Raw genomic sequence first — 144,179 nt, 5'->3', positions numbered from 1 at the left:
CCAGTGTAGGAGATCGTTCCCCACACCATGATGCCGGGTGTTGGCCCTGTGTGCCTCGGTCGTATGCAGTCCTGATTGTGGCGCTCACCTGCACGGCGCCAAACACGCATACGACCATCATTGGCACCAAGGCAGAAGCGACTCTCATCGCTGAAGACGACACGTCTCCATTCGTCCCTCCATTCCCGCCTGTCGCGACACCACTGGAGGCGGGCTGCACGATGTTGGGGCGTGAGCGGAAGACGGCCTAACGGTGTGCGGGACCGTAGCCCAGCTTCATGGAGACGGTTGCGAATGGTCCTCGCCGATACCCCAGGAGCAACAGTGTCCCTAATTCGCTTGGAAGTGGTGGTGCGGTCCCCTACGGCACTGCGTAGGATCCTACGGTCTTGGCGTGCATCCGTGCGTCGCTGCGGTCCGGTCCCAGGTCGACGGCCACGTGCACCTTCCGCCGACCACTGGCGACAACATCGATGTACTGTGGAGACCTCACGCCCCACGTGTTGAGCAATTCGGCGGTACGTCCACCCGGCCTCCCGCATGCCCACTATAGGCCCTCGCTCAAAGTCCGTCAACTGCACATACGGTTCACGTCCACGCTGTCGCGGCATGCTACCAGTGTTAAAGACTGTGATGGAGCTCCGTATGCCACGGCAAACTGGCTGACACTGACGGCGGCGGTGCACAAATGCTGCGCAGCTAGCGCCATTCGACGGCCAACACCGCGGTTCCTGGTGTGTCCGCTGTGCCGTGCGTGTGATCATTGCTTGTACAGCCCTCTCGCAGTGTCCGGAGCAAGTATGGTGGGTCTGACACACCGGTGTCAATGTGTTCTTTTTTCCATTTCCAGGAGTGTATTTACGTTTGTCCTTTGAGGGAGTTGCTTGCAGTTATTTTTTTGACATTGTTGAATTTGAAAGTGGGACAGAATGCATTTTCAGCACACTGTTAGCAGCTCTTGAAAAGTATGGCATTACAAATGATGTACTAAAAATCCACCTTGTAGGTATCGCAACAGATGGTGCCTCAACAATGCTTGCACCTTACAAAGGCGTGGCCGCTCTACTACGTAGTCATTTACATAAGGATTTAACTGTGGTTCATTGTTTGAACCACAAAATGGAATTACCTGTCCACGATATTATGAATGATGTAGCAGATGTATAAGATATACAGTTTTTTTTAGATTCCTTGTATTCTGTGTTTCCTCGAAGTCCCAGAAATCAGAGACTACTACAAAGTGTTTCACAAGAATTATCCTCGCAGCTATTAAAACTAGGCCGTATTTTTCGCGTACGTTGGGTTGCTTCCTCATCTAATGCTGTTCGAGCTGTTCTTGAAAGTCACAGTTCTCTTGTCCATCTTTTTGAAAAACTGAGACATGATGGTTCCCGATCGACTCAGGAGAGATCTAAATTTGAAGGTTTAGTAAAACATCTCACAAAGTGGTTGCTTGTAATGGAATTAGTTATGCTTTATGAGGCCCTAGAAGTTCTGCAAGTATTATCTTTTTTTTATGTAGAACAGAAATTCTTCAGTCCTTAAAGCAAAACAGGAAACTGACGTGGCTATAAGAACTCTTTAAACACTGAAAACAAATGACTCGCCACGAATTAGAATGATAGTACAAAAGTTGGAGGAAAAGCGCACATTCAAATGGGTATTAATTAAAGAACCATCTTGGGATGAATTTAACAGATTTCAGACATTTCGGAAGAAATTTTTTCAGTCTTTGGTAGACAATATAAAAAACCGCTTTTAGGACCTGGATTTCTTTTCGGACGCAGCCGTATTAAATTCAGATACATGGCCTTTAGATGATTATGAACGTGTGTTTTATGGTGACATGTCAATTTCTCGCTTGTGTAATAAGGTGGATTTTAAATTACGTGAAAGCACGTGTGCGTCACTAGTTAAAGATTTTCGAATCTATAAAGAAAATCCTCAACACATGCCCAATTCTGTGAAGGAACTTGTGAAAGCAGTCTAAGTTATACCAATATCTACAGCTGAATGTGAACGCGGATTAGTGCCATGAATTTAACACCGACTGATCAGAGAAATCACTTACAAATTCAGACACTCTCAAATCTACTTTTCATTTTAATAAAAGGACCTCCACTGCATTGCTTCGAGGCAGAAAAATTTGCAGCAAGGTGGATCAAGTCACAGCACCATAGCGCCCTTGACAAACCAACAGGCGAACCCTCGAATCTTCCGGAGCAGTCTCATTCATGTTTTCTCTTCTACTAAACTCTGTAAGTTAAAATGACAATTATATACTGTTGTACTAGCTGAACTGGCCACACTTTGCTGTGGCTTTGTCATAATACCTTAATTTAACAAATTAACATTCACTTATAATTTCACAGTGTTAAAATTAAGCACAAAACACAAACATTTTAATTTTAAATTTTATTCAACTCATATTTTAGTATAGTTTGAGTATCGTATATTACATGAATCATTTACAAAGTTGTTAATTAACAACATATGAAGATTTATTAATTTCATAAATGAGGTAAATAAACTCAGCATTGCCTGGATGTCTCTACCTTCCCCTCATGTCCATCTCCTTTTCCCAGTCCCCCTCTTCTCCTGCCCTTCTCTCTATCTGCTTCTCTTCTCTATCACCTCCTACCCCCCCCCCTCCCCAGTCACTCTCGCCTTCACTAAGGTCAATTTCTCTTCCCTCCCCCCCTCTCTTTCTGTCCCTGTGACATCCAACATTTACTTATTGAAAGCAGTAATTTGCGTCTACAATTTCCATAAGGACTATGCTGAATGTTTTTTGTAGTTGATGTATTCACTTCCAATATTCGGAGGACACACAATTTGCACATGTTTGCCATATATGGCTCCTATTCAGTGAGGGAAATTCCATTTCGAAATTTCTTGCTACCTTCTGCCATTCTTCAGTATCCTTTGGAATCTGAAAAGTAAAACATATTCATTACTTTCACTATTTTTTCAGACGGTGACACAGAGGACACAGTATCAAAAGATGACGGCGATGTAGCTCTTGAAGAGCATGTACTTCCCACATATGTCAAGCACATATTTTCAAATGTTCTTTTTAAAGCGGCCTTGGGGGAGTATGAACAGCAAACTCCGAGCATTGAAACATTGGTTGCAAAACGTAGCTGTGAAATTGTATATGTGGACAATAATAGTGACGAATTTGTTCAAACAGAAACAGAAGAGCGCGAATTAATTCGATTTTAGAAAAAAGTATTTTTTAACACTTCTCTAACATCCATTTTAATTTGCTTACAAATGCCAATAAAACATTACTTAAATGAAATCAGTATTGAATGTTGCGTGCTTACCTTTATGTAATTCTTCAACACTAATGAAACAGCTTCACATACTTCTGGCACTATGAGGGAAATAGCAGAATATACTTTAAATAAGTACATCAGTGACTTGTATGAATTACCAGCGGCTAAAAATCGTAATGTGATTGCCCATCGAATTCCTGGTGAAATACTGTCTTGGCAGTTATCTTTCTTTACAATAAGAGGTGTAGTTAGCTGCAGTAAGTAATCGAAGTCTTCAGTCGACATTCTCGTAAAATTACTAAATAACGCACCATCGTCTGCTTCTAGTTCCTCGGACACTATTTCGTGGACCTCTTTTAAATACTATTCTCTTCCACTATCGTTTTCTTTTCCTTTGGTTTTCATTTCCGTTGTTAGCTGCATGTGCAAGTACCAAGTAGGCCGCCGCTGCGGTCACTTTATCATCCATTATACTGCAAGACCGACACACGTGTGGCACAAATGCTGTTGCTTTGGTATAAATTAACCTGCCGCATGCAACATACGCCGCAAGATGTTGCTTGTTGTAGCATGTTACAAGACGACGCACGCCACATTTCCGTAGCATGCCACAATGTTCCAAGACGTCGCCCCAGCGTAAACGAGGCTTTAGAGCCAGGTCCGTATTGTATGGTGGATGCGATGTGTTGCGTACGAAACTAAAACGTCGTGGAAAACTGAAGAGGTGTCATCCTGCAGCAAGATAACGCTCGCCCACATTCTGCCAGACAGCCGACGCAATGAAGCAGTTGAGATTCGAGGTGATGGAACATCCACCTTACGGTCCAGACCTGGCAACAAGCGATTTTTACATGTTTGGACCCTTAACGGAAGCACTACAGGGAAGAAGATTTGAAAGTGATGAAGACGTCATTGCTGCGGTGCAAAATTGGTTACAGATGCGACCGAAAAACGTATTTTCTGATGAAATATAAAAACTCGTAAAACGTCGGGAAAACTGCATTGAAGTCCAGGGAGGTTACGTAGAAAAATAACGCATGTTTCAGTTTTCTGTCATCAGAATAAGTACAGCTTTTCACAAATGTGCCTTTACTTTTTGAATTCCCGACGTATATCTGTATGTAGATGATTTTGTAAATAAGCTTTACCTATAATGTACTTTTAAAGATATAACAAGGGATGGCTTTTCTGATAGCGCATACGCGTGAATAGTGAGTTTCGGCATTAACATCTATTTATAAATAACTGTTTAACGATGGGTAACGCCACGGTCCAAGCTACTAACATATTCAATTATACTAACCCCCTAAGACATCCCCCCCCCCCCCCCCCCCAACTGGTAAAAGCACAAATCGCACACTGCTTATCAGCTTTTTCCCCTGGACTCTTCATATTATACAGACACACGCTGCAGATTAGCTATTTTCTATTATTGCATACTATGAATGAATTGTTAATTTTTTTATTTGATTACTGTTACCATAATTTCCTTCTCCTTACTTCACAGAAATGACAGACAAATCTAATCTGTCAAAGCAAATTAAGCGTTGAATTTCAGTGCTACGTCACTTCGTAATATTTCGAGATTAAGGTTGGTGCCATTTTTCAGTACAACGGCAGTGAGAAGTGTTGGGAAAGGGGGGGGGGGCGGCAGTCTTGCACGTAGACACGTTGTTGTTGTTGTTGCTTTCAGTCCAGAGACTGGTTTGATGCTGCTCTCCAAGCTACTCTATCCTAAGGCAATAGGGGCATGAGTGCCTGAGTAATGCTGTCCCATTTCTTATGCCACGTGGTTGTTGCTCGTTTCTGTCGGCATTTTTATCAAAATAGGTCTCTTCTTCCTGTATTCTGTAATACAGCACCCAACGCAAATTTTACGAATGAAAGATACTTTTTAAGAAACATTTATTTAGAAACGAAAAATTTTAGTACCGCTGCTATGGCTATCGATATTTGGGTTTTCACTGTGTTGCCAGTAAAAAATAAACTAGTGTTATAACTGAGAGGAAATAAATATCAAATAATACCGCTCATTCAGAACTAAAATACCAGTATCGATTTTCCCTGTCCCTAATTGCAGCCGTGTATAGTCCGTCACGCGGCAATGTCTGCGGCAACTATTTTGCGGGCTAGAAGTGTATACGAGCTGCACTACGGACGGGAGAAGGACGAAAGCCAGCTATACAGCTTGAAACAAGAACAAATCGGGTCTTGTAGGCGTATTAAGTAAGTAAACTGCTTCCTAAACTTATATGCTAGGCGCACACCTATTCCAGAACGTGTAAATACGATTTTTAATTTATCGTAAAATCAAGTGTCCAGGAGTAGAAATATGAGGATGAAACACTGTGTAGCACTTAACAACCAGACTGGTGAAAATCGTAAGGTTTTTGCCCACTGGTGGTTCATATAGAAGTTGATATATTACTTTGAAGTCCACTTATCTATACTCCTCTGGGATCCAAATGTTTGCTAAGCTTTTGTGGAAGGACGCAAGGAATTCACAAATGAAATACTTCAGAATTCGAATCAAGAACAACTACCAACATGAGTAACTTAGAAGTCGTTATTGTCGACGTAGCGGAGTAGCTTGAAACATTTAAGAAAGGCAAGGCTTGCGGTCCAGATCGCATACAAGTAATGTTCTTTTATGATTATGCTGATACAGTAGCTCCATACTTAAGTCTGTATTACACTACCATATTTCTTTGTCGAAGTTGATATGTTAAATATTTATGTCAAAGAAATTTGATGGTTTATTAGGAAACTGTCAAATCTCGCCTGTCGTCAAATAAATATACGGCGAGGCCCTAGATTTGATCAAAAGTCGTTCGTCTTCTGTTCACTGCAATGTGAGATGTAACTGCTTAGGGAGCTGGCATCGTTACAGCTATTTGCCGTCTCTGTAGTTGTTTGTAAACATGGCTTCGCAGTTGGTGTGTTCCTTCGACTCTTAATGAACTTGCTATTAATTGTGTGTTGATGGGCAGGTGGAATATGCTGCAGACGACATACAGTATATCCACAATCACAACTAGACATCCACCTCTACATTTTTTTCATAAAGCCATATTAGAGGATGTGGTCACACTAAAATAAAGGAAATTCTTAGCTTTCCACTGCACTTTTTTTTAAACTCTGGATGCCACAAGTTAGAAAGTGCTTCATCTCTTTCGTACTTTATTAATTTTGTGATTGTTGGAACAAATGCCTATAATTATTCAAAAACAAATAGTTCTTACTGCCCATATAGTATACTAAACATTTATTTACCTTCACATAATTCCCTTCGGTGCTTTATAAATCGCTTCACACGTTTTTGGAATTATTTTATGTGCAGTGTGATATTCGAGTGCTGTGTTGTAACCGGGAGTAGCTCTCATGTATCAAGAAATCCCAACATCACAGTTTGCCTGTCTTCTGCAGGTATAGTATTTATCAAGAGATTATTCTTTTTTGTAATACGAGAAGCCACTTTACTGAGGAAATACTGAAATACATTCGTCCATTCGAAAGTAATTTATGTATGTCTCGTAGTCATTGGTTTGCTTTCCTCTCAATTTGTGTGATCGTTCCAATTTACGTTGTTAGGAATTGTAATCCGTAAGCATGTAGTTGAGTTTACAGGCTTTAGATTTAGGTTGTAACTGAAATGCATCAGGTCTAAGACTATACCTGCACTACGCTTGTACGTCCTATTATTGCTTTGTGATGCGGTATCCGCATCAGATAGGATAAACGGCGGACATCGGGGAAGTGCAAAGAAGGGCAGCTCGTTTTGTATAAACGCGAAATTACAGAGCGTTATGGAGGACATACGAATTGGGGTGACAGTCTTTAAAACAAAGGCTTTTTCGCTGCTCCAGGAACGATCTCGTGAAAATTCAATCTCAGTGACAAAGTTTTGTTGGCGCCCAGCTACATAGGCATGGAGAGCTGCATAAAACCAGTCTCAGGACTGAAGACCACAACAACAACAACAACAACAACACCTACATAGGGAAAAATCAGAGCTCGCACGGAAAGATTTAAGTATTCGTTTCTCCTGCGTGCTGTTCAAGAGTGGAACGGTAGAGAAGGCAGTTCGATGAACCCTCAGTTAGGCAGTTGTGAATTGCCCAGTACCGGTAATCATGTAGATGTACTTCGAAATGTTATTTTGCTGGGGCCGCTAGCACAATGAGGACACTATCAATTTCATAAATGCAATCTACAGCCTTTGGCCATGTATACGAAGACAAGCAGGGATGGCTAGAGGACAGATGTAAGGATTTAGAGGCTTATCTCACTAGGGGTACGATAGATACTGCCTACGGGAAAATTAAAGAGACCTTTGGAGAAAAGAGAACCACTTATATGAATATCAAGAGCTCAGATGGAAACCCAGTTCTAAGCAAAGAAGGGAAAGCAGAAAGGTGGAAGGAGTATATAGAGGGTCTACTGGGTGTTACAAAAAGGTACGGCCAAACTTTCAGGAAACGTTCCTCACAAACAAATAAAGAAAAGATGTTATGTGGACATGGGTCCGGAAACGCTTAATTTCCATGTTCGAGCTCATTTCAGTTTCGCCAGTATGTACTCCAACGTGATCAAATTGTAAATTTTCACAATCAGAATGTGTGGGCTGACGAGAATCCGCACGCAATTGCGCAATCACGTCATCAACACAGACTTTCTGTGAACGTTTGGGCAGGCATTGTTGGTGATGTCTTGATTGGGCCCCATGTTCTTCCACCTACGCTCAATGGAGCACGTTATCATGAAGAAATAAAAACTTTGAGGTTAGCCGATGACATTGTAATTCTGTCAGAGACAGCAAAGGACTTGGAAGAGCAGTTGAACGGAATGGACACTGTCTTGAAAGGAGGATATAAGATGAACATCAGCAAAAGCAAAACGAGGATAATGGATTGTAGTCTAATTAAATCGGGTGATGCTGAGAGAATTAGATTAGGAAATGAGACACTTAAAGTAGTAAAGGAGTTTTGCTATTAGGGGAGCAAACTAACTGATGATGGTCGAAGTAGAGAGGATATAAAATGTACACTGGCAGTGGCAAGGAAAGCGTTTCTGAAGAAGAGAAATTTGTTAACATCGAATATAGATTTAACTGTAAGGAAGTCTTTTCTGAAAGTATTTGTATGGAGTGTAGCCACGTATGGAAGTGAAACATGGACGATAAATAGTTTGGACAAGAAGAGAATAGAAGCTTTTGAAATGTGGTGCTACAGAAGAATGCTGAAGATTAGATGGATAGATCACATAACTAATCAGGAGGTATTGAATAGGATTGGGGAGAAGAGAAGTTTGTGGCACAACTTGACTAGAAGAAAGGATCGGTTGGTAGAACATGTTCTGAGGCATCAAGGGATCACCAATTTAGTATTGGAGGGCAGCGTGGAGAGTACAAATGTTAGAGGGAGACCAAGAGATGAATACACTAAGCAGATTCAGAAGGATGTTGGTTGCAGTAGTTACTGGGAGATGAAGAAGCTTGCACAGGATAGAGTAGCATGGAGAGCTGCATCAAACCAGTCTCAAGACTGAAGACAACAACGAAGACAAAGAACGGTTAGCGCAAGCTGTTGCTTATGAACACAGAAACGTGTGTGATGCACCTTAAAATTAGAAGTCTTAGCGTATGTAGAACAGATTTGTGACTCACTGCTGCAGATCTATTACTATTGTAGCAACGAGAATGCTATTTCAGATTGCTTGCTTTGTACACATTTTATGTTTCATAGCGTTGCGCTCAGCTGCATTTATGAAATTTATTTACCCACTTCTACGTTCTTTCAGAGAATGCTAGTAACTGCTACGTTCGCTCGTCAACTTCAGAAATGAAACGAAATATTGTTTCACCGCTCAGATTACGCGTCTACTATTGCATTTTTATTACAGAGACTCGAGTTTAATCTTTAATTACAAGTGAACCAATGTACCTTTCGCAAAATTACAATATTTTTCTTTTATTCTGCTTTAGGCTATGTAGAGCAGTTCGGTTTTAAAGTTTATATATAAATTTAGGTTGTAGCAAGGATTGCTTTGTAGCGTCTTCTATGAACTGCTGCCCACTTTTAAACTATATAGCGTGAAATGTATTTGCCCGCTGTTAAATTTTAATACATTATGGGCACGTACATTGGTTGCGGAAATCGCAAGTCATAGAATTTTGTATTACCAAACAATTTATGATTTTACTGAAGTAACTTTTGCATAGTGTAGGATGAAGACGTAGCAAAAAGGATGGGTTTGCTTTGAAGGTCTCTTGTGGCTGTAAGAAGCTACAGCCATTGTGACCGTAAGAGTGATACGGTTTTTATGAGGAGTGATATTTAAGACTATTTAAAACTGGTTCTGTGCGTGCTCGACCGTGGGAATAACAGTGGGTGCGGTGACAGAATCAGTTGCCAGCCACAGGCAAAGGTTTTTCCAACAGCTTGGAGGTTCGCATCTATTAACCGCGATGTTCAGCACATACTGAACCAGTCAAATATTACGCTTTATAAAATCCGTATCACCCTACGGACACAATTGCTGTAGCTTCTTACAACAGGAAACGACCTTCAAAGGAAACCCACGCTTTCTATTACGTGTTTATCTTTGAGAGAAGTTACTTTAGAGAAAGCCTAAGAACTTTTTTTGTGGGTGATTGAAAATTCTGTAACTTGAGACTTCCATATCAATACATGTGTCTATATCCTATTAAAATTTCGTTAACAGTGGACAAATCCATTTCAACTTACATAGTTTTGAAGTGAGCAGTTCGTAGCGAAGACACTAAAACCGGAAAATCTTAGTACAATCTAAAAAAATATGTTTAACTTTAAAACAATTTCTCCATGTATGTTAACGCAAAATAAAACAAGAAAACTATTGATATAAATTTTGCAGTAGAGCTACTGGTTTGCTTTTAATCAAAGCTTAAGCTCAAGTTTCCACAATAAAAGATACGATAGTAGGCACTACAGCGCTGTCTGTGACAAAGAGAAGGAAAGCTGTGTTAGGTGGAAGGGGAACATGTACAGAAGATAGCTAAATAAGGCGAAATAGCTCCCACCAGTGATAAACCACCGGCAACAGGTTTTCAATACTATTGTAAACTGCCGAAACATTCGCAACAAAGTAATCGAGTTTGAAGCGCTCGTAAAAAGCAGTTGACCTCACATAATACCAGGTACAGGAAAGTGGTTGAAACCTGAAATTGATAACAGTGGGGTTTTGGGGTAAATTCAGTTTACATCGAAAGGTTAGGGCCGGCCGGAGTGGCCGAGCGGTTCTAGGCGCTACAGTCTGGAACCGCGTGACCGTTACGGTCGCAGGTTCGAATCCTGCCTCGGGCATGGATGTGTGTGATGTCCTTAGGTTAGTTAGGTTTAAGTAGTTCTAAGTTCTAGTGGACTGATGACCTCAGAAGTTAAGTCCCATAGTGCTCAGAGCCGTTTGCACCATTTGAAAGGTTAGGCAAATGGAAAATGGAGGTGATTTATTTGTTGCAAAAGATAGATCCACTGAGGTAGATATTGAAGCTGCATGTGAGACACTTCACGCAAGATTCAGTATCAGGGATGGGCATAAAGTAACTGGAGCCTTCTATTGTCCACCAGCCTCATGTCCTGATGTAATCTAAAACTTCAGAGGAAACCTCAGTTCACTTGTACACAAATTTCCAATTTTACTGTAATCACCAGTAGAGTAATCATCCAACAATAAATTGGGATGGTTGGTTGGTTGGTTTAAAGATTAAAGGGACCAAACTAAAAAGGTCATCGGTCCCTTGTTTCATATACACACAGAGCATATTTAAACCATCCACCAGTCAAGCTGACCACTAAAAAAAAAAAAAATCCGGGGGAAGGAAAGCCCCAGGGTCAATGGTAAGGCAACATGGAAAATGGAGCACAGTGACAAAAACAACACATATAAGAAAGGCAGAAAGAATTAAGAGAACCGTGGCTGGCTATTCACGAAAATAAAAGGAGGAGCCAGTCACTCTGCAACACGTTAAAACCTCCAGCCTAAAAGTTTAGGGTGGAGTCAAATTACAACACAAAACTAAGTAAAATATACACCACAAAAGAGGGCGACGCAATAAAATTAGATGGACCTATAAAAGCCGCTTTCGCGAATAAAACTTAAAACCCGATCTGCCATAGAGGCATTGTCACTTAATAGAGATGATAAATCACCCAGGAGATTAAAAGTTCGCCTGAGGACGGTTAAAAGAGGACATTCGAACAACATATGGGCCACCGTCGTGTTTGCACCACAGCGACAATGAGGAGGGTCGTCTCGATGCAGCAGATGACCATGCGTCAGCCAAGAGTGACCAATGCGGAGCCTACAGAGAACAGCAGAATCCCTGCGAGAGGCCCGCATGGAGGACCCCCACACAGTGGTGGTCTCCTTTACTCGCCGCAGCTTGTTGAGTGTAGACAGAGTGCGCCAGTCGTCTCCCCACATCCCAAAGACCCGACGGCGCAACACGTTTCGGAGATCAGTTGCCGGTAGGGCGATCTCCAGCGTCAGTTTGCAGGTAGCCTCTTTGGCTAACTTGTTGGCGAGTTGGTTTTCCACTATCCCAACGTCCACGCTGTTGAAGACCGTGAAGGGACTCCTGGATAACAACAACAATGGGATGGCGTGGGTAGTACTGGTCAAGAGCCTGCAGACTACTGAGAGAGTCACTGCAAATGACGAAGGACTCTCCAGTGCTGGTACGAATATGCTCAAGGGCACGAAAAATGACTGTTAGCTCTGCGATGTAAACACTGCAGCCTTCCGGCAAGGAGCGCTGGTCTACACAGTCCGATTGAGCATAAGCGTACCCCAACACGGCCATCAACCATCGAGCCATCGGTATAGATAACCTCCGAGTCACGGGATGCGTCTAGGAGAGCGAGAAATTGGCGGCGCAAGACTGCAGGAGGAACTGAATCTTTTTACCATCGTGAGAGGTCTAGCCGAAGCTGTGGCTGATGAATACACCAAGGTGGTGTATGTGGGTGACCTGGAAAGCAGAGGGAAGAGTCAAAGACTTGACGGTAACTAAGCGAGTGACCAAACACGGATCCCAATTGCATGGCCTGATCACAGCCGCCGTTTGGGATATGGACTGCCGCATTAGCGAAAAGGAGATGGTAGTTAGGGTGACGGGGCAAACAAAGGACGCGTGCAGCATAGTCAGCTAAGAGTTGTTGACACTGGACGCGAAGTGGAGGAACCCCAGCCTCATCAAGTAGGCTAATAACAGGGCTGGTGCAGAATGCTCCTGTCGCCTGTCGAAACCCACAGTGGTGAACGGGGTCCAGCAGTTGCAACGCTGAGGGTGATGCTGAGCCATATGCCACACTCCCATAATTGAGTTGGGACAGCACGAGGGCTTTCTAGAGCTGCAGCAGCGTATTACGATCTGAACCCCAAGTTGTGTTGCTAAGGCAGCGGAGGGCATTCAGATGCTGCCAGCACTGACACTTGAGCTGACGAATATGTGGATGCCATGTAAGCCGGGCATCGAACAACAATCCCAGAAAACGGTAAGTGTCAATAATCCTGAGCATGGCATCCTGAAGATAGAGCTCAGGATGGGGATGGGCAGTTCGACGCTGACAAAAGTGCATAGCACAAGTCTTCGGAGGAGAAAAGTGAAACCCATGGACGAGAGCCGACGCCTGCACCTTGTGTATGGCTCCCTGCAACCTACGTTCTACAACACTAATGGTGGAGGAGCTGAAAAAGATGGAGAAATCGTCAGCATATAATATGGGTGAGACAGACGACCCCACTGCTGCTGCAAGGCCATTAATGGCCACAAGGAAAAGTGGCAGGCTCAATACAAAGCCCTGTAGAACGCCGTTTTCCTGGACATTAAGGGAACTATGGGAAGTGCCAAGTAAAAAGCGGAATGTCCGAACAGATAAAAAATTCTGAATAAAAATGGGGGGAGAGCCCCGGAGACCCCACCCATACAATGTGGCGAGAATATGGTGCCACCATGTTGTGTCATATGGTCTGCAGACGTCGAAAAAGACGGAGACGAGGTGTCGGCGCCTGGAAAAAGCAGTGCAGATTGCAGACTCAAGGAAGACCAAAGTATTGGTGGTGGAACGGGCCTGACGGAAGCCGCTCTTGCACGAAGACAGGAGACCCCGAGACTCGAGCAGCCAACACAGCTGTCGACTCACCATTTGTTCCAGTAGTTTGCACAGAGCGTTTGTTAAGCTGATGGACCGATAGCCATCCACATTAAGTGGGTCTTTACCAGGCTTCAGCACCGGAAGGATGGTACTTTTCGGCACTGCGATAGAAAGACACCATCGCCCCATATGTGGTTGAAGAGGGCAAGAACACATCACTGACAGTCTGGGGACAGGTGTTTGAGCATCTGATTGTGGATGCCATCTGGCCCAGAGGCTGTATCGGGGCACTGTGCCAGGGCGCTTTGGAGTTCCCATGAACTAAATGGGGCGTTATACGCCTCAGGGTGGCGAGAAGCGAAAGAAAGTCGTTTGCCTTCCTCCCGGCGTTTCAGCGCATGACACGCGGGCGGGTAATTCCCCGATGCAGAGGCCTGAACATAGTGCTGAGCGAAATGCTCGGCGATTGCATCGGCATCGGTGCATAGCGCCCCGTTGATGGAAAGTCCTGGGACACCTGTAGAGTGCTGCAATCCGAAGATGCCCCGAATCTTCATCCAGACCTGGGAGGGTGTAGTACGGGAACCAATGGTGGAAACGTACCTCTCCCAGCACTCCTGTTTCCGCCTTTTGATGAGCCTCCGGACCAGAGCACGGATACGTCTGAAGAAAATTAGGTTCTCCAAAGACGGGCGCTGCTTATGGCGCTGAAGAGCCCGCCGACGCTCTTTAATGGATTCAGCGACCTCTGGCGACCACCAAGGCACTGACTTTCACCGGGGGCACCCCAACGAACGAGGAATGGTACGTTCCGCAGCGGAAATAATCGCTGTTAGTCACTGTCTCAACCGCCACATCGATGTTACCGTGGGAGAGAGATTCAACAGTGGCAGCAGAGGAGAACACTTTCCAGTTTGCCTTGCTAAATGCCCATCGGGGCAAGCGTTCGGGGGAGTGATGCTGGGGTAGTGAAAGGAAGATGGGAAAATGGTCACTACCACACAAGTCGGCATGGACTCTCCAGTGGACCGATGGTACAATCGATGGCCGAGAACGTGCCATGCGCCACACTAAAATGTGTGGCGGCGCCAGTGTTTAAGAGGCAGAGGTCGAGTTGGGAGATGAGATTCTCGACATCTCTGCCTCAGCCAATAATCTTCGTTCCACCCCACAGGGGATTGTGGGCGCTAAAATCCCCCAGGAGAAGAAAAAGCTTGGGGAGTTGAGTGACAAGTGCAGCCAATTTGGTCAGGGGGACTGGACCACCTGGAGGGAGACAGACACTGCAGACTGTTATGTCCTGGGTAGTCCTTACTCTGACAGCCACAGCTTCCATTGATGCGTGGGGGCACAGGAGAGCTATATACAGAGGAAAGGACATACATGCAGGCTCCACCTGACACACTATTGTAAATGCTACGGTTACAGTAATAGCCCCTGTAGCCACGAAGGACAGGGGTCCGCATTTCTGGGAACCAGGTTTCCTGGAGGGCAATGCAGAAAGCAGGGTTCATGCTTTGAAGCTGATGTAGCTCAGGTAGATAGCTAAAACAACCGCCGCAATTCCACTGGAGGATTGTACAAAGCATGTCCTGTAGGGGCATGACGGCACTGAAAAAGCAAATTAGTTCACAGGGTCACATGCTGCCACCGACTGAGTGACGTCGCAACGTCCATCGTTTCTGAGGAGTCGGCGAGATCCAGGTCATCAGGGGACGCAAAGAGCACGACCTCATCCTCAGAGACTGAGCTGACAGGAAGCGGTGGCACGGAAACCACTGGATCCTTATTCTTCTTAGAGAGCTTCCTCTTCTCTCTTGTCTTTGGGAGGAGGGTTCGCATGCTGGGAGGGCTTTCATGACATACTGTCAGGAACAGAGGAAGAGCGTGAAGCCCTTCGACCAGCAGCTGGTGACTTCTTCAGCCACTGGCTAGTGTCTTGTGAGACACTTGTAAAGTCCTGTGAAGGGACTCCCTCAAGAGACCCCTTCGGAATGAGTGAGGCCGGAGGAGGCTGTTGCTTCTCCAGCTGCTCGGGGAGAAGGCTGTTGCTTCTCCAGCTGCTCGGCTGGAGAAGGCTGTCGCTTATCCAGCTGAGAGATGGGGATGGATGTCCCCAGTTGCTTAGGGTGCACTGCTCCCAAACCAGGTGTTGTGGGAGTAGCGGAAGATAGAATGGCCCCTACCAGCGGTGGAGCAGGCGTAACTTGACTGTTCTGTGGACCAACAGAGAAAGGAGTCTTTGCAGGAACTGGTGGTGGCAGTGTTACAGCAGCATAACTCCTCAACATAGGTTTGGGGTTGAGTCGTTCTAGTTTCTTCTTTGCCTCTTGGTAAGTTAAACTGTACAGGGTCTTAATTTCTTGTATCTTCCACTCTCGTTTGTAGACTGCACAGTCTGGCGATCAGGGAGAATGATGCTCCCCACAGTAACACAGGTGGGAGGTGGAGCATGTGGAGCATTGGGATGCAAAGGTCGTCCAGAACCTCGACACGTGGGGCTGGCAGTGCATCTGGAGGACATGTGTCCGAACTTCCAGCACTGAAAGCATCGCATAGGGGGCGGGACATAGGGCTTGACATCGCACCAGTAGATCATGACCTTGACCTTGACCTTCTCGAGCAAGCAGTCGCCCTCAAAGGCCAGGATGAAAGCACTGGTAGCGATCCTATTATCCTTGGGCCCCCAAAAGACATGACGGACAAAGTGTACACCTCGTCATGCCATTTTCTCCCGCAGCTCGTCCTCAGACTGTAGCAGAAGATCTTTATGAAAGATATTCCCCTGGACCAAATTTAGGGACTTATGGGGACTGACGTTAACGGGTATGTCACCGAGCTACTCACAGGCGAGTAATGCCCGTGACTGTGCAGATGAAGCTGCTTGAATCAGAATGGCCCCGTTCCTCATTTTGGAAAGAGATGCCACTTCCCCAAACTTATCTTCAAAATTGTTCACGAAGAAGAGAGGCTTAGTCCCCAAAAACGAATCCCCATTGGTTCTGCTGCACACAAGGTATCGCGGTGAATACAGCTCCTGTCTGTCCACAGCTCTACATCCCTTGCATGGCGTGGCTAGGGAAGGGAACAATTTGGGGTGATACGTCACAGTGTTAAAGTTTACCTTACCACACTTAGAGACGTTGGCGGTCGTGCGACCACTGGATTGAGACTTCATCCGCTTCAGTGCGGATCATCCATCCCGATGCCACCCACTCTGACCAGGGGCTCTCTCCACGGGTGTCACTCAGCCACAGCAAAGGCCACCTGGCAGGATGGCCGTTGCCGGGAGTCCCGATGCCCCAGAGAGACAGGCAGCTACTCCTTGGCTTACGTGGGGAGGTGGCAGCTCAGGCATCGGCAGTACGATCCCTGTGTTGTCAGGGGGCTACAACCTAGAGGGTACATGACGACCCCACCACAACGGGCTGGCTAGCCGTGCTGGATGTTGGGTGCCATGGGAAGTCCATAATTATCATGGGTGCAGATGATGATGCACCAAGGGTGTAACTTACGCAACCCATCAGGCATGTATGCCCAAAATGATGGATGGTGGGAGCAGTTACGACGCCAAGACGATGAAGAGTGCCAATGTCTTAGGGCACAGAGGATTTATGGTGCACCACATAAGGTGACCTTCCCCAAAAGGCTCGTACTTCTGTTGAATTTGGAAGAATAGAGATCAAACCCTAATGGGGACCACACATGAAAGGCCGAAACAGTTGAAACTCCTTTTAGTTGCCTCTTACGACAGGCAGGAATACCGCAGGCCTTTTCTTACCCCCGAACCCACAGGGGAGATAAATTGGGAAAATACAATTTTGGTAGCTGTGGACATGATAAACACCTCTGGTGAAACATTAGTAAATGACTTCTCTGAAAACTATATATAGCTAGGAATCCTACTCATGATGGAAATATATTGGCTTTAATGGAAACAAAGAAACGTGACTTCTGAAGATGTCCACATCGAAATGTATCAGTGACCCTGTTTCATTTGGGCGTTCTGTATTAATGTTGGACCATGCCTCTTTAGGCAGTTTGTAGTTTTAGTGTTCCGAAGAAGGCGTGGTCATCCACGCCGAAACTTACGTCAACATCCGGTTTCTATTTGCAATCGAGGCGGATTCATTATAATCATTTATAATCAATTTGTGGCTACAATAGTTATCAAACTACAAAGGACAAAAAACAAGCAGAAAGATATGTACGTTCCGTAAACGAGACAAAAAATTAGTAGTGTCATATCTCAGTGAGGAACTTAAAACTTTCAGCACAGGTCAGGAACATGTAGAGGGGCTATGGCACAAGTTTAAAAGAATAGTAATAGTTGACTATGCGCTGGATAGATATGTACCCAGTAGAACAGCTTATAATGGGTGGGAACCTCCATGTTGTATAGTCCCTAAAGAAACTTCTAAAAAGCAGATTATACTACATGTGTCAAACAGAGCGTTGGGCTATAGATAGACGCACAGTGAAATGCATTTAGATGAGATATCAATACGTGATGTCTTCAATGGCTACGATAGCAGAATATTGTCACAGGACCGAAAGAAATTCTGGTCGTATGTAAAGGCTGTTAGTGGCACCAAAGTTAGTGTCCAGTCCCTTGTGAATGAGACAAGAACTGAAACCGAGGGTAGCAATGTAAACGCTGAAATGCTTAACTGTTTTCAAATGTTTAAAGGAAAATCCAGGAGAATTGCCAATTCCGTCCTCATACCGCTGAAAGATGAATAACGTGATTATTAGTGTGGGTTGAGAGAAACAGCTGAAATCGTTTGGACTGAAAGCTCCATGGTTCCTACGAAATTCCTGTCTGATTCTATACTGAATTTGCGGCTGGGTTAGCCCCTCTTTTAACTAATGTGTCGTTCTAGGGAGAACGACAACAGTGCCCAATTCTTGGAAAAACGCACATTAACACCAGTCTACAACAAGGGTAGTAGAAATAATCTACAAAATTACTGTCCAATGTCCTTGACCGTTTTCTAGTAGAATCTTAGATCATATTCTGAGCTCAAACATAATGAGGTATCTAACAGAATGACCTCAATGCCAAACAGCATGGATTTCGAAAACAACGACCAAGTGATACCCAACTCTTACTTTTCTCACATGAAATACTGAAAGCTTTAGACCAAGGCAACAATGTACATGCCATATTTATTTCCGAAAAGCATTTGCCTCAGCACCGCACCTACGCTTACGCTGGGGTATAAAATATTAGTGACTGGATTGCGGTCTTTTTTGTAGGGAGGACACAGTATGTTAATCTTGTATAGAAACACCTTCAGACGTAGAAGTAACTCCAGGTGTGCCCCAGGGAAGTGTGCTGGGACCCTTGCCGTTCATATTGTATACTGAAGACCGTGCAGACAATATTTATAACACGAGGCTTTTTGCAGATGTAGTTATTTACACTCAAGTACTACCTGAAAAAACTGCATAAATATTCAGTATCAATTTCAACGTGGTGCAGAAATTGATGACTCTGCTCGTCATGTTCATAAATTTAAAATTTTGCACTTCTCGAAACGAAAAAACTTAGTATCCTATTACTAATAGAAAAGAATTACTGTTGGAAACAGCCAGCCCATACAAATGCCTGGTTGTAACGCTTTGTAGTGATAAAAAGAATGATAAAGTTCAGTCGATGTGAAGCAGGTGGTAGACGGATTTATTGGTAGAATACTGCGGAAGTGCAATCAGTCTGCGAAAGAGATTACTTACAAATCACTCATGCGACAAGCTCTCGAATATTGCTTAAGTGTATGGAACCCTTACAAGATAGAGTAATAGCGGATATTGAATGTATTCAGAGAAGGGCAGCACGAATGGTCACAGGTTTATTCCGTGGTAGTGTGTCTCATATACTGAAGGAATTTAACTGGAAGGCTCTTTAAGACACACGTAAACTATCTCGAGAACGACTATTAATATTTCAAGAACCGGTTTTAAATGATTACTCTAGGAATATACTTCAATCCCCTATGTATCGCTCACATAGGGCTCGTGAGGACAAGATTAGAATAATTACAGCAAGCACAGAGGCATTCTAACAGCCACTATTTCTCGCGAACAATACGTGAATCGAACGGCTGAAATACGTACTTATCTTTGTACCTAAACCTGTAACAGCGAAAACTAGGTTGTGAAACAAATATTGCAGAATATTTCCACCAGTGCGTGTTTCGTTTATAGCTTCACTTTATCTTACATAAGCTTCAAAAGTGTAAAGCGAGGGAGGTCCACTCCGTAGCTTACTAAACTTGTGACAGCCAAGATTATGAATTTCATTTCAGCTGATCACAGTCTCGGAAATCGCCACTAACAGTAGTAAGAGACATCGAAATATTTGTGACACCCTAAGATAAGACTGAACAAGACACGTTGACTACCGTATACAGTCACTTTTTGATCATCATGCAAGTTGAATGTCCCCTTTCCTCTAAAGAAGTATTCGTACTCCACGTTGGTACAAATTTTTCTCTCTTAATCGTGGAACAACTAAATCAGTTGCTTTTGGATGTCCCTTCAGCTTAGTAACTAATGTGAGAAGACCATTTTCTTTAGTTTCTGTATCAGATTATAATGTTTCCTGCATTTCAGTTTGTAACCTCACAGCGGCAAGACCGGCAGAAAAGAACAAATCATCGTCGTGCGAACTGCAGTTACTACTCAAAGCACAAACTGGTGACTGCACAAGCACGCTCTGAGGGCGTGTCAGCCAACCAACCGACTGACAACATGCGCTAGACTTCGATTGTGCAGTCAGACTTAAATGACTAGAAATTACTTACGACACCCATGCCGCCGACCACGATTTTGAAATCGTAGCCTAATATGAAGGCGCCAAGTATGGAGCACATGTTGACAGAGTCAGACACGCCGTACCTCTCCACAAACTACGCGCCTGGTCACCTAACGGAGGAAGTGGACTCGTTCCACACCCCTGTTTATAGGCAGCTTTCCACAGATAACGCTTTGGCCATATCACGGCTGGACGAGTAACTTCTACCAAACAATGTCCTATGCTTCTGTTATTTGCTTCATTGAACCTTACTGCCAACAGCTTAGTATAAAAAAAATGTAAAAATCGTATCTACGTATATTACGGAACGACTACCCCATACTGTCAATAGCTTAGTACAAAAAAATGTAAAAGCGTATCTATATTACTAAACGACTATCCCGAGGAACTTGAAGGCCCCTGCACATACGCCAACTGACCAACCGACCGGCTGACCGACAAATTGGACGAGTGCAGGCGTTTGGAGAGAGGGGTCGACGAACTTTCCCTGTCGAGATGTCGGGCGGGTAGGACCATCCGACAGTCGACTCCCCCCCCCCCCCCCCCCCCCCACGTCTTGATTCAATTCTGTTTTATAGAATACGAAACTTTGAAATTTAAATTTAAAGACTGGAGATGTTTGTGGGTCACGTCATGCGAGGAATATGGCAATAGATATGCATGAAATGAAGCACTTGTTTAATTTTTTAAGGAACCCATAACGGTTTATGTGGCACATAGAGTGAAAGCTAAATATTTTAAGAACTGAAGTCTGTCGACCTCCTCTATTTCGGTTTTTAGGTTTTAGTTCCGATACTTACCGGAAATGAAATGTAAAGATCTAAATACAGACAGATTAGACCTTAGATTTCATTTCCGACACGTATAGGAAGTAAAACAGAAATATAGAGAGCAATGGATTTTTATTCATAAAATATACTTTCTTCATTTTTATTAGTGTTAAAAAAATCCATCCTGTATCCAAACCTTCTGCTGTGAAAAGAAAAACGTTGGTCTTATTTTTCAGTTATTAAATGCTTCATTTCTTATATATCTGTTGTTGTACTTATTGGCACGATCACCATTTGTAGTCTCTCTTTGTCTCTTTTGAAATGAAACTTACTGGCGATCTTGTATGCTACATATATAAATAAATTAATAAAGTTTACACGAACACATTTTGTTTTGTTTATTTTGCCTTAACATTATGTATTCCCTCACACAACCATGAATCACGTAGCAGGTTTCAGGAATTATATATGTAATAACTGTAGAGATACAACAGCACTGACTCTGAGGATCTCGTAACTTCTTCCAGCGGCTAGAACTGTAATGTAGCTAACAGCCTCCTCTCGCAGGTTTCAACCTCTCTCATGTTTCCCATAAGAATAGTTTCTTGATATTCAGCAGCTCCGAAATGCATGTTCCATCCATTCTTAGATATCTACGAATATCATCAGGTCGCAGCTCCTTACGTAACAGAGCGCAGGTGAATTTCTTTCTCCGCATTAGCCACATCTTTTCCTATAGGTTTCTCTCGGCTTTTTTCGCCTTGTTATCTCTAAAACAGCCAAGACAACAAGGTAAAAACCCAATTTTTGTTTCTTTGCATAGCAAAAGGCGATCTCGTAAAACAAAAAAAGAAATCAACAAGCTCAAGATAAACTGAACAGGACAACAGAGCGGCGCCGGAATCGCTGAGTGCAATTGGTCGGGACGTGTGTAGGCTGACACGAAATTGGTCGCTCGGTCGGTAGGCCGATAAATTCACTCAGATCTATTTGCAGGTTGGCTATTTAAAGGGCCCTATCACGCACCAACCGACAAACTGGACGTGTACGCGTTTTGGCCAATTTACCGACCGATTTTTCCCGTCGAGCGTTCGATTGTGAATCACCCGACAAATCGTGTCGTGTGTAGCGATGTCGTGCCAGCCACCCGACGGAAGTTCGTCTTCTGTAACTGTGCGCGAGAATAAACACTGTTAAAAAAAATGGTTCAAATGTCTCTGAGATCAATGGGACTTAACATCTGAGGTCGTCAATCCCCTAGAACTTAGAAATACTTAAACCAAACTAACCTAAGGACATCACATACATCCATGCCCGAGGCAGGATTCGAACCTGCGACCGTAGCGGTCGTGCGCTTCCAGACTGAAGCGTCTAGAACCGCTCGGCCACAACGCTGTTCAGAATGGTTCAGATGGCTCGAAGCACTATGGGACTTAACATCTGAGGTCATCAGTCCCCTAGACTTACAACTACGTAAACGTAACTAACCTAAGGCCGCTTTCACACTACACGGTTTTGACCGTGCGGCAAAAAGCCGTACGAGTTTCAGCCGTGACTGTGTTGCTTTCGCATTACACGGTTTTTTGACGTGACCAGTTTGCTTAATGTGTGTGTGTGTGAAGATGAACCGTAAACGAACTGTTGCTTCGTGGTTGCTTCATCGCCGCAAAAGAAAACGTAGCCTTTTGTGGGTACACCCCATTAACCAGAGAAGAGAGGAAGTGGGTTTATTTTATATACTGTTTGAAGATTTGAGGAACGACGGAAATAAATTCTTTAACTATTTCCGAATGTCTATTACCTCTTTTGACAAATTACATAGAAAACTTAAGGATGTGTTACAACGACAAAACACACAATTTCGAAATTGCATCCAACCTGTTCAAATGCTGGCTACCACGTTCAGGTAAGTTAATACATAAAAAACTAGTTCTGTTTATTTACTTATTTATTTGTGTTTTACATTTTGATTACGCTCAGATTGTGAGGTAGAAAAGTCAATGTCATAATCAGCAGTTGAAACCAAAGAGTTTGTAGCAGGACTGATTGTACTCTCACTTTGTGGCAACAGGCTCTCTACGAAAAGATTGTAGAACTGCGTTGTTGATGGTGGGCCTTCATGGCTACTAGTGGAAGGCGAAGGGTATGGTGATGGCATTTTATTTCTTTATTGATAAGAACTGCGACCTTGAGAAGTCTGAAATGGTTGATCCAGAAAAGACGTTGGGTTTGGTGCCGCTGGAGGAGGACGAATCTGATGCGCATGGTAAGAGGATATTGGAGCAGCATTTTCCATAGGTGAATAAGAATAAGCTTGAAATCGATTATTGTAGGGCATGGAAGGTGTGTGATGGGTAAATGGAGGAGGTTGAGCTGTCAATATCCTTTCATATGTACTTTCTATAACTTTGAGTACTCCCATCTGAAACTGAAGATAATCCTGTTAATCAAATTTTTCCAGGTGAGGGGTTGTTTCGGGGAGAAGACCAGACAGCGAGGTCATCGGTCTCATTGGATTAGGGAAGGACAGGGAAGGAAGTCGGCCGTGCCCTTTCAAAGGAACCATCCCAGCATTTGCCTAGAGCGATTTAGGGAAATCACGGAAAACTTAAATCAGGGTGGCCGGACGCGGGATTGAACCGTCGTCCTCCCGAATGCGAGTCCAGCCACTGTGCCACCTCACTCGGTTTTCCAGGTGAGTCTTCAGACTAAGTAAAAATGACATTTTGCTGCAAGGTTTGTCTTCTTCCAGAGCTCTTAATATCTTCATTTCGATTGCATCAGGTTTTCTTTGTTTTCTGTTTGTATGGCGCTCGCTTTTGGATGTTTGTTGTGTGGGAGGTGTATCAAATGGCTCAGAAACATTCTCAGTATTTTCGACAGAGCCCTGCGTTTCTATATCTCCTTCCAGACTGGCAGTGCGTTCCGACTGAAAACTGTCCTCCGTCTCTCGAGCATCATACAGTTTTTTTAGAAACTGCAGCTGATCAGAATCTACATACTTTCTCACTTTCTTTGCTGCTGAGCCACATTTTTTCGTAGCTTGAATTTTTATGTTTGACTTCACAAAGGAGTCTCGTAGATTGGTCCACCTCCGTATTACTTCTTTACCTACGTCAAAAGGAAACAAAACTGTTTGAAAACATTTTAATTTTGTATAGAAAAAAGCAAAACTGTAACAAAAAGTCCACTGCAAACTAAATGTCACTGTTTTTTTGTTTTGTTCAGGTACCTGTGAGCGGTTGTTCCTTCACTGACTTACATTTCCAGTACAGAATTGGGATTTCTACAGCAAGTAAAGCGGTTAATGATGTATGCACAGCAATTTGGGCATCACTGCGGGAAGAATATATACAAAGATCGACCAAAGAGGTATGGGAATCAATAGCGGCTGGATTTGAACGTACTGCTAATTTCCGCCACTGCTTAGGAGCAATGGATAGAAAACATATCCGTCTTACTGCCCCATTTAATAGCGGATCAATGTGCTTCAATTATAAAGAATACTTTTCTGTGGTTCTGATGGCTGTAGCGGATTCGAACTACAGATTCATTTATGTCGACGTAGGAAGTTATGGCAAAGACTGTGACTCTTCAGTGTTCAGACGATCCAGTTTATGGAAGTCAATAGAAAGTAATGCCATGGAATTTCCAGACGTCAAATGTGTGCCTGGTACGGAAGGTCCAAAAGTACCCTACTTTTTCGTGGGAGACGCAGCATTTGGCAAAATGGTTAAAATGGCTCTGAGCACTATGGGACTCAACTTCTGAGGTCATCAGTCCCCTAGAACTTAGAAGTAGTTAAACCTAACTAACCGAAGGACATCACACACATCCATGCCCGAAGCAGGATTCGAGCCTGCGACCGTGGCGGTCTCGCGGTTCCTGACTGCAGCGCCCAGAACCGCACGGCCACTGCGGCCGGCCAGCATTTGGCCTACAATCACATTTGCTCCGGCCTTTTGGTGGAAAAAACTTGACAGTTAAGATACGTGTATTTAATTTCCGTTTGTGCAGAGCAAGGAGGTATGTGGAATGTGTTTTGTACGTCAGAGAGATGGATTTATAATTGACGACACCACATCCATCACTGGTTTGGAAGACTTGCCACAAGATACCAACATAAGAGGAGGACTGACAGCCAACGCCATAAGGAACACTCTTTGTAAATATTTTATGACAAATGCTGGAAGCATGTGACAGCAGATGTCAAAGATATAAATTAGCAAGCCTTTTACTTTTTGTAGATGGTTTGTGAAAGCCTGCGACTGTATAATCAATAGTTTAGTTTATAAGTAAATTACTGCTACCACTCACATTTTTATTAGTTTTGTTTATATTTTGCACGGCGCGTTTCGAGAAATAATTCCCATCTTCAAGTGCGTTTTTTTTTCCCTAAGTTGTCATGAGGTGTGGTGTTTTTTTGATGTGTGAGGTCTTGCGAGTGTTTCTCTTATATATTACAGTAAAGAAAACAGAATGCAAGACCTGACACATAAAAAGACACCACACATGATGACAACACAGAGAAAAAATGTGACTGGTAGCAGTAATTTATTTATAAACAAACCTTTTACTTTTAGAATAAAATTTATAACGTTAAATAAATACTCTTTAAAACGTATAGAATTTAATATTAAATAAATACTCACCAAACGCATTTTTATCTTTATCTTCCATCTCATTAAAATCTTGCTTCATTGCAACGCAAACTTCCCGTCAAGCATTCGTTGTAGCAATACAATCTTTATACGCATCTAGAATTTTGTCCCACAGAACACTTCCACCAAGGTTATCAAAACTTCAGTATCAATTTCTTCCATTCTTCTACACTTTTCAGTAAACAAGAATAAACACAAATGAATAACATGACATTACAACAAGTTTATACATGTGTTGTTTAGCTTCAGTGGCATATTTGTTCCAACACCAGTAACAACAAAGTTGTACTTAAAAACTTAAAGTCATAGCCACCTTTTCAATAAGCTGCATACAGTTTTTGAATTGCTTGTTTTGGCACTGCAAAACTTAAAGTCATAGCCACCTTTTCAATAAGCTGCATACAGTTTTTGAATTGCTTGTTTTGGCACTGCAAAACGTTCTTCAATTTCCTGTAAAATTCATCGAAGGAGCCAACTGACATACGATAGTAGTTAAAGAACTTTCAGTCGTCGTTTCTCAGGTCTGCAAATAATGTGTAGAAAACCCTGACTTCCTCACATCTCAGATTAATTGGATGAACCCAGTGAAGACGATTGCACCTTCGTCTTCTCCGACGTCGATACAGTATCCATAATGCAATGACTTCTTCACAATCCATAATAAGAACTGTACCAGGTTACACTTTGAAGGGAATTAATGTTCTTGTTTAACATTTAAAAATCGTTCAGTGTGAAAATCAACCGATTACGATTTAAACCCGTACGGTTTTTTCCCGTAGAGCAAAATCGTGTAATGTGCAAGCAGCCTAAGGACATCACACACATCCATTCCCGAGGCAGGATTCGAACCTGCGACAGGAGCAGCTGCGTGGTTAAGAGCTGAAGCGCCTAGAACCGCTAGGCCACAGCGGCTGGCAATAAACGCTGTTCAGATATGGCTAACACGACAGAGTGCGAGACAGACTAAACTCTGACCACACAATTTCTGGAGAAGTTTAAAGATTGCAGATGCTTATAAGACATATCATGCGAGGAGTATGGCAACAGAGATGCAAGAAGTAAAGCAGTAGTTTCATTCTTTAACGAATCTTAAATGGTTTAATGTGGCACACAGAGACAGTGAAAGATATAAAGTTCAAGAATAATAACCCTTCGACTATTTGTATTTCGATGTCAATTTGTGTTTCCGAAATTCTTCAGAAATGAAATCTAAAAAACAAAATACAGACAGATTTTAAATTAATTTCCGATACATATCGCAAAGAAAACACAAAAACCGAAATACAGGCAGTTCACTGACTTTATTCATAAAATATGCTTGCTGCACTGTTAGGAATGTTAAAAAAATCTAGCCAATCGCTATGTCTTCTGCTATGAAGAACAAAGTGTACGACATTTTTATGGTTATAAGAGTTGCTTGCTACGCGCTTCATTTGTTGTACTTCTTTTGCTGTCTTTACTATGTAATGTGCATCACCACCAGTTTTAATCTTTCTTCATCTAATTTTAAGTGGGTTTCTTGAACTTTTAGGGGACATCTGTTATTCTAGACAGAATGTTCACAAGAACGTATTTTTTTTTTTTTGCTTTGCTTTATCTAGGGGTATTTCCTCATTCAACTATACATCAGTTTTCGGATTTCAAGAATCATTTTAAACAATAACTGTGAGGATACAACTGCGGTGAATTAGAGGTCTTCCTAGCTTCTGCCAGTAGCAAGAAACTATAGCATATGAGAGTGAGCTGAAAAGAAATTCCTCCAAATTATTTATCTGAAAACTCTTAAAGCTTTTTAAATACTATTTAACTAAAATTCTGCGTCTTCATTCTTCATGTGTACATATTTATTTCTCAACATAGTCACCCTGCTGATGAACAAATCCTCTCAACAAGAGACCTGTTCACTAATACAACACTGTAGAATCTTTGACTTCATTGATGGAACAACAATCTCATCACTGTTTGCACTGCTTCATCACTATCAAAGCTAAGTCCTTGACAGTGTGTTCTTTAAGTTTTGGAAACAGAAGAAAATCGGATGGTGCCAAGGCTGCACTGTATTTAGGATGGTCAGTGACAGAGAAACTAAGAAATTAAGGCGTCAGATTGTTGCAGATCTCTCAGGGCTTGCATGTAGTCTGACAATGTCATGCTGAAGAAGAGGGCGCACCATGTGTGAAGAAAATTTTCACATTAGTACTTTTAGTTTTCTGAGCTGTTTCACACACACCAACATGATTACATTAGACACGGCCTTATTACATGCTACAATTAGCAACTCTCTATTGGCAGAGGGTTGCAAATGTGTGGGTGCAAAGAAAAAAATTTAACGTGTTAATAATGTTTGTTTTATTTGAAAAGCTTCGAGTTTTCACATAAAAACATCTGAGGTGTTATGTTTCAGTATGCCTTCATAGCTAGAGTGTGCACAGAATAACACAGCCAGTAGATGTGCAATCGGCAGGGCATGTGTTGGGGCAGCAATGGTGTTGAGGGTTAAGGACAAGAACTGTAGGGGAAATGCCGAGTGCTGGAGGGAAAGTGCCATTCTAAGCTGAAGCCTTAGTTCAAATTTTTTATAAATATTAAGTGGAGAAACTCCATGCTCACAACTACATGTTGACTATTCAAGCCGGCTGGACTGGCCGAGCAGTTCTAGGCACTACAGTCTGGAACTGCGCGACCGCTATTGTCGCAGGTTTGAATCCTGCCTCGGGCATGGGTGTGTGTGTGATGTCCTTAGGTTAGTTAGGTTTAAGTAGTTCTAAGTTCTAGGGGACTGATGACCTTAGAAGTTAAGTCCCATAGTGCTCAGAGCCATTTGAACCATTTGGCTATTCAAGAAGATCTGCTTTGGTTAGTACCTAAACAGAATCCCTCTAGTAGTAAGTGGGTACATTAAGTGCACTTGGGGGAGAAAAAAAAAGACCATTGCTTGGGATAAAGATAACGACTCGGGGCAGTAGCACAGCAGTGAGTAAGAGTAATGATACTAAAAAATTTCAGTTAAGCTAAAAGTACCAAATTGTGAAATTCATTATCATTATTTTTCATCTTCTTCACTTCATTGAATCTCAATTTAACCTGACCTTCTTCAAAAATTTGAAAATCTCAATTAGTCATTAATTTCATATATGTGCTTGGTAAAAGAATGCTAAAGTCGTTAATAAGCCCCATACAAAAAATTACCTGTAGCTATTTAATTTTTTAAACAAATTAGAATTTATTGCAGTATTGAGATTCTTCAGAAGGGATTCCATTTATACAGGGAAATTTTTATTAAGATTAAAAAAATATACATCAAAACAGTGGCAGCAAATACAAAATTATTCAAGCTATCGACTTGATTTTTTAAAAGAGAAAAAATATTTAAATGAAAAAGAGAAAATATTTGCAGCAATACATTGTTTAAAAAGAACTTTGCTCCAAAACTCAGATGAAATAAACAAAATAGAAAAATTTCTTATTCTCATAAATAACAGACAAATGCTTAAAGGAATTAACAAAAAACTTAAGAAAAACCAAACAAAATCTATACGCCAAAAATAAATATTTATATAAAAATTAAATGTTTGTTCAAAAATATGAAATAAGGAAGAAAGTAAGCATTACTTATACTTAATAAAGCCTGATATATTTAAAAAAATATTTTTCAGATTTCTTACTTCCTGATTCTGATTTTTTTATTCTCAAAATTATGAATTAAAAAGAAAATAGATTTAGAAAGTAGAGAATACAACAAAGCAGTTACTGTATTTATATAATTGTTTTAAAGATATTCCTGGTACAAATTTTATTTTTATATTGGAAATATAAAACACTTATTTTATTTTTGATAGCCAATGTCACTGTATCATAATTTTTTAGAACTACTCTTTTATGATACTGAAATAAGAATTATTTCTTAACTTACTGTTTGTTTATTTTTTGTGTTAACTTCTCTGGTTATCTGGTTGTACTCTAATTGTACCTTTGCTTTCACATCATTCTCAGTTAATTTTATCATAAATTTGACATTCAGCTTTTGAACATTCTTATACTTTATGTATGTAGGGGAAACAGCATTACCAATGATGGCATCATGGAGATGTTGGTAGAACATAGTCCCTACCACTTAGCATAGATTATTTATTTTGTAATTCTAATTATATGATGAATGAAGCTAACACATTGCTAAAATTTCTGGCTTGTAACAAAAGCTTGAAATTGCACTTTCTCAATCAAAACTTGGACTTCTTTCCCAAAATTTCTTGTAATAGGAAATGGATTAGCAAGAAACAAATGGAAATTTCAGCAGCCATGAAATGTTATTGTGATTGCTGTTTAACAGAGAAGAGTTGCAAGTTACTCACAAGTGTCAGAGTTCCAAATCATGCTTTAAGAAATGATTTATATGATTTTATTTTTTATTGATTTCATAAATCTTGCTGTATTGATACATGTAGTCATAGGAGAAATCCTAGGAAACACTGAAATATATACATATAAACAGTTATGGGGAATTCAGTTACATAGGACTCACTGTTCATAGACACTTATTGTTCTTATAATATGTCTCTATATAAAGTCATCAGATACAAATTCAATGTGATACAAGTATATACTAACTACGTTATGTTGTCATATTTGCAAATAAGTCATGACAAAGAACCAACAGTTATAACTATGAAATGATACAAATAAGTCAGATAAAAGTAAGGTATAAATAGTAACACATGCATATTTAAGATACAGTCAACAAAGTCATTTTAGACTAGCACTCATAAATTCTTATGCAGAACAAAAGCAGTGTTTCTGTATCATTGATTTTATTTTGGGTCTGATTTATTTCTGATAAGACTTAACTCTCAAGTGACTGCTTGTGTAAAAGTACCCCCATGTGCCATACACTACTTTGTTTTCACAAAGCCCTTGATGAATTATAAATACACCTTTAGAATTCAGAGTTTCGTGATGGTGAACATCTTCATTTTTTGCATAAATGTGCACATTTTCATGAATAAAAACATTGTTGTTTTAGTGCAGATACAAAGCTCTGATAAGATATTGAGATCCTTAAAGAGCTGATTAGTTGTGGGACGGAAAGGTACTTGTTTCATTGTCTTAATTATTTGTTTCTGTGTAATTAAAATCTTCTTGAAGAAATTGCATCAAAGTGGAATGCAGTACATGATTTTTGAGTGCATTAATGCAAAGTAGGGACGTTTTACTGTTTCTGTGCCACGTACTTTATTTAACGCATGACATGGACTGTTCATTCCGCCTAATAATTTAGCTTTGTATATGTTCCACTATAGCATGTTATATGTTCGCACTCCAACGGCTAGTTTTTGGTGTATGGACATGTTCACCATCCTGATATGATCCATCATTGATGATATCTTTTTTTGACACGCGAAAATTGGTATAGATTATATTTATTGAACAGAACATAAACTTTATTTTACCAGTTTATAAGATTACAGTTTGCGTCGGCAGTTTTGTCGCTTCGCCGATGAGGACAGGAAAGTAATATATTGGTGCCATCGGCACACAGTATTGGAGTATTGTTAAGTCTTCCTGAACGCTTTTGGGCCAAGTCCTTCATACAGATTGCAAATAGTAGCTGACTCCTTTTTACATGTGATTGTGGCATCTGGAACAGATTTCATATGCAAATTTTATGTAATTTTTTGTGGAGGTTCTCACATGTTAGAGAAAATCTGTGGATACATGTGAAATCACCACACTAAACTATGTTATTATCGTTGTCATATAATTTCAGACAAAGTTCTTCATAATACCAGTTTTGGAGCAATAACCTATTTTATTTTAGAAGTTCCCTTTCAGGAACATTAAAACTGAATGTTCGGTGAAGAAGAGGCTAAGATTTCTTTATCTCCTTAGATTTTTGACTATGTCGCTTCGTTTCTTTCAGCGCTTGAACTGAATTCAGTAAACTGTCCTCTGGCAAAATTATGGAACTGGAAGTATGAGTCATCTACCAGATAAAAGTCAAAATCCTAGTTCGATGTTTAACATGAATTACATTCGATACGTTAGACTGTGTTCGATACCGTACTCTGTACACTGTACAGCAATACACTACAGACTACACAGTACACAGTACACAGTATTATCTTTGGGGGTGGGAGCGATATTTTGAAATGATGGTAACTTGGTTTTAGCAACAAAAAAATAATTGTATGAATGTCGTACCGTACAGTTTTAGTTTAAAATATGTAATATAACATTTTCCTTGCAGAGCTACGGGCTAAATGATTCGAGAGAGTTGCACGATTCCAGTTTGAATTTTTCACTCTCTGGGGAGGTGAGTAGTTTGTCTCACGTACCAATAAATCTTTATAATCTAATTTAAAAGACGCTTACATTGTTGACATCTACCGCAAAGGTTAGTAAGCACTTCCACTGTCACAGAAACCACTCACACATCGTTGTTCCTCAGAATTAGCCTCCTCAGTTGTTGGTGTTAGTATTCATAGACGTAAACATGACGGACTCGTAGTGTGACAGTTCTTTGCAGCATATCGCCGAAATCAAGAGCCTTTTTGTTTTTAGTTGAGGTGATGGAATGGCAGTAGATGGAAACATAATCTTGTTCCTATCCAGTTCAGTTATTTTACCGAGACTTCTGATGGGAGTGCTTTGCTTGAAAGAATTATAACCTATCATAATATGCAGTTCAGTACGCCAACGATATAGTTATGTTCCGTCAAAGAAAACTACAGGCTAAGGTATAGCTCTGCAGTGAATAAGTATGTGAGAGTGTGAAAATTATTGAGAGAGTAATGCTATACAAGAGTGGTCACACTCTAACTGAAATCGCAAAATACTTTATACAAGTCAAATGACTGTATTTTTTTGATATATGTTACTGTTGCCATGCAGTTTGTGTCTTACCTGCGAGTAAAAGAGAGATCTTAAATTGATGCCTTCTCACAATAACTTTCTGTTAATATTCTGTACAGTCTTCGTGTAGTGTACAAACTGTCTAAAATACTTGTTTATTTTTGCAATGCAGTTGGGTGGAATTTAGTAGGGAGTGGAAAGAAAATAAAACTAAATACTGATTTATTAGTGTATTAATCTTTCATCAAATTTTGTACCTGCTGTAAGTACATGAAGAAAAATCACCCTGTTTTGGAGATATGATTAGAACCAGTATTTTGCTAAATTTGGATTACTAGATTATTCACTATAGTTAATTTTTCTATAACTAATAACTCGTAACACACGTGCACAGAACTTCAGTGTTACATAAAGTTCAAGTTTGTGCAATCTCTCCTGTATTTTACTGAGACTCAACATGGCTCTGTTAGTAAAACCGGCACAGTATTTGTACAGTGCCTGTTTAAATGTTGTGACAATCATGCTAGATGATCTGTTTCCCGATTTGTTTGATTGATAAGATTACTGAAAGTAAGGCCATTGCTGTGTTGTCATTCAATCAGAATGATTTATGAAAGCCATAAATTCAGGAGACCTGAGCAGGGTCTCAAACCCTGCCCCTCCTGAGCAGAATGTTGAATGATGCATGACTTTGCCCAGAAAAAAATGAAATGATTGTATGGAATTTATTGGATGGGATAACCCTTTGGGGTTCGGCCGCCATGTTGCAAGTCTTTTTAGTTGACGCCACTTCGGCAACTTCAGAGTCAGTGATGATGAAAATGATGATGGACCAGTCCCTTTGCGAGGAATCGAACCCGGACCACCTTGCGTGGTAGGTGGTAACGCTACTGCTGCGCTACGGAGGCGGACTAACAGATCTACCATTTTCATATGCTCTCTGATGCATATCTTTTTCTCCAGTAGTACTAGAACAGGAGGTCAGTCAATTATAATGTACAAAACAGGGTGGTGGTGTGAAGTATGCTAGTGAATTTATTCATTGTGTACAGTAACTTCACGATTGTTTGTTTTTTTTCCCCCCTCCACATTGTGATTTTTGATGAAGCCCATATCCAATTATTCACATATACTATTAGAAGAAACTGCAATCAGTGACAAGTATCAATGACAACCTTTTCTGATCTTAGCAGCAGCTGTACCAATTTATAGATGAAATTTCAGCTTGAAATTAAGTTAGTTGTGTTTTGCACAGATCATATTTTAATTTCATCCTTGATGAATAGTTTCCTTGAAAAGCATACATTTGTGAAATAATAAAATACTTCACCAGTTAAGTTTTTCTCTTGCCCTGCAGTAATCTTTTTATGGTATTAATGTATTGTGCCTCTTTCATTAAACAAATATTATACACAGAAACACAACCAAACCGTCACTAACACTATTTGCTTTATGCAGAATTGTAGTATAGTACCTTGGTACTTGAAAATGGGAATAAATTCCTGTATTCCATACGCTACATTTGAAGGACCAAAACTGGTGCTGCACTTTATTATTTAAATCTTAGATCATCTTCACACTAAATGTTATGACCTGGAATGTGTCTTCAAAAGAATGCATAGACCAAAAGCTGTTTATGTGGCTACGTGCCAGCTATTTACAGGTTTGGAATTGACTACTTACTTATATTGAAGAATTATTCTATGGGATAGAAGTTTCAGAGAAGCAATGTTAATATAAATTTTAAAACCCATCACCTACGTCAGACATTTAATTTCATGATTGGATGATTAAAGAGCCTTAGAGCTGTATATTTCATTCCTTTCTGTGCCAAAGTTAGTTCACCATAATTTGAACTGACATTGCAGTTGACAAGTCAGTGAACTGATTGGTAAGGGCCAACCAATCACAGTTCTTTCTCGAGCACCATATGTTCACTATATTGCCTGTTTTGGAGGTAGTTACAGAGCCTTGTCAGGTGTGGTTGCCCCCTCCGTGTCACCTGTACTGCAGTCTATCAGTCTCACATTTATTTTATTCGGTGTATAGTGGGAACTGTGGATCATTTCTCCTTCTAATATTGTATTGGATAATATCTCTGTTACTCTCAGTCTCCAACAAATTGTTGACAACATGTTTCATTGGTGAATAAGTGTGCAGTGAAGATGTGGTTATTATTCTTGAAGTACATGACTGCAAGATGTGCATATGTGAACTGCACAATAATTCTGATTAGTTTCTTTAGTGCAACAAATACTGCTTGTGTAAGTGAAGAGTTACCTGAAAATACTATCCTGTAAGACATAAAATATGTGAACTTATTGATTTCTTGTCCGCATAGTAGCCAGTTATTCTTATGACCAAAGTGTCATGTTGGGAGAATGGAAAGAACTAGGAATGAAAACAAAGGGCCAATGCACATTCCTGGGAGCAAAAGAGAAGCCCAAAATCTCGATAGATATATCAGCTATGAAATTTGAGCACGTGGGATGTATTGCAGAGAACCTAATATATGACACAGAAATAAGATTGATAGTAGCAATAGTCAAGGAAGTGTTTAACAAAAAAGGGGGCATCTTTATTCAGATCATGGAATAAAAACCTGAGTATACAATTGCCCAAATGCTACATTCAGAGGATAGTTTCATAAGGAGGGCAGACATCCTGACATTCCAAAAAGATGAGGAAAGAAATGGGAATGGGAGAACTGGGAGGACAGAATGAGGAGATGTTGAAATGAATTGGGGAGAACGGGAACCATGTAAACATTATAACGAAGAGAAAGAGAGATTGGCTAGTCTCCCTCCCCCCACCCTTGAGGAGAAGACAGCAACAGTTCCAACAAGGAATTGAAGGATGGTTAAGGTGGAGAGAGGGAGGTATCAACTAAGAATGCTGTGGGGGAGGAAAGTGGAGAGTACATGGTACTGAAGAGGGAGAGGTCTGAGTCTTCCACATGGTGGAACTACTACTGATTATTTTACATCACGAATACTATTAAAGATTAGAAAACAGTCAGGAACTAGTGTGACTTTAGTATTAGCAATTTATTTGTTCTTGGCAATTACTTCCATTATATTGCAAACTGTATCATTTGTTTTCCATTGGATGTTGTGTTTAGGTTTGCTTTCACATCATTTGCTATCCAAATGGAAAATTACAGTTTTTTTCCTTTTATAGAACCTAATAATCAGTGGAAAGATCTCTGGAAGTTTCTCTGGGAGGTAATAGGTTGAATTCCGTTCATTTAACAGCACGAGATGGAGGATTTAGACTTCTGTCTAAAACTATTTTATGTCATTGAGAACATTGAAGGTAGTACATACATGTAACAATATTCTAATGCACATCCTCAATGCTTTCTACTTGGGTACAAGGTGCCCTTCTTAAGTTGTCAGGTGAATTTCCTCTTGTGCGGGTCGACAGAAGCGTCCGATCCCACGTGTCGGCTTTGACCCATGACGTAAGGGTGTTGTCGTGTGTGACGTCATGACGGTACAGAGTTTGGTTTGTGAGTGTCGCGTGTTTGTAGATGTCGCCGTGTTGTGGTTTGTTGTGCTCTCTGGTGGTATGTTCAGGGTTTTCGTTTGTGTGGTGTAATGGGCTCAGTTTGCTTTTGCTCATTATCAAGAATTGTTAGTGTCGGCTGTGTTTGTAGTGGAATTCATTTCAGTGAGTTAACGATTTTGTGTGAAGGTTAATTTAGTGTTGTTCACTGTATGTCGTGTGGTAATTTCAGTAAAATTAATCGGTTGTTGTTTTTGTTCAGGAGTGGATATGACGGATAAAATTAACACTGCACAGGTCAAGGGGAGTGTTTGATCCCAAAGTGTGGCTGTGTATGTTGGTATTGGTATCGGGAGATGTTTTTGAGCTATATAGGTCAAGGGAAGTGTTTGATCCTAATTTATGGTATCGGAAGCTGCTGTTGAGCTATATAGGTCAAGGGAAGTGTCCGATTCCAGATTATATTGTGTTTAGTGGTATTTGGGGAGTTGTTTTGTGTGGTTTTGTATGCAGGTGGGTGTCTAAATTTGTTTATATTTAGTTTGCCCCCACCCAAAAACACCCCATTTCCCGCGCTTGTCCCGTTAGTGTCATTAGGCTTTTTTGGAAAGTGTGTGTGTTTGCTTTTCGATGTATTTTCGCCCTCAAAATGTGTATTTAACGACTTTATATGTGACATATTGGAATCGTGGTTTATGGTTGTTTCCGCCATATTTGTGACGTCATGGGTCAAAGCAGACAGGCGGGATCGGACGCTTCCGTATTTCCTCTTGTGCTTCATCAAATATCTGTAATTTTGTTTTTTAATTGTGTAGCTGGAGATAGCCAAAATAAATAGTGGTCATTACGTCTTTCGTACAGCACCCAGCTTCACTGGAAAGTGTTAGTTTGTTTCTCGTTGCAGACAAAGTTATTTTGAAAGCAGAATTTTATGTGCCCATTTGGTACAGTGGTCCCAGATTAGCCTCGTAGGATATTTGTTTTATTGACATGTCTTACCAGGGAGAGTAGAACTTGAATAACCAGTACTCCAGCGGCGACAGCACTGCCCTGTGCCGTGCTGACAGGCAACTCCAAACAAACATGCAGTGCTACAGAGTTGCTCCTGTATTACTACTTGTTCTTCATGTTTTACTGTGCCTATTAATACATGTCAATAAAAGAAATATCACACTAGGTTAATTTGGGAGTGTTCTGTTGAAAGTCTGTGTAAAATTTTGGTATAAAGATAGTTTTGCTTGCAACGGAAACAAACAATGCTTTCTGTTGACACTGGGTGTTGCATGAAAAATGTGGCAATGAGTAAATTGCTTGGGCTGACTGCAGCGACTTACTTTTACTTTACATGTGGCATGGGCCTTATCGACTGTACGCCTGCTCTATGAGCCTCTTCCACGTCTGCCTGTCCAATGCGCTGTTTGTCCAGTTGCTGCTGCTGTTCATCCTCATTGAGTCCTCCCGAATGTTATCCCGCCATCTGATTCTGGGTCTCCCTCTTCTTCTCGTTCCTTCTATTGTTCTGCTGAATGCCATTCTAGGTAGTCTATTCTGTCATTCTTGCTATATGGCCTGCCCAATTCAACCTTCTCCTCTTGAGCACTTCGACGATGTTACGGTGTTTGTACAGCCCTCTTAATTCTTCATTTCTTCTTATTCTCCATTCCATGTTATTTTTGTCATATACAGGTCCAAAAATTTTCTTTAGTACTTTTCTTTCGAATATCAACAGTTTTTCTTCACCTTTCTTTCTAAATATTAATGTTTCACATCCATATAACACCACAGGTATAATGGTCAGTTGATATAAGCGGATTTTGAAGTTACTGCTAAGTGATCTTTTTCTTAGAATTTTGATGAAACTAAAATGTCTTGTTTGCTGTTGATAAACGGGCATCTATTTCTATATCTGTTTTGTTGTTATTACTAAAAATACTTACTAGGTACTTGAAGTGGTCAACAGTCTTGAAATTGAATAAATCTACAGTCAGAGATGCATCTTTTCTGGTTTTCTTTCGTATGGGCAGGTATTCTGTCTTTTCTTCATTAACATGTAATCCTGTTTTCTCGGCAATTTTGTAGTAATTTTGCATCATTCTGATTAATTCTCTTTTGGAACTACTTATTAGTGCTACATCATCTGCATAGGCAAGTCTTGTAATGTTCACACCCTGTAGCTGGATCCCTTGTGGACTGGTTTTAGAAAATTCTCTATCAATCTTCTCTAGGACAAGGTTAAATAAAATAGGTGAAATGGCATCCCCTTGTCTCAGTCCAGTGTACACCTTAAAATCTTGTTTCTCCTACCGGTGTCTTTATGCAACACAAAGTTTCATCGAGACACATTTGAACTAATCTGATTAATTTTGATGGTGCAGAAATGAAATTGCAAATGTCTGCCAAAACACCAAAGAATATGCATCTGGCGACATCTTGTGTGCCTGTGGTTGCCCTACCTACAAGGTTGGCTGCATCTGACAACTGCTCTCTCTCTCTCTCTCTCTCTCTCTCTCTCTCTCTCTCTCTCTCTCTCTCTCTGTGTGTGTGTGTGTGTGTGTGTGTGTGTGTGTGTGTGTGTGTGTGTAAAATGAAATAAAGGATTGTTAAATTAACATTAATTTTGAATTATGTTTCACACAATCTGTACATGTCAGTTTTCATCTTGGTGTTCTTGTGTGCTCTTGCAGCTTGATTCTTCTCAGTCAAAAATTGGGAAGATCGATTGCTCACAGTTTACGAGGTCTCAAACTATAAATCCTGTTTTGCTTCCACCTTTCCTGTTGGGAGAATCTTCAGCAAGGGTAAGTCTTTCATATACTGAAAAGACAATATCCATTTCTTGAATAAAATTTTTTCCAATTATTACTTATTGCAAATTAAGATTTCAAGAAATTTCCTTACCTAACAAGGATACAATGTAAACTGCTACTTTTATAATTATCATTTCCACTGCATGATGTAGGAATTGTAGGAATATGGTACACTTGCATGACCTCAGAATAATGAGATTTTGTCAAACAATCAAATCATTTCTGAAGAAAAATTACATTTATTCTCTGTACATCCATCTTCACATGAATGTATGTAAATGGTATTAATTCAGTCTAATGTAGTTATTATTTTAAAGTACCTATAGATGTTATATAAAATGTAGGCTGGCAATGGCAAGGAAAGCGTTTCTGAAGAAGAGAAATTTGTTAACATCCAGTATTGATTTAAGTGTCAGGAAGTCATTTCTGAAAGTATTCGTATGGAGTGTAGCCATGTATGGAAGTGAAACATGGACGATAAATAGTTTGGACAAGAAGAGAATAGAAGCTTTCGAAATGTGGTGCTACAGAAGAATGCTGAAGATTAGATGGGTAGATCACATAACTAATGAGGAAGTATTGAATAGGATTGGGGAGAAGAGAAGTTTGTGGCACAACTTGACCAGAAGAAGGGATCGGTTGGTAGGACATGTTCTGAGGCATCAAGGGATCACCAATTTAGTATTGGAGGGCAGCGTGGAGGGTAAAAATCGTAGAGGGAGACCAAGAGATGAATACACTAAGCAGATTCAGAAGGATGTAGGTTGCAGTAGGTACTGGGAGATGAAAAAGCTTGCACAGGATAGAGTAGCATGGAGAGCTGCATCAAACCAGTCTCAGGACTGAAGACCACAACAACAACATAGATGTTATGATACTATTTTGCTGTTTTTTATGTAGTTTGATAAATGATGTGTTTGGTGTATCTGGGAGCTTGAAGATGGTGTATTGTAGCACCAAAACCAGCTGTGTATCAATAAAACCAATAAATACTCTTGACAAAAAAAATCAAATGCTTTTTTAAAACAAGATGGCTTTATGCAACCTTTTACTATGGTTTCGATAGATGTAAACACGTCATCTTCAGAAAAATGTGTAAGCTGGAGCAAATGTAACAGCAATAGCTACAAACCCAGAAACTTAGATCTCAAAAATGAGTGTCATACAGAGACTGGACCCCCACAAAGGGTTGGGAATGTCACATATATCATAAAATATAACTGAAAGCATAAAAAGTAGAATGTACTTACAGAATTTCACATTGGAAAAACACCAAGTAATGAAACAAACTGACATTAGTCCAAGGAAAATATGCTGTCAGTGCACATTATGAAATATAGTGGCCCATATGGTCAGGGCTTGACAAGTAAGAGTAGTTAAAGTCCAGAAATGAAACCTATCAAATAAAATGTCACATCTTGTTATGTGCCTCTTGCCGACTGACGGGAAATGGAGAGTGTGAGCATCAGGAAAACAAGGCAGGTGGCATATGTGCCAAGATCGGTGTACATTTGCAGCATAAAAAGCTGTTAAGGGGAGTTGGAACATCCTAGCCCAACAATGTTAAATTTAGTGACTTGGCAGCACTGTATTTCAGGAACCACTGTAGCCACTGACATGAAACTTTTACAGGACATTATCCTGCATCCTTGTCGATTCTACAAGGTGGGCGTGGCATATTCGTCACGGCACACATTGTTCCTGCTGCAGAGTGTCCTTTGCCAATAGCTCTCAATCCATAAAACCACCCAACATTTACTTCAAAACAATTGTCTTAACACTTATTAGAACTCCAAACTGAATGAGTATATTTACAACTGGCACAATTAGTAATAAGTTTCCTGCTTGTCCATTTGATACCTCACTGTCTTTTTGTAAACTAACTGGCCCTGTACGTAGTTCACAAAACACACTGCAGTGGCCCGGTGTAATGTTAAGCTCTCTCTATACAGCTTAAACTTTTTTGTGGACTTACTTGTTGAAGAATGCTGGTTCTGCTTTCTTTCAGCGCTGATGTCTTCTGCTAGCACCAGACGCTTCTCCGAAGATTTCACTTCTAGAAAGAGGAAATTTTCACTCTCTCGCTCTCTCTCTCTCTCTCTCTCTCTCTCTCTCTCTCTCTCTCTCTCTCTCTCTCTTCTTCTTTAAAAAATACGCTACTCTTGAAATATCATTCAATGCACCAGAACATATTTATTTCCACTTCGTACAAAAAAACAACTAAACTTTTTGACGTAAGCCCACACATTACCAGGCACCCAGAATCAGTTAATTACACGTTTTTGAACACAATTAATACATAAGCTTTTATCGTGGCTGACTATCCACGTCCAGTCCACGTACTCTCAAAAGCAGTTCAACGTCTAATAAACAGTCACTATTTCGAGTCTCTCCATTTGTTTTTTAACAATACAATGCTACATTACTCTTTGCAGCCGGCCACGGAGCTTCTGGGCCGTATTTGCTTATTCTTGGCAGGTTGCGCTGAACACTTGCCGGTGCCGTCAAATAATCTCCCTTCCAGTTTCACCTGCACAAACAATAAATGGGTGCTGTATCTCATGCTCATCCTTACGCCGTGCTTTAAAATAACGCGTGTTCGGAATGGCTGGAATACAAGTGTCTCCAGACTTTCATAAAATTCGGGGGGCACTACATATCCCTCCCCTTAGCTTGAATACTCATTATTTTGCACACAGCATATATTTTAATAATTTTTTTCTTAACACTTGTATTGTTACTTTGTGCTACATAAAAACATTAAGTACAAAAACTCTCTTCCATCTCCGGTATTTCATTAAGGGGCTCCGGAACGCCCTATACTTGCAAAGTTAAAATAACGCTTATAAATTACATCTTTACTCACAAAGTATTTGATGTAGGAAGTTGAACTTTTTACAGATTATTTATTGGAATATGGGCTACAACTTAACACAGGGATTTTACAAAATTTTAGTTCAGTTATTAAAGATGATTTTTTTCAATTGTAATGAAAATTCGCAACATTTTTTTGCAATTTTTTATTTATATATTCAAAAATATACAGTTTTTTGGAAAAAGGCTGTGTTAAATTATGCAGAAGGTACTGTGTAACATTTACTGAAAGTTTGAAACAAATATGTTTGGAAGATCCTTAGAAAACATGTAATTAGTCTGAGAAAATAAAAGTTTTGGGAATCGAGCGACAAAGAATGGATTAACTTTTTAGTGCATTCCAGGTCCATAGGATGGATTATCTTCATCCTCTGCAAACTCCTCCTCCAGCTTCCTCTTGTTCCTCCTCCTGTTTACTCTTGCTTGTATTTCTAGACTCTTTACAGCCCTGTCTGCAGCCCGAAGGCGTTCCTTGTCTAAAGCAAGCATCGCTCGTTGTTGTGTTCGTAGATTTTGCTACCATTTTCTTCAGTTGCAGTTACTGCAACACTGTTCCAAAAGGTGGTCATATATGAACACTTATCACATTTCAGTTGTATTTTACTAGCAAGTCCTACGTGCTTTATTATGGAGAGTTCCAGACCAACTTCACTACAATGAATACATCTTACACAGTTTGAAAAAATTCCTTTGAGAACCGACATATCAAATATTTCATTCACATCCGATTCGCCCATAAAACATTCATAGTTTTCACTCATTGAACCAAGCTTCTTCTGTGAAGTATTTTCTTTCCCACTTTGACTGCTATGGGCAGGTGTACTTGAGAGGTTAGGTTCACTCACTTGGTTATCGTCTTTATTGTTTACAGTAATAACACATACCTTTGGCTTTCCAACATTTCTCCTTTTCTTAAAAGCCTTCAGAGGATTTCTAATAACTTTACTTTTACTCATTACTATACTTCAACAAAACAGAGACTCAAGAAACAGAATTAATTACGAATATTTTCGAGATAACAACAGAGTAAATAAACATGAAACAATCGACAATCACACCAGCGATATATATTGAACCATCACAGGTTAGCCACAACACATACTTTATCTCACATCACTAAAATGTACCTGATGAACACGGATGTTAATAATAACACCATTTGACAGCAGTTTAACAGCGCCACAGTGGGTCACGCCCATGTAGAACACATTTCAAAAAAAAAAATTAAAAATAGTTGTAGTCTTCGGAATTGAATAAATTATATATCTATTAAAAGGTAATAGTCTGCAGATTCAGAAAACGCAAAAAAGTAAAAATTGAACTTTTCATGATTTTGAGCCTTTCCGGAGCCCCTTAAGCTGTTGGTAATATCTTTCATAGACATAGTAGTATGATAAACTAATAGTACAGCAAGTATTAGCTATTTCCAATACATTTATCTACTCTTGCTTCCAGGATCGACTCAAAATAAATCCCTCCCCTTAGCCAGTTTCAAAGTTCAGGCATTATTCTGAGTAGAGTCTTTAGTTTTTTTTTGTTTTTTTTTTTTGTTTTTTGTTTTTTTTTGTTTTTTGTTTTTTTTTGTTTTTTGTTTTTTTTGTTTTTTGTTTTTTTTTGTTTTTAGAAGCTGTTGCAATGATAACCACAGGTTTTCTGGGTCTGAAAAAAATTAGTTGTACTGGGGGTTTTCTCTTTTTTTATCTCCTCACGCAGGACTCGTCTTTTCTGTTTAAAAAATTGTAGAATTCAAATTTACCAGGAGAAACTTTCCACTACAATCTCAGGTCACTATACCACCCTTTCCCTTTGGGTTCCAATCTACATAAGGGTTGATACTATGAAAACATCTTGTTGCTCATCCTTGGGTAAGTATGCCCCTTTCATTTATACTAAACTATGGTACAGGTCAATCCCCTTTTTGGTGCCCCTGCCCGCACGGTGTAGGTCAGCCTCCTCTGGGTCTGCCTAACTGCCTCTCTTTCTCTTATTCTCTCTTTCTCTTATTTAATCTATATCGGATGTGCCCTCCCTATCTTCTCTAACAATGATTGATAGTCTTGCCTCTGCACACTATTTTATTTAAAATTTCCTGGTAAAATTTCTATCTACCTCTCCTTTCCTCCTCCTGAGTCCTTCAGCCTACCTGCTTAAATTCTTCGCTTGTTCATTGCTTACAGCTCACTTATATAGCCTTAATAACTAAATATGTTTCATCCATGGTTGTAACTTTATTTCTTTTCTTTGGGCTATTCGGTCTGCACAATCCTATTATTCATCAGAAACTTATTTGACTCGATACCTCTGGTTTAATATGTATTTCTTTTTATCTCCATTCATATTACTTTGTGCTATTATAGCTATGAACACAGGCGGATATACACTTCGTCCCCCCCTTGTTCCTTTAGCTTAAGCTTACTATACCATTTCACTTGAGATGTGCAACTGTCATTACTTTGCACATGTGCTCGAGCCCTTCCTGAGCACTACTTCCCCCCCTTATCTGTGACGGTTGTTACATCTCCCTGTGTATTACTTGTCTGCGTCTTTCTATTTAATTGTTTGAGTGTGGAAGTGTGATCGTGCGTCCTGATTCTTCGGCCCACTAAGGTTCTTAGTTGAAGATTTATAGAAATCATGGAAAAGAGGAGGACTTCAGCGATAGAAGTATATGAACGTGGACAGAGGGAAAGATAGATTGGTACTCTTAAGAGAATTAAGAAAGGAAATAAAAGAATTGGTTGCTAAGATCGAAGAAAGAAAGAAGACAGCCCCAAAGACAGGAAACCCTTCCCAACCCCCTTCTCCAGGATCCCCACTTCGCTGGTACTTAAGTAAGAAGCCGGAGGAGGTATGATGTTCAGCGTCTCTTACAGAACGGAATTCTCACCATCACCTGAGAAGTCCTTTAAAGAAAAGATCTTAGCAACTCCTATGGAACGGCAAATGATGATGAACCAGTCACACTTGTTTGCGAGGGTTGTATGAAGGGCGTGGTGTGTAGGTCGTGTTTGTGCCTATGCTACCCACCCCTTTCAAAATTAGATATAAACCCTCCCCAATCACATCACACTTTACAAAAAATATAAAACGTTCTATAAAAATAGAAATTATATACACTATAATCAAATAGTTTTTCAGTTAGTCACTTCACTCTATATTTCATACACATGTTCAGTTTATGTCATCTAGGTATCATTCTTCCTAAACAGTACCATCATATTATATCTCCTGTTAGAATGTTACCCTGTTAGTTTTATCTCATGCTTAGAGGTTACTGTTTATTATGACTCCTTAAATTAGTCAATCGTGTAGTCATAATTGGTCTCTTTTAATAATAATATGATAGGATAGCTTAAGAGCTATAAATAGATTACAGGATAGTCGAAGATTTGAAGGGAGTTCAGTGTAGGAAAACTAATGTGGAAGTATCACTGAACCCTGCTTGGGTACCGGTGGACGTCACTCCTCCCGTTGACACAGAATGTCAACATCGCTGGGGGTTTTGTACATATCGTTTTATATCCTTAACATTATACATTCCCTTTTCCTTTCCTGTCACAGAATCTACTAAATATAGGGTTTTTGTGCACTTGAAGACCAGTATTTTTCCTTAAACTTTCTCTGAAAATCTTCACAGGATGTGAAGTTTTCAATATTTACTGTGCCCCATTCTGAAGCTTCACTCTCCAAATAACCTACCAGAAACTCTATTTTTTAGCATCCTCCCAACTTTTAGGTATGGCTTGGTTAAACCATTTTAAGAAATGGGTGGGGTCTACCTCCCCGTCTGGTTTGAATTTAGGAAACTGTCTCGACAAGCCTGAATTTGATCCCCATTGCAAATCAGTTATCACGTCCTTATTTAATATAATATTTTGGGAAACTGTGTTTCTCTAGTTTCTCCTGCATAAGCTTGAATTCTTTCTTCAAAGTTTCTAAGTCTTTCTTGGTGTTATCTAAATCAGAAGTTACTATAGGCGAAGAGATATCAACACTTAGTTTCCCTTCAACCTTTCATCCTATTAATTCTTCTACTTGTTTTTCTAAGCCATTCAAATTTATAAGCTCTGCAGTCATTAACTTTTCTTTGAAGTTCTGTTCTACGGTTTCCACCCGTGATTTGACCCCTGAAATTTGCGCCTGTACTAGGGGGAGCAACTTATCTTGTTTCTGGACATTGGTTTTTAGTGTAGTTAATTCTCGTTCGACCACATCAAATGTAACATTACATCGGACAATTCTTTTTTCAATTTTTTTTTTCCATTCTTACATCTGATTACTTAGGATATTAACTTGAGCCTCTAGTTTTGTGTTTTGCAAATCTAACTTAGAGTTTAATTCTGTCTTCAGTTCATCCTGTTTTGTGTTCTGTTATTCAAACTGTGCTTTTATAAACCTCATTAATTCGCCTAAATCTGGCCCCTATTTTTCAATTCCCATAGCCCCAACAGACTCCATGGATTGATGTTCTTTTTCCATTGTGTTTTGTTTTGCCTTTAATCTAGTCATCATTAAAAGTACACTCGCTTATTTCCACAACCCCCCACACTTCACAAACAATCAAAGGTCAGTAGTATCTCACCTGGCGTCGGTGTACGGCAGCGTCAGCGTCGATGGACGGCGGCGCCGGCGTAGGTGGACAACAGCGTCGGCTTTTGTGGACGGCTGCGTCTTCGTTGGTGTGATGCAACGTCGGCATTGGTGTACGGCGGCGTCAGTGTTTGTAGACAGCGGCATTGGCGATTTGAGACTAACTGCAGCGTTGTGCGATTTTCTTGATTCCCTTAATCATTTCACCATTTATCAACATGATATTTCTGGATTAGTATCGTTGAATCGCTCTTCAGCCTTGCTGTTATCGGTTGCTATGGCAACTCCCAACTCTCTCTCTCTCTCTCTCTCTCTCTCTCTCTCTCTCTCTCTCTCTCTGTCCTTAGCTTCTTCTTTAATATTTCCCCTTCTTTCTCAGGTCCTGTCACAGTCGCCACGTTCTTGCGGTGGCCCGGTGTAATATTAAGCTCTCTCTATACAGCTTAAACTTTTTCGTGGACTTACTTGTTGAAGAATGCTGGTTCTGCTTTCTTGCAGCGCCGATGTCTTCTGCTAGCACCGGATGTTTCTCCGAAGATTTCACTACTAGGAAGGGGAAATTTTCACTCTCTCGCTCTCTCTTCTTTTTTTTAAAAAAATATGCTACTCTTGAAATATCATTCAATGCACCAGAACATATTAATTTCCACTTTGTACAAGAAAAACAACTAAACTTTATAACATAAGCCCACACATTACCAGGCACCCAGAATCAGTTAATTACACATTTTTGAACACAATTAATACATAAGCTTTCATCGTGGCTGACTATCCACGTCCAGTCCATGTAGTCTCAAAAGCAGTTCAACGTCTAATAAACAGTCACTATTTCGAGTCTCTCCATTTGTTTTTTAACACATTACTCTTTGCAGCCGGCCACGGAGCTTCTGGGCCGTATTTGCTTATTCTTGGCAGGTCGCGCTGAACACTTGCCGGTGCCGTCAAATTATCTCCCTTCCAGTTTCACCTGCACAAACAATAAATGGGTGCAGTATCTCATGCTCATCCTTACGCCCTGCTTTAAAATAACGCGTGTTCGAAACGGCTGGAAAACAAGTGTCTCCAGACTTTTGTAAAATTCTGGGGGCACTACAACACATTCACTTTACACCCTTGTTAGGATGTGAAAATCTATCAGGATATAACCTAATGTACCATTTACATCACTTTCGTTTTGAGAAAACTGTGCATCACAACGATTTTAATCTTTGAAGCACTAATGGGTGTTTCTCTAGATAATGACGAGTTTGCCTCTATTTCATTGTCCGTAACTTCACACCCCATATGTTGAACACAGTGTTTCCCTTTATTCGAATATCTATTACTGTGAAACCCATGTTTCATAAAAACACTTCATTTTGGCATCATACTGTACTTTTTGAGAAATTTACCAATCTGTTCGTCATTTTTCCTCTAGAAAACTTTAGCACTTTGACATACAATGTATGTTTATACTATAAATGAAATGTCGTGTGGCTAGGGCCTCCCGTCGGGTAGACCGTTCGCCTGGTGCAGGACTTTCGATTTGACGCCACTTCGGCGACCTGCGTGTCGAGTTTATACTACGAAACAATACGATACTGTTCTTGACAGTGCTGCCAATACAAACACATAATTTAACCTTTATAACACAGCAATCCACAACCTTCTATATAAAACATTACCAATTTTATTAGATCTTGAAGTAATACACCTAAAAATTTTAACATTTTCAACCGGTGTAGATTATATTTAAAAATTAAAATAAAATACTTCCCATGTGAGTGATATAGATATCATTTTATTCAGGAAACTGCAAATTTTGTAATGAAATAAAAATCCAAAAATGTGAAAAAAAAATTTTTACTGTTCCAACTCCCCTTAAGTGGAAATGCATTGAGGAAAGTGGAGGGAGGAGTGTGAGTACAGTAAAAAGTAAAGAATGTTGCAGGATGCAATTGTAAAGTAAAGTATTCTAACTTACGTTAAAACTATTATAAGGCCATAAACACATAATCATACATATAGTAATAAAGTTAACATGTAAACATGCTGTGATAAATGTATGTGACGAGAGATGCTTGCATGGGTCATTGTATAGTGAAAAATGTAGAGTAACAAGAGTGAGTAAAATCAGTATCTCCACAAAATATAAAATGGGGGAAAGAAACACATGTGAACAAATAATGTATATTAGAATTTTGAGGTTTGGGCGGCTTGTAAAGGCTACTGGCAAACACACGAAGATTTTATGCACAATATAGGTTTGAAGCGGCGTAGGGTATGTCCCTTTGTACCAGTTGTTAGGGTTTATTCTTGTTCCATTCATGTATGGAGCACAGGAGGATTGATTGAATGTCCCAGTGCCTGCAGTAATTATTCTAATCTTATCCTCAAGATCCCTTTGTGAGTGATACATATGGGGTTCTAGTATACTCATAGATTTACAGCCTATTCTTGAAACTTTGTTAATAGACTTTCTCAGGGTAGATTACACTTGAGCAATATTCTAGAACTGTTGCATGAGTGATCTGTAAGCAGTCTCATTTGTAGACTGATTGCACTTCCCCAGCACTCTACCAATAAACTGAAGTCTACCACCTGCTTTATCCATGACTGAACCTTTGTGATCTTTCCATTTCATATCCTGACAAAGTGTTACACGCAGATATTTGCACGAGTTTGGCCTATGTGAAATGCAAAATTTTATGTTTCTGAACATTTAAAGCAAGTTGCCAATCTCTGCACCTATCTCTGCACACACTTGAGCAATATTCTAGAACTGTTGCACGAGTGATCTGTAAGCAGTCTCATTTGTAGACTGATTGCACTTCCCCAGCACTCTACCAATAAACTGAAGTCTACCACCTGCTTTATCCATGACTGAACCTTTGTGATCTTTCCATTTCATATCCTGACAAAGTGTTACACGCAGATATTTGCACGAGTTTGGCCTATGTGAAATGCAAAATTTTATGTTTCTGAACATTTAAAGCAAGTTGCCAATCTCTGCACCTATCTCTGCACACACTTGAGCAATATTCTAGAACTGTTGCATGAGTGATCTGTAAGCAGTCTCATTTGTAGACTGATTGCACTTCCCCAGCACTCTACCAATAAACTGAAGTCTACCACCTGCTTTATCCATGACTGAACCTTTGTGATCTTTCCATTTCATATCCTGACAAAGTGTTACACGCAGATATTTGCACGAGTTTGGCCTATGTGAAATGCAAAATTTTATGTTTCTGAACATTTAAAGCAAGTTGCCAATCTCTGCACCTATCTCTGCACACACTTGAGCAATATTCTAGAACTGTTGCACGAGTGATCTGTAAGCAGTCTCATTTGTAGACTGATTGCACTTCCCCAGCACTCTACCAATAAACTGAAGTCTACCACCTGCTTTATCCATGACTGAACCTTTGTGATCTTTCCATTTCATATCCTAACAAAGTGTTACACGCAGATATTTGCACGAGTTTGGCCTATGTGAAATGCAAAATTTTATGTTTCTGAACATTTAAAGCAAGTTGCCAATCTCTGCACCACTTTGAAATCTTATCAAGATGTGACAGAATATTTATGCAGCTTCTCTCATGTAGTACTTCATTATAGATAACTGCACGCTCTGCAGAAAGTCTGAGGTTACTATTAATATTCTCTACAAGGTCATTAATATACAACATGAACAGCAAGAGCCCCCAACACACATCCCTGGTGCACACACGAAGTAACTTCTACATCTGACGATGACTCTGCATCCAGCCTAACATGTTCTGTCCGTCCTACCAAGAAGTCCTCAATCCAGCCATAAATTTCACTTGATGCTCCATATGATTGTACTTTTGACAAGAAGTGTTTGTGTGGTACTGAGTCAAATGGTTTTTGGAAAATAAGAAATGCAGCATCTTCCTGATTCCCTTGATCCAAAACTTTCAGTGTGTCATATGAGAGAAGTACGAGTTGGGTTTCATATGATCAGTGTTTTTGGAATCCATGCTGGTTGGCATTGAGGATGTCATTCTGTTCAAGATACCTCATTATGTTTGAGCTCAAGAGTATGTTCTAAGATTCTACAACAAATCAGTGTCAAGGATATTGGATGGTAGTTTTGTGAATCACTTGTACTACCCTTCTTTTAGATGGGTGTGACCTGTGCCTTTTTCCATGAACTGGGCACAGGATTTTGTTTGAGGGATGTAACATATATTTTAATTAGAAGAGGGGCTAACTCAGCTGCCAACTCAGTATAGAATCTGTTGGATTCCATTACGCTGTGAAGCTTTGTTCAGTTTTAACAATTTCAGCTGTTTCTCAATGCCACTGACACTAATACTTACTTTTCCATCATCATTTCAATGGTACAAGGATTAAATTGGGGCAATTCTCCTGGGTTTTCCTTGCTAAAGGAGCATTTGAAAATAGAGTTAAGCATATCAGCTTTTGCTTTGCTGTCCTCAGTTTCAGCTCTTGTCTTATTCGCTAGGGACTGAACATTAACTCTGGTGCTACTAACAGCCTTTACATATGATCAGAATTTCTTTGGATTCTGTGACAATATTCTGCTACGGTAGTCATTGAAGGGATTATATTGCTCTCTTGACAGCCAAACGTGTTTCATTCAGCATCTCTCTATCTATAGCCCTACACTCTGTTGTACACATATTATACAGTATAATCTGTTTTTAGCCGTTTCTTTGCAGTGACTGTGTACCATGGAAGTTCCCTCTCATTATGGACTGGTTTACTGGGTACAGTGTGTGGTCAACTATTCTTTTAAACTTGAGCCATGGTTCCTCTACATGCTCCTTCCCTGTTCTGAAATCTCGCGTGTCTTATTGAGAAATGACACTGCCAGTTTTTTTTATCTAGTTTACTGAGTTTATATATCTTTCTGCTTATTTTAGTTGTCCCTTTGTTGCCACAACCGCATCATGGTCACTGATTCCAGTTTCGATGTGGACATCCGCAGACGTCAGGGCTATTTGGTGGCACTAGCTCCAATATGCTTCCATCATGGGTGCAGTTCCTAACTATCTGTTCTATGTAGCTTTCAGAGAAGGCATTTACTACAGTTTTGCTCGATGTCTTTATCATACCCACAGCTACCAAAATGGTCATTTTCCCAATTTATTGTTGGACGATTAAAGTCTCCACCGATGATTACAGTACAATTGGGGAACTTGTTTACAAGTGAACTGAGGTTTTCTTTAACGTTTTTGGTAACATCCAGTTGTTATTTTATGCCCATCCCTGATACTGAATCTTCCCCAAACTGTCACATGCAGCTTTAATTTCTACCTTGGTAGTTTGAGTTTCTTGTCTGCCGTGACAAATACACCACCTCCATTCCCCATTTGCCTATCCTTTTGATATACTCTTGATTTTTCCCCAAAAATCTCACTACCATAAATTTCAGATTTCAACCAGCTTTCTGTACCTAGTATTATGTGAGCTTCACTGCTTTTCATGAGCACTTCAAACACTGGCACTTTGTTTTGAATGCTTCAACAGTTTACTGCTAGGATCGTAATACTCTCACCTGTGGATGGCATTTCCTTTGATCTTACACTGATATTTGTAGGTTTCCTACAGCTATTGTTATCTAGATTGGATGGAGACTCACCTATTTTTTAAAAAAAAACTCATGTGGACCCAACACACGGTCAGCTACATGAGTAACAGCCTCTGATATGAAGTTCACACCTGACCTGTTTAGGGGGACTCTACAGTTTTCAACCCTGTGGCACAAGTCTAGAAATTTGCAGCCTAGCTTGTCACAGAACTTTTGAAGTCTTTGGTTCAGTCATTCCACTCGACTCGGAACCAGAGGGCCACAATCAGTTCTGGTCAATCTTGCAAATTGTGAACTTTGTTGAAACGCCACACGCTAGGCTGGTCTTCTCAACCTGCTCTGCCAGTCACTGGAATGACCCAAGAATGACCTCGAAGCCCAGATGACAAACATCATTTGTTTCAGTGTGCACCACAAACTGCAGTTCATTGCACCCTGTTCCCTCAATGCCTCTTAAACATGTTGAATGAGGCCCCCTGGTGCACACAATGGGTGCACCTGGTGTCATTTCCTGTGTCTTGCTATCATTTCACTAAGGGGGACCATAATTCACCGTCGTTTGAACTGCCGACGATTAATGAATCCCTACCCTTTTGGGTTTGCCTCCTCCTGACACCGGACAAAACATGTTTCCCTGAAACCGGAGAAGTCAGTCCCACTGGCTCAGTTTCAGTGAAAGATAGCACCTCAAGCTTGTTGGTTAGGGGGGATCAGTACAACATCCTGTGTCCTCCATAGTGCTCATCCACTATGTTCGGCACACCTAGATCTACTATTGACACGCCACTCACAGTCAAGTGGACGATTAATGCCAGATTCTGTATTTTCTACACAGGAGACAGGGTATGAGTAGTGATGTGGACCGGGCATTTATAAATGAGCATTTGCCCGGGGAATTCGCAAAAGCAGTTTTAAATGCCCGAAATCTGGGCATTTATAAAAAATACTTTTTAAAGACTTAGTGCTAGAATGTATAATACACCATTTAAAATAAGGGATGGGATAATATGCCCACTCCCTATTTTAAAAAGTTAGTAAACGTTTTCACTTAAACCTTTACAAATCTTCCATTGCCTTTATTACTAAGAACACACTCTCTCTCTCTCTCTCTCTCTCTCTCTCTCTCTCTCTCTCACACACACACACACACACACACACACACACACACACCAGGAGCTCTTCCCTTCTGTGCTACGTATCTGTCCTCCTGATATTCTTTCCCCTCTCTGGGGAAACATGTGCAAATGCCTACTGCATATTCAGTCACTGATATTAGAACAATCTCTCCACTGTCCTTTATTCCTTTGTTCTTTTTTCGTTCCCCTTCTCCTATTCTTCCTTCGCTTTGGCGTTTGAGGTTCCTCTTTTTCTTCTTGCTCCCTGTGCACTCCTGAAGGCCAGCCCATGCATCTGACATATAACAGTTTACTGGGTAACATGTTATTCTCAGCCCCAGGTTAACAGGTAGGGTTTGCACATACCCTGGTAAAGGCCAAGCCCAGGGACAGTGATTGCCTGAGCTGCTACCTTCCTAAATTGCTGATTGGTCCCTGTGTCAGATGATTGGGAGGTGTGATCTGAGGTGTGAACAATCACCTAAGGTGCGTGTGCCTCCTCCTGAGGGGGGGCCCCGCAGTAGGAAGGAGTGCACCATCGGAGATGCAGGCAATCTTGGGGGATTTCTTGCAATGAGCCTATCATCTTCTTCAGAATCAATGTCTACTAAACATAAGCGTAATGAGGCTAAAGATTCAAATACTCTTCCAGCTGCACCACGGTTCCTCGTGGTTTCATGTACTGAAGATGGTGTCAGTTGCTACGGTAAATCTGTTTGTATTCACAAAGGTGTGGCCAGCCCTGTGAAATCCTGCTCTTGTTCACGAAATGGAACTTTGTTCGTAGAGACTACGTCTGATTCTCAAGCACAACAACTGCTTGCAGCTTCCCTCCTCCATGCATTCCTCATCGAAACAAGGCATGCAGCCATGGAAGCCCCACGTGTAGAGTGTGCAGAGGATACCAGTCCTCCAGCAGGTATTGTAGGCTTTCTCCAAATCGAAAAACACAGCCACAGTCTGGGATTCTGGGATATGACGTGAATGATCATTCAACCAAAGAAGTCTTGTAAACATGGGCACTAAAATGCAAACCTTAAGAGCGATAAGAAGTGCTCATAACTCTTTAAGATACATGTTTTAGAGCCCATGTTGACCAGACTTCCTTGCTTCAAATGATCGTTTTTGTCATACCCCTGAATATTGACCATTCCTCCTGGGACACACTGTGTGTTACAGCTATTTGTTATGAAATAGATGCTGCACTTCCTGTCTGTAAAAGTTACAATATTTAAGGTTCTGTATAAACCATTTAAAACTAACAGTTAGTATTTTTTTTACAGCATTCAGTCAGTGGACAAACAAAACCAAAAGAAGAGAAAGTGCAAACTGATGGCTCTTTCACAGCATCCACACCTGAATCAGAGAAGTAAGTCTAATTCTTTTTCAGAATGCATTATTCACCTACCGTATGAATCTCCCCAATATCAGAGATTACACGTCACACATTAGACCTATACTAATTCATTTTACAGTTGATGTGGAGTAGGAATTTCATGACATGGAAGGTAATTGCTGGTGGCAGTTTCCACCCGAAAGTATTTTTGCATCAGGTGGGTGGCTGTGACAAGTGATTGTGTGGTGTTCTTGTGTTAGTATAATTAATGACTATAGAATGAAAGCAGGAGAAAGACCTAAGCACAGTGTCTTAGCCTCTCAAACAGTAGAAGCGTAGCTGCGAAGCTCAACGCTTGCAGTACTGGTCTCGTAGGTGCCTGCTGGTACCTGCAGGGTGGCTGAAATGTGTGTTTTTTTCAGAAGTTATTAGTTATTTATGGGAAACTATAGTTGGAAATTTGTAACATTTTTTGGAGTTTCTGCCTTTAACACACAATTTTTGCTATTGAGTGTCGAAACTGGATATGCAGATGGAACTCCAACTCAGTTCTGTTTCTTGAGGGAAAGTAATTGAAAGATATTTATTATTTTCAAATACATAAGTAAACACATGATATTATGGTTTAAATTTCTTTCACAGCCAATTTGTATGACAATCAAACATATAAAACAGGATATCAAAGTGAAATTCGGTATTCATAGTGCACTAAGGAGTACACGCAAGTCAGTTAATGACTGTAAAGTGACAGTAATAAAGTTTTCAGCGGTAATGAATATTTCATCAGTGCCAGCCACTAACAACACTTTGTGTTCACAGTACAAACTACGAAGTCCGTAGACCCACTGAAGTTTAAGGTGTGTGGCAGTGCAGGTGAGCCATGGGGAGCCATCATCTGCTCTGAGTTGCACCCCAACCTTACCTATCTTCAAATTAATCTTACCTGCTGTCATCAACATTGCTGTCAGTGCCTCAATTATAAGACTCCCATTCTTCTTCTTCTTCTTGTTTTATTAAGTTATTTATTAATTAAATAAACACATTTGTCTTCATTTAAAAGTTTTTCTCTGTATAAAACTTAATTTTATAAATATCATATTTCAGTACAACCCTGACAAAACATAATACTTTATAAGACGTACAATGTAAATGTTTCAGACCCTCTAATATGACCAATTAGTTCACTGTCCTTTCATAACCACTTGTTGTTGACAGACAGAAAAATAACCCTCAGCCACAGATTGAAACTATTAGATTTTAAATAACTCTGCAGTATACATGTGAATCTGTAGTCTTTTGCCAAAGGTGTTTTATTTCTTTTTCCATAACTTCTTATTTATGGCACACACACAGACACATTTTTGTTTGGAAATTAATTTGCTAGTGGAGAATTCCTTGACATCAGCTGTATGATGTAGAGACCTACTACCCGTGCATGCATGCAATGCATGCACTGGTAGCTGAAGTGGTTAAGATGACTGCTGGCGATAAGGGAGAAATCTGGATTTGAGTCCCCATCCGGCACAAATTTTCATATCTCCAAGTTGAGTAGTAAATATATATCGAAATCAGGTGGATCATTTCATGTCAGCAACTAACCTTTGCCTCCCTGCTTGATCATCACAGATTTCGTTGAAATTTTAATTGAACATTCACTTATGTCCCCAGTATTGGAGGGCAGCATGGAGGGTAAAAATTGTGGAGGGAGACCAAGAGGTGAATACACTAAACAGATTCAGAAGGATGTAGGTTGCAGTAGGTACTGGGAGGTGAAGAACCTTGCACAGGATAGGGTAGCATGGATAGCTGCATCAAACCAGTCTCTGGACTGAAGACAACAACAACAACAACAACATAGTCACTTGTATGACTCCGTGTGCAACTTTACACTGAGCAAGTGTGAATTTATGGTGACTCTGAGCTGTTAGATGTCAGGCAGTATTTTGTTGAATCTGGTAATCTGATGTGTCATTCTTATATTTTGTAACCTTCTTCACACTTCTGTCCATGATATTTTCATCCTCAACTTATTTTGTCTGGAAACATATGGCACCCTGAATTTTCGATTTGAAAATCACGTGTTGTAAACATGCTTCTTGTACTACCATTTCTTTCAGACCCCTCTCCACTGGATCCAGTGTACCATGGTTCTCTTGTACACAACAAACTCTTATTATGTAACGTGTCAACATCCACTGGTCCATTCTAAGGATGTGTCCAAAGAATGTGATGAGTGTTGTATTTAACTGTAATAATTCAAAATCAAGAGACAGTAAGTTCTTTTGGACCAGTTGTCAGCATATGTGGTTGGACACTTCTAGATCTGTGGTTCCGATGGAAGTGTAAGCAAACGTCAATAAATTGCATCAAAATACAAGGATAATTGAAATGAAAATGTTAAAATTGCAATAAAATTACTAGAACTTGTACTATTGCTTTATCTTTTGGCTGGTGTGATCCTTCTGTTTGGACAAATCATCAAAGTTGACAGAACATTGTTGCAGTGCAGAAAAGTTGTCAGTGCAAAGATGGCCGTCCCATTCTCGCCTTGCATTGCAGTGGAGCAATGATCTATGATACATTACTTTAGAAGTGCAGCTGTTAAACCTGTGGGAATGCATCACAGGATGAAAGCACAGTATGAGGGTTTATGTGTGCCCCAGCAAAAAGTGTGCAAGTGCTACAGGAAATTTAAAAACTTCTGACCCAGACACATGACATAATGATGAACAGAAACATTATTGCAGTTAAAGAGCTTGTGAAGGAAACAGGTGCCTTACTGCAAATGAAGTAGCCACTGTTTTGAATATTGGTGTTGGTTCAGCACACAAGATTGCCCATGACATACTGCAATTCAGTGAAGTGTCTCCAAGACAGATGCGACGTTGATTGTCTGCTGAATTAAGAGAGATCATCGTATTGTTGCCTGTGAAGAACTTTTATGCCATTTCCAGGTCGAAAGTAAAAAAATTTCTGGGTATTTTTTTTTATCACCTCAGCTTGCTCTCCTGTGCCAACCTTTTCATCTAAGAGTAACACTTGCACCCAGTACCGTTCATTACTTATTGTATACATTCCAATCTCTAGTGTTTCCCTTCAGTTTATTACACATTTTTATTAGGCTGTTTTCTCGTCTGTTTGTTAAAAATTTTGAAATTGATTTATACTAACTTTCTCGACAATTTTACATTGAATGCAAGTTTTAAATTTGTTTTGCATAAAGACCATTCAGTTGTCACATATGTCGCGCTATGTATGTTTACTTTTGACTTGCAAAATGGTTATATCATGATAGTTTTGGGACTTGTTCTTTTTGCTTTTTTAAGTAAATTAGTTTTTAGGATGTGGTACACATTTCAGAAAATGCAGTAATGCCAGCCAGACTGTTGCCTGTAGCTATACCCTCTACCTGTCGATATATTTTGTTGTTAAAAGTGCAGAAATCTAAAATGTGTTAACTTCACAAACTTACCAGTTCTTTAATTTCACCTGTCTTGGTATTTTAAGTTAATCACTATTCTGAATATGACATTTTTCGGGGAAAGTATACAGGGCTTTTGATTCATTGTTAACTGTTTGTTGAGAATGTAAATATGACAATGTTCTTCACTATAGGAAGAATACTCTTCCAATGTCTCACAGTTTGTTGTCAGTAACACACTTTAATATATTTACAGACCTAAATGGCCACCAGTAAGGACACAGAATGACTTACTTGAAAATTACAATTTTGAATATTCACCATGGTATCCAAAGAAGCCATGGGACATCGAAACTGATAGATTGTAAGTATATATTAAAAGCTGCTGATTTTCTTTATTTTGTATCTTACCTGTAAATAATTCCGAGAATGAAAATAGCATATGTGTTTGCACTCAAATCATTTTCATTTCACCCCATGTAATAACTTAGGAGGTCAGTAAAAGAAAGTGCTAATCCATAAGAATGAATTTCAGGTTAATGCTTGCTATTCAAAAATATGAACGCTCTTTTTAGCTATATATATGGAGCTACGCATTATCAGCATCTGGTGCATTTGAAAATACAACAGGTAACGTAGGCAGAGTAAACTTCACTAAATGGAGGATTAGCATTTTTTTTCCACCGAGCCCTTTAGTTACTGTGTTTTGTACAGAGCTCTTTGTTTATTGTTGAATGTTCATTAGTTAGTTACATGTCCCATATATGATCTGTGTATATGCCTAATTTCTCATATCTTATCTTCATGGTCCTTATGCGCAGTGTATGTTGGAATCAAGTGTTCAGCAGTCAGCTTCAAATGCCGGTTCTCTAAGTATTCTCAACTGTGTTTCTCAAAAAGAACATTGCCTTACGTATAGGGATTTCCATTTGAGTTCCCGAAGCATCTCTGCAACATTGGCGTGTTGTTCGAACCTGACGGTAACAAATCTAGCAGTCCGCCTTTGGATTGTTTTGATATCTTCCTTTAATCCATCCTGGTACAGATCCTAAACACTTGAGCTGAACTCAAGAATAGGTCACACTAATGTCCTATATGCAGTCTTCTGTACAGATGAACCACACTTTTGTAGAATTGTGCCAATAAACCGTAGTCGACCATTAGCCCTTCCCGCCCCAATCCTCACATGCTCGTTTCATTTCTTATTGCTTTTTAACATTACAGCCAGGTATTGAAGTGACATGACTGTGTTAAGCAGGACACTACTAATGCTGTGTCCAAATGTTGCAGGTTTTTTTCCTACTCATCTGCATTAACTGAATGTTAATTGTTAGGAGGAGTTGTCCAGGAGAAATGATTTTAAATTATAGTTGAAACTTGCTTCACTACTTTTCAGGCATTTTATGTTATTGAGCAAATTGCAATTTGTGTTTGAATTTATTGTCTCAGAGCAATGTGATACCCCTTCGAAATTTGTTAAAACTAAGATAGTGGATTCAGCATGCAGCAGGTAGCTGGTTATAGGCTCGAAAATTACTCGGTGAGATGTGCATGCCATGTTAGTAGTTAAATATGCCAGCAAAAGGACACTTTACTTCCTTGCTGGTCAGATGTTTGCAAGTGGGGAAGAATGTGGGGAAAGCGTAGAACAGTGGGGCTCAAGGTTGGGACCAATGGAATGCAACTTCAGGGAAGCTATCAGAAGTACCATGCAAGAAGGAGAGTTAGAAGACAGGATAAAGACCACAGTGTGAGCGTGTGGTGAGCAGTTAATGTTAGCAGAGGTTACAGACATCACTATGATAGTGGAGAGGCAGATAGCCTTGGTCAGAGAACAGACGCTCACCCAAGGCAGTGGTACAGTGCCGCGAAACGTAAAGGAGCCCACAGAGTGCTTCAGTTGCAGGAAGCCATGCCATATCACATGAGACTGTCGCACAGCTAAAAGAATAGGAAAAGTTAGGCTGGTTGTATCAGTAAAATGCCAGGAAATGAAAACATCTTGAATAGTCAGATGATCACAATGTAAATAGCTAAGTCATAGAGGCCTGTGTGTGCAGCCTAAATCCATAACATGCTTTAAATGCAAATGAATTGGTCATTATGTGAGAGACTGCACAGAGTGCACTTTCCATGCACAGACTGCGCATAGGGAAAGTGAAAGCCAGGAAAACTAAGTAAGAGCGTTAGAAAGCAGTTACCTGGAAAGATATTAACAGTTGACTGTGAAAACAAAAATGAGTTTACACAACTGGACTGTCAGGAAGGCATTAATAATCGCCTGAGGTTTCTCGTGGATAGTGGAGTGCAGAGAAGCCTAGTTTGAGAAATCACAGATGATGTAAAGCAGCCAAGTGTATTAGGATTTGGGGAATCACTAATATGACTGCAAGGACAGAGAACACTAACTCTTTGATTATGAATGAGAAGTGGAATCCAAGTGAGGCATTGCTTCCTCGTGATTGAAGGTGGTGTAGTTCTTCCATTTAACAGGCTGGTGGGCTAAGACCTTTTCAAGGAAATAGCAAAAGGTGCATCAAGAGATGAAGACAGAGTCACAGGGTGAGCTTTGTACAGTAACTTCAACAGAAAGAGAAGGCCCTTTTGAGAAAGGATTAAGTGCAAAGTAAGAAACACATGGAAAGGTGAGAGTGAGTACGGACAGAAAGTCATTAACTGTCGAAATACAGCAGAGGCGGGCAACAGGGATTGCCAGAGATAAGCAAAAGGAGTGTAAGCAAATTCTTTCAATACTAACAACAGTACCATGAGAAGACCAGGTGTGCTGAATAAAACTAGAGGCTAACAGAGTGAGAGAGTCTATCGTTCCGAAATGAGATCACAAAGGATATATATCCATATGAGGCATTAGTAAAAGTAGAATTGGTAGAATGCCTTAAGAATTGTGCTGAACACTGCAGATGTGTGTCAGTAGAATGCCCACAGTTAGTAGTTGAAGCAGTTCAAGAATGGGCACTGTTGCGAAAATTGTTCAGAGTGAAGAATGTCAGTAAAAATGAGCCATAATTGAAAGTGAGAATAAGTATCCTCAAGGAGAATATTTGAGTTAGTAATTGTACAGGGAAGTTTTCCTATTGCCAGGAGACAAATTGTCCAGATAGTATAAGGTAAAAACTTAAACTGCCAGCGAAAGTGGAACGTAGTTTGATATGTTCGCAACCCTACAGAATACCACAAGCACAGGAGGAGGCACTCCAGTAAGAAGTTGAAAAAAATGGTAGAGGACGACATTATAGGGTCAATACATATCAAGTGGTCCAAGAAAAAAATAGTTGGTATTGGTTACTTGACCATCTCAGAAAAAATTTATATTTGCTGGATGCATTCCGCAATGTTTAGTAACCACAAAAGTATTTTTTTTTTAATTTATTGCTTATTATTTTGAAATGGCAGCTGTATTTGTTCCAGGCTGCATGCGTTTTTTCGTATTTGCAAGAATCTACATTTTTTACAATTGTTCAGTAGTGGATTGTCCTAAGCCTTCCGGATAAAATGCGTTTAGTTAAACACACACTGGGCTACAAATTAACATCGTTATCACTTAGCTCAGTGTATTCTTTAATGTATTTTAATAGTTCAAAGTTATCAGCCACAAATTAAAAAAACTCATTTTTTGAACAGTAGTTTCCCAAAGAAAGATTAATTTCTCAGCTTTAATATTTTTTCTGCTATTACACTACATAGTATAGTTACTTTTTATAGAGTATCAGTGATGAGCAGTTTGCATTTTAAAAATACACTATTTTAAAAAATGGATTTTTTAGTTTTTCCATTTTGTGGCCTGCAATATCTTTGTTATGGGTCCAAATAAAAATCTGAAAATTTCACAGTTAATAGACCTTTATGATATCAAACTTCAGTATAAATTTCAGCTTTGAGATTAAATTGGAAGTTATGGAAAAAAATTACAAACACAAGTAAAAAATACGTTTTCTAACATCTGCGATATCTAGGCTTATGGAATAAAATACATCAGTTACAGTATATAATTTAATCATATCTAGGATTACTTACTTTTTTATTGAAAATAAGCCTACTAATTACATTATATTGTTCTCTTGTTATTTGTTTTTAGTACATTTCTCATTGAACATTTGAGAAATTTATTCACTCAGTTTGGGTGTTAGATTATAAGTTCACCCAGTCACAGTTGTAAATTCCATGGGAGACAGCTTCATTAGTACATTTTTAAGTGGCATCCAAACTTGATCCTTCTCAATTTTTTTAAAAGATGTCCTTGGTCCTGGATGGTGATAAAATATAACATGTACATCTTGGTTTTGACAGTCAATATTATCAACTTCTCCAATCCACCACTGTTCATCGTAAAGACAAGCCACTATGTCTTTATTTTGAAGAACCAGTTGTACAAGTTTTCCACACTGTTGAAGTTCACTATCAGGCGAAATTGATGTGATCTTACACTTCAGTAAATTGTGTGAATGGGGTACAAAACAATGAAAAGATCGAGTGCCTTTAATCTTCTGACAAATGTTGTCCCTTTCCTTCAAGACACTGCCATAGACTTCTTGTATTTCTTCCCATTGTACAAATACATAGGTAATTTTACAAAATTCAAACATTTCTTGAGGTGTTATGATATGATTGTCATCGGTCCACTGCAGACTTGCTTTTGTGACAGCTCGTTTTGTTGTAACGCTGACACCATCACAAGCATTCTTCCCATGGCATGAAGCGAAAAAGTGCCATTCTACATCAAACCCAAAATCTTCTTTATGAAAGGAGGTGTTAATAATTTTTTTTTGTTTTTATATTGACTTGCTGCCCCATCTGAAAAGTAAATCAGTTGTTTTATAGAAGGGTGGTGCTGTTTAATGTAGTTTGGTAATTGTAGTAGAAAAATGTGCACTGCTGTAGTGCTGTGTTCAAGGTAGTCACTTATGACACAAAAGCTGTGGCTCATTAGTTTATCTTCATCTTTATAATAGAATACAAACGGATGAACTGTGGCCTGTTTGTTTACCCAGTGGTGCCCTTGTTACTTCATCTTGAACAAAAAAGAAATAATTTTCCGAAAAGTCAGCAAGAACTAAGCATTCATCAGCTGCCAAGGTTCACTTTTTGTATTTCAAAAATTTACTTTGAGCTTTTGCAATAAAATGATGCATTTTCAGATTTTCAAGGTTAGCCACCAATACTTCAAAAAACTCTTCTCGTGATTTTATGACTGTCACCATTTCATTTCTGTCTTGTCACCCATTGTTTGTATTTTATATTGTCAGGCATCAAATCGTCGTCTTTGGATTCTTCGAACATGTCAAGTAAGGCTTGTTTGCTTTGACAATCTCCACGTTTTCCCTTTATTATACAATTGTAACTGTCAATATTGCATACCATAACTTCCAAAAGGTCTTTATAGTCAACTCTAAGATTGGCCCCATCTTTCATCAACTTTACGTTCTGATGATACAAACACAAACACAAATATTATGGGTGCCAGATGCCCCTGCAACAAGACATCATCTTGGTCTCAACTCGAAACACTTTCATTTTCCAATTTTAATGTCAGGATTTTCTTTTGTAAATTCAGTGAATTGTTCATTTAAATTACACAATATTAACCTTTTTTGACTTTGAATCTTAGAACCATTTTCTTTCATGAAACACAGTCTTTTTTGCCAGACATCAAACGGCTGTTATTGTCATCACCATAATACTTAATAACTTTATTGATTGTATGTAAATAAGTTATACACAACTGCAACCAGTTACTTTTTTCAATAATAATGCTTTATTACACAAACCGGTTTTCGAACCTTTTCAGGTTCATCTTCAGATGGTTTCGGGAGGATCTGGGAAGTTACATCATTACTGGTAGTAGCATAATGCTGGGTGCTGGTTCTATGGCAGAAAGATGGGTCACACTTTAGTGTATCGCCATGACTATAGCTTATCTGTCGATATGGATGTAAATTTAGTTTTTACTTACTGCAACAGTATAGGCAGCTTTTTTCGTATATGTCTGTTTCCATTTTTATGTCCAGAACACTTTCACGCAAACTATATTAGTTTACACTTTGACAGTGACACTTTACCAGCATCCAACATGCGCTTTACAACTGTTGCTTGTAACAAAGATCTTGACAGAAAGGTATGGCATAGGCCTACTTTGTACAGAGATGTAATTTGTTGTTCTTTACATGTGTTAAAGTCGATATAAGGGCAAGTATTTTAATCAGAATGGCGATACCATGAGAGCACAAGATAAAATAAATAAATTACTACAAGAACAAAGTTCAGGTGATCTGGTATCTTATTTCTACTTGTATATTACAGGCAGGTTTTTTTTTTGTTGTATGAATCCCAAGGAATCAATAATACAGAGTTATTGTATCTGCAGTGAGGTGCAGCTGTCTGTATGACTAGGACCTGTATATTTAAATTAATAACAAATCTTCAGATGAACTGTTGGCTTATTTCTGTTGTTACGTTAACATGATCTGGGGTATTATCAAGAGCAGATTCTGTTTATTTTAGCTAAAGGTATATGTATAACAATTACAGTGATTGTAATGGATTAAAGCTGTTTGTATGGCTGTACATTTAATATTTAAAAGATCATGAACAAAAATTCTTTAACTGTTGACTTATTTTTATTCTAACATTAGAGTGATCTGGGGTATTGGTAAAGGCAGCTTCAGTTTGTTCCAGCTGGAATTAATATGTATAAAATACTGATTTATGTTAGCAATGGAGGGCTTTAACATTTAGAGATATGGTACATGTCTTATTCTGTGGTAGTATATTACATTGACACCGGTGTGGTTAGGATGTAAGGAGAGGGAGGGGGTGGGTCATTGGGAGGGGGGGGGGGTTGGGGAGGCAGTGTAGGGTTTGTTGGGTGGTTACTTGTTTTGAACTAATAGATCTTCAAAGTTCTGAAGGAAAAATTTGTTCTTGTAGTAATTTATTTATCTTGTGCTCTCATGTTATCGCCATTCTGATTAAAATACTTGCCCTTACATCGACTTCAACACATGTAAAGAACAACAAATTACATCTCTGTACAAAGTAGGCCTATGCCATAGCTTTCTGTCAAGATCTTTGTTACAAGCAACAGTTGTAAAGCGCATGCTGGATGCTGGTAAAGTGTCACTGTCAAAGTGTAAACTAATATAGTTTGTGTGAAAGTGTTCTGGACATAAAAATGGAGGCAGACAGATACGAAAAAAGCCGCCTATACTGTCGCAGTAAGTAAAAACTAAATTTACATCCATATCGACAGATAAGCTATAGTCATGGCGATACACTAAAAGTGTGACCCATCTTTCTGCCATAGAACCAGCACCCAGCATTATGCTACTACCAGTAATGATGTAACTTCCCGGATCCTCCCGAAACCATCTGAAGATGAACCTGAAAAGGTTCGAAAACCGGTTTGTGTAATAAAGCATTATTATTGAAAAAAGTAACTAGTTGCAGTTGTGTATAAATTATTTACATTCAATATACAGTCACGGTTCTAAAATATCCATAATGGATAAGCATAATTTATTGATTGTGTTTTCATGTACCAAATTAGATGCACTTTTCTTTTGTAATGCTGGTAAAATTCCCTGTTCTTTTACTAATTGCGTTGTTGACTTAACAAGACGTTCTGACACATTAAATTCATCACTAACTTTTGCTCGACTCCAAGAATTCGGCAGTAAACTGATAATCTTAATTTTATCCTCTTTGTTTGAAGTACTACATTTAGTTTTTAGTTTTTCTGTCAAATTATCATATTCGGTTGGTGAAGTTATAGAACTTCCATATGTTTTAGTACAAATTGTATTTTGAAATGAAACTTCCAAATTCTTTTTGACTGTAGCTGCCACTTTCTCAATTTTTATATTCAAGGCACTTGGTCCTTTATCTTGGCTTAGTTTTCTAATTTTACTAGCAGGCGATATAACCAGGATTTCACAAGCAGTATATACTCTTTTAATGGTTGCTGATAAGTCACAAAATTCTGTATCTGAGGTTTCACTATCCTTTCTCTTGTGAATTACAAATACTTAGAATACAATGATTTTCCTGGTATGAGATTGACAAAGGGCTTTTATTGTTAGAATAATGATCAAATGTTATTTCTCGCAGACCTTTTATTATAGGTTTCGTATGTTTCTCAAAAGGGTCCATGCAAGACTGACCAAAAAGGTGATGGAAATTTTTTTAAAGTATTTCATTTCATGGTACTTGCATGTTGATTAGACCTCTGGGCCAACTCAATTAGTGAAACAACACTTTTTCTTCTTCAGCTTTAATCTTCGATTAAAGTAATGTCTTTACGATACACTTCACACACACTTTTGACACGCTTCATTAATAACAACAACAGCAACAGAACACTGAGACAGTGTCAAATCAACACACCTATTTTACCTCACCCTCTTAGATTTTGCTGAAAGTTGGTATACTTATAGTGGGCACTGAGACTAAGAAAAATACCAAATTTCAATTTTTTTTATCTCAAACCATTCCTGAAATATGGCTATGTAAACTTTTCAAAAACCAGCCAAAAATCTGTGAACGGACTTTTTTTAAATTGTCCTAGGAGTTGCCTTAATTGAGCTAGAGAACTGGGAAAGGTGTCATTTTGCAGCATTTTGCATGCTCTTTCCAGGGATATACAACAAAACATAGCTTAAAATTAATAACCTTTTTCAAAATACTAATTAATATTTTGATTTAATTTTAATTTTTTTTACAAAAAGTACATAATTGAAAATTTTCAAAATATTTTCATAACTACTTCATACTATTGTAAATCACATGGCAAAATATAAATCTGGGATGATGATGGGTTCATTGTTAAAAAAAATTATTCCAGACTCTTGTTTTTCACTAACGGCCCTAGTTTTATTTATTTAGTCCTTCAAATTCTATATGTATAGAATATATACAAGGGTATTGGACATGGTTAGGTATTTACAAGAGTTTGACCAAATTGACCTTTAACAAACAGGAACTTCTTTAAAATATACTGAAAGGTAAGTAAAAAAAAGTATTAGAAATATCAAAACATCACCTTATTAAACCAAAACTAATCAGCATATTTTATAATTAAGTTGATTGCGTATTTTAATTTCATACAACTTCACTAACAGTATATTAACCGATATAACAAAAACAAGAAATTGAGCATTTAACTACAAACAAGTATGAACAAGTACAAGTATTTACATAATAGTTCTGGTCCATGATGTTTGAAATGGAACTATTAAACAAATTAAATATGTAATGCTTGTTTTGTAACAGGTATCTGTACATTGCTAAATTTAACACAATAGGTACTAACAATAATTTTGAAACAACTTTCTATAAAATATACATTAACACTAACCTGAGACAAAAATTAAGTTTTGAGTTGAAAGCAGTTTCCTGATAAATTGTCTTGGAACTTTACATATTACATTTTAATAAAGCTGACTGGGTTTGGTTTACATCATTTTCATTAAGAATGTATGTTCTCCCCGTCAGAGTAAATGGATTCACTTTTGTGAGAGCATCCACAACTGACACCCACACGACATCTGCATGTGCAGGACAAGAGAATGACTTAGCTGTTCCACAGAGATGAAGAAAAGTTATTTTCACTTCATCAAGTTCTTTGTTTTTTCTAAAATGTACCCAAGCCACCAGTTTCTGCCATATACAGTGGTGACATAGCCTGATACATCTTGTAACTTCAGTTTGTATGGTGATGTGGTTACTTCCCTCTCCCAACTCTGCATATCACCTGAGAAGTATTTGACTATTAATTTTGATGTAGTGTTGTGAATGAAAGCATGAAATTGCTGTATTCCTTTGATTGTCAATGCCTCTTCAAGTCGGCTTTTTAAGAATATTTCTGAAGCAGTGTAGTCTTCTTGAGTGGAATATGCAAAGCAAAATCAACATTTGTGATATTATCTACTGCCCACTCAAATAGATCTCGTGCGGTTTGGGTCTGATTTTGGTATGGCCTTTGCAAACTTGCACGAGCTGCCAGTCTCTTTACTGAACCCGCTACTCCATCACAAGGCCCTTTCCCATGTGCTGTGGCTGAAAAGCGCCACTCAGCTTTTATGTTGAAGTCTTCCTCATGAAGACAAAGGTTCAGGAAGTTGCTCTTATTTTTATACTGAGTGGCAGAACCGTCAGAATAATAGTATATCTTTTTTGGAATCTTTTGAAATTTATTTCTCAGATATGAAATTAGCTTCTTTTGAAAGTTGTAAACTGCAGTTGTATTGTGCTCCAGGCAATCAGAAACTATGACAAAGCTCATATGCTGTTTGTAATATATAACAAAAGATGAATAGTAATCTGTTGTCTTGTCCAGTGGAAACTCTGAGCTTCATCCTGTAGAACTATACTATAATTTTCTGAAAAATCACATATGACAACAAATTCAGATTCCATAAGGTTTTCTCTTGTGGTGTTCAGGAATGTTCGTTGTTGCTTGGCAATGAAAAGTCATGCTGAATCAAAGTCAACATCTCACTACAAAATAAATCTATGAATTCTTCAGAAGTTTTCTGAACAATTTCCAGATTACATCGGTCAACTGACATCCACTGTCGGAACTGAATTTGTTCAATTAAGTTTTCATGAAAAGAGTCTTTTAAAATTTTACGTATGACAGTTTTTCCTGGGCAGTATTCACAGTTTCCCGTGTTGCAAATCAACTGATGATGGGTTGCAAAGCATTTTTGCAATGCACTGCTTGTAATTGTTTAAGCTGCTGTTTGTTACTGTATTTAGTTTGGCATTTTCTATCATTAATTTTATGTTTCGGTGAGTTGTGCACACGCAGACAGCGTGTGTGCCACTCCGGCCAGCTAGTACACAATGTTTTGGTCTCAACTCAGCAAATTTACGGAAACCTATTTTTATGTTAGGAAACTTGTCTTTAAAATGCTTGTAAGCTTCTTTAAGGTTACACAAAATAAGTCTTTTTGATATTTTTGTTTTATTTCCACTTGTTTCTGTAATTGTCACACAATCTTTAATACCCGGCATTGCCCTGCTAACTTCATCATTTTCATAAAATGAATGTACAGTTTTGACAGTTTCTGTTGGTAAACACTTTTCTGGTTTTGGGTTTGGACCTTCCATGAAGCCTTTCTCTTTCAAAATTTTTTTGGACTGCCGAACAATGTAATTAGGAACATTAAATTCCCTCATTATTTTCCTGACACTCCACTTTTCAGGTAAACTTGTAAGAATCATTAGTTTTTTTGCTCTACTTATAGAATTTTTAGTTTCTTTTAAGATTCTCAACAACGGATTTATCAGTATCAGTATCTGATGAAGAAGTTTCAGGGGCAACAAAAAGTTTACGTGTCATTGATGAGATTTTCTTCACTTTTGATTTGGCGCAATGCCTAGATGTTACTTTTCTCTTGTCAATTGGGGACTCACCTAGTTCTTGAAGTGTTGTGTTAAATGTTTTAACAGCTACTGAAGTTGGAGTGAAGTCAGGGTCTTGGTCTCGGATGATTATCTCTGATCCAGAAGATTCTTCTTCAACACTTTCATCACTGATAGGCTCTGGTGTATTTTTCAGTTTGGTTACATCTTTCCTACATCTTGGCACCACTTGGTATTTGAGGAAATAATTTGGGCATCCATGTTGTGACATTTCTCAGTTTTTTTCTGTCTCTAATAAAATGATTTGACTTCTTCAATGGATTACAATACTGCACTCTTACAGCACTGCACTTTTTACTTGGTTCCATATTTATACAAAAACCACTTATAAACTGTCCTTCAATGTATAGATTTTCTTGAAAATGAACTATTAAATATAATACATACAGACTGGTCAACACAGAGGTAACAACTGAAACTAAAACCACAGTGCACAATAATGCTGTAGGCACACAAAGCCTTAGAAGGTAGCAATGCAGACTACATCATTTCAACAATGGCTACAGTCTCTGAATTATTGTACAGACATCAAGCCCTATGTATACGGTCCTCTACTGACATACTACCTTAAAGGTCAGTTTGGTCAAACTAGGGCCGTTAGTGAAAACCAAGAGTTTAACAATGAACCCATCATCATCCCATATTTATGTTTTGCCATGTGATTTACAACAGTATAAAGTAGTTACGGAAATATTTTGAAAATTTTCAATTATGTACTTTTTGTAAAAAAAAAATAAATCAAAATATTAATTACCATTATGAAAAAGGTTATTCATTATAAGCTATGTTTTTTGTCTATCACTGTAAAGAGCATGAAAAATGCTGCAAAATGACACCTTTCCCAGTTCTCTAGCTCAATTAGGACAACTCCTAGGGCAATTTAAAAAAAGTCCGTTCACACATTTTTGGCCAGTTTTTGAAAAGTTTACATGATCATATTTCAGGAATGGTTTGAGGTAAAAAATTGAAATTTGGTATTTTTCTTAGTTTCAGCACCCGCTATAAGTATACCAACTTTCAGCAAAATCTAAGAGGGTGAGGTAAAATTTTTATTTAAAGTGTGTTGATTTGATATGGAATGACTCGACACCATTTTTCAACTGTACACTTCAAGAACCTCTAGCTAAATAAGTTGTTGTTGTTGTTGTTGTTGTTGTTGTTGTGGTCTTCAGTCCTGAGACTGGTTTGATGCAGCTCTCCATGCTACTCTGTCCTGCGCAAGCTTCATCATCTCCCAGTACCTACTGCAGCCTACATCCTTCCGAATCTGCTTAGTTTATTCATCTCTTGGTCTCCCTCTACGATTTTTACCCTCCACGCTGCCCTCCAACACTAAATTGGTGATCCCTTGATGCCTCAGAACATGGCCTACCAACTGATCCCTTCTTCTAGTCAAGTTGTGCCACAAAATTCTCCCAAATTCTATTCAACACCTCCTCATTAGTTATGTGATCTACCCATCTAATCTTCAGCATTCTTCTGTAGCACCACATTTCAAAAGCTTCTATTCTCTTCTTGTCCAAACTATTTATCGTCTGTGTTTCACTTCCATACATGGCTACACTCCATACAAATACTTTCAGAAATGACTTCCTGACACTTAATCAATGCTCGATGTTAACAAATTTCTCTTCTTCAGAAATGCGTTCCTTGCCATTGCCAGTCTACATTTTATATCCTCTCTACTTCGACCATCATCAGTTATTTTGCTCCCCAAATAGCAAAACTCCTTTACTACTTTAAGTGTCTCATTTCCTAATATAATTCCCTCAGCACCATCCGACTTAATTCGACTACTTTCCATTATCCTCGTTTTGCTTTTGTTGATGTTCATCTTATATCCTCCTTTCAAGACACTGTCCATTCCGTTCAACTGCTCTTCCAAGTCCTTTGCTGTCTCTGACAGAATTACAATGTCATCGGCGAACTTCAAAGTTTTTATTTCTTCTCCATGGATTTTAATACCTACTCCGAACTTTTCTTTTGTTTCGTTTACTGCTTGCTCAATATACAGATTGAATAGCATCGGGGAGAGGCTACAACCCTGCCCCCCCCCTTCCCAACCATTGCTTCCCTTTCATGTCCCTCGACTCTTGTAACTGCCATCTGGTTTCTGTACAAATTGTAAATAGCCTTTCGCTCCCTTTATTTTACCCCTGCCACCTTCAGGATTCGAAAGAGAGTATTCCAGTCAACATTGTCAAAAGCTTTCTCGACGTCTACAAATGCTAGAAACGTAGGTTTGCCTTTTCTTAATCTTTCTTCTAAGATAGGTCATAGGGTCAGTGTTGCCTCACGTGTTCCAACATTTCTATGGAATCCAAACTGACCTTTCCCGAGGTTGGGCTCTACCAGTTTTTCCATTTGTCTGTAAAGAACTCTCATTAGTATTTTGCAGCTGTGACTTATTAAACTGATTGTTCGGTAATTTTCACATCTGTCAACACCTGCTTTCTTTGGGATTGGAATGATTATATTCTTCTAGAAGTCTTAGGGAGTTTGATATCGTAAAGGTCTATTAACTGTGAAATTTTCAGATTTTTATTTAGTCCCCCAACAAAGATGTTGCAGGCCACAAAATGGAAAAATTAAAAAATTCCATTTTTTAAAATAGTGTCTTTTTATAACCCTGCGTTGCTCGTGCGGATGGCACTTGTCATCCATATGACTTTCCCGCCCAGTTTAGTCTGACAGGGCTGGATTGAGTTTGCGCTATTTTCAGTACCTTTCTGTTAGCTCTCCAGCTGTTCGCTCCAGTCATTGTTGTCTTTCAGTTACGAAAAATACATTGTTTATGAAACATTATTAAAGTCTGGAGGAGACTTGTCATCCCCACGAGCTCTGCTGTCACAATCTGATACAAAGTAAGTCTGTATTACTTTATTGTTTTCCTAGATTCAATCGATCTTTCATGTGGGTAAATTTAGACTATTGAAACTGATTGCAGTTACCTTGTAATTTTATTACATATTTGCCTGGACCAAAAAATCAAGCTCGTATAAAAAAGACAGAAATAGAAATTCTGAATTTGTTTGTGGATGAAAACATAATAAGCATTATCGCAACATGCACTAATGTACGAGGGTCAGTCAAAAAGTAATGCCTCCTATTTTTTTTTCTACGTTTAATTGTCAGGAAATTTAAATGCAATTACATAGGTTGAAAACCACAACATTGAGGATCATTTTGTCATTTTTCAATGTAATCTCCGCCCATCTCTACAGTTTTGGTCCATCTTTGAACAAGGGCATGTATCCCAGCACGGTAAAAATCACAGCTCTGCTTCCTAAGCCATTGACGCACGGATGTTTTGACGGCCTCCTCATCTTCAAAATGAATCCCACGATGAGCTTCTTTTAGTGGCCCGAACAGATGGAAGTCTGATGGTGCCAGGTCAGGGCTGTATGGGGGATGAGGCAAAACTTCCCATCCAATTTTGACAATCTCGTCAGAGGTGTGACGACTGGTGTGTGGTCTTGCATTGTCATGCAAAAGAAGAACATCTGCCATTGATTTTGTTGGGCGAACTCGCTGAAGACGTGCTTTAAGTTTGTTGAGGGTTGTGACGTATTGAACAGAATTTATTGTGCATCCCTGCTCCAAAAAATCAACCAGAATCACACCCTCTGTATCCCAGAAAACTGTTGCCATAACTTTCCCTGCCGATCGCACAGTTTTGAATTTTTTCTTCCTCGGCGAGCTTGTGTGACGCCACTCCATTGACTGCCTCTTTGATTCGGGTTCAAAAAAATTCACCCATGTTTCGTCCCCGGTCACAATTTTTTTCAGAAACTCATCTCCCTCCAAACGGAAGCGCTGCAAGTGTTGGGAGGCTATTGTTTTCCTTGCCTCTTTATTCTGATCGGTTAACATTCTTGGAACCCACCGTGCGCAAACTTTTGAGTACCCCAATTGTTTAATAATCGTGATCACACTGCCTTTACTAAGAGAAATAATGCGACACACTTCATCTGCAGTCACCCGACGGTCACCACGAATGATGTCATCAACTTGCTGAATGTTGTGTGGAGTCACTGCACTCACCGGCCTGCCGCTCCGCTTTTCGTCAGTCAACGGTGTTTGCCCTTCAGCTTCCTTACGACGACGAACCCATCGTCTAACAGTGCTGACATCCACTGTCACAACACCATACACCTTCTTCAGTCTTTCATGAATGCGTATGAGCGTTTCACCTTCTGCATTCAAGAATTCAATCACACAACGCTGTCTCAAACGAACATCGATGTCGGCCATCTTACAAACTTCTGCTGTGCTGCCACCTGTTGACACAGAAAGTTACTACTGCAGTGGATTGTAGAAGAAGGTTTGAGGAATGGCGCCAAATTCAAATTTTTCACTTAACTTAATTTCTTTAAGTAGAAAAAAAATGGGAGGCATTACTTTTTGACCGACCCTCGTATACATCAATTAAGTTCGTGGTAACTTCTCTAGGGAAAGGGACGCTAAAGAAACAGATGTGATAGAGATCATAGCTGTCTATGTCTGTGTAAATACTGTAAATGTTACAAAGACTGTTTAAGTCTGTTTTCAAAAAAATGAGTGACAGTTGTAGAAAAATCTAATGTCAGTAAGTGCCCAGAGAGAGACATAGTCAGGTACCCTCCTACTAGGACGTCTCGAGACAGTTAAGAGAGAAGTTTTGGTAAATCTCCAGTGACTTACAGACATATGTAAAGTAATATAAAGTTTGTTTTTATCAGAGTGTTAAAACAAAAATGGACCAATACTGAAGAAAGGTAACACTGGAAGAAAGTGTGAAAGCTAGGTAAAGTGTTTTCTCTTTCATATATTAAAATTGTAATTATGTTATGAAGCGTACATCAGCGTGTGAAGTGCTGTTTATTGTAAAATAAAAATGTATACCTATCCCACCAGAAAAGAAAATAGTAATATTATATGAAATGTCCAATATTGTAAAGTGAAAGAGGTCTTTATTTCAGGTATCAGAATGTAACAATGATATTGTAAAAATTTAAATGTATTTCATACAGGAAAAGTTTGATTTATATGTATTTCTATTGTGGAGAACTGTAAAGAATTTGGTATACAGATGCTAGGACAGTATCTGCAAATTGTTCTCTAAGGGATGGAGGTATTGCATATTTAAAGAATGCAGTGCCTGAAAGGTAAAAGAATGGAAGGCAGAATGAATAAGCTTTCTAGAAAGTACCCATAGTACAGAGGAAATGCTACATGAAGGGGTCACTTTAGGCATTGGTTGAAATGTCACATAGACTCATTGCGTATCAGGTGAGCTCACACGAAGAAGCCGTGAGGTGTGACATGGGCTGGCGACAACCATATACTGTCACACATGAGGCCCCGCAAGGCAGTTGTCGGAAGTGCTGATGTGAAAGGGATGGCATATCCTGCCACGCAGTATAAAGGCTAAGGCGACAGTGTCTGAGAGTGAGCTCAGTTCAGACAGCCGTTCAGGATGGACATCTATGTAGGTCAGGCCTGGGGCCTGGACTTGTAATGTTCGCTCTGGCTCTGCTCGCATTCATACTTAATTCCCTCTAGGGGAATTTAAAATCAGGGATAGTGTACTTCCATTCGAGTCTCTTACTCATTTTTTGCTCAGACAGATATTAAAAAAGGTAGTTATTCAAGTTTTACCTATTCATTCATATATTTGCTGGCAGAGCTCTATGACTTCTTCAAAATATTCAGATAGCCATCTCAACATCACCTAACTGGACTGACTCCTCAGCTTCCTGTGTCAGTAAGTGTCTAGAACACTCGCTGGATGCGAAAATATTCATGCTTGAAAACTATATTTCGTGAATATAGGTTGCATTAGTTGTGATGTTCTAATTGGTTTTTATCAAAGTTTAACTTTGTCTCGAGCAGAGCATATCATCTATTTTCCTGACTGAGACAGGATGATACATCTAAAGATATATGCCATATAGTCTTAGAGTGTAATATAATAACATACTCATGATAAACAGTTGGTTCCACAAGAAAATTACCAGCCACATTGTAATGCAGAATGTGAATGTAATTGTAATCTCAGCTTGACAGTTCTCTTGCATAGCTCAGCATACCAAATAGAATACAGTAGTCCTTTGTCTTCCAAAGTCAGTCCCATCATTGTTCAGCTTTGGTTTTTATTCGTGGTTCGATGCACTAATTCAGCCTGGATTAGCTGTACATGTAGCATACACAAGTGTCCTCATTGGTACTTCCTCTAGTGACGTTACTGTAGCCACCAACTCACCTTGAAGACACATGCCACCCCTCGAGGTGGCTGACCACATGAAAATAAATGAGAAATACACAGAGTCGTTGAGCTATACAGTACTTTATCATTCGTGAGTATTGGAAAGTTAAATATAGGATTACAGGTCACTAATAGAAGGCACTGTTACTTTCTTTTTAACTCGGTGACAGATGTATTTTCAGAAGTTTACATCAGTGACAGAATTAAACACCGCAATCTTATCTTTATGAATATAAACCAAAAGTGAATTTACTTCTCTAAGGTTTGCAGATTTACTGTTTTGCTTTGTGCATTAAAAACTTATGACATCATTTTGCTTCTTTCGAAACGTTGTCATTTATATTATTTGCTAGGAAAAACAAACTGATTGAGCTTGCTTTGTGATTTTTGTGCTCACTGCATTTGATTTTGCTTTGTTACAAATGAAAATGTGTAGAAAATGAGAAGTCTTTCTGATTACACCACAATGGGTAAAAAACTGAGGACTCTGTGCCCCCCCCGGACGAGACTTATTGCCGTTTGAGAACATCAGGCTCTAGCTTGCTCTTAAGAAGCTCCTTCCAAAAGCAAGATGTGACATAACTCTGATTGAGGACGTCACACTCTATCTCACTTCTTAGAACACTTCTCTAACAGAGCCTGAAAGCTGCTACGCTCCTATATAATTTCACAGAAGTAGAAATTTTGACACAAAGTCGCTCAGGTGTAAAAGTTTTTCTATCCCGAATTCCTCTTATTTCTAACAATTAACCATTTTGCTTTAAATGTGTACACACCCTATTGAGTTTATATTATGCCACGAACGTAAACAAAGTACAAGGCTAGATGCTGTGGTTTGTGGGCTTGAACCTTAGTGCTAGCTGCTTTTCTCACAGCCAGGTCTAGGTGGCTCTCCCCGATATTGGTGAAGCACGTAAGCTCTTTATCATGTCCCTGATAACACTTCTTCAAATGTTATATACGAAAAATGCATTATAAGTCAAAATTAAATTCCATGTGTATGAATTTTGTGTACAGCTATAAACAAATACCCAAGCAACAACAGATTTCTCAGCTAGTACTGAATAAAAAAAACAGCAGCAGTTAGGATAAGCATTCAGTTTATACCCATTGAGCTCTAGCCACTGGTCAGGATAGAAATGAAATAGTGTGGGCAAACAATTAGAACATGTAATAGCATTTATTCCAGCCTATGTGCTCTGCTGCCGCCCCCCCCCCCCCCCCCCCCAAATTAAAAAAAAATTAAATAAAAATAACTCACCTATGTTGTTTTTGGAACACTTCTCAGTGCCAGTAGACAACAAAATCCATGTACAAAGAAAAAATGGTACTTGGTATCATCTAAACTACAATGATGAATGCAGACTGACATGTAATGCCACAGACACAGTGATTTCATGTGCTGGCATTCACACACTGTGCATGGAACAAAATGTATTTGCCAACAATTTTCAGGAAGAAAGCGTTCAGTGGTGTTGCCTGCCAACTGGGAGGTAAACCTAGCCTAAGGGACACTTTTTTGTGTTATAGCAGTGGATTCTGTATTGTTGTGCCTTCTTAATATTTTATTTTATTTTTGTGGCCTATTGTGTGGTTTGTATTAGGACTTTATAAATTTCCTGGAAATATTATATCACAAGAGAGATAAATATTTAAAATAAGTGCAGAGAGGCACTTTGAACAATTTACTGTTTAAAAACATCTATCAGGTTAAATTTCACAAATGCAGTTTAACACCCCATAAAATTTAAGAACACAGTTAATCATCTGTATTTATTAAAAACAGGTGGGCCAAACAAAATCTTCTATATTCCGTCCAGCAAACAACAGCTGGCTCATTTATGTAAAAGCACGATCTGTTCTGGTAGGTCTCTTGGTTGATACGCAATATGCTTCAGGCCAGGCGTTGCTGCTCTCATATAGTACATACATTAATTACAATTTAGATACCTGCAACATGCTCATTTGCAACTGTATTAATGTCTTGTCATACAATCAGTGACAACCCACACCCAACGAGTATAGCACTGGCCTGAGACATACTTAGAGCAAAACAGCAATGATTCCAAGGCATTTTAAATAATCCCCAAAATCTTAATAACTACTATCATTGAAACCAAGATGGCCAACTGTCGCCACAATGCCATGTAGGCAAGCATATAGCATACAATCTTAATCTTATACTATTCATCAAGTCTTTTAGATGTTTACAATTCACCTTTGATTAACATGGTGTGGCCTTTTTGACTTCATGCTGCTATCTACTGTTGCGGTTTAGTCTGTTCCCTTCCCATTATTGCGTCCATAGGTTCATTAGCTTCGAGTTTAGTTGGTGAGCAGATTGGCAGTGTGTGATGTGTTCTTCGAGAGCTTCTATAATGTTGGTGACATCTGTTTGAAAATCACTTGTACTCATTTTGACAGCACTACATTGCTTGTGCATTTCTTTTTCTTTTTTTTCCTGCTTTTATTTTTGTTGCGTAGTCTTGATATTTTCTAGTTTGTAGCATTTGAAATATGTAGGAACCTAGGAATTCTGCAGTTAAAGGGTCTGATTCAAATAGAAAACAATGTGTGAACATTTCAGATCCTAAATTTGAGGAAACTGTGAACAGATGGTTAGGGGAATCAGATTAGAGTGAGTAAGACGATGATCTTGAAGAATCTGGACCCACTGTGAGCGAGCATGACACTTTTTTCAGAGCAAAGTGGAACAGAAAATGAGTGATGAAAGTAGTGATCCATGTGACGACCAATGCAAAAGCAAAAATCTCTTCTACGGCAAGAACAAGTATGATTGAGCCAAAGCATCTCCAACCTGAGCTGCTAGAAGTCGTCACCACAACATTATCATGAAATTTCCACCCACCAAATTGACTAAAGGCGATTCAAAAGACCCTTTTTCAGTATGGCATCAATATTTCAATTAAGTTATTGATCACGTCCTACTATGGACAAATGCTGAAATAGATTATGTCTGACAGAAGCAAAGCTGAACTATTGAACCTGTATTTGCATGAACGTTTGGCTTTTTGAGACTATGATGTTTCCTTCTGATTTTAAATCCAATCAAAAAAAAGTAAATTATGTATTTCCAACTGATGATTCAGGTTGATAAATAATAAAATGTCTCGTGTCTAGGAACTGTTTCATTTTGTTGTTGAACTGCTTGCAGTTTGATGACTTGTCAAAAGAAAAGCAGTGGCTTCTTTTCTGTTTAGAAAAGTTGTGGAAAATTCCCATAAATGTTACAGCTTAAGCACATGTGCTATTGTACATGAAAAACTAGTTTTCTACAGTGGTAAATGCTCTTTCGTGGTCTACGTGCCCAAGAAGCCTGGTAAATACAGCTTATAACTTATGTCCTTGTGTGATGCAATGACCAGTTACTTGTATAATGGGTATTTATGCATTGGAAAAGGCTCTGAAGATCATACGCAACTGGGCAGTGAAAAGAAACTGGTACCAATTCAATCTTTATTGTGATTGTGTAAATCAAATTTCTTTTTCTTAGAGAAGCACTTCTTGCATTTGCCAGTCAGCAGTTACATCCTCTGTACCTTAGCCCTCAAGAATTATTCTGCTGCCCAAATAAAAATTATCTACTCCTTTTAATACCTCTTTTTCTAATCAATCCCCTCAGCATTGCTTGAGTTAATTCAAATAAATTCCAATACTCTAATTTTACTTTTGTTGTTGTTTATCTTGAGACCTCTTTTCCAGACACTATCCATTCCATTCAGCTGCTCTTCAAAGTCCTTTGCTGTCACTGATAGATTTCCCACTCCAAATTTATCATTGGTTTCCTTTGCAGCTTACTGAATGTACTGATTGCATAACATTGGGGATAGGCTGCAACTTTGTATCACTCCCTTCTACCCTACTATTGTCTTTTTGCGGCCTTCATCTCTTATAATTGCAGTCTGGTGTCTGTATAAGTTGTGAGTTTCATTTTGCCCACTGTATTTTGTCCCTTCTATCTTCAGAATATCAAAGAGAGTAGTCAAGTCAACAGTGGCAAAAACTTTATATATAAACCTGAAAGTATATTGGCTTATTTACCCCGTCTTACAAGTCGTCGACTCAGTTTTATTTTCCACGTTCCTACATTTCTCTGGGATGCAAACTGATCTTCCCAAGGTGAGGCTCTACCCAAGTGACTAATAAACAATTGTGTGACACACTTCATACAAGATCTGTTAGAAAAGTATACGACCTTTGGCCAAGAAAAAGAAGACTGGTTTACCTTGGAGTATTGGACATCTGATCACCCTCAAAGTAGTTCGCTTGGGACTCCACACACTTCTCGGAGTGCTGCCACCATTGTTGGAAGCATGCCAAAAAAGCCTCTTTCAAAATGGAGTTCAGTTTGGCTGTCATTGCTGGCATAATGTCCTCTCTTGTCTGAAATCGTGTTCCTTTCAGTGGCCTCTTGAGTTGGGGAACAGCGAGAAGTCACAGGAGGCCATATCGGGAGTGTGTCGTGAAGGAGGCATCAAATTCCTAATGACCACAAGTCCAGTCTCTTGAACTGCACAGCATCATGTAAGCAACAGAGGACATCCCTGTAGTGCTCATAGGTGATTGATTGACTCTGTAGGGCATACTTGTGGTGTACCAAATCGTGGGAGTCAAAGAAAGCAGTCAGCTGATGGATGACTGGAGTGTGGCTAATCTCCACTGATGTGCAGCCATCTTTAAACTGGTTGTACTACTCCTTATTTGTGTGATGCCCATAGCATCCTCATAAAAAGCCATCTTGTGTCTTCCGAATGGTTTCTACCTAGCTGTCACCCAGTTTCTGGCAAAATTTGATTCAGTAGCACTGCTCCAGTCATTCCATTATAAGACACAAGCACTGCACGCTACCTCACTCAACTGCTGCTTGCCAGCAACAGGTGGGAAAAAATTCACATGTGTGCACAGAGCTTCAAGGTCGGCTCGTGGAAGTGTACTAGATTCTAATCCATCAGGTGTCTGCAGGAAAAAAAAAAAAACAACAACAACTACTTTTCTAATGCACCTCATATGTGTAACATGTGAACATAGCTTGTAATATTGTTCAAATTCCTGCAGTTCTTCAGTTGTTAATACAGTAATTACTTTCCACGACAAAGGTCGAGCAATGCGGCAGAGGCAAATGGCCTGGAGAAGCGCAGCCACTGGGCACGGCTGTGGGTCACAGTGCTCGGAGTGCCACCATCGCTTCTCGGGCGGCGGAGGGTGTTGCGTCTCGTGGAGGACGTCTGCCGAGGTGGCAGGGGGTCAATATGTGAGGTGGCTGGCCCTGTCATGGGAGGCCGCAAGATGCATCTCCGCATGGTTACAGCAGAACTTGCTTCTCGCCTCCTGAGGAACAATGGCGGGCTTCTCGAGATGCCAGTTGAGGGACCTCCGATTCGTGCAGAACCGTGCACCAATCAGGTGAGTGTAGATTCACTTGAAAAATTGTGTAGTGTTGTAAATTGCCTGATCTGGTTGCAGTTCTCTCTCTCTCTCTCTCTCTCTCTCTCTCTCTCTCTCTCTCTCTCGTCCTGAAACTTGCTCGTGTTATTAAGTGGTGGGTTGGCATTTGTGAAAGAACATACACTACACTGCAGCACACATTTTTTGGTATGCCACACTCATAGACAAAGTTCTGTGTTTCATTGGTGTTAGCTACTGGGTGCTGACTCACTGAAGATCATTCTATACAACGTCCGCAGCTCGTAGTCTTGCGGTAGCATTCTCGCTTTCCACGCACGGGGCCCTGGGTTCGATTCCCAGCGGGGTCAGGGATTTTATCTGCCTCGTGATGACTGGGTGTTGTGTGTCTTTCATCATCATTTCATCATCATTGACTCGCAAGTTGCTGAAGTGGCGTTAAAGGACTTGCAGTCCGGCGGCCGAACTTCCCCGCATGGGGCCTCCTGGCCAACAATGCCATACGATCATTTCATCCTATACAACTATGTACAGGTGTGCATAGGAATAATAAATAAAATTTGTTATTACATTTTGGTTGGCGGCAGGAAAGAGAGCAAAATTAGCAGACTTGAAATTATTATGAGCAAAGAAGCAAATCTGTTTAGCTGTGAGTTGTACAAAGGAAAACTAATAAAATTATAAGTACTATATTGTGAATATTTTGTATACTCCCATGCTGATTCACAGAGCCCACCAGAATTGGCAACAAAACAAGTCTAGCTTTGTACAGAAATGGAATGTGGATGATACACAGTTCAGACAAGAAGAGAACAGAAGCTTTGATAATGTCTGTTAGAAGAATGCTGAAGATTAGGTGGGGTACATCAAATAATTAATGAGTTGGTACTGATTCACATTAGGCAGAAATGAAATGTATGGCGCAACTTGACTAAAGGGAGGGATCGTTGGTGGATCATATTCTGAGGCATTTAGGAATCAGCAGTGTTTGATTATGGAGGATTGGAGGGGGGAGGGAGAGAGAGAATGTGTGTGTGTGTGTGTGTGTGTGTGTGTGTGTGTGTGGGGGGGGGGGGGGGTGAAAACAGATGCTTGACTGTGGTAAGTGGGATCGGAGGATGTGGGTTGAAGTAATTGCGCAGAGATAATGAGGATGGCATGGGATAAAGTTGACGACGATGACGACGACAACAACAACATGCCTAATAATGTTTAGCAGTCCCTTCCACCCTAATCACAGAAACAACATGGATGCCCCAAAACATGGAAAGCAATGAGGTGTGATCCCGATCCATGGCTAAATGACTTGCTATCCATAACTCACTGAATTGTGCTACAACTGGGTTGAAGTAGTGCATATGATATCCCAGATGGGCTGCTTGGGAACAGACCTAACAGGTGCTCTGCCCTCTGTGATTTTCTCCATATTTCCATGGTTTGGTGAAGAGTGTTCGGACACGTTTCATAAAGCAGTACAATGAACTTTCCTAACATTTGACCATGTGAGGTAGCACAGTTTTCAGCACACTGGACTCGCATTCAAGGGGATGACTGTTCAAACACGCATCCATCCATCCATCCGTCCATACTGATTTAGGTTTTCCACGATTTCCCTAAATTGCTTAAGGCAAATACTGGGATGGTTCCTTCGAAAGGGCACGGCTGATTTCCCTCTCTGCCCTTTCCCAGTGCGAACTTGTGCTCCATATCTAATGACCATGTTGTCAGTGGAACTTTAAACACTGTCCTCCTCCTCCTCCTCCTCCAAGGACATTTGCAAAATTTGACTTTAAAGATTGATCTGTGTCAAGTAAAAAACGTTTCAAACCTTTTATCATAGCTGCCTGTAGGTGCGTGCATAGTATTAAAATCCTGAGATTGACAGTTCAATTCTTGCCAGACATGTCTTCTGTTTACTTTTATCTGAGTTCTGCACATGTCAAATGAAAATGATAACTGTTATTGAATCATAACTTTTTTACTGAAAATAATACCTTTTTATTTTTAATTGATGATTATCTACCAATTCATAATCTTGAGGAAAAAAGCCTTGTTTCACAAAGCGCCGAGCATCGAGCGCACATTAGTCTATCGATTATTCGTATGGTTTGGAAACTCATCCCTGTTAATTTGGAACACATCCCAGGTTGATTTCTGGATGAATCGTAAGTTGATTTTTGAATTCGTTCATAGTGTACATGTCGTCTCTGGCAGAGGAATCCCCGTCGTATCTCGAAATAAACTTTCATGCAGACAAAAGGGGACAGGGCTACAGGAGCTGAGCAGAATATAGCCGAACAGGTGAATGTCAATCGCTGTTTATGTTGACTGGGTTTGCAAATGATCAGCATTGTTATAATTATGAATGAAATCCGTAGAGTCTATATCAGAGTGAGAATAAACGACTAACAGGAATAAAAGGCATGAAAAATTACGTATTAACTTTTCGGTGTATCCAAGAGAATGAAATTTTGACTGAAAGTTTTTGGCCAAATGGCTACACTAGTAAGGGCCAGTTGTACAGTCCCTGGCTAGCATCTGCTTAAGTTCTGTCCTGTGAGAAGCACGGAAAACGCATTGTACAAACACGTAATAACGCCAAACCAGAGAATAAACATGGGGTAACTAAACCGGTGATTGTGGCAGGGCTAGTGAAGTTAACTGGTGAATAAGTTTTGATACTGGAAGGAATAGTTACATAATTAGTGATGACAAGATTGATTGTTAGAATGACGAAGGAGAAGAAACAGGGCAGAACACAAATTACGGAAGAATATGAAGATTCCAAATTTATGTAAAAATTTTGTACTACTACATTTCGATCTCGTGCTTGAGAAGCTGGAGCGTATGAATGAAATGTGAAACAATTTCCTGATGTAAAGCTTTTTGCTTGTAGTAGGCCTAATAGGCATTTTATATTGGTACTTCGTGAATGACATTCCGTTGTGTTATAAAACTGACCATTTGTGCCAAAACCGTCTTGCCTATTTGGTGTGTGTTAAAGTTGTTGTGCACAAGATTAGGCTGGCCTATTTTGTTTTATCTAGCAGACAGTGACAAAATACTGGTAATCAGATCAAGAAACCACACCAGTCAGGGGTACTATTTGTACTAACAGATTTACAATATTAGGCAATGACATTTCATTTTTTCATGTAGCAATATGTTTGATGATCTTTGATGATGAGGTAATAGATCCTTTCCCAGAAAGGAAAGCACACCAAGTAAAGGTGTTGTAAGATTAGAGAGAAAAAAATGCTAGGACATAAGGATTTGAATAAATGAATACTGTATTTTTGCTTGTCTCGTCTTTACTGGATTTATGTATCCTATATTTAATTTTATGTCACACAAAACAAAGTTATTAGCTAATAGGCAAGAAAGAATGCTATTTTTCTGAAGAGTTCTTGGCCCAAACTCTTTGCCTTTACAAATGTCTGCTTGTGTCTGTGTATGTGTGGATGGATATGTGTGTGTGTGCGCGAGTGTATACCTGTCCTTTTTTCCCCCTAAGGTAAGTCTTTCCGCTCCCGGGATTGGAATGACTCCTTACCCTCTCCCTTAAAACCCGTATCCTTTTGTCTTTCCTTCTCCTTCCCTCTTTCCTGACGAGGCAACCATTGGTTGCGAAAGCTAGAATTTTGTGTGTATGTTTGTGTTTGTTAGTGTGTCTATCGACCTGCCAGCGCTTTTGTTTGGTAAGTTTCATCATCTTTCTTTTTAGAGATATATATATATATATATATATATATAAAAACAAAGATGAGGTGACTTACCCGAACTAAAGCGCTGGCAGGTCGATAGACACACACAAACATACACACAAAATTCAAGCTTTCGCAACAAACCGTTGCCTCATCAGGAAAGAGGGAAGGAGAGGGAAAGACGAAAGGAAGTGGGTTTTAAGGGAGAGGGTAAGGAGTCATTCCAATCCCGGGAGCGGAAAGACTTACCTTAGGGGGGAAAAAAGGACGGGTATACACTCGCACACACACATATCCATCCACACATACAGACACAAGCAGACATATTTAAAGACAAAGAGTTTGGCAGAGATGTCAGTCGAGGCAGAAGTGTAGAGGCAAAGAAGTTGTTGAAAGACAGGTGAGGTATGAGTGGCGGCAACTTGAAATTAGTGGAGATTGAGGCCTGGCGGATGACGAGAAGAGAGGATATACTGAAGGGCAAGTTCCCATCTCCGGAGTTCGGATAGGTTGGTGTTGGTGGGAAGTATCCAGATAACCCGGACGGTGTAACACCGTGCCAAGATGTGCTGGCTGTGCACCATGGCATGTTTAGCCACAGGGTGATCCTCATTACCAACAAACACTGTCTGCCTGTGTCCATTCATGCGAATGGACAGTTTGTTGCTGGTCATTCCCACATAGAATGCATCACAATGTAGGCAGGTCAGTTGGTAAATCACATGGGTGCTTTCACACGTGGCTCTGCCTTTGATCGTGTACACCTTCCGGGTTACAGGACTGGAGTAGGTGGTGGTAGGAGGGTACATGGAACAGGTTTTGCACCGGGGACGGTTACAAGGATAGGAGCCAGAGGGTAGGGAAGGTGGTTTGAGGATTTCATAGGGATGAACTAACAGGTTACGAAGGTTAGGTGGACGGCGGAAAGACACTCTTGGCGGAGTGGGGAGGATTTCATGAAGGATGGATCTCATTTCAGGGCAGGATTTGAGGAAGTCGTATTCCTGCTGGAGAGCCACATTCAGAGTCTGGTCCAGTCCCGGAAAGTATCCTGTCACAAGTGGGGCACTGTTGGGGTTCTTCTGTGGGGGATTCTGGGTTTGAGGGGATGAGGAAGTGGCTCTGGTTATTTGCTTCTGTACCAGGTCGGGAGGGTAGTTGCGGGATGCGAAAGCTGTTGTCAGGTTGTTGGTGTAATGATTCAGGGATTCCGGACTGGAGCAAATTCGTTTGCCACGAAGACCTAGGCTGTAGGGAAGGAACCGTTTGATGTGGAATGGGTGGCAGCTGTCATAATGGAGGCACTGTTGCTTGTTGGTGGGTTTGATGTGGACGGACGTCTGAAGTTGGCCATTGGACAGGTGGAGGTCAACGTCAAGGAAAGTGGCATGGGATTTGGAGTAGGACCAGGTGAATCTGATGGAACCAAAGGAGTTGAGGTTGGAGAGGAAGTTCTGGAGTTCTTCTTCACTGTGAGTCCAGATCATGAAGATGTCATCAATAAATCTGTACCAAACTTTGGGTTGTCAGACCTGGGTAACCAAGAAGGCTTCCTCTAAGCGACCCATGAATAGGTTGGCGTACGAGGGGGCCATCCTGGTACCCATGGCTGTTCCCTTTAATTGTTGGTATGTCTGGCCTTCAAAAGTGAAGAAGTTGTGGGTCAGGATGAAGCTGGCTAAGGTAATAAGGAAAGAGGTTTTAGGTAGGGTGGCAGGTGATCGGCGTGAAAGGAAATGCTCCATCACAGCGAGGCCCTGGACGTGCGGAATATTTGTGTATAAGGAAGTGGCATCAATGGTTACAAGGATGGTTTCCGGGGGTAACAGATTGGGTAAGGATTCCAGGCGTTCAAGGAAGTGGTTGGTGTCTTTGATGAAGGATGGGAGACTGCATGTAATGGGTTGAAGGTGTATATAAAAGGGGAGGAGGGGTAGGAAGTCAAACTGTATGACTGGGAGCAGGAGAGACACCACAGGACATTTTAATTTCCACTGTCCTGAACACAAATAACATGTCCTACCTTTCCTCGAAGACATATGTTTTATGTATCAGACGTCTTCAGTAAGATGTGCACTACAAAACGAACATATTTTTGAAAAGTCGATTTTTAATTTTTGGCATCCTACCTCACACTCTCAAGGGAGAGTGGGGTGGAGGTGGGGGGCGTGCCACTATCTAGTATTGCCTTGATTCTGAAATATCGTAGATTTAGGGCTGATGCGCGGAGCAGTCTGAGTTACAGTAGAGAGGTGGATAGTCTCAGAGTGACCTGTGTTTACATTAAGTGATTTTGCTGTTTCCTCTTCATTAATTGCTCTCAGATCAAATGAAAAGCCATCAAGTGAATTAAAAGTACATGTTATTATTTTAAGATTTTATTTTACTTCCACCTTTCTGAACCTCAAGCATTAATCGCCTTGCAGAACAATGAAATTATTTTTGTCAGCTTGCTACAGAAATTTGTCTTTTATTAATCTTTTCTGCTGAGGCAGTCAATTTATTTTAATCTAAGTTTTTAATTTCAAACTATTGGTTGTTTGCTGCGTTTGAAATGCACGTTCTCATCTTCTAGTATGTGTGGCATTATGCCACAACGAAGAACCAAACATGAGATAATATGGTACTGATACTCCAAGAAAATTTACATATGAATGTGCGTTTTAAGCTGAATATTGCTTTTTAGTATGATTCACAAAATTCTGATGCTCTTGGAGTATCTTCTGCTGTTATGTTTCTTTTATGATATAATGTAAGATCTTTTAATGTTTTACATGTATGAACATACGGGCTTACTGCCTCATCATAGCTGCGCAAGCGTGGTGACGTCTGTTATTTGGCCCCCTGTGGCAATTGCAGAAACGGACCTATATCTAACAGGCTGCAGGAAAATATTGCAAATGGTTATTTGAAAAGTTTTACGTTCAAAGTAAATTTCTTTCTACACAAGAAGAACTGTGTGCGAGAATGTACAACGAATTTCTTAAGTCACTCTTTGAGTATGACCATTTAGAAGAATTTCGAGCTCAGATCAGACATTTATGCCATTGTTAAAAATTTTACTGACACATTTGTGTGATGTATCTTAAAATGTAAAATGCGCAAAAAAGATCAACATTATATGTGAAAGCTTAGCTTCTCTTGCAGCTTATTAATCTTTGAGACCAACGTTATATGTGAAAGCTTTTCCTTTCTTGTAGCAACACCATGTATATTAGTTTAAACCATTAACTTTTCCTAGTTGTGTGTTTGCAGTACTTAACAGTGATGTTGCTGTTGGCTGACTACATCACATGTCCTATGCTCTGAATATCTGCTGTCATCGGCTGGTGAGGTCATGTGACATGAGCTGTGACTGGGTTTCAAAGGCACATCGCATTATCGATTTCAGTGCTTTGGAAAGTAACATACGATGTTTGTTGGAATTCGAATTTATACTTTCGTAATACGAAAATATGCAGTGTACAAGCTCTGCACACCAAAGATCTTTCCAAAACATGTTTTTCCCTGGGTTTTGTTGTCTAAAATGCCAGAAAATTCTACGCCAGTGTAGAAAACCACAACCATTCAAAGGATTGATAAGTTTTATAGTTCCGAGGTAAAGTATACTGTCACTTAACACACAAAAAGTGTTTTCAACCTGGAAAAAGTGTTTTTAATCTGGAAATCTGGGAAATTTTTTTTCTTTGTCTGCTTATACACAATGATTACACAAGTATTATTTGTAATTGCTGTGTTAATTTTGAATTGCCCTGTATGTAACTCCTGTAGTTAGAATTTCTGAGACAGCTTACAGTGTTAGATTGGTGTTGAACAACATGTGATGGATAACTTATACACAGTTACAACAGAAGGCGTGCTCACTCCCGAACAAAATGTTCTCTGATGGCAATTGGAAGGGAAAAATTAATTTGCTAAACATTAATGCCGACATATGTTCCAAGTCATATTACTGGTGTTTGTTGCAAAAACTAAAAACCAATTCTGGACCAGCAGACTGTAAGCTTGGGAAGTTGAGATATCTGTAGTTTTGGATATTAAAAGCAAATAGTTTTTATAGTTGCCTTGACCAGGGACTTGAACTACACCAACCGACCAAATTCTGGTACTCACAGGGCCACTTTTCGCCAGTACCACACTACCTGAAGATGGAGTAAATCCCCGAAGTTCCCAAACCTTTACCCCACACAACACTTATGTGCTTGCGGTGGGCTTCAGTTGTAGCCAGCTTGCTGTCCTGTCTGGTCATTGCACCTCGTGACTTGTTCATTTCCACAATTGTAGGAGTTTTTGCTGTTGTTCATTGTTACAGTTATTCGTTGTGTGGTACTCGAACAGTGTCAGCAGGAAGTTCATCAGAAGTAATAAGTGGAAAAGTTTGACGTCCTTCTCCTGCCCAGAGGATTGGCATACGAAGGCAGTCAAGAGAAATGGTTTATGCGTTATGTGACTACTTTGAGTGAGAATGAAGAATTTAATTGTGGCCCACTGCTCTCTGTTGCCAAGGTGATATAACTGTCTCAGTTTTGAATACAAGGAAAAACACTGTTGTGACAATTGGGAAGGAAATGTTCGACAAAGAAAGGGAACCTGAAGAACCATAAAAACTTAACACCTCTGGAGGGGAAAATGTCGTATGGATAAATGGATTACCAACATCAATTCATTTGCAGAGAATGCAATTTGTCATCTTTATGGTTATTATCTCAGGAAGGAACATCTGGTGCTCAGGAATTTATTGGTCACAGTTAAAGAATCGAGACTTTTTCAACACAGTCGCACAACCTTGTCCACAGTTTTACACAACTTTGGCTTTCACTATAGACATTTCCATGCCCATAAGCTGTTAATGAAGAGGGGGAATATAGCTCCATGGTGAAGCCAATTTTTAAGGACATCCGTAGCGTAAATATTGGTGAAGTGGCGTGGCCTGACGAAATGTGGGCAAAATCTGGTCACATTGCCAAGCAGGCCTGGACAGACAACCCATTAAAGGAACAATGGCAATGCCTTCTGGTAAGGATGACAGACTTATTCTTTTTTATGCAGGCACCTCCCAGAGTTTTCTTGAAAACAGTCTCATGCTTTTTAAATCAAATAAAATAGGAGAGTATCACGAAGAAATGAACCACATTACGTTTACAAAGTGGTTCAAAGATTCATTAATATCAAATCTTGGAAAGCAGTGAACAGTACTACTAGATAATGCTCCTTACCATTCAGTTGTTGTTGACAACACATGTAACATGGCAGACAGAAAGGAGGAAACGATTGATTGGTTTCAGCATCGTAATGTCGATGTAACTGATGACCTTAAAAAGATGGAGCTTGTAGAAAAAATATCACTCCATAAGCCACAGTTCCCCCTGTACAAAATTGATGAACTTGCAAGAAAACATGGGCATACATACCACCTTACCACTGCCATTTCAACCCAATAAAGTTAGTGTGGGCCCAAATTAAAAGCTATGTTGCCAGGGGCAGTAATGAATTGTGACCCTCTCTGCTGTTGAAGCACTCGCAAGAGCTGTCAAGAATGTCACCGCTGAAGATTGGAAGAAGGCTGTGGTGAAACGTACGCAGAGCATTATGGAAAGTGCATGGCAGAATGAAGATCTTTTGGAAAATTCAATGGAGGAGATGACAATTTATTAATGACAGTGACAGTGACACTTCAAGAATCTGTCATAGCAACGAGAGATACTTCACTAGAATTTCTCCATTATCCCCGTAGAAATGGAGCACAGGCGGATCCAGCTATGTGCTTGGCATGTGCAGTTTAAATCTGTAAGTGCCTACATAACAAAAGTATATCGTCATATAAGTTTTGAAATTTTAATAAGAGGGCCTTAACAGCTACTAATTTCATAGGAAATTCATCTCAGAAATTCAGTATGCATCACACACACAGATATTATTGCTTACTATATAACTGCTATAATACAGATGCCGTGTTATTTGTATCGCCTATATTCTTTCTGAATAATAGATGATGTACTATTTAAGATAAGTTTTCCCACTGTGATAAACATACTTAATCATATTTTTGGTTGCGTTAGAATTAAGTAGGTGGATCAGAAAATCTATAACAGTTTCATTACAAACCTATGTCTATCCATTTCTCATGCCAAAACTGTACGGGCACCCGATTAGCGGACAATTGTGCATCATATTTAACTCAAATTATCTCATATTAGAGATCTCCAACAGAGTTCCGGTTTCGAACATATGGAAATGTGATGTATTCTTGAAATTTCATTCGCGTAATGTATTCACCTAACTTCAATAACAAAAAAGTTTCCCACATGTCGAAAATTTAGTTACGTTGTGAGGAATTGCACTTCAGTAAGCTGCCTTTATATCATCTTAATAATTTGTTGCTGCAGCTAAAATTAAAATCAAAATGTAGTATAACTCTTTTGGAATGCATTGATGCAATTTCTATATTTATAAAGTGAATAGTTTGCCTGTTTGAGCGAGTTGAATGAAATGTAAGATTGCGTGTATGCTCTTTGGGGGATGTGGCAACCGTTCTCCTCTAAATGCTCCTGGACAAGTGTCAATCCTAAAGTAGTTCTGAACAGACTATAGGATGGTGTGAATGTTGGATAGGTGATGGAACACCACTTTTAGAGGGGTGGGAAGAATCTTGGGCAGGATGTCCTTCATTTCAGGGCACGATGATGACTAATCAAAGTCCTGGCAAAGGATGTCATTCACTTGCCTGTCTGTGAAGGCCTTGCTGAGACCTTCAGTGTACTGGGCGAGGAAGTTCTCAGTTAGATTGGCAGACTGATGTCCTGCTGTATTTTGTGTTTGTCATCACGCACACTCCTTAAAATATGATTTTTTCCAGTTAAATATGGTAATACTATATTATATAATTTTTTTATTTATTTATTTAATTTTTTTCCAGAGTATACTGGACAGATACGAGGAACTAGGCAAAACACAACCCTCAGAGCAACAGAGGCATATTCTCTCTCCAGTGGCACAACCATCATGGCGTGGTACTAACGAAACGGTGGGGTGGGCTGTTCGCCAGGCGCAAGCAAGGTACTCGGTAAGTAACTATAAGTGTATTTCACGTACATAATTTTTCTACAGGTGCTAGATAATTATGAAGGTGACTGCATGGTAGCTTCAGGACCTTGCGTTACCGTTTTTAGCTCGAGTGCAAGTGACATCCTTACCATCTGTTACTGTATGGTGCATACATTTTCCTTCCGTAATTCATATTTACGTTTTCAAACAATGGAAAATCCAGGGTGGAATGTAACAATACTAGAGAAGGAAAGTTGCTACTCACCATATAGCAAAGATGCTGAGTCGCGATAGGCACAATAAAAAGATTCACACAATTAAAGCTTTCGGCCATTAAGGCCTTTGTCAGCAGTACACACACACACACACACACACACACACACACACACACACACACACACACACGCACTCGCATAAACGCAACTTGCAAACACATTTGCAGTCTCAGAGAGCTGAGACCACACTGTAAACAGCAGCACCAGTGCATGATGGGAGTGGCACCTGGGTGGGGGTAAGGAGGAGGCTGGGGTGGGGTAGGGAGGGGAGGGACAGTATGGTGGGAGTGGCGGACAGTCAAGTGTTGCAGTTTAGACGGAGCGCAGGAGAGAAGGTGTGGAGGGGGAGGGGGTAATTAGCGGAAAGGAGAGAAAATAAAAGACTGGGTGTGGCTGTGAAATGACGGCTGTGTAGTGCTGGAATGGGAACAGGGAGGGGGATGGATGGGTGAGGATAGTGACTAACGAAGGTTCAGGTCAGGAGAGTTACGGGAACATATGATGTATTGCAGGGAAAGTTCCCACCTGCGCAATTCGGAAAAGCTGGTGTTGGTGGGAAGGATCCATATGGCACAGGCTGTGAAGCAGTCATCAAGATGAGGGATATTATGTTTGGCAGTGTGTTCAGCAATAGGGTGGTCCACTTGTTTCTTGGCCACAGTTTGTCGGTGGCCGTTCATATGGACAGACAGCTTGTTGATTGTCATGCCTACATAAAATGCAGCACAGAGGTTGCAGCTTAGCTTGTAAATCATGACTGCCTTTGATGGGATAGGTGATGTTAGTGACCAGACTGGAGTAGGTGGTGGTAGGAGGATATGAGGGACAGGTATTGCATCTAGCTCTATAACAGGGGTATGAGCCATGAGGTAAGGGATTGGGAGCAGGGGTTGTGTAAGGATGAATGAGTATATGGTGTAGGTTCGGTGGACAGCGGAAAACCATTGTAGGAGGGGTGGGAAGGATAGTGGGCAGGACATTTCTCATTTCAGGGCATGACGAGAGGTAATTGAAACCCTGGCAGAGAATGTTATTCAGTTGCTCCAGTCCCGGCTGGTACTGAGGTATGAGGGGAATGCTCCTCTGTGGCCGGACTGTGGGACTTTGAGAGGTGATGGGAGACTGGAAAGATAAGACACGGGAGATTTGTTTTTGTACAAGGATGGGAGGATTATTACGGTCAGTGAAGGCTTCAGTGAGACCCTCGGTATATTTTGAGAGGGACTGCTCGTCACTGCAGATGCTAGGCTGTACGGAAGGGACTTCTTGGTATGGATCGGGTGGCAGCTGTCGAAGTGGAGGTATTGCTGGTGGTTAGTAGGTTTGATATGGACGGAGGTACTGATGTAGCCATCTCTGAGGTGAAGGTCAACATCTAGGAAGGTGGCATGTTGGGTTGAGCAGGACCAGGTGAAGCAAATGGGGGAGAAGTCGTTGAGGTTCTGGAGGAATGTGAATAAGGTGTCCTCACCTTCAATACAGACAGCAAAGATGTCATCAATGAATCTGAACCAGGTGGGAGGTTTAGGATTCTGGGTTTTTAGGAAGGATTCCTCTAGATGGCCCATGAATAGGTTAGCATAGGATGGTGCCATGCAGGTGCCCATAGTCGTACTGCTGATTTGTTTGTAGGTAAAGCCTTCAAAGGAGAAGTAATTGTGAGTGAGGATATAGTTGGTCATGAAGACCACTTACCCCACCCTTCAAAACTACCACCTACCACCAGACACAACCCAGAACCTAAACAGACCCGCAACACAGTTATGAATTTTTCCTCCAGAAACCTTAGTCCCACAGAAATATCAGTCCTTTCCAAAGGCCTGCCTGGGGGAAATTAGAGGGATAAATGTTTCAGGGGGGGAAAAATATTTAGGGTTACTACTCTTCCCTCCCCGCCCCTCCACTCGACAATTTCATTGTTGACTCCCTTTTACCGCCCCACCCCACACTCGCTTACCCTACAGTGTGACAAATTATTTAGGGGAATTTGAAGTGCAGTATAGGGGGAAATGGTGCACCAGGGTTGGCACCATTGCTACATGACCATTGTCTAGAACGTAGGACCATTGTGTTCTCGGTCCTGCTGTGTGATTTGTGTACTCTAGTAGTTGTTGGCTGCGCATCATGGAGGTGTTGATAATTTTTTGTGCAGGATGGCGAAGAAATACGATGCAGTGTTCAGAAACGGTTATAAGGAAGAGTTTCCATGTTTAAGTGAATCGAGGAAGGGACAAAGTTACGCATTTTGTGGTGTATGTAGATGTGACTTTTCAGTGGCTCATGGCGGGAAATGCGGCATTCTTGAACATGTTCAAACTAAAAAACACAAGGAGAGTGTCCATTGTGTAGAACGGAACCAGAAACTTAACTTTTCATGTAAACCTCAAAATGTAGATTCTGTGACGAATGCTGAGGCTTTATTTACCTCTTATTTACCTCATTTATTGTAGAGCATAACTTGACTATAAACTGTACTGACCATGCTGGGCCTTTGCTTCTCAAAATGTTTCCCGATTCTGAAATTGTGAAACAATATGGGTGTGCCAGGTACAGGTACTGAATTTTTGCAACTTTGTCAGGGATGTGTTATAATTCACTATAGTACAGCACTAAAATTCTCCTGATTTTTCACTTTTGAAAGTTGGCATGTCTGCATAGCAAATACAGAAAATGCAAGAGTATAATGAGTTTTGTTGAAATGAATTGTAAGTAAATCATAATAGTATTTAAGTTATCCAGCAGCTGACAAGTTTCCGTGTCCTAAGCACTGGGTTAGTTCATCCCTTTGTTCAGAAGTGGAGGCCAACATTTGTTTGCCTATTTCGTCAGTCATGAGCTGTGATGATGAAATAAAGGCATACGCCTTCAATTTTACAGAGAATGCTTAGTAAACTTTTTTCTCATTTTTGCATTACTAATAGCTTTAAATGTCAACCTCATCATTTCGTTAATGGTCATAGTTACTGTGATTTACGCATTTAAGTAAGACACTACGTGAAATTCAAAGAAGTTTTCAATGGAAAATAGCGGTTACTGTGATTTTGCATTTGGTGCATATTACATAATATATTGCTGTATATGGAATTCACACTACTGGCCATTATAATTGCCACACCAAGAAGAAATGCAGATGATAAACTGGTATTCATTGGACAAATACATAATACAAGAACTGACATGCGATTACATTTTCATGCAATTTGGGTGCATAGATCCTGAGAAATCAGTACCCAAAACAACCACCTCTGGCCGTAATAATGGCCTAGATACGCCTGGGCATTGAGTCAAACAGAGCTTGGACGGTGTGTACAGGTTCAGCTGCCCATGCAGCTTCAACACAATACCACAGTTCAAGAGTAGTGACTGGAGTATTGTGATGAGCCAGTTGCTCGGCCACCTCTGACCAGACGTTTTCAATTGGTGAGAGATCTGGAGAATGTGCTGGCCAGGGCAGCAGTCGAACATTTTTGTGTATCCAGAAAGGCCCGTAAAGAACCTACACCATGCAATCGTGCATTATCCTGCGTGCATTTGCAGGGATTGAATGAAGTGTAGAGCCACCAGTTGTAACACATCTGAAATGTAACGTCCACTGTTCAAAGTGCCGTCAATGCGAACAAGAGGTGACCGAGACGTGTAACCAATGGCACCACATACTATCACGCGGGGTGATACGCCAGTATGGCGATGATGAATACACGCTTCCAATGTGCGTTCACTGCGATGTCGCCAAACACAGATGTGACCAGCATGATGCTGTAAACAGAACCTGGATTCATCTGAAAAATAATGTTTTGCCATTCGTGCACCCAGGTTCGTCGTCGAGTACACCATCGCAGGCGCTCCTGCTGTGATACAGCGACAAGGGTAACCGCAGCCATGGTCTCCAAGCTGATAGTTCATGCTGCTGCAAATGTCGTTGAACTGTTTGTGCAGATGGTTGTTGTCTTGCAAACGCCTGTTGACTCAGGGATCAAGATACGGCTGCACGATCCATTACAGCCATGCGGATAAGATGCCTGTCGTCTCGACTGCTAGTGATACGAGGCCGTTGGGATCCAGCACGGCATTCCATATTACCCTCCTGAACCCACCAATTCCATATTCTGCTAACAGTCATCGGATCTCGATCAACGCGAGCAGCAATGTTGCTATACAATAAACCGCAATCGCGATAGGCTACAATCCGACATTTACCAAGTTCGGAAACGTGATGGTACGCATTTCTCCTCCTTACACATGGCATCACAACAACGTTTCAGCAGGCAACGCCGGTCAACTGCTGTTTGTGTATGAGAAATCGATTGGAAACTTCCCTCATGTCAGCACATTGTAGGTGTCGCCACTGGTGCCAACCTTGTGTGAATGCTCTGAAAAGCTAATCATTTGCATATCACAGCATCTTCTTCCTGTCGGTTAAATTTCGCGTCTGTAGCACGTCATCTTCGTGGTGTAGCAATTTTAATGGCCAGTAGTGTAGCTTACATATTAAAGTTTTCTTTAGTCTTGTATGGAGGTCTCTATCTTTAACCAGGCTGGAGAAAATTGATCCAATGTAGCACTCTCATTCGTGATCAGGCACGCCAGCGGTAAAGCCAGAATGAGATTTCAAGAATATTCCTCAGATTTCATAAATAGTTTGACATATGGAAATGAGAGTATGGCAAATGATAGCACGCAAAGAGGAGAGCATTTTGCCATATTGTTATCCTGGAAAACTTCATTATGTGCCACATTATTCCCGTAGCTAGACTTTTTTGATAAATAATGTAATTGCTGGTGAAATGAGAAATGCTGTTGTTTTGGAACAATACAAGTGAAGACGTTATATGTTTATTTTTGTACCAGAGATGTGCTTTTTCATGAGCTGTTGACCTTACTTTTCCTCTTTTTCTCATGTATGAAACTTAATACAGCTGTTTCAGAATTCTCTCACAGTTGGATCTGCATAACATGTTAGTGAGGTGACATTGTGTGAACTCCTGTATGTTTTGGAAAAGAAGCAAATTTTAACATAGCAACGAGAGAAATGTATGTTTTACTCAAAACATGGCCACTCTCAGAAATTGCAAAATGCCTAGGACATCAACTGAGGTTTCTGTCAGAAACAAGAGTAACTGGCAGACCTTGTACAGAAAAAAATTTTGTGGTAGCCAAATAGTGTCTTCAGTAGTGGCAGAGGAGCACCAGACCAAGTGCGGGAAATGCAAAACCAGTCAGTGACAGTCAGCCAAAACACATTCAAATACAGAGCCACAAAATCCACATGGATGCATTCACAGGGCTGGGTTGCTGGAGGCCATAGGGAGAACAAAGCCTTGGGAGCCGCCCGTGACTAGTGCATTGGGGACACACAGCAGCCAAATTCTCCTGCTCCCAGTCAATGCCGGGCCAGTAAACATGTCTGAAACCTAATGCTTTGGTGCAGAAAACATCCCGGTGACCCTCATGTAACACCTGCACGAGCTCCTGGCCCAAACTCCCAGGAATAACCACCCTGGAAGCAGCAGCATCCATGGAGAGGAGGAGGAGGACCCCATCTGCAACTGAGAGACAGTGGCGCAAAACAAAATAGTTATGAAACTGCTTGGAAGCGCAATCTGGAGGATGAGAAGACCAACTCTGCAGGACAAGGACTAGCTGTTGGGGGATGGGGTCGGACGCTGTTACCATGGTGATTTGAATACTAGTGTTCGGAAACCAGGGCGGTAGGAGATAGCCACTAAAAGAAAAAAGAGAAGAGCTCCACTCGAATAAATTTGAGGTCCAAGCCGACTGGCAGCTGGGATAAGGGATCCACATTGGCGTGGTGCCCATTGGGGCAAAAATGGATGTCATAGTGGTATTTGGAGAGGAATAAGGCCCATCACTGCAGCCTGTGGGTAGCATTATTGGGGACCCAGTTGGATGGGTGAGATGATAAAACTAATGGCTTTTGGTCCATAATGAGTTTGAATTTTGTGCCACACAAGGAAACGTGAAGTATCGTGACTGCATACACAATGGTCAGAGCCTCCTTTTTGTCCAGCTTGTAGTGGACCTGTGCTGGACTGAGAGTTTTGGAGGCCAATGCCAGTGGCTGCTTGGAGCCATTTGCATTCCAATTGGCGAGGACTGCTCCATGCCATACTACGAGGTGTCCTTAGCCAAAACCAGTGGTTTGTTGGGATCAAAAGTGGCTAGACACAGTGCTGATCTGAGGGGGTCCTTGAACTTGGGGAAGGGCTGGTTGCATTCCAGAGACCAGACAAAGGAAGCACCCTTGTGGAAAAGGAGGCAGAGAGGATGCGTGCAATGTTGGGTGACCTGGAATGAATCAATGATAATAGCCAATTTTACTCAGGAAGCCTGTAATTGTTGCAACAGTTGGGTACACAGCAGATCTACACTGGCACTGACAAGATTCACAAGGAGTTGGATGTCCTGCCATGATTGGTGTGGCTCAGATACTCAAGGGATAGTTGGAAAAATTTGGACTTCTGCAGACTGCAACCCAGATCCACAGTGCAGAGTTTTCGGAAAAGAGCACAGGGATTGTGCAGATGGTCGTTCATAGAATGTCCCATGACAATGTCATTCAGGTAGTTGATACAGTATGGAATAGTGGTCATAACCTGTTCCAGACAGGATTTAAAAGTTGCTACCCCAAACATCAACTGTTTATATCAATACAGTCTGAAAGGCAGATAAAGAACTGTAAAAGACTGGACTCCTCATCCAAGGGTAACTGGCGATCGCTTCAGAAAGATCAGGTTTGTAAAAGAACTGACTCCTTGCTAAGTGTGTGGACATGGCAGTGGGTATGTGTCAACCACAGACTGTGAATTCACAGTGACCTTAAAATTGCCACAAAGTCGTAATTTGTCAGAGGGTTTCCTCACGATGACAAGGGGTGTGCCACTCACTAGAGGAAATGCGAACCATAACACTGAGATACGAGCTGATCCAGCTCCATATTGACTTGGGAGTGTAGGCCTATAGGAATCTGCCTAGCTCAAAAAAATTTAGGGTGAGCTGGTTATGTGGGCATGGAAAGTCTGTGGCACGCCCTAGGCCTACAAAAATATCCTGAAATTTTGAGCACAGAGATTCCAATGATTGATAGGGGCTTCGGCAGATAGCAGCTGTATGGAGTCTGTGACTGAAACGCCAAAGGCATCAATCCATCAAACCCGAAAAGGTTTGCTAAACTAGCATCATGGATGACAATAGAGGTAGTTGGTGAGTCACCTACAGGTAAAATCGGCAGTGAACTGGCCAAGCAGGGTAGTTGCTGTTTACCATATCTGCATAGGCACGTGTTTACCAACAACAGTGGTGGAGAGCTGAGGTCCAAATATGTTTGAGCATTAAGCAAAGAAACTGCCACACCATTGTCCACTTTCAGGTGCATCTGTCATGAGTGAATCAAAACCTTGATAAAAAGTTTGTAGGAATCCTGATCAGTTTTTTTTTTTTTTTTTTTTTACACTTAATGCCAGACGGGCCAATGGTGGGATGCTCTGATCTATCATGTTGGAGTAACAAGAGGCACAGAACGGCAACAGGGAGCAGTGGCTGGAATGCCTTTTATGTACTGTGTAGAAGCCAGTGGATCGGCTGTGTCGCACGACCATGATGTCACCCTCCTGGGATGCAGCGAATGCAGCTGGGCCACTCCGTACACCCGTGCCTTCACACCATACTTCTAGCTGCTGATCAGCAGTGTGAGAGACATACAACTAGACAGTTGAAAAACCTCTTCAAGGGAGGCATTTTCTAATTGGAGGGCCCGTTGCCTGACTTCCTTATCTGAGGCAGAGCGGATGATAATATTGTGAACTGTGACATCTGCATACGATTCTTTTGACTTGGCTGTGACAAAATTTCACTTGCGAGTAAGGCTGTGGAGGTTCACAGCCCAGGCATGGTAAGACTGAAGAGGCTGCTTCTCGCATCTGTAGAATTCGACCCTAAGCTGTGATGACCTGTGTGCAGTGGGGATATTAGGACGATGACAACAAACATAAATTGTCAGACGTCACTGAGGAAGGTTCCTGCAATGGGGCAATTGCCGCAATATCTGATAGAAGGTGAAATCTGTGACAAAAACAGCGCACGACATACTCCCGCATCCGAAATGTGCAAGGTGTGGAAATTTGCTTTAGGCAATATTCATACACTTGTCAATCTTCTGCTGCCTTGACACATGGCAGGAGAGGAGGAGGGAACGTAACTGTAGATCGAGAGGGAGAGAGCAACACCGGCATAGCCTGTCACATGGCAGTAGGAAGTTCCATCTGTTGTTGCACCAACGTTTGAAGCAGAGGCTCTGTGTCAAAAGAAGATACAAAAAGCAACTGCAGAACAAAGACCTTGGAGCTTATTTGTCACCCGTGTTTTCTAGTTACAAGCACTCACAGATAATAACTGACACAACACTTTATTACGTCTGGAATAACTTGTACAAAAGACATTTCCCATGGGGTGGATACACTAGTAGTCCAATAAACATGGACCAAATCTCAACATGTAACTGAGAGTGAGCCTGGCTGGGGAGGACTCTATAAGCCGTCGATTGGCCAGTAGACTGCAGTGCGGAGGACCTGCGAATGCATCTAAGAGTGGCGGCCAGTGCTAGCATCTTCATACTTCTGTCTTGTGCCCTAGAACTGAGCACCAGGATTGTGTGTGTGGCATCTACACTGGTCACTACGGTTACGTTGACTTTTTCCATTATTTTCATTCCACACTGTAATTTCCATAACCAGAATTACTACAAATATTTATAAAAGAGTATCAGTTTCCCAGCCACCAAAACAAATGTTGCATTGCAGAGACATGCAACAGTTTAAATTCAAATCTGGCTATCCTGATTTAGGTTGTCTGTGATTCATTAAATAGATTAAAGAAAATGCCGGGATGGTCGCTTCAAAAGGGCATGGCCGATTTTCTTCCCCATTCGTCCTTGATCTGAGCTTGTGTTCGGTCTCCAATGACCTCAACAGCATGTTAAACGTAATCTTTCTTCCTTGAAATCTTTCTGAGTCGTGCAAATTGATGGTTGCTGTATTATTCAAATTGAACTGGCAGATTTTGTGGACTTACATTTTGTTAAAAAAAGTACCATGTGATTACAGCCTAGAGGCATATGTAATACCAAAACTTGTATTTTATTGTGTGAACTAAAAATGTTGAAAGCATTGCAGATTTTGGCCATTGCCACCCCTTTAATTTTTTTTTCAAATAGCCTCTAAAAAATGAATTACTTAATATTCTTATTTGACTTTTGTTTTCTTTCTCTGACAAAAAAGATGAAAATTTAGGGGTTAATTTTTTTGTAACAGTTGAAAATTTCCTGTTCATATCCATGCTTGCAGTAACAGTGATCTGTCAACATATTATTTCTATTCTTGTGTTGAACTAATGTTCAGACAGACAGCAAAACAGTTCAGTTTTTTGAGGCAAACTTGTTGGCAATGTTCTTAATTTTTAACACAAATGTTTTGAAGCTCTCCATTTATCAGTGTCCAGCATTCAAAGTGTCACTTGTCATAATCTGTTCAGGATTTGCTGTCTGAATGAAACTTTCGTCTCACAGTTTCGTGCCAGTGAAGATAACTGTAAGTGTTAAATGTCTTCCCTTTTTGACAGGTTAAACCGGAAGTCGTCCCTCCTCATAAACTTCGACGGAGTTGGCAGGAGGAACTGGTACATCGATATTCTCTGTAGCATCACAATGTATGAGAGAAATGTAAAAAGGAATTTTTATAACTGGAAGACTGACATGTGTTTCTGAAGATTTTAAATGACTTCCAGATGACACAAATTGAACAGGTGCATGTGTAATAACATCTGGATTCCCTGTAATCAAGTATTTTATCAATAAACATGTTTATATTTTGTAATTTTTGTTGTGTGTTCTTTCTATTCTCTTTGCTGTGTGTCCAAATGATTTCATGCTGTTGCCACTAAATCTGGGGCATTGATTATTGTTCTAAACATTACAGGAATAGATGTGTGTCTTGGAGAAAAATTGTCCTGTAAGATTTTGGTACTGTATTCACTGTGTGTGTGTGTGTGTGTGTGTGTGTGTGTGTGTGTGTGTGTGTGTGTAAGCAATTTGCAATCATTTTTACTTGTTAAGAAATGTAGAGTCCTCTGTTTTAGTTAAACAATTGAACTATTGAAATATTTCACCATCTCAGGTTTTTTGGGCCACCATGTTAACAACAAAAGGCTGAACTTCATTTAGTCAGCCAATCATAAATTGTTTTGAGAAAAATTTAATCATTGTGCTAAAACTTTGCATATTGTTTGTTAGATTGATTTTTCCTCCAAATTCAATTTCATTAGATTTCTGTAACATTTAATAGAATTGTAAAGCTGATAAATACGATTTACAAAACACAATATTATATATTAATATGGAAAGAAATATTCTGGCAAAATATAAATAATCAAGGAGCACAGGAGGCAACTCACAAAATAGTAGAATTCTTGAGTTGTTGACAGGCACATAAATAGGAATGAAAACTTCACTAGCTTTTGTTATCACATATATATCACCTGATGGCTCCCTTCACTGTAAACCTCATGTCACCTGTCCTTTGTTACTGTTTCATACTTTCCTTACAATTATACAGGCTGAACCACCTAACACTGGCTTTACAAATAATCAGACATGGAAGGCACTATGTGGTTTTCACATAACTGTATTTTAGAGTGGGAGGAGGGAGGCAGCCAGTACACAGTTATTGAGAAATTTATGAAAGTGCAAGTATTTATACCGGTTACAAACTTTTAATTGTGGCAATTGTTATTGACAGTAAAATCCTAAAAGTTGTGTAAATGAGAATTTCCATGTGTTTGTTGCAGGAAGCTTGTGCAAGTAGTTGAATTACCATACTGTGGACATTGTAAACAATCATAAATTGCATTGTATTGCTTGCATGCTAGGTGACAATATTGTTTGTTTACATTGTGTTTTGTGTACATTGCAGTTGCACTGCAACTGTCCTGTCAGTTATTTTGAGATAGTGAATGCGTTAGGATGTTCTTGGAAGATGGTACTTCCCAATGCAGAAAAAGTGGACACACTCATAGTTTATGGTGAATGCAGGAAGAATACCATTTTTTTTTGTGTACTGTGTGCGCCAATAGATGTCGACCATTGTGACAGTTATTTGTGAACTTCTTCAAAAAATTAAATGCTTGTGTCAGTCAAGTGTACTTCATTATCACAAGTACCATCCCTATCACCTCTCTCCACCAGATGCAGCACAGAAACGATTTTGCAAATTGTGTGAACTTTTGTACATGGGCATTAAGACATAATACTCCGTATGTGTCATGTATCTCATTGCCATGTGAAACAACATGCACTACTGATCTGTTGACAGTCGTCATTGGCATCTTCAGTTGGAACATCATAGTCCATGGAGTTTAAATGTGTGATGTAGAATACTGCACCATCATCTCATAGGCCGATTGTTTGTGGAGGGAACACCAATTTCACACAAGTTTGTCTCAGTGCTGTAACAGACCATCTTCCACAGATACTAGAAGACTTTCCTCTTCAGGCTAGGAGGAACTTGTCATACCAACATGACAGCTGTCTGGCTGATAGTGTACGAATGATGATTGCATGCCTTCATAGACTGTCTCCAAACTGACAGATTGGACGAAGAGGAGCTGTACCACAGCCCGAGTGTTCCCCAGATCTGATGCCATTGGATTTTTTTCTGCAGGGCAAGCTGAAAAACACTGTCTATAAGGACATACCAATGACACAAGATGACACGAAACGGTGTATTACTGCTGGCTGCACTGCAATTTCTGCTGAAATGCCAGAACATGGGCAGCAGTTCTTGCATGGCAGACTACAAGGTCGTACTGAGGCTGGTAGTGGTCAGTTTGATCAAAGGGTTTGAAGGTACATTGGTTCTTCTTGTGTCAACTGTTGGTGTTTACAATGTTCAAATTATGCTATTCTAATTTACTCTACTTTGGAAGTGGTACTGCCAGTAGCCATTGTTCCATTTAAATATTTGTCCGTTGTTAAATACACACATTTGATATTTGATAACACTCTGTTAGTGGGCTGCAGAGGTGGGCCCCTACCTACCATTCCAGTCTGTGAAATCTCTGTATCAATCTACATTGATCCATTGTGGATTATGGGACAGTGGCTGATCAAATATTTACCAAGGAAAATCACCAAACAGCCATATGTTTTGAGAACTCATTTTTATTTAGACAACCAGTTTCGGCATCTCAATAATGCCGTCTTCAGGCCCCTGCAGATTAAAAACAAGTATACATAAATCAAACAATGGAAACTCCAGGTAGGAACAACAACAACATAGAAAAAGACAGATTTCTACTTACCATAAAGAAAACACATCAAGTTTCAGACAGGCACAATTAAGTAAATGTCTATTGATTGTGCCTGTCTACAACTCCAGGGTGTATACAACCCAGGAGATCCGGGAAAAACCCAGGAATTTTTTCGTCTGGGAGAAAACTGGGAAAAACATTTGAATTTTTTAGAATCCCGGAAATTTTTTATTGTTTTAGCTAAATTTTTGTAATTTTGACTGGTAAGAACTCATACTCTAACAAAGGATATTACCGTACCCTGCTACTGCAGAATAATGCTGCAGCAATAAAACATGAATGAGAGAAAAAATAAAACTTAACTTGCAAATGAAATGTGCCATATAAAAAATAAAGTGCTCATATAAGCACCTGCCAACATTAAAATGTGTCAAAGGCTTTAGGAAGACTATGCAATGCTTCATAACAACAAATTGCCTCCAATTAGTGTGACGTCACAACTGTTTATTTTAGATTCGTTTGAGCAGTTACAAGCGGCCTCCGTGCACCTGCGCAGCTGAGTCGCATATGAGCAGGACCATCTCCCACTTCTAGCTGCAGAAATATGGCTGTTGCTGTGCAAGCAGTAACAGCAAGCAGCAACATGCTACCAGGTGAAATGCGGACATGACACAAATTATGGAACAATATGACGATTCCAAATTTATTCAAAAATTTCATAACACTGCTTTTCAATCTCGTGCTTGAGAAACTGGAGCGTATGAATGAAATGTGAAACTATTTCCTAACATAAAGCCTTTTGCTTATAGTAGGCCAAATATGTATTTCATATTGGTACTTTGTGAATTATATTCTGTCGTGTTATAAAAAATGGCCATTATTGCCAAAACAGTCTCGCTTATTTGGTGTGTGTTACAGTTGATGAAATATTAAAAAGGCTATTTTGTTTTATCTAGCAGACTGTGTTAAAATAGACGTAGTCAGACTGAGAAACCACGCCAGTCTTGGGTACTATTTGTATTAACAGCTTTTCCGGTATTAGACGACGACATTTCGATTTTTCATGTAGCAAAACATTTGACGAACTTTGATGAAGTAATAGATTCATTCGCAGAAAGGAAGGCACGCCATGTAAAGCTGTAGCCAGATTAGGGAGAAGAAACCACTAGGACCTAAGTATTGAAGAAATGTTTACTGTCTTCCTTGTCTCTTGTCTTTACTGGTTTTATATATCCTAGGCTATATTTATAATAGAGGGAAACATTCCACATAGGAAAAATATATCTAAAAACAAAGATGCTGTGACTTACCAAATGAAAGTGCTGGCAGGTCGACAGACACACAAACAAACACAAACATACACACAAAATTCAAGCTTTCGCAACAAACTGTTGCCTCATCAGGAAAGAGGGAAGGAGAGGGAAAAACGATAGGATGTGGGTTTTAAGGGAGAGGGTAAGGAGTCATTCCAATCCCGGGAGCGGAAAGACTTACCTTAGGGGGGAAAAAAGGACGGGTATACACTCGCACACACACACATATCCATCCACACATATACAGACACAAGCAGACATATTTAAAGACTAGGCTACATTTATATCTAAAAACTAAGATGATGTGACTTACCAAACGAAAGCGTTGGTATGTTGATAGACACACTAACACACACACACACACACACACACACACACACAGACTTACCAAACGAAAGCGTTGGTATGTTGATAGAGACACTAACAAACACACACACACACACACACACACACACACACACACACACACACAATTCAAGCTTTCACAACCCACAGTTGCTTCATCAGGAAAGAGAAAAAGACGAAAGGATGTGAGTTTTAAGGGAGAGGGTAAGGAGTCATTCCAATCCCGGGAGCGGAGAGACTTATACAGGTATACACTCGCGCGCGCGCGCCCACACACACACACACACACACACACACACACACACACACACACACACATCCATCCGCTTAGGCTATATTTAATTTTATGTCACACAGAACAGCAAGTTAGTAGCTAATAGGCAATAAGAGTGCAAATTTTCTGAAGAGTTCTTGTTCTCCTGGTTGCAAATAATCCTATCCAGTATTAACAGCGAGATTTTTTAAGAGGGGCAGGACGTCAAACCGGCCGACTGGGAGCAGGCGAGGCACCACAGGACATTTTAATTTCCACTGTCCTGAATATAGTTTGATGGCATCCATTACAAAAAATATATGTTTGAGATTCACAGAGTGAAATACAGTCACATGTGGTAGAAGAATGCTGCGTGAAGAGCGTGGCACTGCACTTTGTCACACTTAAGACCAACTAACATGTCTTACATTTCCTCGAAGATCTCAAAAGGTCGAGTGAGGAGGGGCAGGGTACCACTATCTAGTATTGCCCCGGTTCGGAAAGATCGTAGATCCAGAGCTGATGGGCAGAGCAGTCTGATTTCAAGTGGGAGGGGATGGGAAGGGGGGGCGGAGGGGGTAGCCTCCACGTGATCCGTGTATACATTTAGTGATTTTGCTGTTTCCTCTTCATTTACTGCTCTCACGTTAAATGAAAATAAAATGGATTTCTGTGGCTGGGAGCGATCAAGTGCATTAAAACACTTTCACATAATTATGGGAGACTAAAATATGGCACTAGTTTCAGATTTTATTTTATTTCCAACTATCTGACAGTCAAGCATCAATCGCCTTGCAGAACAATGAAGTTATATTTGTCAGTTTGTGAAAAAAATTTGATTAATCTTTCCCCCTGAGACAGTCAATTTATTTGAAAAGAAGCGTGTAATTTCACACTATTGGCTAGTTTCAACTGTCTGCTGCATTTCAAGTGCACATTTTCATCTTCTAGCATGAACCAAACATGAGGTAATACAGTACCGCTACACCAAGAAAATTTGCATCCTGAAAACCACACAGAAAAGCTTAATATCAAGTCGAGGTCTACTTTATTGGGAATCTGGACATACGAATGTGCACTTTAAGGTGAATTATGCATTTTAATATGGTTCACGAAATTCTGAGACTGTTGGCGTATCCTCTGATGTCTTGTTTCTTTTATGACATAATGTAAGATCTTTTAATTTTTTTCTCATACGAACATACAGGCTTCCTACATCATCGTAGCTGTGCAAGCGCAGTGACGCCTCTTATCTGGCGCTCTCTGGCAAGTGCTGGAGCGAATCTATTTCTAACAGGTCGTGGGAAAATATTACGAATTGTGGTTTGAAAAGCGTTATTTTAAAAATAAATTTCCTTTTCCACAAGATGAACTATGTGCGAGAATTTACGATGAATTTCTTAAATCATAGAGCATTTGACTCTCATTTAAAAATCCACTCTTTGATCATGATCAGAGATTTATGTCGGTATTAAAAAAAGTTTACTGGCACATTTGTGTGATGTATCTTGAAGTGTAACACGCACAAAAAAATCAACATTATACGTGAATTGATAGCTTCTCTTGCAGCTTATTAATCTTAGAGACAAATATTATATTTAAAAGCTTTTCTTTTCTTGTAGCAACACTTTGTATACTAATTTAAACCATTAACTTTTCCTATTTGTGTTTTTCTCGCCACTTGACAGTGATGTTGCTATTGGTTGACTACATCACATGTCCTATGCTCTGAATATCCGCTGTCATCGGCTGGCGAGATCACGTGACATGACTGTGACTGGCTTACAAAAGCACATCACAATTTCCATTTCAATGCTTCGGAAAGTAACATGTGGCATCTGATGAAATTCAAATTTATACTTTTGTAATACGAAAATATGCAGCGAAGATGTTGCTGCACATCAGAGATCTTTCCAACCCCGCCCCCGCCTGAGTTTCTTTTTCTTAAGCGCCAGGAAATTCTATGCCCCTGTATACAACCATAACCATTTAAAGGATTGATAAGTTTTCAAGTTCCTAGGGAAAGTATACTGTCACTTACCACAGAAAAAGTGTATTTTGACCCGGGAGAAAGTGTATTTTTAACTGGGAGATCTGGGAATTTTTTTTCCCTTGTCCGCATATACACTCTGAACTTGACATGTCTTCTTTACGGTAGGTAGCAATCTGTCTTTTCCTCCATTGTTGAAAAATGGGAATACATGTAGTTTATATCAAGGTATATACCACAGTTGACGTAACAGAAGATGAAGTGTAATAATAAAAGTATTTAAAAACTACAAAATGCAATTTGCAGTGTTACAACAAGCTCCTATGCACATACAGCACAACAAAGTAGAAAATGTACACATACTGGTTAGCACTGAAGCTGTTTTGATATCGCATAGTTATAACAGGACATGCAAACATGTTGTGTATTTAAATATGTCTGCTTGTGTCTGTATGTGTGGATGGATATGTGCGTGTGTGCGAGTGTATACCTGTCCTTTTTTCCCCCTAAGGTAAGTCTTTCCGCTCCCGGGATTGGAATGACTCCTTACCCTCTCCCTTAAAACCCACTTCCTTTCGTCTTCCCCTCTCCTTCCCTCTTTCCTGATGAGGCAACAGTTTGTTGCGAAAGCTTGAATTTTGTGTGTATGTTTGTGTTTGTTTGTGTGTCTTTCGACCTGCCAGCGCTTTTGTTCGGTAAGTCACCTCATCTTTGTTTTTTATATATAATTTTTCCCACGTGGAATGTTTCCTTCCATTATATTGATATATATATATATATATAGGCATTATGCAATCAGAAGCACAAACAAATATGGCTTGTCTAGTTCTTTCCCTGCATTTTCTGTAAATATGTACTTCATATATTTTTTAAATACAATGAAACCTACATAATTCTTATAGATAAGAAACATCAATCATCATTGAAAGTGAAACTTGCAAATATAACCCTTGATGTACACAGTAGTGTGCATATCTTATCACCTATGTATTATCACTAATGGTGATTTATCAGAATTAGTTGTCACAACATCAAAAATGAGACCAGATGCAAAACCCACCAGCCAAGAAAATATTGAGTGAGTAATGGTATGCAAAATTCATGTGAGGAATACTCATAAAATTCCCATTGGGCATATGTTATATACTAAATAAAAAAATAAAAAATGTGAGTTCCCTTACATAAATTATTAGATGGGTAAATACTAGCGTGACACAAACAAGAACATCAAATCTATGTTAACTAAGGGGAGTCATGACAAAGTAATTACAGTTTCCGTGGGAATGTAAGGTATCATACTGTCAACTTACCAATAAAAATGATACATCCAAATAGGAACTGACATGTAGCTGTATCACAATAAGTAGTGTGGTGATGGAACAATTAAGAGTAAGGTAAGTGTGTGAAGACCAACAAGACGCAAAAAGGGGGAACAATTGTGTGTGAAAAAAGTTGTTAAATGGTGTTGTAATATAAACCGATCATGGAATTGAACAATACTAAATCAAAATTTTCTAAATGATGAGGAAAACCAAGGCAACAAAACAAACAGTGTAGTAGCACAAGCCAACATTGCTGTGAATCTTGAGCCACATAGCAGCACATAACATACTCAAAACCCACAGCTATCATCAGGTTAACATCAATCCAAAATCCATAAAAATCATAAAATTGATCATAGGGTGTATGGAGAAGTAAAGGTCACAAAGCTAGAACTATGCTGAACTAACCAAATCATGAGATGCATTCAAGAAACACCAGATGCCCCACATATGACCTGGGGAATATGCCAGTTCAGTTCTAAAGCTGTAAATGAAAAAAAATGGCACCTAAACCAGTTGATTACAACAAATCAGATCATAAGGAAACAGCAACAACTTCGCTCTCCCAAATCATCATAAGGAAAATCTCATCATAGATGCGTATAAGCTTACAAAGGCCGAAAAAATGGTCAATAATAAAAATGTGCTATGTACCAATAGTATGGAATGTTATAAAGCGAGACTCGGAGAGCTGCAGAACGAACAGAGTTCTGAGAGATATACCAGTACTTTTATTGATGGTGCCTTCATTCATGAAATTGTTGAGGTACATGTTTTAGGTGATTCACCTGCATATTAATAATGGTAAGGATAAAAGTATTGATAATTATCATAGGTCATTTTGCTAACTGAAACTAATGAAAGAGGTTTTTTGCTGTGCAAAAATTGTATAGTGTGAATGTAGTATCGCTGTATGTCTCTGTCTTAAAGAGGCCAATAATAACATGGTACGCCTAGTGTGAACTCCTCTTATATATTTTTACATATATTCTGTTCGTAAATGTTTGTTCTAGCTTCAGGAATTGGGAACTGCACAGCTGAAGGAGATAGATCGATCACATGCATGAGTGGCTATCCTGTAAAACATATGCCTCCAATCATCCTGTGCTTTGCACCCTATTATTATAGGGAACTATATTTAACTGAGGTCCTGTAATAGCCATTCAATTTAAACACTGTTTATCCCACTTCAGCAATTATTAGAGGCCTCATTAGTGTCATTCAGGGATACAATTCCTAATTAGCTACGTATACCAGTTTCAGTCATTCATTAAGTTTGCATTGAAAAATATATTAATTATTTTGTTGATGATTATGTCAGACATCAAAGATTTTAAACATGGCAGTCTATAAACAAATTTATTTTCCTTGTACCCAAGAACTTCGTTTTCCTGACCCTTATTAATCTGGCTTTATGGTCCATCCTAATTTTTTTTAACATGAAAATGTATGGTGTATAGCTGGTATGGTACAGTATACGTACAGCTGTTACATTGGCGCCACAGGTAATATAGTGTGCCAGTCCCATGCTTCCAGCTACCATTATTACATTCAGTGTGGACCTGTTCCGTACATAGTCAAGAAGCTGTTCCAGTATTATTATTTGTTGCTGTGCTCTGAGTGTGCAAGAATTAAATCTCTTCAGAGCAAAAGAAAGTGGTCATTTCAGTGGACAAAATGTTAAAAGCAGAAAACAGAACAGACAGAGGAGAAATACTGAAAATCACAGCTGCAGAATATGGTGTAGGGGCATCAGCTGTGGCAGACTGTGAGAACAGTAGTGAAGAAATTGAAGGTTTCTGCTTCAAAAATATGGCTGAAGATAGTTTGCAGAAGTGCAGTACAATAAAGCACGCAAGAAATGAAACACTGAATGAAGCATTGTCTGTCTGATTCAGTGAGAAAAGAGAATACCAGCCAGAAACAACTCCAGGCGAGCTGATGTTAGTGAAATTTCTATGCAATTGTGGTGCACTCTAATGCCATTTGAGTTTGAAACAAAAGAACCTTAGACACACTTTCAGTAAATAAAACAAGGGTTGAAGTAAATAGGGATCTAAGTACCATTTGCATGAAAATTATGCCAAAAAAGGGATCTGTGGTCTAATGCCAACAACGTAATAGGAGATTTAAGTGCCAAGATTGTTCCTGTTAGTTACACAGGTTGATAACAGAAGGTGCTAAGTGTATGTGCCAGGCAGTCACATGTATACGGGGTCTAACTTCTGACATGCTGGTCCCCTACTCGGTGTTCTTCACTCGTCTTCATTAGGTTATGGTGCAGCCTGTTGTCTTCCTAGTGTTATGTGATCATTAGAATAATTATCATTATTGTTCATTGTAAATTGTGGCATATGAAGGGTTACGAAGTAATGGAAGGAAGGAGAAAGAAGACTGTCAGAAGAGAAGAAGAAGTTGAGATATGTCAGTGAGGTCTGTGTTACAGCTACAAAAACTGTAGTGAAAGCGACGGATGCCGCATCCTGACAAACTGAATGTAAGTGCAAATACACTTGCAAGCATATACATTAAGATCAAAAATGGTTACACTTTAATGGTTTTTTATAAATTAAACCATTGTAAACAATAAAACTCTTCTTTGCCTAATGCAAATTAAGCATGTTGTCAGACAATAGGCGGTATACGTATGGAGGTGTTCCCGAAAGAAGGCATCAAGCAACTATGATGTGCACTGTTCCAAATGACGAAGGGAAAAATTGTGCAAGTTTGTAAGAATAATTTCTTCAATATTTTTGCAGTGTCCGATAAAAGGTCCAGCTTTTAGTAAAACACATGCAGACGCTAACCCATTGTATGTTGAAGAAAGGGATGATAAGAAAACAGGGTGGCGATTCTTCTGGAGAACCTGGAATTCGCAGGGAATTACATTTTACCTGGAAAAATTAGGGAAATCGCAGAAAATTTTATGGAATTCTTTGCTTTTAATCTAGTACTAGAATACGGTTTTATTGAGTATTATAAACCACTAATTTTAAAATATTTAATACATCAAAGTGTGTTCATTGTGTGAATATTATTCCATGTAAATTATCAATGTTTAAAAACTGTGGTTAAAATACTGCTTATGGCTGGTATGAATCAGCTGAGAGGATAGAAAAGCTCGTTATTGTGGTATGCTCTCCCCAAGTCTGTGTAGCTACTCTGGAGAATTGATGGATAATTTACTCGTTATGACAACGCTCATATTTGTGAGCACATAAAAGTATTTCCACAGGATGTAAGCCACTATGGAAGGCAGGATTCAGGGAAGAAATATCTTTGCCAGGATTTTAACATACTCCTGTTGTAAAAGGCTTTTAGGAAACAAAATCCTGAGTGCACAGTGTCATACCATTTTTATTATCTGGTATTCATAAGCATTTCAAAGTAGCATGTGTTATTTGTTATCTTGTCAAAATGGAACGTCGTGTCGTAAAGCTAAAACACAGTTCAGAAATAAATTGAAACTCTTATCATTTGAAAGCTGGAGAAGTAAAAGAAGAAATGAATAAAGATTTTAATGAATGTGAAATTTCTAGTGGCTCTAGTGTGACATTTGCTCTTGATTTAGGAAAAAAAGTACTGTCTTTACAGGCCTTAACTCATAGAACATGTAGTACCAAGGTAACTTTCAAATATCAACCTCTGTACCCGTTTCCAAAATAATACCAGTATGATGAATATGTGACATGAAGGAATATCAGGTAGGGTAAGGAATGAAGGTGCATCCTGTCTCTTTCGAATGCTTAAAAAAATTGAACCTGCAGACAAACTCAGTGTGTGGAGTGATAACTGCTGTTGGACAAAATAAACGTAAAATGATTATTTAACTGAAATTGAAATGTACGCAGAAGTAAAAGGGTGAATGGCCTTTCAGACCATGATGCACAAATTTTAACACTAAAAGGTTTTTGTACTCTAACCAATGTCGTATTTAATTACAAACTACGTAGGAAAGTTAATCCAACAGCAATAGAGAGTTTTTCAAAACTTGTCAAGGAACAAGAGTGGCAAGATGTTTATAGTGCCGATAATATAGATGATAAATACAACGCTTTCCATAACATATTTCTCAAGCTCTTTGAGAGTTGCTTTCCATTAGAACATTCTAAACGGGGTACTAGCAGTAATGGACAGCCCGGTTGGCTGACTAGTGGGATAAGGATATCATGTAGAACAAAGCGGGAATTATATCAAAATGTTAGAAGTAGTCACAATCAAGCTACAGTAGTCCATTACAAACAGTATTGTAAGGTGCTTAAAAATGTTATTAGCAAGGCAAGAAGTATGTGGTTTGCAAATAGAATAGCTAATTCACAGGATAAAATTAAAGCCATATGGTCAGTTGTGAAGGAAGTGTCTGGTCAGCAGCACATGGTTGACGATATAAAGTCAGTTTGCAGTAATAATATTTCTGTTAGTGATAAATCAGATATATGTACAGTATTTAACAACCATTTTCTGAGCATTGCTGGTGAATTAAATAAAAATTTAGCATCTACAGGAAATCATATAAATTTCTTAGCAAATGCCTTTCCGAGTTGACATCTGAAATACTCCTCTGTGATACAGACAAGAGGGAGATTGAGACAATAATCAAATCACTGAAGACTGTGCTGCACATGTTAGCCCTGTATTTAGCCATATTTGTAATTTTTCCTTTAGGAATGGTCAGTTTCCTGAGCGATTAAAGTACTCAGTAGTATAGCCGCTTTATAAAAAGGGAGAAAGGGATAATGTAGATAATTTTAGACCTATTTCTACGCCATCAGTGTTTGCAAAAGTTATCGAAAAGGCTGTGTATGTAGGGTTAATTGATCATTTTATATCACACGATTTGCTATCAAATTTACAGTTCGGCTTTAGAAGTCGTTTGACAACTGAAAATGCTATATTCTCTTTTCTCTGTGAAGTACTGGATGGGCTAAACAAAAAGTTTCGAACGCTTGGCATATTTTTTGATTTAACAAAGGCATTTGACTGTGTTGATCACACAATATTGCTGTTGGACCATTACGGAATAAGGGGAGTAGCTCACAATTGGTTCACCTCTTACTTTAGCAACATGCAGCAAAAGGTCATTATTCACAATGATGATAACGGCTGTGATGTGGGATCTGAGTGGGGTACTGTCAAGGGTGGGGTGCCCCAGGGATCAGTGTTGGGGCCGCTCCTGTTCCTTATTTATACACTCCTGGAAATTGAAATAAGAACACCGTGAATTCATTGTCCCAGGAAGGGGAAACTTTATTGACACATTCCTGGGGTCAGATACATCACATGATCACACTGACAGAACCGCAGGCACATAGACACAGGCAACAGAGCATGCACAATGTCGGCACTAGTACAGTGTATATCCACCTTTCGCAGCAATGCAGGCTGCTATTCTCCCATGGAGACGATCATAGAGATGCTGGATGTAGTCCTGTGGAATGGCTTGCCATGCCATTTCCACCTGGCGCCTCAGTTGGACCAGCGTTCGTGCTGGACATGCAGACCGCGTGAGACGACACTTCATCCAGTCCCAAACATGCTCAATGGGGGACAGATCCGGAGATCTTGCTGGCCAGGGTAGTTGACTTACACCTTCTAGAGCACGTTGGGTGGCACGGGATACATGCGGACGTGCATTGTCCTGTTGGAACAGCAAGTTCCCTTGCCAGTCTAGGAATGGTAGAACGATGGGTTCGATGACGGTTTGGATGTACCGTGCACTATTCAGTGTCCCCTCGACAATCACCAGTGGTGTACGGCCAGTGTAGGAGATCGCTCCCCACACCATGATGCCGGGTGTTGGCCCTGTGTGCCTCGGTCGTATGCATTCCTGATTGTGGCGCTCACCTGCACGACGCCAAACACGCATACGACCATCATTGGCACCAAGGCAGAAGCGACTCTCATCGCTGAAGACGACACGTCTCCATTCGTCCCTCCATTCACGCCTGTTGCGACACCACTGGAGGCGGGCTGCACGATGTTGGGGCGTGAGCGGAAGACGGCCTAACGGTGTGCGGGACCGTAGCCCAGCTTCATGGAGACGGTTGCGAATGGTCCTCGCCGATACCCCAGGAGCAACAGTGTCCCTAATTTGCTGGGAAGTGGCGGTGCGGTCCCCTACGGCACTGCGTAGGATCCTACGGTCTTGGCGTGCATCTGTGCGTCGCTGCGGTCCGGTCCCAGGTCGACGGGCACGTGCACCTTCCACCGACCACTGGCGACAACATCGATGTACTGTGGAGACCTCATGCCCCACGTGTTGAGCAATTCGGCGGTACGTCCACCCGGCCTCCCGCATGCCCACTATACGCCCTCGCTCAAAGTCCATCAACTGCACATACGGTTCACGTCCACGCTGTCGCGGCATGCTACCAGTGTTAAAGACTGCGATGGAGCTCCGTATGCCACGGCAAACTGGCTGACACTGACGGCGGCGGTGCACAAATGCTGCGCAGCTAGCGCCATTCGACGGCCAACACCGCGGTTCCTGGTGTGTCCGCTGTGCCGTGCGTGTGATCATTGCTTGTACAGCCCTCTCGCAGTGTCCGGAGCAAGTATGGTGGGTTTGACACACTGGTGTCAATGTGTTCTTTTTTCCATTTCCAGGAGTGTATAAATGATATGCCCTCTAGTATTATGGGTAACTGTAAAATATTTCTGTTTGCTGATGACACTAGCTTGGTAGTAAAGGATGTTGTGTGCAACATTGACTCGGTTTCAAGTAGAGCAGTACATGACCTCAGTTCATAGCTTGTAGAACATAAACTAACGTTAAATCACAGTAAGACTCAGTTTTTACAGTTCCCAACACACAATTCAACAAAACCTGACGTTTTAATCTCACAGAACGGGCATATGATTAGTGGAACTGAACAGTTCAGATTCCTATGTGTTCAGATAGACAGTAAGCTGTCGTGGAAAGCCCACGTGCAGGATCTTGTTCAAAGACTTAATACTGCCATTTTCACTATTCGAACAGTATCGAAAGTGAGTGATATTTCAACATGTAAATTAGTCTACTTTGCTTATTTTCATTCACTTATGTTTTATGGTGTTATGTTTTGGGGTAACTCTTCCCATTCTAGAAGGATATTTTTGGCTCAGAAACGGGTGGTTCGGGCAATAAGTGGTGTGAGTTCACGAACCTCTTGTCGACCTCTTTTCACGAGTCTGGGTATTTTGACATTGGCCTCTAAATATGTATATTCCTTATTGTCGTTTCTTGTTACCAATATTAGTTTATTTCCAACAATAAGCAGCTTTCACTCAGTTAATACTCGGCAGAAATCAAACCTCCATTTGGATCGGACTTCCTTAACTCTTGTGCAAAAAGGTGTGCAGTATACTGCTGCATCCATTTTCAATAAGCTGCCACTCGAATTAAAAAATCTTAGCAGTAATCCACGCGGTTTCAAATCGAAACTGAAGAGTTTCCTCTTGGGTCACTCCTTCTATTCTGTCGAGGAGTTCTTTGAAAAATTAAGATGATACTTATTGTATTGCTGATAGCGTTTGCTTAAACTTATGGACTGATTTTCTTTCAGGTTCATGAACATTTATTTTTATCTGTTATTACTTTTTATGTTGTAAGTTCATGTACTGACACGTTCCATGACCTTGGAGATTTACTCCTCAATTTGGTCCTACAGAACTTGACATTTAAATAAATAAATAAATAAAACCATCAGTTCATAATTGGGGACACGCGTTCCTCAACTGCGACTGTGATTTTTCTGCTGCTGAAAAGTGAAAAAGAACTGCTAAATGCAAAGTTACAGAATACTTAAAATCTGTGACAAAATGTTAAATTGACAAATATATTCAAAATAAACGCACTAAGCATTGCTGATAGCGTTTGCTTAACTTATGGACTGATTTTCTTTCAGGTTCATGAACATTTATTTTTATCTGTTATTACTTTTTATGTTGTAAGTTCATGTAATGACACGTTCCATGACCTTGGAGATTTACTCCTCAATTTGGTCCTACGGAACTTGACATTTAAATAAATAAATAAATAAAACCATCAGTTCATAATTGGGGACACTCGTTCCACAACTGCGACCGTGATTTTTCTGCTGCTGAAAAATGAAAAAGAGCTGCTAAATGCAAAGTTACAGAATACTTAAAATCTGTGACAAAATGTTAAATTGACAAATATATTCAAAATAAACGTACTAAGCATGGCTGATTTCCCCCCCCCCCCCCCCCCCCCCTTCGCCTGCAGCAGAGACAGTTATTAAAGCAGCAGAAGTTAACAAAAGGGCCTTCAATGAACTTGAAAAATTGGCTGAAATGAATGTTTTTGAGAAAGGGGAAAATAACAAGAACATATCAGAAGCAGCAATACCTATGTTGTGCAAATCACATTTAAAAACTATGACTGTGTTTTTGGTAAAACCTGAAGTCAAATTAAACGTACTAAGCATGGCTGATTCCCCCTCCCCCCTTCGCATAACATCTTAAAATTCAAGTCGTGTTAAGAATGTTTTGATGATTCCACTGTGACTTTATTAATGTATTTCAATAGTGGTGTATTAATAAACTTGGATTTTACTTTAAAATGGTGTAACTTTTTGTTTCACTGGTTTGCTTTTCTTATCATCATATGCAAGAATAGATAACTTACAGCCTATTTTAGGTCAAATACTGTGGATATAGCACTGACTGCATGTTCTGATTTTTGCAATTTTTTAAATTGTACGTAGTTGATTTATGAATTTTTAATGATTGAGCCCAGTGTAAAGTGTCTGAAATTGAATACATAAACCTGTTTTCAATTAGAAAAGGAAAATCATATAGTGACCAAATGGACAAAAACGCATTTTCTGTGAAAAGTTGAAAATAGCACTTGGATTCCTATTTCCTTCAAGTTTTCAAATATGAGTAGACTATAGTAAACTAAAATGTCGAAAAAGTGTTGCTTGTTAGTGCCAAAATAAAAGATTTGCGTATTGAGGTACATAATATAACTTTTCCATTAGCAGAATATTGTGGATTATCTTAATATTACATCCAGTCGCATCTAGTCTAGATAAACAAGGTTCTTAAGTACTACAAATGGCTGCCACATGTCAGTCCACATTCTTCAACTGACAATAGCCCTGATGCACCACAGTTATTTAAAGAAACCTTTCAATGACTTCTCACTCATCTCTTGGCTCAAAACACTTCTTATTACCTTCAAAATATTCCTCTGTGAATATTAGTTTTCTGTGCAAATGTGTAGGCTGCAGTGCGACTATCACCGTCAACTGCTTACCACCACCTGCATCAACCAGCTCAAAGTGTGTGCAGTCCACTAGGGAATCCCTTTCTGCTGACCCAAATACCCTTTAACATCTAGAAATTTTTAGAATATCAGTGATACCAGACCCACAAGAAATGGACTGTGAATATTAGTTGTTGATAAGGGTACAGTTCACAGCAGGAATGGATCAGCTCCAGTCCTACAAGCTCCATTTTGCTGGAAGAAATTGGTGGGTCAGTTGTTTTGGAGAATAATGAACTAGTTATCCTCTCGATATATTAAATGGAGCTTCACAAACCTCTGTTTAATGTCACTTATTAACCACTACCAATTTCAAAGCACCAAAGGCTTTGTGGTGGATGCTCGGGTCAGTTACACCAAACTACACCTTATTATCAGGAGTTCATTTATTCACCTATTTACACAAGAAAGGCTTACAAAGAACTGGCTGGCGGAACTGCACAAATATAATGTTTAGCTTAGTTCAAAGACGATACTCAGATTGATATTGGTGTTGACATCCTCGGCACCACATAGCTCCCCCCCACCCACCCCCCAACCCCCCAGCCCCTGCAGTACGGAGTACTCTTAAGAGGCCGGGAGGGGGGAGGGTGACTATGGTGTCGGCAGGGGTCCGCGGGAGCCAGACCTCAGTCAGCTCGACAGCGTCGTCCGGGAGCTGTGCCGGTAGATGTCGTGAAGGAAGGTTCGGCCACCAAACCTGGAAGTCATTGAAGCGTGTCGGGCGTCGTACTGGGCGTGCTGGTCGTGCGGCGACAGGGAGGTCGGCGGTTTGCTAGTGGAATGGAGCGACGACGACGGTGTCTCCAGTGGGCGTGGCGAGCACACGAAGCATGTCCAGGTCGACGTTGGGCGGGAGGGGAACGCATTACACCAGGTGGCACGGAATGGCGGAGGTTGTGTCATGAGCACCAGATGAAGGGAAACACACGATGAACAGTGTGTCATCACGTTGTATTATAGAGATGTCATGGATTATGTCCGGGGGGACAGGCACAAACACCTCGACCGAGGGCATGTTCAAGATGGGGGGGTGAGAGAAACCTCGACAGGGTGAGGCAGATGGTGGGGGAGAGGTCGGAGGGACCAACGAAGGGCCTGGCGGTGAGGTCGTGATCGTAGGTAAGCTCAACGTGGGGAGCATGTGATCACTTGACGGAGTGCATGAGACCGGAGTAGAGGGCGAGGTCGGAGAAGAGCTCGACGATTGAAGTCACTCGACCGAGTGTGTAAGTCCGACGTGGAGGGAGTGGTTGCAGCTTTGTGAGCCACGACAGTGAGTGGCATGGTTGTGGCCTGAAGGGGGGTAGAAGCGGGCTCGACATGAACAGGCTTAGGTCTCTTGAGAGAGACTGTAACAGCTGAATCTTTTATCTGGATGTCATAGGTGTTGGATGAGCGCCGGAGAACGCAGTACGGGTCGGTATATGGAGGTTGGAGGGGAGCACAGACAGTGTCATCTCGGAGCATGGCATTTGTCCAGAGATTTCGGGACGTGAACCTTAGGGTGGGAATGGCCGGCGGGCAGGGGGATGTGGAGGTTGATGAAGTGGCGTCTGACGCAGCCCACGAAGGAAGGTAAGTCAGACTGAGGGAGAGAAGCATAAGGGCTCACAAGTTCGCCAGGGAGAACAATGTTCTGGCCGTATACGAACTCGGCTATTGTGCCTTTGAGGTCTTCTTTATAGATCACATGAATGCCGAGTAGCACAAGGGGAAGGGCCTCAGTCCATAGAGAGTCATGGCATCAAAGAGCCGCCTCGAAAGTGTGGTGCCAACGCTCAACTAGCCCGTTACTTTGCAGGTAATGTGCTGTGGTATGGATGCGATGGATGCTGCAGATGTTACAAATCTCGTTGAACAGGGCTGACTCAAAATGTCTGCCCTGGTCAGTCGTGATGATAGCTGGACATCCGAAACGCGATACTCATGACTCGATGAAAGCTCGAGCAACAGTTTCTGCCGTAATATTGGGGAGGGGGACAGCCTCGACCCAGCAAGTTATTCGGTTGATAGACGAGAGGACATAACGAAAGCCGTTAGAGGGGGGAAGAGGTCCAACAATGTCAATATGAATATGCTGAAACCGCCCAGGAGGCATCGAAAAGGCTCCGAGGGGGGATGGAGTGTGCTTGTGTACTTTGCAGTGTTGGCACGCGACGCAGGAGTATGCCCATTGCTGGCAGTCCTTGTCGACATTTCTCCACACACAGCACTCCGCAACGAGGCAGGCAGACGCACGAACACTGGGGTGGGCTAAATTATGCAGTGCATTGAAAACAGCTTGACAGAGCATGGTTGGGATAGGGGGCGTAACGTGCCCGTACTGTTGTCGCACCAGATCTCACCAGAAATGCCAGGGAAGGTGGTGCGGACGAAGTGTAGTGAAGAGGTAGGGTCTGAAATCAGGTCTTGTGTGTCCTCGTCAGCAGGTTGGAGGTTAGGCAGTTCAGAGAGGTCTAGCAGCGAATGAATGGCATCGAGTCATGAAAGAAAATCAGCAACTATTTTGTTAGCACCCTTTATGTGTCTGACATCGGTGGTGAACTGAGATATGAAGTCCATGTATCGGAAGCGGCGAGGAGGCGGGTCCGCTGGCGGGTTTGTAATGGCCACAGCCAGAGGTTTGTGTCCGTTAAAACATAGAAAGGGCATCCCTGAACGTCAGTCTTAAAATGCTTGATCGCTTCGTAGACCGCGAGCAACTCCCTGTCAAACGCGGAATATTTCTGTTGTGCATTGGTGAGCTTGCGCGAGAAGAACTGCAGAGGCGAAGTTTGGCCGTCGACTGTCTGCCTAAGGACAGCGCTGATTGCAGTATCACTCGTGTCTGTGGTGATGAAAAGCTGCGCATTGGGATGAGGATGCACAATGGTGCAGGCCTCGGCAAGAAGATTTTTGAGGGCGGTGAAAGAATCATTCATAGCAGGGGTCCATGGAACAGTCCGAGATCCACAAGTGTGGAAGCCTGCCAAGGCATCCGTCAGTGGAGCCTGAATCTCCGCAGCCTGAGGTAGATGTCGGCGATAATAATTAACCGTCCCCAGAAAGTGCCAGAGCTCTTTGAATGACGAAGGTATGGGTAGGTTTAGTATTGTTTGTACTTTCTCAGGGGGTGGTGAAACGCCGTCGGCAGAGACCCGAAAACTGAGAAAAGTGACAGCGGGTTGATGTAGCTGCAATTTGTCCTGGTTGGTCTCGATGCCTGCTGCCGCGAGAGTGTTCATAACAGTTGGCACATGTTGAATGTTGTCCTTGACGGAGGAGCTGAACACAAGAATTTCATCAAGATATGCAAAGCAGAAATTTAGTTCAAATAGCACTTCGTTGATGAAGCGTTGCCAGTTCTGGGTTGCATTTTTCAGACCGAAGGGCATGAATCGAAACTGAAATAACCCGATCGGGGTGGTGATTGCTGTCTTCCCGATGTCTTCAGGTGCCATGGGGATCTGGTGGTAGGCCCCTTTGCAATCAATCACAGAGAACGTGGTCACACCTGCGAGGGAACTGGTAAAGTCGGCAATGTTGGGTATGTGGTACTTGTCCATAATTGTTCGCACATGCGCCATGCCCCGTTTTTCTCGGGTGTCATATGTATGGGCGTAGACCAGCTACTGGCAGAGGGTTCAATGACGCTGGAGCTTAGAAGTTCAGAAATCTGATTTTTAAGGTCGGAGAGGCGCTCGGGACAAAGTCGATGTGGTTTACTGGAGGTCGGGGGGCTGGTGTGAGGCGAAGCTTGTGAACCGTGCCGTCGTGATGACAGAAATGTTGCTGGCGGCACGGGAAGTGGTTTGTTTACAATGTGTTATGGGCGGGGCAGGTGAGACGTGGTCTGTGGTGTTCGGAGCCACTTGGCGGATCCGATGGGAGCTGAGGCGGCGAGGTGTCCCAGGAGTCAACGTGTCAAGATGGCCGCCAGCCCGAAGCAGTGGCACCGTGGTCGGGTGAGCTCGGTAGAGCTCGTGATACGTTAGTGAGTCCATTGTCCGAGGGCGCGGCCTGTGGCAGCACGGTCGCGGGCGAAACGTTTGGTGCAAGTGCACTGTTTGTGTTGTCAGTGGCAGTCGCACAGTGGCGTGCAGGAGCCGAAGTTGGATAGTTTGAGGTGCTGTCCACAAGGGGAGGGGTAGGAGCTGTCAGTTCGGGAACACGTGACACTCGTCACGCATGTGCACTCGTGTCCGGCCCAGTGTTAGAGGGGTGTGGTCCTGTGGAACTGTCAGTACACATTATGGTAGACTTGATAGCACAGTTGCGAAGGGTAGCGGGAGGTAAGGACACGGAGGCTCGATTGTTGGGACTGCAAGCAGATTCAGCGCACTTACCGACCTTGCTTTGTCCTTGCTGCAGTGTCTGTAATTGCTTTGCTGCGTCGGAGAGCTGGAGCTGATTTCGTGGAGCCGGAGGGAGAGCTCGAAGTTTTCCTTGCATAGGCAAGTGATGTTTTCGAGCTCGGTAAGCCACTTATGCATGGTTTCTTGTAACGTCATCGTCAGAGACGAGCATGTACGGATGAGATGAGCCTGGATCGATTTGTCACAGGGGGGTTTGCTCGACAGAGCACAAGGGAAGTGAGTCTTGGACGGGTGATGAAACATGGTGTTTTGCACTAGGTCCGGTGATAGCTTGTGGTGTCGCAAGAAGTCAATGCCTAGTATAGGTTCGTCAATTTTGCATACTAAAAAAGTCCACTCGAGTTTGCAGTTTTCGGAGAGTGAGACTACATGTGAAGTTGAACCCGAGAATTGTAGTTTAGTTGAATTCACGGCTTGCAGTGAAGTATCATGAGGGCGGATGTTCAACGACGCTACGGACGTGGGCAGCCGTGAAACATCGGCGCCTGTGTCCACTAGGAAAAGGTATCCCGACGAAATGTCTTTAATGTAAAGTTGTCCACAATTATCCGGTCGTTCCTGGACAGAATGTAGCACTGGCGGGTGCATGTCATGTTGTGTGCAGGAGGTGTTTGGGAAGTAGCAGGGTGGTCTGCAGTTCCGTGCTGCCTCACCAAACCGTGTGTGGAAGTAACAGTACGGGTGGTGCGGTTGCATTTCCGTTCGTTGCCAGTGGTGGTGGCCGAGGTTCGGTAGTCGCAGCAGGCTCGGTTGCAGGAGGGGGCATGACCGTGGGCGGAGCCGGTGACATCGCAGTAGCCAGTTTACTGCCTTCTGGAGCAAGTGGAACGGTCGGCACAGTGCGGCCCCGGCCACGTCCAGCCGCAGGACGATGAGCCTGAACCTGAGACTTGTCAGGTAGGCAGTGGCTGGCAAAGTAGAGCAGTGATGCATCATGTAGCTTGTCAGCAATTGTCACTGTTTGCTCGACAGGTTCGGGAGACCTCTGAGCCAGAGCAAAGCGGATGTGAGGAAATAGTTGATCTGACCAGATGGCGAGGAGAGCTGTGTCAGAGAGTAGATCGGCGCTGACCAGGGCACGTAGCCGTTTCCAGAGCAGGGAAGGTTTGTTGTTGTCTAGTTGCTCGATGTGGAGCACTTGCTGTATTGCTGCCTCAGTTGAGCGGGCAAGCCGACGTAGAACTGTCTTTTTGGCTAGAGTGTACCGGGTAGATGAGTCCGGGGTGTTGACCAGGTCAGCAATCAAGTCCTCCTGGTCGTGCTGGTGGGTGATGAGGCACAGAAACCTGGCTGACTCGTCGAGTTTGTAATGGTCGAACACTTCGTCCACAAATTTGAAAAAGGTTGTTGCGCTGTCGGGATTAAACAGCGGCAGCGTCGGTAAGTGTTGTAGAATGTTCAGAAGAACTGGTTGAGTTGAATTCGTCAGGGCACTGCCTGAAACAAGCTGTTGTTGCTGTAGTATTCCAGGAGAGTGTGACTCCCGGGGATGTGGCGACGGTGGCTGGTGGGGTGGCACCGTGAAGGTGACGCGTTGTGGTTGAGTGCGATCCGTCGCGACGCGGAAGGCCGGCACAGGTGAGACACTTTATTGTGCTGATTGCTGTTGCAGAAGCTCAACACGTTGCAATTGTGTTCGGATTGACGCGTCGCGGAAGACCAAAGCGTATGAGGCACCAGGATGTGTCGAGAACAGTAGCGGAAGCTCGACTGGTACCGTCTGTCCAGAAGTACAGTGTGGAAAATGATGTCAAATGTCGGACAGAATGTGTGAATGTTCACTGTTTGTAGTCACTCCACTCAAAACAGTGTGCGGATAAGGTGAATGTTGTGGCACAAAACACTGAGGCGTAGCAGTGGGACGGAGATGGAGGTCAGGCACAGATAACAAGTTATTGTTCCTGTTGCAGGCCGAGGTATCGAAGCAGGAAGGCATGTGCTGATGCTTAACCAAGGCAGGTACAGGTGTGGTCAGATGCTGAGGAGGTTGACCTGTGAATAAAGCAGTTCCGGCCACGTGGCAGGAATCCACGTGGTACTGCACGGATTGCGGCGTGGCAAATCGTTGTCCTGGCGGTGGTAGGTTGTCGAACGAAGCATTTGCAGAAATCGGCATTGGTCCTGCACTGCATGGAGATCTGTAAGAGGTAACTGCACCGTCAATGAGGGAGGGCACATGTGGTGGGAACAAAGGCGTCAGATAGCAGGAGTCATGCACACTCCTAACCTCACTTATTCTTGCAGGCCCGAAAACGTCCTACGAAATTGGCATAATCATCAAGTGAGAGGCATCGTGTTGCAGTTCTGGCGGGTGTACATTGCCTGCAACACGATGCATGTCGATCACAAAATCCGGCATTAGGCATTGGGCTGAAGTCATTGTTCGAATGCTGTGTCGAAGAAACATACACGAAAATAACCAACGCGAAGGCCATGGACACAGTAAAACAGCGAAAACGGAAGACATTACAACTCGGGGTCACCAGTGAGGGAGAAGTTTGGGTCGGTTACACCAAACAATACTCCCATTTTGCAATAGTTCATTTATTCACCTGTTTACACAAGCAAGGCTTACAAAGATCTAGCTGGCGGAACTGCACAAAGATAATGTTTAGCTTAGTTCAAAGACAATACTCAGATTGATACTCGTGTTGTCATCGTCGGTGCCACAGCTTCATTGAGAACACGTGGTGATGACCGATGTACTGTGCAACTGCAAAATATTTTATAATTGTGGATAGTTATTGAATGTGACTCTTTTCTTAATTGGTAACACCAGCTAAAACCAATGATGAACATATGAGCACTTTGAAATCAATAGCAATTAATAAACAACGTTAAATAAGTGTGTAAGAGAATAAATAGTTCAATATTCTCCACAACAAGGACAGATGTAGGTTGATGATGTTGGTGTGATGTTACCATTTGAACTTGAATACAAAGAAATAATTCAAAATGTACAATAAATAGAGGGTATACAGAGGAGTGGGAAGAATTGGCTATGTTGTATTTTTGCGATGTCATATGTGCATAAGGTGCTTCATTTATTGAGAATGCGCGGAGAGGTAAACTGCGTTTCCGATACCAAATGCAATTGGGAAGGAAGAGTCAAGGTGAAAGTACATTTGATATAAAAAGTATAGTGTTCAGTAAAAGAAAGGGGAGAGGGGATATGAATGTGGACTGAGGACTAGAAGATTCAGAGTTCTGCTCCAGAGGACAATATGTTTGAAAAGTGTTCGTGGGTTGGGAATGCCATACCACAAAGTCCTTCAACTATTAAGAGCAATAATCCACACTTGGTCACTGGCTTATAACCACCTTGCTCAGCTCATCTTCCCTCCCTCCCTCCACTGCAGTCCTTTTTATAACTGCTTCAACTCCGTCATCTGTTTGTGGAAGACTGTCGAGAAAGTTGTTGTATTGGTCAGGTTATGTCTTGTTCGAACAAATGTGCCAGCAAAATGTTGGAAGTTGTGTTAAGTATTTAATGTGTTCTGGTTTCTTCTCATGACACCCCATGATGATCACCTTGTTTAATGTAACTGGACATCAGTGATTAATTAAATTTTTCTGTACAACTGGTGCTACTGTCTGAATATTCAATTATTTTTGAAAGTATGCTGCAACACAAAAAATGCAAAAAAACAATGCGCCTAAAATTCTTTAGCTTGAAATTTGTAGATCATCCTCATTACTCATTGTTGAAAGTATAATGTAATTGGATAGATAAAAATATCTACTCACCAAGCAGGGCAGGATGAAACATATACAAAGGTTAAAGAAATGTGCAAGCTTTCTCAGCCATCGCCTCCAGCCTTTAGCTTCGAAACCTTGCACATTTCTTTAACCTTTCTCATGTTGCCAGTTGGTTAGTAGATTTTTTATCCATCCAATTACATCATATTTTCAAAAATTTATTATTTTTGTTCATTGTTCATTGTGTTCTGCAGATCCCACTGACGAGCAGAACATTCAAGGATGTGCAGCAAGCGAAGGCATATATTAGCCCAAAGATGACAAACTCATACAAACATAATATGTGCAGTAAACGGTAAACTATTAGCATATTGACCGGGATGAAAAATGCAACATTTCAATTTCTTACAAAAACTAAAATTTATTTTAAATGTGTGACATTAGTCCACTATCTTATGATTGCGGTACAGTCCCATCTGAGTGTCAACCAATGAAAAAAGAAAGAGGATTATAAACAAATTTAACAATTTAAGCCAGAGGTGCGCAATTCAAGGAAATTCTGAGTATGCTCCTAAAGGTAATTCACATCTGTTTTGATGTTGCACACTTCAGACTTTACTTCACAGACCTCTGTTCACATATTCAAAAGCGTGTATTTCCAAGGTAATGTCCTGTTGATGAATTATATCCCATTCTTCGAGGAGAGCATTCTGTAAGTCCTGTATGGTCTCAGGATAGTGCTGACAGACTCTTTTCCCCAACTGGTCCCAAACGTGCTCAATAGAATTCAAGTCAGGGCTTTGAGCAGGCCAACCCATAGCATGAATTCCTGTTTCACAGTTCTCACAACATGTGGGTATGCATTGTTGTGCATTAGTGTAAAATCATCACCAATAAATGGAGCACAGGAACAACATGCTCCAGGAGGACTTCCTCCACATACTGACGTGTGGTAAGGATCCCACGCCTCACAAAGACCAAATCCATCGTTGCATCACAGAACCACCCTGAAAGGGCATCATGGATGAGAATGTGCGAGGGAAATACCTTTCCCCTGGCCTTCTCCAGACCCTCTCTCTTCCATCAGCCGATCGGAGGCCAAATCACAACTCATCGATGAACAACACTTGATCCCACTGTTATACTGTCCAGTCAAGAAATTCCCTTGAGAAATTTAGTGGAACTGTGCAATGCTCTCTAGTGATTTCCAGACCTGTAGCAGGTCTTCTGGACTGAAGACTGGCTTCTTCCAGTCATCTTCAAATGTTCTTGGGCTTGTTCATGGTCTGCTTGCAAAGCTTCCAGTATCCCTGTACCTTCATACAGTTCTGGAAATCATGGAAGGTGTAGTCCTCAAAACCTCTTCATAGTAATGCATGCTGCAGCCATCTTCCACCAAGGCAACAGCTTTCGCAGCTTCTCCAGGGCTTAACAGCATGCTTACTCCAGAAAGCTGATTTTGACAATCATGAATAGATCCTACAAAAATGTGTGATTGGAAGGAAAACAACTCAGGGTACAACAATAAGCACTACAAGAGTGTGAAAACATTATTCACTCCCATTCAGTGATTTGTTTTCCAAGTTGTGCGGGAAACATCTGAGGCTTATGCAATAAACAATCAACACTTTATTGTTTGCTCGCAAAGTGATGCCAGTAACATACCCTGTCTCAAAAAATTGGTTGAAGTGGTTCACTTTGAGTAAACAGATTATTACACAATGTTTATACATCATTTATTGGGTTTTGTATTTTTCATGCTGGTCATTGTATATTGCATAATGCTGTTCACACTAATATATCTAAACTGAAGCAAGTAAATAAGAATCGAAGTTTCTACTTTGAAAAAAAGCTGCTGCCTCCTCAATTACCACCGAAAGACACTGTTTATTTGCTTGGTAGCTTCATGGTTAACGTGATTTCAGTGATATTTTTCAAAGAAAATATGTACCTGTTTGTAAATACTCAGTCCTATTTACTGCACATTACTACTTATGATACAGCCTTACAAGAAACAGAGTGATTCGCAATGCAGCTAACAGAACTTTTCAATCACTGAATCTAGATATTCACATAACATGTTGAAATAGTGGTTACTAAGGAATGTTTTTAACTCTTTTTTTGAAATGGTAGGGATTCCCGATTTCCTGCTTTATGTATAGACAGGAGCTTGTTGAGCATCTTACCACTGAAGTGTGAAAACTCCATTCCGAACACAGGACAAGGAGACAACATCCAAATGAAAATTATTTTTGTGTGTTGTATTGTGACTGTGAATACCAGTTCAGGTAAAACTGATTTTTATCATAACCAAGTAAAACCTTTTTGAGTAAATGTATTGGATTCGAAGATCCATACACAGGCTTCTTCAAAATGTACACCATCTACTTTACGCAGTATTCTTATGACCACTTCTGCTGAATAAAGACTTTATTTACTTTATAATAATAATAATAATAATAATGAAAATTCCTATACGAAACAGTATGTAAAATAAGGAAAAGGCAACCATTCACCTACAGCAGACTGATGAGTGGAGCATAGGAACACACAACAAGAATACTAGTCACACTAGCTTTTGAGCTCTCGTTCTTTTTCTTTTAAAAGTACAGACACACACGCACACACAAATCAGACAGATGCCCAAATGCACACTTTGTGGAGAAGCTGTGAATGTGTGTGCTTCCACTAGAAAAAGAGCAAGAACTTGGAAGCTGGTGCGAAGAATGTCTCCTATTATGTGTTCCTATGCTCCACAGTTTATTTACTTTATGTGCATTGTCACAGAAGATAATCCCATGAGACAGTGGGAGTGAATATATGCAGAATAAGCCAACACTCTTGCCTTTGGGTCAACACAATGAAAGATGCTTCTGAGGGCAAGTTGCAATGAACTTACGGTCTCTATTAGTTTATCATTATATTGACTCTGTTTTGACTCAGTGTAACTTGATGCAATGGAATGTTACGCAACGTCTTTCACGTAGTGTATGACCATTAATGAGTACTTCCACTGCTAACGTGTTATTACTGCCAGTTTGAAATTGCACAGGAGTAGTGTTTGTGAGACAGACACAAAGCATTCACTGTGAACCACTTGGAGGCTCGTTCAGCTTCCATCTGAATTGCCTGTGAAGGTCACATTTGGACCTTGGATTACTACACTAATGTCGTCAGCAAATCTCAAGTACTTAACTAGCGATTTCTACTCCTTCACACCACTGAAGAAGCACTTTGGTGATGGGTGTTTAACATTTTTGGCATATATTTGGCACACCGCCATGACACAGCTTCAGGGGCTTGTAACTGATTGGTTCCAGTAGACATTGCTGCCTTGACTTGCTCTGAAACAAGTTTGGACTGTTACAGTCCCAGTAATGGAAAAGAGTATTTATATCTATCATGCGTAGCTGCAAACTTTTCAGCTGGCAGACCCCCTTCTTCAGTCGAAAATCCATGGCGGACTCCTAGTCACTCAAGAGCACAGTAACTTTAAATTTCAGAGCGAAACCCTTGGGAACTGAAAGCTTCTTAATGCAAGTGCCATGTTCCCAATGACCCCCCCCCCCCCTCCCCGAAGTCGAAAACAACTTGAAATTAACGATCCAATTTGAATTCCCACTGCATCGAGACACTTACTAGTGGATTTACTCCCTTTGTTCAACACATTATAGCCTCATTAAACGTACTTGGTAATTGACATTTCACACGTTGGAGCTGCCTTCCTCCAAGAGCAATCAACGTCACCCCCAAGCTGTTCACTGTTGACAAGCTTCCACTTGTGGTCTGCTCACTTCCACTGTTTGGCTACTGTTGTGTAAGGCGCATGCATATTTCGTAAGAGTCGTGTGTGTGTGTGTGTGTGTGTGTGTGTGTGTGTGTGTGTGTGTGTTTGTGTGTGTGTGTGTGTGTGTGGTTTTTCAAGAAATCCGAAGAAAAATGTTCAAATGTATGTAAAGTCTATGGAACTTAACTGCTGTGGTCATCAGTCCCTAGTCCTGCACACTATTAACCTAAGTTTAACTTCCGCTAATGACACACACACACACACACACACACACACGCCCGAGGGAGGGCTCGAACCTCTGGCGGGAGTGGCCACGCAATCCACGATGACATGGCACCCTAGACTACACACACACACACACACACACACACACACACACACACACACACACACGCCCGAAGTGGCCACGCAATCCACGACGACATGGCGCCCTAGACTGCGCGGCCATTCCAGGCAGCTGTGAAGAAAAGAGGCAGACCCATGATTCGGAATACAAAAACATCACGGAAGAAAAGAGGCCAAGGAATTGCCTTTAAAGGACTATTGTGACATCTGTTATGCAATGTGTGGAAATACATTCACCCAGTTTACATGCATTTCCAAAACTGGATTTCATAAGCCGATGTCCCAGTTCCACTTTTGGTTGGTCAGGTAAACACTTCAAAAACAATTCTGGAAATCTGCTTTTATAAATCCGTTTTCCAGTTCCACAATCGATTTTCGTGCCCATGTAAACAGCTCGGAAAGTCTAGTTATTTTTACATCTTTGAGTATCTACTGAATGGGAGCCGTCAGTCCATAGCCGGCAGCTAGCAGGCGGCATTGCAACAGTGTACTGTCAGTTGGTAGCTGGCAACGGGAAGGCGGCGTGGCAACAGTTTAGCCACAGCTGACAACTTCAACTACTACTTGGACACTATATCGTGGCAGTCAGCCTCGACTGTAGACAAATTAGGAAAACAAATAAAAAGACTCTTATTTCTATATAACAGGACAGAGTATTTCACAGAACGTAAGACTTTTTATCTCAAAGGAAACAATTCTGCCAGAGGAGGTTTACCTTTTACAAGGTGGCACGTGAAAAGTCCTCATTTGTTTATGCTCGTAGCCAGTCACAGTAATAGCAAGTAATTGTAACTGACGTATAGGGCAATTCCATGTCAACTCAACAAGTGCTACAACCTTACCCTCTTGGATTTAAATTAAATTAAGTATGCGTGTAGTACTCATAAATAGTACCACAAATTAATTTTTTCACATTTCTCTGATAAAAAGTTACCGAGTAATGGACTTTCAAAAATTGAAAAAATGACAAATTTTTGACTCGCGGAACAATGTTATTTTCTTTATAACTCGTGTTCTAATTAAGCCAGAACAATAAAATCTACTTCATCGGAAAGCTCTTTTAAAGAGCTTTTATATGATACCAAACATCATTATTTTAATACATATATACACATTGTTTATAAAAACAAAATTGTTGAATTTATCGAATTTTGAAAAGTTGTATTTTTAAAATTCTCAAAAAAATATAAGTGAAAGATACACTTTACATCTACATATTCTGAAAGTTTCAACTTGGGATGAGCATGGGATCACTATCAAAAGCAACTTTACGTTAAGGGTGGTGCTTTAAAAATTCGTAAAAACTAATTTATTTTAGTTATTAGGCCTACTTCACGCCAGTTGTATGTTGTTGTAAAAAGTGGAAATAAAAAATAACTTATAACTGACAAAAGAACATGTTTTATGCTTCTGTAATTAATAAATACAAAATGAAAACTTAAAAAAAAAATAGAAAAACATAGAAAGATGAATGCCTGAGATCGGACCTAAATTCAGTTAGTAATTACTATTATTTACAAATAGGCATCCTATTAGTGCACTTCTTCATACTTCAAACTAATCAGTCTGTTGCACATCAACATTTATGCACTGGATAACTTATATGTTCGCCCTGTAGCAGTTTGAGGGTTCACGATTGCCACTACTTCCCTACTGCTTATGGAAAGAATGTCTGGATGACTCAGAAATGTAAAAGATGGTGACGGTCCATGTGGATGTAAGAAACTAACTGTGATTTCATCCCTCTCCTGATTTTTTTCAAGTACACAGGTTAACCACCAGTGTCCATTATAATCATAAGCAACATATCCTTTTATGTCTTGTATCACTATCAGAAACTGTCACCAGTTCAATTTTACTATCATCAGAGTTTGAATACACTTTTGTTGTTATTTTGCCCTTGCTAACACGAATAAAAGTGCGAAGTTTTTGTGTCCCTACAATTTTCCAGCATTTCTCAAATCTCTCCATAGATTCATTTCTTCATTTTTGTGATCTTCTTTAGTGGCATATTTGAAGTTCATTCCTTCTATGTTATCCTTGGCAAACATATAAAGTTGTTTTGGTGTCATTATTTGATCACTGTATGGCCGTTGCAAACTTGCTCGAGCTGCAAGTCGTTTAACTGTTCCACCAATACCATCACTAGCTCCCTTCCCATGCGAGGTGGCTGAAAAATGCCATTCAGCTTCAGTTTGGAAATCTTCTTCATTATGGCACGGGTTGATAAAGTTCTTCCTATTGTTATAATGAGCTGCTGCTCCATCAGAGAAATAATATTTTTTTCTTGGTTTTCTACCGAATTTAACAGTCAGGAAGTACATCAAGTACGATTGGAACAAATGCACAACAACAGTGTCATGTGTTAGGCATTCTGATATGATTACAAGACTTGTGTGCTCGAGTTTGTTCCCATCCTTGTAATAAGCAACAATGGGATGAATTGTTGCTTGTATGTTTGTCCAGTGATAGCCTTGAACTTCATCCTGGATGACAAAGGAGTAATTCTCAGAAAAGTCACAGATCGCTAAGATCTTGCCTTCTTTAAGTTCATTTCTCATTCTCTTTTGGAAGGTTGATTGTTGACTAGCAACAAATGAATCTCATGTAAGCGATTTTAATTTATCAAAAAAAACAATCAATAAACTTGTCAGATGATTTTATTATTGTTTCTAGAGATGTGTGATCAACAGAAACCCATTGCTGATAAGTTATATTATCAATATCATTAGTATTAGCAAATCTTGTAAATATGTCTTAAATGTTTCTGGGCCAGGGCAGAATTTACATTCACCAAAATGACAAGCAGGTAATGACGGATTACATACAACTCTTGCAATGCAGTCTTTGTAAGTTTTTATTGGATTATCTTCATCCTTTGTCGGCTGAGGAATGTTACATCCAGTCAGCATGAGTTTGAAGTTTTGATGGGTAGTACACACACAGACACTATGTGTACCACTACTTCCAACTAAAACACAATTTTTTGGGATGTAGGTCTGCAAACTTCGAAAATCCAATGTGGAGCTCTGGATGGTTGTCTTTATAGTTTGCATACATTTCTTTAAAATTACTTAAAACTATCCGTTTTTGTACTTGCAGTTTTTCTCCATTATCTCTCACAAGCACAAAATCTTTTTTCCCAGGCATTGCCCTGCCTATCGCATCAGAACAATAAAAGTTTCTAACAAAATCAGCAGTTGTTTGATCAAGAGTATTGCCAGGTTTTGGGTTTGGTGAAGACAAGATTCCCTTGGCCTTCACCAACTGTTTTACTCTTCAAGCTATGTAATTTGTTATGTTAAATTCATCATGAAGCTTCTTAACACTCCAGCTTTTGGGTAAAATGGTAAGAATTTCCATCTGTTTACTTCGAGATGTACATGTATGAAATTTACCTTTTGACTGACTCACCATCTCAGATTCTGCATGATCATGTACCTCCTCTTCTTTTTTGGAAGGAAGCAATAATACCTTTGTTTGAATTGTTGAAGTTAATTTAATTAGTTTTTTTAGGATATTTTGCTTCACACAGTTGTTTCTTCTTAATTGGCGATTCACCAATGGACTGCAAAGAAGCATTACAGCCTTTCTGAGGCCTCACTTGATGCAATGTCTTGTACATCACTACCACATAAAACCTTTTCACTCTCTTGTTTCACCACAGAATACAAGTAGATCACATCATTTTCTGTGCTAGATGGATCACAAATTTCTACTTGTGCAATTTTTTTTACTGCAGTTGTCACACACTTTTTGATTTAAAGTTAAGAAAGGTTTTCTTGCTATCATCCATTGTGAAACAGGCCGTAAGTTTTTCTTGTGGTTATTGTGGCCCTTTTCATTAAATGGATTACAGCACAAAGCTGAAATATTAGGCATTTTATATTTCTCAAGTGAACAAACTAACTAAAAAAAAGTTTTTGAAGTTGAATGCCCCAGCTTTCTATATTCAATACTACACAATATTACTCCTCTATTCTTTCACTTCCTGTAAAAAAATATTTCATTATGTTAATAGTATGCAAACATTAACTGGTTGTAGGCATACAAACTTACAGACTCTTGTGAGGTTTGTACAAAAGTACCTTTAAGCTAGATTCAAAACACATTTCAGAGTTAATCACATAATTTCACTACAGCTGCCTGACAATAAAATAATGTGTGGGTCACTTTCAACAATAGGTGAAAATTGCTGACAATATTAACCAGAGATAAAATACTGAATAGATTGCAGATAGTAACACCAAAGAATCATTTTATATATAATCTTTAAAATGAGAGATAGCTTCCTTTTTTTCTTTCTTTTCCTGTGGTTTACTGCTATTAATAAATAGTTAGCACTTAAGTTTAATAAGCAGTTATTCATTTCAAAAGTACAATTTTTGGAACATGTAACAATATCTAACACTGTAATATATTCATGTGTAGCAAAATAATAGAAATTCACCTATCTGACTGATTTTGGAGAATCGTGGTAAACATAAAATTGCTGTTGATAGTGATCCCATGCTCATCCCAAGTTGAAACTTTAGAATATGTAGATGTAAAGTGCATCTTTCACATATATTTTTTGAGAATTTTAAAAATACAGTTTTTCAAAATTCGATAAATTCAACAATGTTGTTTTTATAAACAATGTGTATACATGTATTAAACTAATGATGTTTGGTATCATATAAAAGCTCTTTAAAAGAGCTTTCCAATGAAGTAAATTTTATTGTTCTAGCTTAATTAGAACACGAGTTACAGAGAAAACAACATTGTTCCGCGAGTCAAAAATTTGTCATTTTTTCAATTTTTGAAAGTCCATTACTCGGTAACTTTTTATCAGAAAAATGTGAAAAAATTAATTTGTGGTACTATTTACTACAGGCATACTTAATTTAATTTAAATCCAAGTGGGTAAGGTTGAAAACGATGGTTTCATTTGTTGATTTGACGTGGAATGACCCTATAGGCAGGTCATATTTTTAACAAAAATATCAATTCAATTAATAATTATTTTGCAAATGATAGAAGACAGAAACAAAATTCCTACAGAGTTATAGTTCAGGTACGTTCACTGAGTAGTACAAAGAAAAATGCTTTCTTCTTCACTATAGATGAGTCTGTAGGAATAATAATGGAATCCTAATGTGATTTTTAGGGTGCTTCTGCTGACACAATTTTGAAAAGTTGGGTTCATTTCTTGACAACTGGAGACGGATGTCTGGTTCCACATCTAGACAGCTTCGGTACTTAGTTTTGTTGGCAGCATAGATTGAGAATCCAGACTCACACATGTATGTTGTGGCAAATGGAAGAAGTACACGTTTTGCCTTTTCAACATGGGGGCAGTTAATCTTGTTATCCAAAAGTGTGAGTAACCGTCAATGTCAAAACTTGATTTCAAGGTAGGGTCTGTGGCAATTTGTGTCAACAACTCATGTTCATTTGATGATAGAATGTTCGGATTTTTGGATACAGTGAATGGGTCGACCACCCATTCGTATTTCTGCAGCTTCTCATCTTCAGCTGTTGGGAAATAATGCTCCAACAATGACATCAAGCTTCGGAGATGTTCCAGGATTTGTGAAACAAATTCTTCCCAAGCGCCAATGTTTTGTTTTTCAAAAACTCCTTGAGAAGAGGAAAACACTTGACCTGCCCTCCTCGACACTCTCTGCCCAAAAATTGATTTTCCTCTTGAATGCTCGAACTTTGTCGATAGCAGTGACCTTTGTTTCACTTTGCCCTTGGAGTGAAATATTCATTTCGTTCATTTTGGAGAAAAATCTGACAAATAGGCAAGTATACACTGCCAATTTTCGTCATTAATAAGGTCTGCTGATTGGTATTATGCTCCAAAAGGAAAGCTAAGACTTCCAATCTTAATTCATACAACCGAGAGTGCATTCCCACGTGACAGCCACCTCACTTCTGTGTGGAGAAGCAGGGAACGATGAAGGCTTCCCATATCTTCACACAGTATTGTGAAAAGTATGGACTTCAACGGCCTTGATTTTATGTAGTTAATGATTTGAATTGATTCGTCTAAAACTTTTTGAACGAAACAGGCATTTGTTTCATAGCTAAAGCGTATCTGTGGAGAGCACCATGACTACTGCTGAAATTCTAGGCGTTTTCTTTTATTTTCGTTATTGCTCTGACTATAGGACCCGCCATAGTTTTCGCACAATCTGTGCACACAACTATGCAATTTAGACCATGAAACTTCGTTAGTCCTTAAAAATATCATCCAATAGACGGAATATTTCAGCACCTGTTGTGTTGGCAGGTAGTGGTCTGCACAAGAGGTCCTCCTCATAACATGCAGAGCATTCATAAAGGACAAAAGCCAATAAAATCGCTAATCCTGCAACATCAGTGGATTCATCTATCTGCAGAGAAAATGAATTGTGTTGGATGCGAGAAACAAGAGTGTCTTTCACATCATTTGACATGCCAACAATGCGTCCTGCAACATCAGTGAATTCATCTATCTGCAGAGAAAATGAATTGTGTTGGATGCGAGAAACAAGAGTGTCTTTCACATCATTTGACATGCCAACACTGCGTCTCTTGACAGTATTGTCTGACAATGTCACCGAAGATACAAGCTTTACTGCCTTTTCGTCTAGTATGCAAGAAACAATATCATTAACACACGGCTTTGTGACATTTTCTGCAATGGTATGAGCTTTGCCACTCGATAACTAACCAAGAAAGAAGCTTTTAATGAATTTTCATTAATTGTTTTTGCATGAGTTTTCATGCAATGCTAAGAAGCAGCTAGTTCAGAACTCTTCTTTTTGAAAAGATAGATGTCGTTAGTCTGGAAATCCGGATGGGTACCTTCAAAATGACGGCGCAATTTAACTGGAACCATTGAACTGTTTGGAAGGACTCGCGCACAAATTACACACTGAGATTTACCCTCCCTTTTCTCCATAAAGCTCATTTCTAAATAGCTTTCGTTGTACTTACACTTCTTGGTTATTCCACTCCCACAGGATACTGCAACCAATGGAGTGCTTGCAGCGTTTTCACACAATAAATCCGGCTGTGGAGGTTCTTGTGATTGTTCTTCCTTTGGTCATTCTCGCTCCTCATTCATTTCAACTGGAAACTTCCCTTGTTGCGAAGGCGATGGAGAAACTGCACCCTTCTTCAATGATCCTTACTTCAGTCACTAATCCATGTTAGAAGTAATAAACTGGTCAAAAATCGACTTATGAAATAGATAGTGCACTGACAAAGCAAGTTTAATATTAATGACGCCTGGGGCCGCATACGAGCCTGCGAGCACTGTGATTGGTCGACAAAGCTCGCTCCGCGCATGCGTAAAAGGTTTCAGCGCATCTAGCGCAGTGAGCCGGCGCACAAAAGACCCCCGTATTGTTGCGAAACAGTTGATCAGAGAAGCCGCATTCTCCGGCACTAAACTGTGTATGCGTTCTCACTTAGGAACCGCAAAGGCTGCTTGGGAATACGACCTGAAGTAAAAGTACAAGTTTTTCACACGAAAAAAAGTGATGAATTTGATTTTCACATTTTTATTCAATAATTTTACTCATTATTTTACACGATTTGGTGAAAGGTGGCCGCGGACTCCCTACAAAGAGCCGACCACACGTTGGGAAGGAAGCCCTGCTCTAGAGCATACTAATGTTTTGTATACAGTAGTACTGCACCTAAATACTTATATGATGACAGGCTTCAGAAGTTTATCATTAATTTTGTCACCAAATACTGTCTTAGTCTTGGTCCTGCAAATTATCTTCCATTTCAAACAGTGGAAACGCTAGGTAGAAATATCAACAATCCGAGGGCACGTTAAGTTGCAGACAGGAACAATTGAAAGACACTTACACGTAAGTTTTTAGCCACAGCCTTTATCAAAAAAAGAGAAACTCATACCATCCAGTTACACAAGCAGGCATACTTCACACACACGTGACCACCATTTCCGGTGGCTCGGGCCAGGGTCATGGATGCATGAAGTGTGTTTGCTTGTGTGAATGAATGGTGTGTGTTTCTGTTTTACTGACAAAGGCTGTGGCCGAACGCTTATGTGTAAGTGTCTTCTAAAAGTGCATGTCTACAACTTAACGTGTCCTGTTTACTGTAAGCAGCAATCTGTCTTTTCCTACATTTTTGATATTTTTATCTTCCGTTTTTCCACATTTAAAAACAGATCTCATTCGATACACTAACTGAAGATACCAGCCGGCCATGGTGGCTAAGCGATTCTAGGCGCTTCAGTCTGGAACCGCGCGACTGCTACGATCGCAGGTTCGAATTCTGCCTTGGGCATGGATGTTTGTGATGTCCTTAGGTTAGTTAGGTTTAAGTAGTTCTAAGTTCTAGGGGACTGATGACCTCAAGTGTTAAGTTCCATAGTGCTCAGAGCCATTTGAACATACCAACAAAGTCGTTTTGCATTTCCTTGCAGTCACTTTCCTTTAGATATCACCACCACCACCACCACCTTCATCATCAGTCATCATTTAGAGAATGCAATGAACCTTGGAGATCTTGTTTATTAATGTAGAGAACATTAGCTTATGGGTCACAAATAGTGCCATCATAGCTGAGTTAGTAAAAGCATTGCCTATGAAAGATGAGCTTCCCGGTTCGAGACCCAGGTCAGTACATGGTTTTAAGCTGGCAGTAATTTTGATTAGCTTTCCTATTATGCCTCCTCAGCTGATACTCGATGCTTCTACTTCAGGTGCACAAAATACCTCTAGTGTTTTCCCTAAAACAACCCATTCTCTCGTCTATCTCCAGGAAAATGGAGGAATGTTTATTCTCAAACAATCCAGTCTGTCATCTATACGATATTGCAGTGCCTGTGTTATTCTGATAATGATGATCAGCTGTAGAATGGAATGACGAAAATGAAAATTCGTGCTGGACTGGGACTCGGATTTCCCGCTTATCGCGAGCACACGCCTTTCCATTTGGCTATTCGTGCATGACTCCAGACCTTCCATACATCATCAACACAGGCCCTACAATATCGTATTTATCTGCCGATACCAGACAACGGCTTTCAAGTACAACGTCAGACCTGTATGGGAATACACATAATGGATGTACAAGTGCTTGTCGTAGACTCTTGGTTGACGACATACGGAAAGGTCTGGTCGTGAGTCGTGTACGAATAGCCAAATGATAAGGCGACCGTTCGCGATAAGCGGGAAATCGGAGTCCCTGTCCAGCACGAATTTTCATTGTTGTCATTCCATTCTATAATTGATGGTTGTCCTTATTTGCAAGTGCGAATTTATTTAATGTATTCTGTCACCTGTCTCCAGGAAGGTGAAGGAATGGCCATCACACCATATGTGAAATGTAGAATATCTGTCAAATTTGAATATGTTGGAAAATCGATGAATTATGAAAAAAATTTCATTTACACCCAAATTACGCCATTAAACTCAAATTATCCTTATCAACCCTATCACTGTACGACGCATGGTTCAGGGGATGCCGGCCGAGGTGGCAGCGGTTCTAGGCGCTACAGTCTGGAACCACGCTGGTGCTACGGTCGCAGCTTCGAATCCTCCCTCAGGCATGGATGTGTGTGATGTCCTTAGGTTAGTTAAGTTTAAGTAGTTCTAAGTTCTAGGGGACTGATGACCTCAGAAGTTAAATCCCATAGTGCTCAGAGCCGTTTGAACCGTTTTTTTGTTCAGGAGATATGACGTCATAAACATTAAGCGCAAGGTCCGACACCGCGTGTGTTTGGTATGCACAGCTATAAATAAATACCTTAGCAACGCCGGCTTTGACTGTTGTTGTTGTTGTTGTTGTGGTCTTCAGTCCTGAGACTGGTTTGATGCAGCTCTCCGTGCTACTCTATCCTGTGCAAGCTTCTTCATCTCCCAGTAACTACTGCAACCTACATCATTCTGAATCTGCTTAGTGTATTCATCTTTTGATCAACCTCTACGATTTTTACCTTCCACGCTGCCCTCCAATACTAAATTGGTGATCCTTTGATGCCTATGAACATGTCCTACCAATCGATCCCTTCTTCTAGTCAAGTTGTGCCACAAACTTCTCTTCTCCCCAATCCTATTCAATACCTCCTCATTAGTTATGTGATCTACCCGTCTAATCTTTTTGACTCCCCCTGTGGCTAGGATATGAATCACAAGGGGGGGGGGGGGCAAAATGGAAAATACCCTCGAGAAAATTATGACCTAAAGCTACTTTGTGGAGCATTCTGGATGCCTAAGACTATATGTTTCAGTGACAAATCTTCTAAAGCATGCCAATTCAAGCCTGGATTAAGATCTACTTTGTGATTACCGAGTATGAAAAAGTTATGTAATATCAAAATTGAAATTTATCGACAGTGCGTGTATGATTATTACGTGCAGGATGAATAAAAGTTGTCTGTTGGTTTTTGAATTTATAGTACACAGTGACAGTTTAAAACACAGCAACTTATTTTATTTCAAAAGATACGCAGTGGATAACAGTTTACATCTTATATGTTGATCTTAACAGGAATTAATTGTTTGTGGAAGATAATGTCCAGGAACAACTTCCTTACTTCAGACTTACACCCACTGGAAATGTGAGCTGTCACATCATCTTCCTAAAACCAAACATTTCGACGATTTATGCCACAGCGACGAAGTTCCAAGAACAAGAAATTCATGCAACGTGGTCAGACAACGCTCAGAGTTCACAGTAACGGTTGTCATATTTTCTTCGAAGGAATGAGGTCCTGTGACAACAATTTCCCAGATCCAGCCAACACTGTAACCCTGTCACAATGCAGTGAATGCTGGTTCAGTCGCTTATGGTTGTTTGCACAGCAATAACGACAGATGTGTTTATTAACATTGTCATTTAGGTAAAAATGACGTTAAAATTACAATTCCAGGTTCTTTCTCCAGCACCTCTTTCATCACTTCAGCAATACATCTCCTCCACACAAAATCTTGAAGCTTCAACTCCTGAACAGCCGCAATTTCGTAGAGATGAAAATTCGGACGCTGTAAAATTCGTCTAGCACTTGTGCAGTATTCGATGTGTGCTTCACATGCAGCCACAGCACCCAACACAACACAATGCCACAAACAGAATCGAGAGGAGTGGAAAGTTGGAAGTGGGCTGGTCGGCTGGACCAAAATACCTTGTAGGTCAGTAGTCTCTGGTGGTCAATGTGACAGCCTCCCGAATGGAAAGTTTGGCAGACCTGATGGTCTGGACAGTACTTGTAGTTCCAAGATAATCTCGCCGTGACTGTGGCCGAGTCAGGGTTGGTTTGTTATTGACAGTTTATTGTTGACTTTCTTTTTCTGACTTGCACATTGACGTAAGTAATGGTGCCCTGTTTAGTTGAGAGCGAAATAACAGCACAGGATTAGCTGGTTGAATTCAGAAATATCTAGAGAAATTCACTTGTGCTCTTATCTTCTTCCTAGCTAAAAGGTTATCGGAATATTTTTCAAGATTCAATTTGTCATGTTGACAAAGAAGAATAGACACAGAACTGCTGTTGTGCACAGTCTGCATCGAAAACTGCAGTTATGTGTAGAACTCACGATAATGTATGCGAATCTATTTTTACCTTTTCCATAGTACTGCATGGGGATACAGCCTGACTTGCTGTGTTGTGACAACTTGGAAGTTATGAGCGAAATCGGCAGCAATTTGCGGAAGGGTTACACTTCTGTCACGTTAAACGATTTTCTTCAGTCGTCGTTGTTCCCGTTCTTGCAGGATCTTTTTCTGGCGGCAGCTATGTCGGAGATTTGATGTTTTACTGGATTACCGATATTCATGGTACACTCGTGAAATGTTCGTACGGCAAATCTCCACTTCACCACTACCTCGGAGATACTGTGTCCCATTGCTCGTGCGCCGACTATAACACCGCGTTCAAACTCATTTAAATCTTGATAACCTGTCATTGTAGCAACAGTAACTGATGTAACAACTGTGCCAGACACTTGTTGTCTTATATAGGTGTTGCCGACCGCAGCGTCGTATTCTGCCTGTTTACATATGTTTGTATTTGAATACGCACGCTAAAACCAGTTTCTTTGGCCCTTCAGTGTATGTGCGAGGCGTGTTTTTTAAGCAAGTACCGTGTTGAAATTAAAAAAAGGCGTGCTAAGATATCTCAATAATTTTATTTTTACGTGAAAGCCTGTACCTTAATCTACTTTTCTCCATAATTTCCGTCAATATTGAGGCACTTGTCATAACGTTGTACCAGTTTTTGAATACCCTCCTCGTAGAAGTCTGCCGCCTGACTTGTTAACCACTGCATCACCACTGTTTTGACTTCGTCATCGTCTTGAAGACGCTGACCGCCCAGGTGTTTCTTGAAGACGCTGACCGCCCAGGTGTTTCTTCAAGTGCAGGAACAGATGGTAGTCACTGGGCGCAAGATCGGTGCTGTACGGAGAATGATGTAGAGTTTCCGATCGAAAAGATGTGATGTGATCTTTGGTCTGATTCGCCACATGCGGACGGGTATTGTCTTGCAGCAAAATGATGCCCTTGCTCAACTTTCATGGACTGTTGCTTTGATCCTGATGTGACGTAGGCCACTCATGTTTCATCGCCCGTAAAAAATTGGCTTAAGAAATCATCACCGTCTTTGTGGCACCACTCAAGTCAATGCACTGGATAAACGTTTGGTTTTGTGCACATCCGTCAACGTTTTCAGTACCCAACGTGCGCACAATTTTCGGTAATTCAAGTGCTCGGTCACAGTGCCATACAAAACACTACGAGAAACATTAGGAAAGTCATTCCGCAAGGAGGAAATCGTAAAGCGTCTGTTTTCTCTCACCTTGTTGTCCATTTCCTGCACCAAACTATCATCAACGGCCGAAGGACGCCCACTCCGTTGTTCATCATGCACATTTGTGCGGCCATCTTTAAATGCTCTCACCCACTTTCTTACCATTCCATCACTCATAATGTTTTCTCCGTAAACTGCACAGATCTCCCGATGAATCTCGATCGCTTTTAGGCCTTTAGCACTAAGAAATCTTATAACAACCCGTACTTCACAGTCGGCGGGACTCACGACTATCGGAGACATCTTAAATACTCAGTACACAACGTAAACAAGGAAGAATCAGACTGTAATGGCGTCAGTGCGTGGATTAAGGTACAGGCTTTCATGTAAAAATAAGATTATCGAGATATCTTAGCACGTCTTTTTTTTTTTTAAATTTCAAAACGCTAATGACGGTAGTTACTTAAAGAACACGACTCTTAATTCATTAGTGTCATCGTGAGATGCACGGAAGCTGCCACTTGCTGACGTTATATGGCGCCTATATTCTATAGCTTT

General features: G+C 40.4%; 1 protein-coding gene across 3 annotated transcripts; it reads left to right on the top strand.

Moving 5' to 3' along the window:
- The first annotated feature begins 31,725 nt into the window (after positions 1-31,725).
- On the top strand, positions 31,726-101,744 carry LOC124717103. 3 transcript variants are annotated; one of them, XM_047243812.1, is made up of 8 exons: positions 31,726-31,817; positions 31,910-31,975; positions 38,706-38,819; positions 54,248-54,333; positions 57,978-58,085; positions 80,528-80,834; positions 91,455-91,594; positions 101,491-101,744. In XM_047243812.1, the coding sequence occupies exons 1-8, from the start codon at positions 31,812-31,814 to the stop codon at positions 101,633-101,635; spliced, it is 972 nt and encodes a 323-aa protein (XP_047099768.1). In that variant the 5' UTR covers positions 31,726-31,811; the 3' UTR covers positions 101,636-101,744. The 3 variants fall into 3 exon arrangements, with proteins under 3 accessions (XP_047099768.1, XP_047099770.1, XP_047099769.1); XM_047243814.1 differs by having other exon boundaries at positions 91,455-91,601; XM_047243813.1 differs by lacking the exons at positions 31,726-31,817; positions 31,910-31,975 and adding an exon at positions 32,164-32,399.
- The last annotated feature ends 42,435 nt before the right edge of the window (positions 101,745-144,179 follow it).

Source organism: Schistocerca piceifrons, chromosome 9 (genome assembly GCF_021461385.2).
Source record: "Schistocerca piceifrons isolate TAMUIC-IGC-003096 chromosome 9, iqSchPice1.1, whole genome shotgun sequence".
NCBI lineage: Eukaryota > Metazoa > Arthropoda > Insecta > Orthoptera > Acrididae > Schistocerca > Schistocerca piceifrons.
This window is presented reverse-complemented; position numbering and strand designations above follow the sequence as displayed.

Coding starts and splice junctions, on each gene's coding strand:
- LOC124717103 (XM_047243812.1), top strand. Junction 38,820..54,247: donor TGGGAGAATCTTCAGCAAGG/GTAAGTCTTTCA, acceptor TTTTTTTTACAG/CATTCAGTCAGTGGACAAAC. Junction 58,086..80,527: donor GACATCGAAACTGATAGATT/GTAAGTATATAT, acceptor TCCACGACAAAG/GTCGAGCAATGCGGCAGAGG.